The sequence below is a fragment of the Crassostrea angulata genome, chromosome 6, assembly GCF_025612915.1.
Source record: "Crassostrea angulata isolate pt1a10 chromosome 6, ASM2561291v2, whole genome shotgun sequence".
In the NCBI taxonomy this organism is placed as follows: Eukaryota; Metazoa; Mollusca; class Bivalvia; order Ostreida; family Ostreidae; genus Magallana; species Magallana angulata.
In genome coordinates, this window is record NC_069116.1 from 37,168,199 (window position 1) to 37,270,259 (window position 102,061).

The 102,061-nt window shown below is 34.6% G+C and overlaps 11 protein-coding genes across 13 annotated transcripts; 8 read left to right on the forward strand and 3 right to left on the reverse strand.

The window, feature by feature from the left end:
• The first annotated feature begins 1,774 nt into the window (after positions 1 to 1,774).
• Positions 1,775 to 35,565, forward strand: LOC128187121 (serine-protein kinase ATM-like). The gene is made up of 57 exons (XM_052857333.1): positions 1,775 to 1,860; positions 2,734 to 2,862; positions 3,377 to 3,521; positions 3,773 to 3,937; positions 4,869 to 5,034; positions 5,197 to 5,359; positions 5,455 to 5,559; positions 6,180 to 6,256; positions 6,368 to 6,428; positions 6,597 to 6,853; positions 7,292 to 7,411; positions 9,064 to 10,021; positions 10,271 to 10,457; positions 10,642 to 10,856; positions 11,311 to 11,393; positions 11,670 to 11,828; positions 12,694 to 12,766; positions 12,861 to 13,006; positions 13,928 to 14,024; positions 14,293 to 14,463; positions 14,893 to 15,053; positions 15,219 to 15,468; positions 15,778 to 15,884; positions 16,212 to 16,335; positions 16,592 to 16,806; positions 16,886 to 16,982; positions 17,175 to 17,252; positions 17,395 to 17,553; positions 17,665 to 17,797; positions 18,015 to 18,240; positions 18,361 to 18,490; positions 18,631 to 18,825; positions 18,914 to 19,058; positions 19,184 to 19,274; positions 19,434 to 19,568; positions 21,427 to 21,639; positions 21,730 to 21,832; positions 21,941 to 22,080; positions 22,179 to 22,283; positions 22,578 to 22,697; positions 22,859 to 23,066; positions 23,834 to 23,992; positions 24,178 to 24,300; positions 24,536 to 24,744; positions 24,879 to 25,089; positions 25,191 to 25,310; positions 25,629 to 25,784; positions 26,230 to 26,374; positions 26,729 to 26,811; positions 26,956 to 27,096; positions 30,777 to 30,893; positions 32,443 to 32,601; positions 32,751 to 32,916; positions 33,010 to 33,096; positions 33,209 to 33,323; positions 34,373 to 34,581; positions 34,755 to 35,565. Exons 1-57 carry the CDS (start codon positions 1,792 to 1,794, stop codon positions 34,934 to 34,936), a joined length of 9,063 nt encoding a protein of 3,020 aa, XP_052713293.1. The 5' UTR covers positions 1,775 to 1,791; the 3' UTR covers positions 34,937 to 35,565.
• Positions 35,213 to 42,876, reverse strand: LOC128187118 (splicing factor, suppressor of white-apricot homolog). Its single transcript, XM_052857328.1, has 16 exons — positions 42,663 to 42,876; positions 41,488 to 41,648; positions 41,262 to 41,366; positions 40,802 to 40,869; positions 40,416 to 40,641; positions 39,956 to 40,145; positions 39,488 to 39,742; positions 38,654 to 38,858; positions 38,377 to 38,530; positions 38,114 to 38,233; positions 37,809 to 37,988; positions 37,452 to 37,662; positions 37,042 to 37,200; positions 36,680 to 36,820; positions 36,249 to 36,348; positions 35,213 to 35,916 (listed from the first exon to the last, which is right to left on the reverse strand). The coding sequence occupies exons 1-16, from the start codon at positions 42,842 to 42,844 to the stop codon at positions 35,830 to 35,832; spliced, it is 2,544 nt and encodes an 847-aa protein (XP_052713288.1). The 5' UTR covers positions 42,845 to 42,876; the 3' UTR covers positions 35,213 to 35,829.
• An 87-nt stretch (positions 42,877 to 42,963) lies between these two features.
• LOC128187120 (transmembrane protein 199-like) lies at positions 42,964 to 47,909 on the forward strand. 2 transcript variants are annotated; one of them, XM_052857331.1, is made up of 6 exons: positions 42,964 to 43,187; positions 43,932 to 44,014; positions 45,361 to 45,453; positions 45,711 to 45,741; positions 46,935 to 47,056; positions 47,186 to 47,909. In XM_052857331.1, exons 1-6 carry the CDS (start codon positions 43,016 to 43,018, stop codon positions 47,261 to 47,263), a joined length of 579 nt encoding a protein of 192 aa, XP_052713291.1. In that variant the 5' UTR covers positions 42,964 to 43,015; the 3' UTR covers positions 47,264 to 47,909. The 2 variants fall into 2 exon arrangements, with proteins under 2 accessions (XP_052713291.1, XP_052713292.1); XM_052857332.1 differs by having other exon boundaries at positions 42,967 to 43,187; positions 43,938 to 44,014.
• A 44-nt stretch (positions 47,910 to 47,953) lies between these two features.
• LOC128187119 (F-box only protein 39-like) lies at positions 47,954 to 50,355 on the reverse strand. Its single transcript, XM_052857329.1, has 3 exons — positions 49,058 to 50,355; positions 48,348 to 48,506; positions 47,954 to 48,135 (listed from the first exon to the last, which is right to left on the reverse strand). Exons 1-3 carry the CDS (start codon positions 50,058 to 50,060, stop codon positions 47,954 to 47,956), a joined length of 1,344 nt encoding a protein of 447 aa, XP_052713289.1. The 5' UTR covers positions 50,061 to 50,355.
• Positions 50,356 to 50,744: 389 nt separating this feature from the next.
• On the forward strand, positions 50,745 to 65,236 carry LOC128187368 (F-box only protein 39-like). Its single transcript, XM_052857783.1, has 3 exons — positions 50,745 to 51,916; positions 52,739 to 52,900; positions 63,666 to 65,236. Exons 1-3 carry the CDS (start codon positions 50,884 to 50,886, stop codon positions 63,812 to 63,814), a joined length of 1,344 nt encoding a protein of 447 aa, XP_052713743.1. The 5' UTR covers positions 50,745 to 50,883; the 3' UTR covers positions 63,815 to 65,236.
• On the reverse strand, positions 65,226 to 68,844 carry LOC128187372 (spindle and kinetochore-associated protein 2-like). The gene is made up of 9 exons (XM_052857788.1): positions 68,726 to 68,844; positions 68,406 to 68,486; positions 67,604 to 67,699; positions 67,432 to 67,512; positions 67,114 to 67,300; positions 66,785 to 66,915; positions 66,427 to 66,470; positions 65,973 to 66,048; positions 65,226 to 65,667 (listed from the first exon to the last, which is right to left on the reverse strand). The coding sequence occupies exons 1-9, from the start codon at positions 68,756 to 68,758 to the stop codon at positions 65,608 to 65,610; spliced, it is 789 nt and encodes a 262-aa protein (XP_052713748.1). The 5' UTR covers positions 68,759 to 68,844; the 3' UTR covers positions 65,226 to 65,607.
• Positions 68,841 to 81,234, forward strand: LOC128187371 (proline-rich protein 11-like). Its single transcript, XM_052857787.1, is given in 11 exon segments — positions 68,841 to 68,888; positions 76,298 to 76,376; positions 76,811 to 76,967; positions 77,659 to 77,775; positions 78,132 to 78,287; positions 78,289 to 78,360; positions 78,491 to 78,583; positions 79,309 to 79,403; positions 79,976 to 80,032; positions 80,287 to 80,392; positions 80,790 to 81,234. Coding segments are annotated over 9 exon segments (1,002 nt in total). The 5' UTR covers positions 68,841 to 68,888; positions 76,298 to 76,376; position 76,811; the 3' UTR covers positions 80,940 to 81,234.
• LOC128187370 (uncharacterized) lies at positions 69,434 to 75,451 on the forward strand. Of its 2 annotated transcripts, XM_052857786.1 has the most exons (4): positions 69,434 to 70,500; positions 70,601 to 70,914; positions 71,043 to 71,122; positions 74,081 to 75,451. In XM_052857786.1, exons 1-4 carry the CDS (start codon positions 70,367 to 70,369, stop codon positions 74,207 to 74,209), a joined length of 657 nt encoding a protein of 218 aa, XP_052713746.1. In that variant the 5' UTR covers positions 69,434 to 70,366; the 3' UTR covers positions 74,210 to 75,451. The 2 variants fall into 2 exon arrangements, with proteins under 2 accessions (XP_052713746.1, XP_052713745.1); XM_052857785.1 differs by having other exon boundaries at positions 69,439 to 70,500; positions 71,043 to 75,451.
• A 1,471-nt stretch (positions 81,235 to 82,705) lies between the features above and the next one.
• Positions 82,706 to 89,779, forward strand: LOC128187369 (RING finger protein 215-like). The gene is made up of 10 exons (XM_052857784.1): positions 82,706 to 83,009; positions 84,075 to 84,215; positions 84,450 to 84,521; positions 84,624 to 84,709; positions 84,810 to 84,855; positions 85,561 to 85,671; positions 86,173 to 86,292; positions 86,469 to 86,591; positions 86,932 to 87,034; positions 88,384 to 89,779. Exons 1-10 carry the CDS (start codon positions 82,728 to 82,730, stop codon positions 88,410 to 88,412), a joined length of 1,113 nt encoding a protein of 370 aa, XP_052713744.1. The 5' UTR covers positions 82,706 to 82,727; the 3' UTR covers positions 88,413 to 89,779.
• Positions 89,780 to 91,728: 1,949 nt separating this feature from the next.
• Positions 91,729 to 95,025, forward strand: LOC128188595 (uncharacterized). The gene is made up of 13 exons (XM_052859743.1): positions 91,729 to 91,798; positions 91,920 to 91,999; positions 92,373 to 92,525; positions 92,795 to 92,920; positions 93,031 to 93,105; positions 93,194 to 93,337; positions 93,456 to 93,542; positions 93,654 to 93,800; positions 93,966 to 94,049; positions 94,233 to 94,328; positions 94,453 to 94,524; positions 94,699 to 94,750; positions 94,872 to 95,025. Exons 2-13 carry the CDS (start codon positions 91,921 to 91,923, stop codon positions 94,996 to 94,998), a joined length of 1,242 nt encoding a protein of 413 aa, XP_052715703.1. The 5' UTR covers positions 91,729 to 91,798; position 91,920; the 3' UTR covers positions 94,999 to 95,025.
• Positions 95,026 to 97,840: 2,815 nt separating this feature from the next.
• Positions 97,841 to 101,461, forward strand: LOC128189323 (uncharacterized). The gene is made up of 10 exons (XM_052860883.1): positions 97,841 to 98,050; positions 98,260 to 98,313; positions 98,770 to 98,904; positions 99,053 to 99,196; positions 99,377 to 99,460; positions 99,586 to 99,723; positions 100,028 to 100,261; positions 100,394 to 100,534; positions 100,669 to 100,792; positions 101,169 to 101,461. The coding sequence occupies exons 2-10, from the start codon at positions 98,262 to 98,264 to the stop codon at positions 101,305 to 101,307; spliced, it is 1,191 nt and encodes a 396-aa protein (XP_052716843.1). The 5' UTR covers positions 97,841 to 98,050; positions 98,260 to 98,261; the 3' UTR covers positions 101,308 to 101,461.
• The last annotated feature ends 600 nt before the right edge of the window (positions 101,462 to 102,061 follow it).

Consider the following 102,061-nt stretch of genomic DNA (forward strand, 5'->3'; position numbering starts at 1 on the left):
TTTCATTAAGCACAGGAACTGAATAATTAGTTTGGCTAAAAGAGAATATTAAAACAGATTTTTGGAAAGATGTTTTTATAGCGTTCAAGGAAATTCAAAATAAAAACCAAACAAGTAATTGGAAAGATTATATTAGCCAGCCTTTGTGGAATAGATAGGGAAAGAAACAGTTTTTTTTTTTAGAGATTATGGTATAAAAATAATAACATATATGTCAATGACCTACTGAATGAACAGGGAAATTTAATCAGTATCTTTAAATAGATACACTACAATTGAAGTTTAATATAAAAACAAACTACGTAACTTTTTTAGGAACCAAGCATGCTATAATATCCGATATGAGAAAGTGTAATATATGCAGAGATGTATGTTTAGATAAACCTTTTATTCCGATAAATATCCAGATTTTGGTCACAACAAGAAAAGGATCAAAAGCTATGTATAATGTATCAAATAGATCAGTAATCAAGCCAGGTGTTCAGGAAAAGTGGGGGGAAATCTTTGAAATTACCGACTTACAATGGAAAAAGATATATTCTATCCCATTTTACTACCAATAGTGCCAAGTTACAATGGCTATAATATCGCATCGATCATAATATTTTAACAACAAATAGTATTATGTTTAAAGTTGGGAAAGTTGATTCAAAATTGTGTAATCTATGTCATAATGAAGAGGAAACAATATGCCACCTAATGTGGAATTGCCCAACTGTACAGCAGCTTCTTAATAACTTCATAAACTTTTGTCAAATAAAAAATATAGATATTGAACTGAATCAAGATACTTTCATGTTTGGAGAATACAAAACCAAAGAAAATATTAGACAGACCAATGTTATAGTTATGATAGTTAAGCAATACATATACATGCAGGAGCAGATGCTTTAAGGTGGAATAACACACCTGGAAAAATTCACTCAAATTAACAGGAATTTTTTTGATAATGAAAGATAAATAAACTGTACAAATGTCAAATAAGCGAAAAATTTGCAGTTTGGGGATAAAAAAAATGAATATCTAAAATAATTATTCCCGTAAGTAACAACAAAAGCCCCTGCGGGATTCGAACTCGGGATGCACGGATAACAAGTCCGACACTTTTTGTTTATCTTTTACAAGCCCGACACTTTATCCACGCCGAGCTTTGGAGTAAGTTACATGTTTCAGTCCATAAAATCCTTTTAATGAAAAGAAATGTCGTTTCGATCAGCGGTCAGCCATTTTGTGATGATGTGTTATTCCACCTTAAAATTAATGAATTTAATAACAGATGGGAAATATGGCAACATTTATTTACATAATTCTCTTTCTCTCTCTCTTTCTCTCTCTCTCTCTCTGAGATAAGTTTTTTTCAATTTATGTCATTTATTTAAAACTTTCATGTTTTGTCATTATGAATATTGTTCTTGTATGAAATTAATAAAGTCAATATTAAAAAAATTATTATTATTACAAGAGAAATATAATAATTGTTAACGTCAGGTGCCTGTGATCCTTGATTGTCAAAATATATTTGTCGGGATCGGTGTACAATATAAACGCTTTGAAAAATGTGCCGTTTGGCGCGGCAGACGAAGAAGCAGAAGTTATGTACACACCTCATGTCATTTTGATAAAAGCGATGAATATCATGGTTATTAAGAAGAGGGAATGGGTGTTTTAGGTATGTCAGTTAAAGCATGAATAATTCGATCATAACTTAATTTTGTAAAAGTTAAGAAGTAATTGAAATTTGACATTTGTATGGATGGATATGTTTTGCAGGAGGTGAACATCAAATCAAACATGGACTATTTGTCAGACGTAATTGTGTATTGCCGTGAGCTCTCTAGCGAGAAAGCCACAGAAAGGAAGGTAAAAATCACATGACACTACTCAAACTAGAGGGATTGTATTTCTTTAGTACGTACACATAAACAGATAACCCTATTAAACAGTAAGCAGAACCCAACCAAAGCCCGGGTCTGATTTCTGTGTTGCTCAGCGTCTGCTTCAGGTCTGCTAGGGTGGACCCAGAGCCAACCCCAAGCAGTCCCCAGGTTGACCCAAAGCAGACACAGAGCAGACCCTGATTTCAGAAGCAGACCCTGAAAGGGTATGTGGGGTCTGGTCAAACTACCAAAACTGTCAATCATGACAATCGACAAATCGCTTAGACAAATCAAAGCCCCAACCAATCAGATCTCTTGTTGACAACTCTTTTGTAATCAAATCATCATGCAGATAAATGAATTATTCAATTTACATACTACACTTTGTCATTAAAGTACAATCACTACAAAAAAATGACCAAATATCTCTACATGTGGTTTTGGAGTATACAAGGGGCAGTGCTTACCGGTGATCAGAAAAAAGGTGGGTCTGCTTCTCACTTCAGTGCATAAAGCAGAGCCAAAAAGCTGACCCCAAGTAAACCCATAGCAGACCCCGAGCAGACACAAATTTTAAAAAGCAGACCCCTGGCGGAAACCAAGCTAACCTGGGGTCAGCTTTTGGGGTCTGCTCTGGTGTTAGGTTGTATCTGGTCAGTACTATACTAATACATGTATTGACGAAAGTACAGTATTGAAATTAACAAATTGTAAGAGAGTTGATATTTCAGGCAAGATAATTGTTTGACTTATTTGTCTGAACATTGTTAATTGTCAGTTGTTACAACTTACAACCTACCTGAATAGGAAGTCTGTTTGATTTTCTTTTTATTATTAGAAATTGTTTATTTTGTAGAAAAGTTTAGAGAAGCTGAAAAACTTGTTGCATAAAAAGTCTGTGATTAGCAGTTTGGACTACAACTCACAACATGGCCGTGAAAAGGTTAGAGAACGCAATGCTCTAACCTGGGATGACATCATAAGGGTATGTTAAAAGGTTGACATCAATTTTTATATGATGGGATTTGTCCATATACATTTGAAATATGGTATGTCATAATAAATTTCATAAGAAAATTTCAAATAATGGATTTTAGGAATAAACACTAAGAGAAATTGGAAAGCCTGTAAGATAAGAATGAAATGATCTGATAATTAAATTTGAATACAGTTGTTTTATCTTACTATTGAAAATTTTTGAAAAAGAAATCTGTTCATACTGACTAACTTCAGATGGTCGTCAGTCCAAATGACTGACAGCAGAAAAAAGATTTCAAGAACTCCAATAGTTCACTGTGTTTTAAGATTCTTATATTTTCATTTTATCTCTTTATGCATTGTGTCACAGCCTGTGTTTCCATTCTTTTGGACGTCAGAAAATGCAAAATTCAAAGACATGACATTTTCTGAATGTTGGTTGTTAAGAAATGCAAACAATAAAATTAAAAAGCAAGGAGTAGAGACATAGTCATGTACAGTAATGAATTCTCTTTTTTTAGGAAGTCCATTCTTATGTCTACCTGGAGACACAGTTACTTCAGAAAGGGAAGGAACCACAGTCGGCAACTGCCAGATCCAGCAGAGAGAAGAAAAAGCAAGAGATTGGGGGAGTGTTTAAGTTTGTTGTCAAACAAGCAGAAAATAGTAAGCAGGACACAACTTGTCTTTCCACTTATGTTAGAGCCTTTTAAATATTTCTATGAAATTGTCTGAAATGAATGTAGATTTAAAAAAAATGATTATTATCAGGGGCCTTCTATCTTTGTATTACTTTTTAAATAATACCTGTTCTGTGGTGAAATGTAAATGAAAGTTGTACATTTTTATAATAACTTCATGTCTCAGTTTTAAAAATCTTGGAACCGGTCTTGTCATTTATACGTATTTATTGACAGGGGGTCCAAGGCTGAGAGCCTCCCAACTGATCAGACAGATAACAGAGGTGCTGAGGGATGAGTTTATGCTGGTGGCCTATGGCTCAGACTACAGTAGTGTGCTGCTGAAAAATGTGCTCACTGTCAGAAAATACTGCTCCGAAATTGGGGAGAAGACGTGGCATGGTAAATTTTACTAAGGAAATAAGATCTTAGATATTTTGCTTACCTAGGCCAGAGGTTTTAGTGAGGTTTATTGACATGAGTTTGTATGGCCTCTATTAGCATAGTTGTTGATGGTAGCTTTTCACACTGTCATCATTTCCTCTAGAACCACTAGATCAATTTCAACATAATTTGGCACTTAATTAGCATTTTTGGTGAAAAGCTTTCAAACTAGGAGAAATGAAGGGCCATGTCCTCTTTAAATAGGAAATTATGAGTACCGGTATGAAGGATGGGGTGTGTATAAAAATCATCATTTGTGTTTTTAGACACTTGCTAAATTGAACTTCCATGTTTATTATAGATTCAATGATACTCACATTACTTTGTATGTCTAACATGGAAATACATTGAAAATTTCCTAATGAAAATAACTTTATGTTAGATTTCCTTATTTAAATGCTAATTGCATGCTTAATTAAGAAATTTATGAGTGCTACATGTATATCATGTCTTGCTCTATTGTAACACCTGTTTGTTCATGTTTCTTTGCTTTAAAGACGAACAGTTTGGCATAGCTTAAGGACTCAATGCCAGGTAAATGTAGCTATTGTACTGAAAAATAGTAAATTGCCAACAACAACAACAGAGATACCCCTAAAATTCCCTGGCATGTAAAATATAGAAATCATTAAAAAGGCCAGGAAAATGTCAGATAGTTCGGACTAGATGTCCACATGATCTGTTAAGAAGTTATTTTTTAAAGACTGTAGAAGCACTTATGACAGGATAACTCAAGCAAATGAATTTGCTAACTAAGTAGCTTTTAATTAAAAACCATTGATTTTGACTTAAAGTTTTGTCAACAGAAGTGCTTTTGACTAAAAGTTCCTTGTTAAGAAACTTGCATTTTGAAAATTACTCAATTGAATTTATATCTTATTTATTGTAGACTTAATCACTCTGTTCTGCAAGTTGTTTGGGGACCCTGATTGTGGATTGGATAAAATCTTGTTGTCCCGAATCATCCATTCCTTGATTTCTGCAGCAATGGTTAGATGTGATCTCAGGCCAAAGAAATTACTGGCTTTCTTCACAAATGTTTTCAAGGACATCAGGTAAAGGAATTATATTTTAATTTAACCTTTAAGACTATGTTCTTTGGTTGTGTTTTAATAATTATTTTATTATTATTATACATAACTATTGAATACTCCCAAGAAAAGCAATGTATGCGTTTGTAGATTTTAAAAAAATTATCTCCTGTACATGTATTTCAGAACTGAGAAGAGATTTGCTGTGATAGAACACCTTATTAGTGCTGTTAACACCTTTGTGCTTTCTATAGCCCAGAATTCCAGGGCACAAGTTTGCAAATTTGGTGAGAGTATTTGTATAAACATGCTCTATCTGTGGGAAAATAGACCTTCCAATACGTTGAAGGTATGAATTTTAGAAGTTTTAAGATTTTGGAATGTTTTCTTGCGAAAAATGAGTTTTATTTGATTTTAAAAAAATGATGGCTTTGTTTATCACAGGAGGAGATATTGGTGTTCCTCAGGACACAGATGGCAGCACACCACCCAGGTGGAGTCAGGAGGGATCAGATCGGATCTTTCGCCCATGATTGGGATGATTGGCAGGTCAGTCTGTTACTGTAGGAGTGAAGGTCATAAGCATGTACAGTAAAATATACTTATAACGAAGTTCCAGGACTGGGCGATGTTACTTCTTTATAAGTGAACTTAATATATCTGTCAATTTTACAAAATGTAATAAAACCACAGAGAATGAAAAGCACTTCGCTGTAAGCATCAATTCATTACAAGCGTGTTCAATTTAACCGTGTTTTACTGTATATGTATTCATGTCCCATAAATTCATGGTAGCAGGATGCATTGTCCCAGACATTTTGTTGGATATGTACATTACTTTTGTAAATCCTAGTTTAAACTTATGTGTATCTTTACCAGTATATAATTATTCAATTAAAAATAATTTTACTTTTGAATGTGTAAATTTATTATCTATTTGCATCCCCGGTAAAAAAAAAAAACCAAAATGAAAAAAAAGCTAAAACAAAGGTCTTTATATAACCAGAAACAAAAAACACATCAAGCTGTAAACTGCTGTAATTCATTGTTGATTTTACATTTTATGAAGTTGTGTACTGTGTATCCATCTATTGAACAATGAAGCCTTTTAAATATATTTGAGAAATGCAGAACAGATTAAAAAGCATTATTTGGTTGACTTATTTCAGAGCTTGTTAAGAAAACTGTATGAACTCTTCTACACAGACTTACAACAACAGAACAACAGGACCAGGTTTTCAGCCAGGTGATTCATTTTGGAACATCGCTATTTTGATTCTTACAAATGCTGTTCTAAATAATAGAAATATACTTGTATTTTGGGTAAATGAATTTTTTTTCTTTCTTTATTTTGTAGCTCAAAAGATACAAATTTACCAGAAAATTATCTAGAACTCATAGTTGATATCTGCAATCAGGTATAAAGCAAGTTAAATATTGATATTTAAATTGTTGTCTTGATTCATTCATGACATGAAATTCAGATATTTTTAAAAACTTTCTTGCAATACAAGTAGTTGTGTAAGAACAATTAAGAGAGGCTTATGCTGAGTATATGTATGATTAGAATAGTGTCTCTTTATCAGCTGTTTCTAGAGAATGTCAGCTCCATAGATGTGACCCAGATCTCCACACAGCAGGGGCCAGGGACCAAGAAGAGGCGGCTGGAATCGGGATGGTGCTATGTTCTGGAATTTCTATCTGATAGAGACCAACACCTGCAGATGATTCCTTGGATTCAACTCGTCACCCGATTCCTGGAGAAATACCCCAAGAATTTCCCACAAGAGCAAGTTGCTCCTTACCTGGCAACCATTGCAAATCAGCTTGGAGATTTTAAGCGGTATAATTGGCTAGAATATTATCACTCATAGAATTATGTTTTCGTCTTTCAAATTGAACAGAAGATGGTTTTTGACTCAATATTGCAAAAAATGCTAATGAATTTGTTTTCTGAAATGAAAAAGAAGCCTTCTTAATTTAGACCATAAATGATACCAATGTTGAGTCTTCTAACATAGTGAACTGAAATGGAAAGAGTCATCAAAGTTATTTGTTAAAGCCAAATGAAGAAACCTTTTATTAATCTGTAAATGCTTCTATGCAGATTTCTTTTTTTCTATTCATTTGATGTAAATATGTATTTTGCATCTATACAGTTATTTCTTCTATGAAGTAAGATTTGGTAATTTTGATATGTAGATAAATTCTATTATGATTAATATTATTGATTAGGCACAATTTGAGATTTAATTCAATGTTTTCTATTGTTATTTTTAAGAGTGGAAGTAATTCGCCATTTAATGGATTGTGCCAGGTCTTTTATCAATGCATTGAAAATGTTTCCTGAAGTGTCAGAACATGGAGAGATTCTGAAGAAAATCAGTTTATCAGCATTACGGTACTTGTAGTGTATTTACCATAGATGTTTATTTTGAAGGTGTTGGATCTATTTATGAAAGGCAGTTTTTTGGAACATTCTTAATTACTAAACCTAAACCTTTTCAACAGAGTAATTGCAAATTTGAAATACCGTATTTTTCGGGGCATAGGCCGGTATTTTTTTTCTCCAATGCGCGAGCATCGGCTTATCCCCCGGGATCGGCTAATCATAGGCTCAAAGCTCAAAGTTGAAAAAATTAAACAGTCAAATTTAAAATCCACTGTTTTTAGCAGTTTATCATCAGGGTTGTTTTTTTTTTCGTTCGTTTGAACTATTGTTCGATAGTTGCAGATACATAGATATAACAGAGCCCGTTAGTATATACGTCTCTGATAGTTGTCCCGTTGATAATTTTTGTAATGACATTGCGAGTAATAAAATGTACAGTACTGTACGAGGTATTTCTTTACAACCCCAATCAAAAGAATTTTTTCCCCCACGTTCACGTATGAACCCTGGAAACTATTAATGCGTAGTAAAAAAAAAAACCCGAAACCGGGTAGAATGAAATATGACGGAACTTTTGTGAATTTCTTCTTGTCTGCGTTCGTGGGAATCACTGGTCTTGGGTGCAGAATAAATCAATGCTTTGTGTTTTTACAGTTAATTTTCTGTTGGATGAAATAACGGTATTCTGGTGTCGTGTGTATATACAAAGGTGTGAAACCCGTGACTAAAACACAGCCTGGGGGCACGTAGTGTACACCCTTACACCTCACCGCATTAATTGTGTTTTTAACATTACAACTTCTTTGCATAACGGCAAGTCACTTTTTAATTTATTAATGGAAAAGAACACAAATTAAATATTTTATGTGTGGTATTTCGTTTTCTCATTCATGCGATTACGGGGGATAACTCTATTTGAATATGAAACCACATGTTGAGCTAATGGACGCCATACCCCGATCTACAAGTAGCTTTCAAAGTATTACTTGATTAAATGAAATTGAGCAGTAAGGTTTTAATAAAATATAAAAGGTTTGGTAAAATATCATACTTAGTTCTATCAGACAGTACCACGGGGGTTGGTGTTGCAATTAAATTTACATTATGTAAAATTACGATACCTAACGATATATACCGACAAATACAGAAGAGACCAAACAGCCACAAAACACAATTATATTTTTTTTAAATGTTTAAAATATATATGTTAAGCAAATTTAATAACTTTAATTACTCTTTTGACTTTCTACATCGATATTCTGAAAGTATATACTTAATACGACAACTAAAATTCCTTCATCATGCAGCGGTCATACTTTCACCATAGTAATCATCGATTGAAAATTGGCCTATCCCCCAATTCGGCTAGTCTATGGATTTTTCCTGAATTTTGTCTGAAAATGAGCAATTCGGCCTATGCCCCACATCGGCATCCCCGAAAAATACGGTATTAGAAATGGGCAAGTGTGTCAAGACAAGTTTTTTGATATGATGACTAACATAATTATTTCATTTCATGTTTATTTAATTTCCAATTTTTTTTCTCTTTATGCAATGGCCTTAGATGTTCTTTTTCTAGACAAGTAATTTCATTTATTCATAAACATTTACTTGTATATCTTTTTCATAAGTCCTAACTTTTTATCAACTTTGTTTCCAAGGTGTGTGAGCGTTCATCAAGCAGAAGACAGTGCATACCGTCTTCTCACCAGTATGGCACGACAACAGCTGGTGATTGAGCAGGAGTTGTGGAACCTCTTCCTCCCCAGTGTCACACGCCCCAGTAGTAGTGCAGTGCAGTTTCTAAACTCTTACCTGACACTGTACAAAATCCCAGAACACTACAGAAATCATCTGACATCACTTCTTGCCCAAAGCTTGAAGGGTGAGGAGAAGAATTACCCATTAAGAAAACAGTTACTGGACTGGGTGTTTCCGGAGAGAAGTCAGTGCTTGAACATTTCAGCAGGAATGACCAGTGAACAGAGAGCGGAGCCTTGGGAGATCAGTCATCTAGTGGTATTGCTGTTGCTGAAAAACCAAAGTGACGTGCCAAATCCTTGTTGTGATTTTGACAAGAATGCTGGTGGTAGTTACTACACAAATCTTGAACAGCTGTTTTTACAGTCTTCAAATGAATTTGAAATTGAAAAGGACATTTTAAAGGTGAAACCCATTAGCATGTGTTCAATTAATGTCAGTCTATTGAATGAACTTTATAAAAGTGTTTTATGTCTCTTTAAAGAAAAAACCACTATTCTTGATGAAGTGACAGACTGTGATTTGAACCATCTAGAATCTCTAAGTTGGTACATTTGTATGATTGGGAATTTTATTGTTTGGTCTGTGAGATACAAAGTCTTTCATGAAGGGGAATTAACAGAAGGAGAATGTGTGAAGTGTATGAAGGTGCTGCTCCGAAAGTTTGGAAGAAATGTGAAACTTGTTGCTGCCCAAGAAAACTGTTCCAGTTCTTTTAGAATCCTGACCAATCTCCAAAGAACATTTCTTCCTGATGAGGAATTAAATTCAGATGAAGAATACTCAGTTGCTCTGAAACTGCGCTCTTTGGTTCCAGCATGTGTTATAGAGGAGTTTATGAACATTGTCGTGGAAAAGGTGTGTATTCAATTTCTTAAGAAATAGCATACAGTACTGTAAAATCCTTTGTATTATAGACTGTGTGTTATGCATATACCAGTAATTATGGTCTTTCATTACAAAATGGTATTTTATTGTGTTAGACGACATATACAGTATATTATGCTCTAACCTTCACAACTAGCTAAACTAAATCAAAGATCTTCACATAATTGTTTGAAACTGTTATTAATGATTGTTTATCAAATGGTCTTGCTTTTCTTAAAGAATAAGAAAGCAAATGGCAACCAATCGTTCGCAGCTGACAAATCCCACATAATTCATGGGGCGGATGATTTTGATGATTTTGACATGGAAGATAGTACACAGAACACTGAGGACCAGGATGATGATTTCATGGATGACGGTTTTGCTGAATCCCAGGGATCTGAGGCCACAGAAACACATGGGCATGGTGTGTAGTACATTTTTTCTTTGTGGACAGTTTTGTCTCAGGCCTCAGGCCAAAAAAGAAAAGGTTTTGTTTGCAAAGTTTCATCATTTGATTAAAGATTCTGAAGATTTACACAAGTAAGAAACTATGGAAATTGTTGATGCAGAGTAAACACTTAACTTCTTTTCATACATGTACACTGCAGCTCTGAAATCAATTTTGGACGAAAGCCAGTTGACTGAAAAACAAAAGCTGCATTTGGAAATTGTGATGACTCTGTGTTTCTGGTGTGGTTTTGACAGCCCAGATGTAAAAAAGAAAGCTGGTATTGAAATGGATGTGGACCAGTCATTCATAAAATCAAAACTTGTCAAAACTCTGGAATCCATTGAATCTAACAGGTCTTTTGATTTATCAAAAGTAAGTTTGGATACAAAATTTTCTAGGTTAAAGTTTTTAAGCACCTCCAGTGTATATAAATTTAAAAATACTGATGTCATAGTCACTATTATAATAAACTCTCTTTCTGACACATTGATAACAAGATATTACATAAATATTCAGTTATCTTTATTTGTTATGCTAATTACACATGGAAGTTTTAGTTCTATCTGATGATGTATTAAATGTGAAATTTGCACTCTGATACATAAAGAATGGACGTTGGGATGTGAGCTTTCAAATGTATCAATTATTTAGAGTACTTATGACTCTGAAGCCAAGGCCAGAAACTAGATGAAGGCTGACTGCTGTAGTTGTTGTTGAGTGTCTGCAGGGTGACACACCCACACTTAGAGTAGAAGCTGAACTCTTGTGAGACTTGTTGTGTTTTATGATTTGCTGACTAATGCTTATATTTGTACATGTATTTCAGTTAAAATTGGTTATCAAGGTGTTAACTTCATCGTATCAGCATGTATCTGAAGAAAACCTCAGCTCCATGATAACAGCACTCAGGTAATTTGCATGTCCATAGTGTTATGTTGAATCATAAGAATACAACTTAGCGAAGGCCAAACTTTTGTAGTTTTTTCATTGAGAAAACAACTGCTAAAAATATTGGGGTGGTATTTTAAAATACACAAGGAATGCTCTTCTCACAATGTTACATGGTTAATAATTCCTCAAGGTTGATTTAAAATTTATAAATTAAACAGGAATTATGAATCCACTCAAAGATATACATGTAGTCTTAGTAACTCTCTGTGAGGAATGTGTTTGATTTGTTATTAGGGTTGTGGCCAAGGCCCAGAGACAGGACCAGGAGGTGTGTGCTCTCTGTCTAGAGTCGCTGTGTCACCTGGTGCACCTCCTTCAGTCCGGGGATGACATGGTCACTCGCTGTGTCTCCGAGAGTCGTAACGATGCCCTCATACTGCTCTCAGCATTTCTGTGAGTAGCAGCCAGAGTTTGATAGAAAAATAATTATTTTTCAAACACACTCAAATATACATGCACATGTATTACAGCGAATTACAGAATACCAGTAGAGTTTTCAATATCTTGTTGGATTGCTCAATAGGGTATTCAATTTGGTCAGCAAGGTATCACATCAGGTTTAAATCTAGGTCCTGTGTTTACCCAAGTGTAGATTGTTATTTTGCACTCAACCCATTCATTTGGCACAAAGAAAACCTCTAGAACACTCTCTCCTATTGTTAGCTATTCTATTCATAGACTTTTAAAAAGAATGTTCACCTGGACAGCAGTGGATTCTATAGAGCATCAATTCTGCTTGGAGTAATTTGAATTTTGTTTTTCAAAAAATGTAATTCAAAATACATTTCTGAAGAAACAAACAAAAGAGAAAAGCATAACCTTAAGAATTACGGAGATATTTTTTTCCTGCAAAAAATCATAAGACATTTTGGTTCCCCAACTCCTGGTGCAACATACAGCACTAAGAGTATTTTTGTGTTGTGACTGCTTAATTAGTTCAGACTTTTATAGCAGTAATGTAGGATAACAGGGAGAAACAAAAAAAGGCCAAAATGTGCAAATATTTACTAGATTAACTCACTTTATCGCTGTCATACCTGAGTAATCACATGACCTAGATTTAAACCTAATGTGATATCTTGCTGACCAAATTGAATACCCTATTGAGCAATCCAACAAGATATTGAAAACTCTACTGGTATTCTGTAATTCGCTGTAAAGTGTTTCCTCTTTAATGTCAAAGAGTGTTTTTACATGTATATTGCATGTATCTAAAGTTCTTATGATTCAAATCATGTGAAATATGTATCTATTTCAGAAATTTACCTTTTGACAAGTGTCCTGAGAAGATGAGGCTTGAAATGGCTAAATGCATGGTCCAGTTTCTTAAAGTAATGTTGTGGTCAATGTAATAGACTGTATGTACATGGAAGTACATGTACATGTATGTATGCACTGATTATGTCAATTTTTATCTTGTATCAGGCAGACCCAGAACAAAATTGGGCAAAAGTTTCCATGAAAGGAGATGATGGAACAACAGAAAAGGTTCCTGTGGCTAGTGAATTCATAAAGTACCTAGGGGACCTCAGTCATGCTGTCAGAATATATTGTGCAAAGGCTGTACAAGGGTAATCATTACACATTTTGATGTTTTCATATAGGTGATACTTATTGTAAACGATTTACTGACAGGCAGCACTAGTTTCTACTGGATCATTTCGAAAATATTGTTTACTTGATGAGTTTCATTTTCCTTTAATATTTACATTATGTAAAAAAAAATACAATTTTTGTATATGCATAGATTGTGAATAAGAAATGAAAACAAAGATACTGTAAATGTTATTATGCCCCCCTTCGGTCTGTCCACTATCAGTTTCCGTTCGTTTTCTTCACAGAGGATGAACGTATTGAAATGAAATTTTGTATACAGGTTTATTATGATAATATCTAGGTCAAGTTTGATACTACGTATGATCGAGCATTTTTGGACAGAGTTATGGCCCTTGGACGTAGAAAAATTCCAGTCATTTGCAGTTTCCGCTCATTTTCTTTGCAGAGGATGAACGTATTGAAATGAAATTTTGTATACAGGTTTATTATGATAATATCTAGGTCAAGTTTGATACTACGTATGATCGAGCATTTTTGGACAGAGTTATGGCCCTTGGACGTAGAAAAATTCCAGTCATTTGCAGTTTCTGCTCATTTTCTTTGCAGAGGATGAACATATTGAAATGAAATTTGGTATACAGGTTTATCATGATAATATCTAGGTCAAGTTCAATATTGGGTACGATAGAGCAATTTTCGACAGAGTTATGGCCCTTGAACGTAGAAAAATTCCAGTTATTTGCAGTTTACGTTCATTTTCTTTGTGGATGTTTCCAAGGGAGGCGGGCATAAGTGTTTCACAAACATCTCTTGTTTCAATGTAAAATCCAATACATGATTTTTTAAAATAAATCAGAAGTTGATGATTATAGAATGATAAAAAACTTTAAGAGGCACATGTTATTTTATGTTTGTTTCTATGTTTTGTTTTGTAGGCTGTTTATGTGTAACAATATTCCCTGTGACAGGCTCACCCAGGACCAGTGCTTTGATACCATCTACAGTGAGATCATGGATTTACTCAACTTGCAGGTTTGATGTGCTGAGTTTATGAAAATGATCTAAGGTTACGTGCAATTAAATCTTTTTGGTGATGTACAATTGTACATGCATGCATTGAGATAACTGGTTGAAACTAAGGAAAAAAACAGTTTGTGTTCTTTTTGACTTTCAGAAGTTATTAGGAACTAGAATCAAATGTTAAAAATGTTAAACACCTTTCTTACTAATGAAAAAAAAATCTTTTGAAAACTATTCCAATGATATATCTGATTGATTAACTAATGCATATTTTCTTCAGGACAACTTGTCAGCCGAGAGAGCTTTGGACGAGAGGAACAACCGAGTAGGCTCTGCCCTGACATGCCTGGCTTACATTGTGTGTGCCAGTCCAGTGTGTGAGAAAAAGGCCTTGTTTGCTTTCTGTCAGTTGACCAAAGCAAGGAATGTGGAAACTGAAAAAATCAAAATGGTAAACATTCTTGATTTGTTTTGAATCTCATGATATTTGATATGCTTTATTTAGATGGTTGATATTAATTTAAATTTAGAATATGAGTTAATTATCAGTTTTATATGTAGTCAACATGAAGTCCACCATCAGAAACCTCGGGTTACTCTTACCAGTTCTGGCCTTGAGCAAATACATAAATTTTCAATTTTTTCTAAAAAGTTCATGCTTACAAGAATTAAATGTTTTCGTTATATTATCCCTCTTTTCATCCGTTTACTTTAAAACTGAAAGGGTTATCCTTTCTCATTTGTAGATTGAAAATTATAAAGTATTTATAAAAAGATAAAAATAGGAGAGAGTTTTCCCGCTACATTAGATAGTAGGCAGGCAAATGGAAATGTTTTCCACCATGCATGAAGGCTCTATACAGTGTACTTGATGTTTCAGAATCTACATAAATTGGCCAAGGTTCAAGGCTTTGAGAATGAGAAGAGTTACATACAGACTTATCTCCCTTATCTGATCCACCAGTGGCTCTGTCTTCAATATAGTATGGAGGATTTCCCCTTCCAATTAGCTTTCTGTGATTCTAAACACAGTTTTTACAGGTTGTTATCATTTTACATTTGTAAACTTCACACTAAATATGTGGTTGTTAAATGAACTTTAGTTCCTATATGTCTGTATTTTTCAACTCATTTATTTATTCAATGATTACAGTGATAAGTAATATCATATCAGAAAAAATAAAAAACACTTTTAAATCCTTTCAGAGAGCACTATGAGATTTTGATAACAGAACTGGTCATGTTTAAACACATTGACACAGCTAGGAGTGTGGCGGCTAGCCTTGACAGAGACTGGTTGGAGGTGCTGAAGCTGTGTATTCCAAAGATCGTGGTGTTTATCCTGCCACAGTTTGCTGCTTCCAGGAGTGGTGAGACCTCTAACGATCAGGTCAAGAAAAGAACCGCTCATGCCACCGCCTGTTATGATCTGCTAGCTGAGCAAGCCACAAAGGAGGTGACTGCCTTATTCATTTTTTTTTTTAATGTTAGATACATGTATAAAGAGGGAATGAAGTTTATTGAATTGTTTTTACATCATATAACAAACAATCATCATGTAACAAACTATCAATTATAGCCCTATTCAGATTTTTGTCCTCTTTATACAAGTCATTAGACATTTAGTCATTTAGCAAGCTTGCATCTATAAATTTGTATTGTTTCAATGCAACATATCTAGTTGTTAAAATTTAGTGTATTAAATTATTTATTGCAATGTTTTTACCTTTGGATAAGAAAAGTGTTATCTGAAAGTAAATTTTAGGTGGTCGACAAGTGCATTGGGAGTAATTTAGATGTCATTGTTGTCAACATCTTGTTGTGTCTGTATGACCGAGAGGAGGATGAATTTATTAAAACACCGATCATCAGGTAATTGAAGTTAAAAAAATTTGCCGAAAGTCTTCAGATCTGTTGGTGATAATGAAAGCTAATAACCCCAGAACTGTAAAGCATTGTGCTGGTAAATCTAATGTGTAGTGTAGGAAGATTAGCAGACATTTGTATTTACCTATCTTTATTTTCCTATGAGTTTTCTATTGTATAACTTTTCCTGTAGCCATACATCAGATTGGAAATATAATGGCAATTTGGTATATATGATTATCTTTTATGAGATTCAAAGGGCATGTATTATCAATCAGAAAACTTAAAAATTTCTGTATGATAAAAGATTTTTTTAATACAATGTGATTGTAGAAACCTTGACCCAGAGCCCAACCCTCCCTGCTATAATTTGTACCAGACCCAGACCACCCTGGATTATCTGACCAGTAGTTTCTCAGGGAACAAGTCTCTGGTAGAGGTCCTGTCCAAAACACCGGTAATGTCCTTAAATAGATTGATTTGCAACTAATGAAACCATTTCAGATTTGTTGTTAATCTGCAGAATCCATTTTTATTTCTCTTAATTTTTTTTTATGCATGTTATTATATAATTTTTTTTCCAAACATGTTGATTACATATGCTTGTTGTCTCAACTTGTGTTTTATCATTGCCTTAAAAACATTTTTTAGTAGAGGTTTCTGAAATCTGTTTTAAGAATATCCACAAATGTGTTTTTTTTTTTGTTTTGCAGGATTCCCTACAGAAGATTCTAGAGCAGCTCTCCCTAAGGCTGTTCACGGACCACCGACTCCACGAAAAGCGGCGGGTGCTACTGATGTACCGCCTCATCTGTAGGAGGATGCTGAGGGACCTGGAGGGGGGACTGGGGGGAGGCTTTGTCTTCCTACTGAGGGAAATCATCCACCGCTTGGTCTATCTCCTACAGGAAATGAGGGAACAGGAAGGGTACTTATATACATGTATATTTATTCTGCTGTAAGATCTATGTGTCTGAAAAAATTGTATCCTTTGTTTGGCTTTTTAGAATAAGAAATGAAGAAAGGCATGCTAACAACATCAGCTGTATGGCATTAGAACTCTTGCACGATGTTCTGAAGACAGCCATTTTAATTAATTCCAAGGTAAATGTGGCCATACTTGTACTTGTCTTCATGCTTTCAGAAATCCATTTTTGTTACATAGACTGGTACTGGTCTATGGAAAAATTAATGATCAACTGGAGGTCCTTGATATACATGTAGGAACAAAATATATTTGCTACATGTAATTCACTGTGCATACATGTTTTACTGGTACATTTATTATTATTACAGGAGGTAGAAAAGTATTTGAAGTTTATCATCAGCAGTTTGGTACCCTTCACAAAATTATCTCCTTTGCTTTGTGAGCAGGTATGTAAGCTGTCCTTGAAATAAATGTCAATGAAACTCAAATCATATTATGCATTTACTGTACTTGATTGAACATGTGTATATAAGGGTTTGTGTTATTATTGTTTAACATGTCTGTTTATTAAACTTCTACACTCACAAGGTCAAGAATTTCCTCAGAATGCTGATCATTGACAATAAGAGGGGGTTGAAATCAGCCATAGCACTCCTAGATCCCTTTCCAGACAGAGAGGAGTTTCAGGAATTTACTGCAGTGTATCAAGAAGTCCGCCTCGCCAACGGTCCCACTACTTTGTGCCAGGTACTACATGCTTGATATGAGCTACATTGTCTATAATTTTTAATGTGTTACATGTTCATGTGGGTTTCACATAATATAAAACAGCAAATGGTTTCACGTCTTAATTCTTAGATCATATCCAATTATTTGAATGAGGATGAGAAAATACTCTCAATGGAGCATTCTAAAGAAGAACTACATTTCTTATCACAAGAGCTGGCCTCTAAAACAGATGAATTTTCTGATCTAATGGAATCTGAACAGGGTATTGTATTTTAGATTTCTTCTATTCATATTACAGCTCAAGACTGGATAAATCAAACATAAAAGTATTACAAGCAAATAATCGATTGTAAACAAAAAAACTACACCTATGTTGATGAATTATCATTTCTAGTCCCAATGAAGAAGAGCATGATTATGATACATGTATTTAGTTGAAGTGTGGGAGTGGCTTCTTAAGAAAATGGTATATGTTGTAGGCAAGCCAGGAGGATTATTGTCTGGTCTGGTGATGAAGCTGGTAAAGCACTGTCAGATGGTGAAGGACACGCAGGCTCTGAGGGCAATAGGTCGGTGTCTGGGGGTGGTCGGCCCTGTCGACCTGATGGTGCTGGCCCTGCCTAGCCACAATAGCCAGACCGGGGGAGCCAAGTACAGACAGCTGCAGGTCATTGAACGTTTGGATCAGTATCTCATCGACCAAGAGTGAGTGTCAGCTTGACCATTAAGCATGCTAGAAAAGACATTTTTATATATGTACGTGATTATTCGGCATTAAAAACTTCTGAGATTAGAATTGATATTGAATCGATTTTGTTTTTGAAGTATGAAGACAGTGCAAGCTACATCCCTAGTGTTGAAGACAATGTTCAGCTCATCGTTAGGAAATGACTTGAGAACTCCAGATAAAGCAGACATCTTTCAGGGCTTACAACCATTTTTTCCCAAGAGAAAGGTTAAGGTTTATTATCACACAATTTAATGTCAATAATATTGATTGTCAATACCATAAATGTATGTGTAATAAATTTTATATGAATCTGAAGAAATAAAAATCAAGTGTCTGTATAAAGCTAACCTTTGATCATTTATTAGGGTAATGCTGTTAATGGAGAGCTGCCTAAGACAAGCTATGAGGAGTTTGTGGGGGCCATTAACAGGGATGGCTTATGGTGGGACAGCACAGAATCACACAGTGCCTGGCTCGGTCAGCTGACCTCTGCCCTGTTGACCTCCGGAGCTGTTACCAACCCTTTGTTGTACTGTCTGAAACCTGTTTGTCTTTTGAAGGTGAGATCATTCACTGGTTTGTGCCTGTAGTCCACAGAGTACCAAAATGTGTTGCAATTACATGTATATACTTATCCATGTATTTCAGACCAAATTCTGTGAATTTCTTCTTCCTCAACTGATCCATGACATTCTGAGTTTGAACAATGCGGGTTATCAAGAAATCCTTTCAAGCCAGATTTCAAAGTTCTTTCTACAACACTGTCGTCTATCTCCTACAAAGTCACAACATGGTAAATAAGCATTCTATGCAATAAGTAACATATTTGTAAACATTGTATAAAGAATTATGATATGCAATGCATGAAGACTTTGACCAATTTCACTGTTGAAGATTCCAATATCGTCTTTTACTTAGGAGAATCGAGTATCTGCCTTAATAAAGAGTCCATCAAAACAATGCTTGGAGTGATAGAATACCTCAGACAGCAAACCAGAGCACAGCAAGGGTGGGTATCATCAGTATAGAAATTAACATGAACATGCCACTTGTCATTTATATTCTGTGAAGTTTACATGTACATGTATGTACAGTGATGTTGTATACAATGTATTATGCTTCTGTATTTATGAAACTAAAGATGTTTCCAAAACAAAATGTCTTTTAGAAGAAAGCCATTGACAGTGTGGGACAACAACTTCTGGTTGGATGTCAATTACCTCCACATAGCCAAAGCGGCCCTGTATTGTTCTGCCCACTTCTCTACAGTGCTGTACGCAGAGATCTGGTGCAACTGTCATAGGTGTGTATGGCTATCATTGGTTGGTATACTATAGTGATCATTGTTACTCTCAACTTATCCTGTCATCCTAAAAATAAGATGTATGTTTGTCAGTTTGCACCTTATCTTTCAAAACTAGAACATAAAGGACATTCATTAAAGGAAGCCATAATTTAGCAGTGGAAAAATAAATGTGTCAGGTTCAAGTATCAGATATTATGAAGAGGAACACTCAAACATAATATCTGATATTTGAACCTGACCCATTTATTTCTCCACTGCCAAGTTATGGCTTCCTTTAATAAATGTCCTTTATTTTCTAGTTTTGAAATGTATACTAAACTCATACACATACAGCCAAACTTCGTTATCTCTAACTAGATGGGGCTGTTGAAAAACTTCAAGATATCCTAGAATTCGAGATATCGAGGGTAAAATACTTTTAAAAAATAGGTGGTTGGGACTTAAAAATCACTTCGACATATCCATTGTATTCGAGATATCAGTGTTTGAGATATTGAAGTTCAACTGTACATGTATACCGTAATGTCGCATGTATAACACACACTTTTTTTCAGCCAAAATTTGGTCAAAAGTGGGGGGTGGGTGTTATACATAGGACAAAAATTGTACCCCATTTTTTCAAGCCGTGATTCTTGATACCATGGGAGTAGTGACTGCCGATATAGCGTGTAATGCAAATTGAATGAGTGTATACTAAATTTACTGCATCAGAAATCAAACACCTTATTCTTAGTTTTTTTTTCCCCATTGAAATATCTATCCTCTCTTAACACTATTCCTTGCATCAAACAAGTTTAGATATACATGTAGCCAGTGTATTCGCCATTACGTAAGCAGCCACCTGTTGACTCGGCGCGTGGTCAATGTTTGTTTAACAATTTCCGGTGTCAAAAGCATGCACCTCTCTCGTGTCGGACTTCACAGGGTGTTTTCAAGTGCATGAAGATTAGCGATTATTCTGATTTTATTAAACTTAATTGCTTTGTGTCATGTTATGCAGTTAAACGTTATTGCTTTACATAGACACTGCTAAAATTACATTGATCATTTGTACGACTTGATAATGACGATATATGACATACGTACTTTTCTTCACAATGTTTATTTAAACAACAATCAAAGGGTTTGACTATAATTAATCAATTAAATCATTTCTGGTTTATGTCTGCAAACATTATTACTTTTAAGCACTAAGCTCGGTTGCAGTTCTTCTCTATGTATGATGATCTTCTACTTCTCCGATGTTGTAAGAAACTCTTTACGAAGTGTCAAATGATATTTGATACCGCCCATGTAAATCATGCTGTCCTTTTTAATTAAAATTGTAAGAACTTTGACTCTAATATCGCTTAGGCCATGTTCTGATCAGGAAATTACAGTAATTACGCTTGGGTTAAAAAATTATCATTAAACATCGATAGTTATTTGGGAAAATGGCGCCCGTCGATTTTCATCGTCTGTGCTATGTTCCGATCTCAAAATTAAAGAAATTGCGCATGGATTATAAAATTAACATGAAATATCGATAGTTTGGGGGAAAATGGCGGCCGTTGATTTCGCCATTTTTGGGTGCGTGTTATACATAGGACCTGCTGTTTTTTCGCCATTTTTGGGTCAACTTGGGGGGTGCGTATTATACACGAGTGCGTATTATACACGAGACATTACGGTACATGTTGGATTCACACTCAACTAAAATCCTCAAATCCAACATGATCTGTGATGATAGAATTATTTATTTAATTAATTATTTGTCAGTTATCGATAAATGTTTGAAGTTGGGTATATAGACCTGTACTAAGAGATGCACATTTCAGATATTTTTAGCGACTAATTCTGGTTTCATATTGGCTAGACAACAAGAGGAGACCCCTAAGAGATCTTCTAAATTGTATGAGGCTGTGAGCCAGAGCTTCACGCAGGATTCTCAGGTCGACTCTTTGAGCTCAGACTGTGAGGGAGTGTCCCTCAATGTGCAGGACATCCTTCTGGAGGCCTACAGACAGATTGGCGATCCAGACGGTGTATATGGATGTGGAGCAGGAAGGCTGGCAGATCCAGTCTCCAGGTTTCTATATACCTCTTTCTCTTTCTTTCTCACTCATTAAACTACAGTCGATATTAGTTTACCGGTATATCTCAATGGGTTTTTTTTAAGAATAAGAATGTATGAGCATGAGGGTCAGTGGGAGAAGGCTGTCATTACATATGACATTGGACTCCAGCAGCATGCAGCAGAACAGGAGGTGGACCTGCTCAAGGTTCGTGTTTACTAGATCTACATGTTTTCACCATCAGAGGGCTGATGGAATGTGATTGGAGTGTGTTGTTTATCATTCTTAAGCTGGTCAGTTTTTTATTCTATACAGGCACTGGATAGTTTTGGATCGCATCATTTGCTGGACAACTACCTGGAAAATTATCCAAAGTCAAAGACAGGAGAAATTCGAAACCTTGTCTTCATGTCTGCTATAAAAGTAGGAAAATGGGATCTGGCCATTGAAGAGAGGTACATATTGGATAAAAAGATTTATCTTTTAAATTCAACTTTGAAATGTATGTGCACATAATTTCATCTTTTATGAACTTATTTCTATGTATTTGTAGCCCTTCTGGTAGTGAATGTAGATTCAGTGAAGCCATGTACAGATCCTTGAATTCATTAAAGGACTCCCAGTTTTCTCTGGTTTCATCCTCTCTAGACATTGCAAGGTAAGAAGTTCACTGCAATGAATTCAACATTATCTTCCAAAATTGTGTAAAGTTCTGAGAAATTATGAATAACAAACAAATGGGAATAAATAATGGGAATATAAAGTTAAATGTTTTTCTCTAATAAAATTTATCAGTGTGATAGCATTTATCAACATAATTCTAAAAAAATTATATCCAAAGTTGTAGCTAAGCTTTTTGATTGAGATTCCTTGTCTGCAAAGAATAAGAGGTACATGTAAAGATAAATCAGTGATCCAATGATTACTTAGATTGGACTTTATACAATAACAGAGAAGATGCCATCAGGAGATTACAAGAGGCCAGCATTGAGAGTTGCCGATGTCTGTACCCCATCCTATCAGATCTCAAGTGTGTCTCCCAGATAGAACAAGCACTCAGCACTCTCACCAGGTAAATACAGACATCAACATTATAACTGGGTTTTTTTTCATTTGATAAAAGGTTTGTTTTTCCTTTGTCAGGATTTTTTAAAAGTTATACATGCTCCTAGTAAAGCAAATCTGCAATAGCAAAACTACCAGTAACATTCAAATCTATCTTTCTACATGTAGCTCTGAGTTCAGATCTATAGAGGATATTTTGAAAGCGTGGACCCAGGAGAAGTTGTTTTCCAATGACTTTGAGTATATAGAGCCCATCTACAACATTAGAGTGTCGGTCCTACAAGTGTTACACAATCAGACTGACAGTGTACAGACATGTATGCAGAGGGAGCTTCTAGAACTGTCCAGACTCGCAGTGCAGAATAACAGATACCTGGTATGTTCCCAAGATAATAAGGGCCCTGCTCTTCAGGTGCTTTTTACTGGTCATTCTGTCTCCCTATCTGTCTCTCTGTCCTATTTCATTTGTCCTGAGCATAATTCCATTTCCTTTACTTAAGTTTGGCTTAAACTTCACCCATACAATGTCAATGTCATGAAAACTTTTCTCGATCAAAGTGCAAGGGAAAAAAACACCATTTTTTGTGTAAAATCCTTGTCTAGAGCACAATTTCTCACCTTTAACCTACTCAGGCTCACTTACAGAATGTCCATCAGTAAAAGATGGGCAGTGACTTGAACCTTATTAATTAAACTTTCTGGGGCGTATTTTCTTTCCCTTTCGACAAAGTTTTGACATTAAAATCACCCGGAGTGCCTGTGGTTTGAGGGTGTGCAGTTATCTTAAATCAGTTTATCTATTTAAAAAAGGTAAAAAAAAAAACCATGCAGTTCATTGATCCCTTTTCACAATGACAAATCTTTTATTAATACAAAATGGGGGGGGGGGGGGGGTTCTACAAAATTAGCCCTGTAGAACTCTAAGAAATTGATGTCATTTCTTGTGATAAAGGGGAGTGGGCTGTAGGTCATCACCATCTCAATGATGTCTAGTTACTATTTTTATTGTACATGTTAGTAGAAAAATAAAGTTGAAACTTGTATACAAATTCTGTTAATTGTTTATGCTATTTTTATTTTCATCGAAAAACAACATACATGGTAAAGTATCAGCATTGATTTAATTCACTGGTGACATTTCAGGTTGCAGAGAGAGTGGTGAGCAAGTTAAAATCTTTGGAAACCTCGGACTTTAATCTGCAAGTTGATAAACTCACTGAGGAAGCAAACCTTTTCTGGGCCAGAGGAGAACAAAATATTGCCAAACACATGATGAAAAAGCTGCTGAAAATGTTAGAGCAAGTGAGTTAATACTGAATTAGTTTGTTTCTGTACACATCCGAATCTCCCATTGTAGGTAGTGAACACTTATGCACACTATATACGTGTATATGTATGATAGTATATGTATGATAGAGTAGAATGCAGGCTGTTGTTTAATGCCTACATAAGATTTGTTGTCTTATTGATTTTTTTGTGTGAATTAGAAGCAGGAGAGTAACATTGAAGCAGCCAAGCTTTACCCCAGAGTACTCAGTATGTTTGGAAACTGGCTGGCAGAGACTCACTCAGAAAATCCCAACATCATTATGGAGGACTATCTAGAAAAGGTAACAGGAACCATCAATATTGGGGACTAACATAAGATTTCTAATATAAATTTAAGGACACAACATAAATGGAAATATTAAATTCCAATAAACATACATTTTTGAAATAAAAAAAACTAGTTGATATTTGTTGTGGATAGGAATATAAAAGCTGAGACAATAAATGATTATGCATCACTGTGTCTCGTGCCATGCTGTAAAATACCCAAGTGATGACGTTTGTGTTCACCTTCAGACAGTAACACTTTTGGAAAGCTTGGAGGAGGAAGGGGACATAATCCTGGATGCCCATCTCTCCCTGGCACGGTTTGCTGATGGGCAGTACCAGCATATTGTCAACTATATGAAGTCCAGTACATTTGAAGCCAAGCAAAACCTGATGTTGAAGGCCAAGAGAGAAATGATGCGAATGCAGCAGCTGGGAAAAGAGGAACTGGATAAAGAGTAATGTTTCATTTTCTGAATTTTATTTCATGCACAGTTCATAGGAATCCCAGAAGTATTGTTGAATTTCTTTGTTGTTAGGTGAAATCATTGAATTATTTTGTCGCTAATCCACAACCATTTGTGTCTTTCAGTCGTTATTTCAGAACCCTCAGTAAACAGAGTGAAATAGATCAGTCTGAACTGGATGCTATGGGGGAGGACAGAGAGAGGTATCTGAAGCAGGCTGTACAGAACTACATAAAATGCCTCAAGCATGGAGACAAACACGACATCCGTCTATTCCGCCTCGTCTCCCTATGGTTCAGCAATCCCACATCAGCTGACATCAGTGGATTAATCATGGTAAAAAAAAAGTCTTGCAAATTATCTTTCAGAGAATGTAGTAAAAGATACATTATCAAATATATGTTTGGGTATCTGTATCATTTTTTTTCCCATTTCAGATAAATATAGAGAATATTAAGTCATACAAATTCCTGAGCCTGATTTATCAGCTGTGTGCCAGAATGGACACCAATCCTCCTGCTGATCAAACCCCCTCCCTACAAAAAGCACTGATCAAGGTAAGGACTGGACTGGGGCGTACTGACTATGTTGTATTACATAAAAAACAATACGGTAACTTAGGACGATAAATATCAAAATTTATGCATTTAAGGAATATACCGGTAATTCACATTCAAGCAGATAAATAAAGCATAAGAATAAATATTGCATCTGTTCTGATTTGAAAGACACAGTAATATTTTCACTTATCATGTTTTGTAGACAGATGGTACATGTATATACTGTGATTTTTTAAAGTTTTTGCAAACTATAAAAAAAAATATTGCAAGTTTTTAAATTCATAAGTCGTAACACTCTAATTCTGGATAATTTAGATTATTCATCGGACAGCTGTAGATCATCCCCATCACGCTTTGTTCTGTATTTTTGCCTTGGCCAATGCTAAACGAGACTCAGAACTATTAAGGAAGAGCACAGCCAGTAAAAGTCGGCTCACTAAGGGTGGCCGGGGCAACCAGTCCGAAAACGAGGTCAGTGAACCGGTGTCACATACAGTGTGTCAACCGTTGGAGTCAGTGTAGATAGTGAATCTTATAACACTCTGAGTAGTGGTAAACTTGACAGGATGAAGCTGTACCAATCAGTCACCTACCCAGACCTGTCAGTTAACATTCAGTTGTATGAATGACTGAGTTTCACCCTGTGCTTCCAACAGATTTAATGTAATTGATACAAAAGAGTGGACCATTTTTGTGATTGGATTTTAACAAATGTACACATATCTCTCACCTTGTATACATGTATATGAGGAACATACTGGTAGATAGCATCAATATATTTCAGTAATATTGCATACATATACTTGTATATGAGGAACATACATGTAGATAACACCAGTATAAATTTTAGTAAAGAAAAATGTCAATCATAGTTGATCTGTTCTAGATTTTTTCCTTCTTTTACATTTTGTAACAGGGGAGGATAGAGGCGGCTAAGACCCTGATTAATCAGCTGAAGAAGGAGCGCGGCATTAGTGGCCTAGTCAACAACATGGAGACCCTGTGTGATGCCTACATACAGCTGGCCAACTACAATGTGTCTCAGTTCAGGAACGAGACAAGTGAGTCCATCATAAACAGTTCATGATCTCCATTCAGTACAGTACATGATGTGTGAAGCAAATATTCGCAGATAATATGTCAAAATTTAATGGCATTAGATAAAGTATACATCTGGAGAAAGAAATTTTGCAGTAGGAATTGCCCATAGCATTACATGTACCTCTTCAAAAACTGTCCTTTTACAAATTTTCTTTGTATCTTTATCCATGTATTCATTTCTAAATGTAGATCCCATCAAGTATGTTCATCATAATGGGGACTACATGTTTTCATTCATGCATGTATTCCAGATATTTTTATGCTGTATGGTTTGTTTAACTTTGATCATTTTGTACCATAATCCAATTTTACAGAGCCTATAAATTTGGATAAAAGACTTTGGATTATGCAGCTAAAGGAAATGGAAAACATTGCTGTCCCTACTGACAATTTCCCAGTATGTCACTACCCAGTAGTTTCACATGTACAACTTTCCATTACCATCACATTCTATCAACATATCAGATTACCTCAGTGTGTAGGTATAGATACATAATACTAAATGGCGCTCTGTAACATGTATGTGTATTTGACTTTGTAGATTGACCCGTCAGGAGACTATAAATCCATTGTGACACTAAAAGGATTTGAACCAACATTTAAACTGGCTGGAGGGATCAATTTGCCCAAAATTCTTACCTGTTTGGGATCAGATGGAAGGAAGCGTAGGCAGCTGGTGAAGGTACTGTCACACAATATACATGTACACTAACAATGGCATATTGTATAGAACATGCAGTTAGTACCTGCACATGACAATTGAAATTCTTTTATGGATACAGAGTTTGATGAAATGATTATACCCCCGCAAACGAAGTTTAGGGGGGTATATTGGTTTCACCCTGTCCGTCTGTCCGTCTGTCTGTCTGTCCGTCTGTCCGTCTGTCTGTAGACGCAACTTTGTCCCCCCTATGGAATTTTTTATTACTGCATGGAACAGTTTGAAAATTTGTACATATGTTGAACACCATCTGAAGATGTGCACCTGCAATTTTTTTTGAGATCAGACAAGATTTAATGATTTTATGACAGTTTTCATTTTCCTTATTCTATATATTGTACACTAATGTTGAAAAGTAAGGGAGGTAATCCTTACAGATTTTATTAATTAATTAATAGAAAACACTCTAAAATATATTTATATAAATACATCCAGATGGAGATTTTTTGTCTTTATGTCTTAATTAATAAAAAAAAATATTCTTTTATAAGTATTCTATCAACTGACAATGCAAAGTTGTTGTTTGTCATTGATAAATTCTTAGGAGCTAATAAGAACATCAAAGACAAGTGTGGCTGAATTCATTTGTCCCAAGGGAGCCATTATCTGAGCCATGGTTCAGATAGAGCATGTGTTTAGGGGAAATTGATAATCTGTAAAATGGGTGATGGTTTTGGGGCTATTATAAAACTGTTTCATGTAAACAAAAAGTTCTATCATTATAAGGAAATAAATAATTATATCATTTTTAATAAAGAAGTTAAACTTTTTTTAGAGGTTGTTTAAATTTATTTGTCAAGTAAATTGATGAAGTGACCCTATTGGGCATTAATTTAAATGAAATTCAAAATTACTGATATGATTGTAGTGTTTTTGGTAATTTTAAAATTGTTTGTAATATTTAATTTTTTTTTTACATATTTTTACATAGTATGGTAATTATGGTAATGTTTTGGGAGTTTATTGTCCCCCGCCGCAACGCGGAGCGGGGACATAGAAATGCCGGGCGTCCGTCCGTGTGTCCGTGGGTCCGTGTGTCCGTGAGTCCGTGTGCCCGTGGGTCCGTGGGTCCGTGCGTCCGTCCGTCACACTTTTTTGTAAGCGCTCTCATGCCTACAAATTTTGACAGATTTTCATTAAATTTATACCAAATGTTTATACACCTATTACCTTGGTCAAGTTCGAAAATCAGCGTTGGTCGATACTTTTTGCTGGAGTTATGGGACTCTGACCACAATAATGACTCTGTTTTATCCAAAAATTGACCTTGTAAGCGCTCTCATGCCTACGAATTTTGACGGATTTTCATTAAATTTATACCAAATGTTTATACACCTATTACCTTGGTCAAGTTCGAAAATCAGCATTTGTCGATACTTTTTGCTGGAGTTATGGGACTTTGACCACAATAATGACTCCGTTTTATCCAAAAATTGACCTTGTAAGCGCTCTCATGCCTACAAATTTTGATGGATTTACATGAAATTTATACCAAATGTTTATACCACTAATACCTTGGTTAAGTTCTTAAATCAGCCTTGGTCGATACTTTTTGTTGGAGTTATGGGACTTAATAATTACAATAATTACTTCATTATATCAAAAATTGACCTTGAAAGTGCTTTCATGCCTACAAATTTTAAGATATTCATAAAATTTATACCAAATGTTTTATGCTCACACAAAGATGAGCTGAAGGGGGCATATTGTTTTACTCCTTTCCGTCTGTAATTCAGTACAAACGTTCGTCTGTTTGTCCATCTGTATACTGTTATATCGCGCTTCGCCCCATCATCGAATATATTGCTAGTTCATTAACATCTGAAGATATCAGAGATATATGTAAGTATAATAATTTATGTGCATTTTTTTCATACATGTTACAAGGTGCTCAGACCTAACCTCCAAGAACCATACCAAAATGTATTCTTAGTTAGTGTAGAACTTTCAATTAAATTTTCTCAGCCATTCCATTACATTGCATTTGATCTAAATAAAATATATTTATGGGGGTTAAACATGTATGCTTTTGGGACTTTATTCAAACACTCTAATTAAATTTTGGTATGTGGTGAGCGCCGGGCAACATGTATGAATACACATAATCATCAAATAATCACTTCATAAAAATATTTTTGTCCCCCGTCGCAACGCGGTGCGGGGACATAGAAATGCCAGGCGTCCGTCCGTGGGTCCGTGGGTCCGTGTGTCCGTGGGTCTGTGTGTCCGTGGGTCCGTGTGTCCGTGCGCCCGTCCGTCACACTTTTTTGTAAGCGCTCTCATGCCTACAAATTTTGACGGATTTTCATTAAATTTATACCAAATGTTTATATCACTATTATCTTGGTCAAGTTTGAAAATCAGCATTGGTCGATACTTTTTGTGGGAGTTATGGGACTTTGACCACAATCATGACTCCGTTTTATCCAAAAATTGACCTTGTAAGCGCTCTCATGCCTACAAATTTTGACGGATTTTCATTAAATTTATACCAAATGTTTATACCACTAATACCTTGGTCAAGTTTTAAAATCAGCATTGGTCGATACTTTTTGTTGGAGTTATGGGACTTTGACCACAATAATGACTCCGTTTTATCCAAAAATTGACCTTGTAAGCGCTCTCATGCCTACAAACTTTGACGGATTTTCATCAAATTTATACCAAATGTTTATACCACTAATACCTTGGTCAAGTTCGAAAATCAGCATTGGTCGATACTTTTTGTTGGAGTTATGGGACTTTGACCACAATGATGACTCCGTTTTATCCAAAAATTGACCTTGTAAGTGCTCTCATGCCTACAAATTTTGACGGATTTTCATTAAATTTATACCAAATGTTTATACCACTAATACCTTGGTCAAGTTCGAAAATCAGCATTGGTCGATACTTTTTGTTGGAGTTATGGGACTTTGACCACAATGATGACTCCGTTTAATCCAAAAATTGACCTTGTAAGTGCTCTCATGCCTACAAATTTTGACGGATTTTCATTAAATTTATACCAAATGTTTATACCACTAATACCTTGGTCAAGTTCGAAAATCAGCCTTGGTCGATAGACTCGATACTAGTATACTGCTTGCTGGCGGGGGACCCAGGAATTCTATTCTTGTTAAATTTAACAAGCTCATCAAAGAAAATCATAGTCCTATGGGATCAATTTTCTGATATGGAGTTCCATTGTGCCATAGGAGAAAGTGAGGAAATTTTGAAGCAACTAATTGCATGTGTCAAGACTCTTATTAGAAAGATATTGAAAGTTTTATCAACAGATGAGCATTGCTTGGCTTCCGGTATTTCCATTTACTGCAAAGGGAGGGGTTATTGTCATTTTGTTGGTTTTTCTTTAAATCAATTAAATTTTTAAAAAAAAATATATCATCAGATACATACATTTGTAAATGTATTACTGTTATAGATATGTATTTACCATGAGATTCTGACAATTTTGATTTTAATTTTTCTTTGTTAACTAATTTTTTTTTTTACAATTCTAGAATTTTTTTTGGGTATGTGTTCCAAAATCTTTATTTTTGTCCCATTTGAAATTAGCCTTGCGGGGGTATTAGTCCCATTAGGACAGTTCTAGTTTCATTTTAGTTTACACTATGGTAATTATTATTGTGATATTATAGGGAAAAGATGATTTACGACAAGATGCTATCATGCAACAGGTGTTTGAAATGTTGAATACCTTGCTTCACAAAAATCCAGGCACCAAGAAAAGAAATTTGTCAGTGAGACAGTACAAGGTATGATTATATGGGCCATTATGTATCTGACTTGTAATATAATGCAAGTCCAGCTGTCTTTTGATTTATAGAGGATAAAAATGATAACATGTTAAAGGGGCATGGTCACGATTTTGGTCAAATTTTATTTTCTGTATTTTATTATTTGCAATGCTTAAGGAATGCATTTCTAATGATAAGTTGAAATTTAAGAGTCAGTCGCAGAGTTATAAGCAAGAAACAGAGCTCACAATTCTTTGTCATGTAAACAAGGCTCGTGCCCTGTTTTTGTTTACATACGTTCAATATACCAGTAAAAATCGTTTTCAAGCTGATTTGTCTATCATCTTATTCATTTTAAGCATAAATAAACAGTCCCCAACGTTTAACACATTTATTTTAGGTCTAAAATGGAAATGTTCACTTCAACATTTAAAATGTAAACAAAAGCTTTGTTTACAAAGCAAAGAAATGGAACCTCTGTAACTGAACATTAAAATCGGAAAAATAATTTTTGACCAAAATTGTGACTATGCCCCATTAAATGCATTGTATGGTGCTTATTACAAGTAACATGAATCTGTCAAACTATTTATTTTAGGATTAATTATTTTAATAGTAAATTCTGGAATACATAAATATCTAATTACCTGCCAAATTCTGAGCATCTTTTCACTGGACACTTGTTCATATATGGCATGTATTTGCATCTTGTTGGTTATAAGAGACTGTAATGACTTACCCTATCCTCTATAAGTGATCCCATTGTCCCAGTGTGGTGGGTTATATAGAGCTACATGTGACAGACTGTGTATGACTTGTCCCTTTAGGTGATCCCACTGTCCAAGTGTATCTGGTTATATAGAGCTACATGTGACAGACTGTGTATGACTTGTCCCTTTAGGTGATCCCACTGTCCCAGTATATCTGGTTATATAGAGCTACATGTGACAGACTGTGTATGACTTGTCCCTTTAGGTGATCCCACTGTCCCAGTGTATCTGGTTATATAGAGCTACATGTGACAGACTGTGTATGACTTGTCCCTTTAGGTGATCCCACTGTCCCAGTGTATCTGGTTATATAGAGCTACATGTGACAGACTGTGTATGACTTGTCCCTTTAGGTGATCCCATTGTCCCAGTGTATCTGGTTATATAGAGCTACATGTGACAGACTGTGTATGACTTGTCCCTTTAGGTGATCCCATTGTCCCAGTGTATCTGGTTATATAGAGCTACATGTGACAGACTGTGTATGACTTGTCCCTTTAGGTGATCCCATTGTCCCAGTGTATCTGGTTATATAGAGCTACATGTGACAGACTGTGTATGACTTGTCCCTTTAGGTGATCCCATTGTCCCAGTGTATCTGGTTATATAGAGCTACATGTGACAGACTGTGTATGACTTGTCCCTTTAGGTGATCCCACTGTCCCAGTGTATCTGGTTATATAGAGCTACATGTGACAGACTGTGTATGACTTGTCCCTTTAGGTGATCCCATTGTCCCAGTGTATCTGGTTATATAGAGCTACATGTGACAGACTGTGTATGACTTGTCCCTTTAGGTGATCCCATTGTCCCAGTGTAGTGGGGTCCTGGAGTGGTGCGAGGGAACACTGCCTATTGGGATGTACCTCATTGGAGAAAAAGATGAAGCATCGGGAGCCCACAAAAGATTCAGACCGCAGGACATCACAGCCCGTGCCTGTCGGGACAAGATGGTTGTAAGTACCTCTCTACAGAGACTTCTATCCAAGTGGGAATTTACCATTACCACAGTACATTGTATAATCTTTGAACTGGTGTCAGAATGACAACTAGTTTTATTTTGCTGTATTTTGAACTTGCACTCATATGTACATTGTATTTACAGGAAACAGCACGAAAACCATTAAAAGACAAACTAAAGAACTTTCTGGAAGTTTGTTCCAAGTTTCAGCCAGTTATGAGATACTTCTTTATGGAGAATTTTTCACAGCCGTCGGTGTGGTTTGAACGTCGACTGGCTTACACCAAGAGTGTATCCACCACTTCTATTGGTACAGTAAATCATGTTAATGAGATACATTACTATACCAGTGATTACTGCTCCATACAGTACATACATGTACTAGTTGTCTGTTTTATTACAGTGGGATACATTCTGGGCCTGGGAGACCGACATATACAGAACATTTTGATTGACACAAATACGGCTGAACTAGTTCATATAGATTTGGGTATGTTAGATGCTTTTATTCAACTGATGCTTAAGTCCTGTAGATTGAATTATGTTGTTTAAAAAGTGTTACATTTTAAAAAATGAAATTGTCCTCAATATTTGTTCAATAGGAATTGCTTTTGAGCAAGGAAGAATCTTACCCACCCCTGAGACTGTTCCATTCCGGCTGACAAGGGATGTGATTGATGGAATGGGGGTCAGCGGAGTAGAAGGGACATTTAGAAGGTAAAGTTTCTGACATTTATACCACATTTACTGTAGTTTATAACACAGTTGGATGCTCTGCCATGAGAAATAGAAAAGATTCAGTCATTTGGTTATGCATGCGTAGTTTTCAAAACTTTTAAAACTTGGTAAGACCAAAAAAATAAATGATTTGTTTCTAAGGCACTGCTGGTTCAGTAAAATAGTCCCCGTTTTAAACTTTTTATTTGGTTGTTTAAAAGTAAACAAAAAGCAAAACAGTATCAAAGTTAAAGCTGCCGATGAACCAAATAGTCACACAAAGAGATATCTCACTTTCGTCAAATCTTTAAAGATTATTGTTTTTAAATAAATTTAGCAAGGAAATTGATTTGTTTTCTTGTTCAATACATATTTTAATGATAAGTTCTGCATTTTTGGAATATATGAGAGAGAGAGAGAGAGAGAGAGAGAGAGAGAGAGAGAGAGAGAGAGAGAGAGAGAGAGAGAGAGAGAGAGAGACACTGCCAGTCATAATCCTGCTTAGTATGCACATTGAAAAAAGCCTAACTTTCACTACATCAATACTTTGATTATATATAAAGAAATGTGTGATATGATGTCAATTTTTGTGTTTGGTCTTTAAATTCATATGAAAATTTGTATGCTTTAGGAGTAACATTTCTTTTTTTCTACATATTGTTTTTACCTTACCTTAGCTGAAAGCTGAAGTGATCTTTTGGATCACTTTTTGCTCAGGATCCATCTGTAAACTTTCCACATGTTTTACTTCAGGGCAAATTTTAATCCCCAATGGAGTTTTTTCATAGGAATAAAAAGAGAAAACTCTTTGAAAATCTTCCTCTCAAAAATATTAACAAAAAATTGGGAAAGATTTTTTAATACAAAAGATTTTTTTATACAAATTCTTCTCTAGAAATCTATACAAGATATTTTAAGATATTTTGTATTGGATGCCATAGAGCTAGTTTGAGTTATGGCAATTTTTGCTCAGGTAAGCCATGTGGCCCCTTAGTGTCTTGTTATCCAAATCTCATTAAAATATTACATATGACCTTGCTGCTTCACAGGTGCTGTGAAAAAACAATGGAAGTGATGCATAACCACCAGGAGGCGTTGCTGACCATTCTGGAGGTGCTACTGTACGACCCCCTCAACAACTGGACCATCTCCCCACAGAAAGCGGCAGCTCTCCAGGGCAGAAGGGACCGCATGGACACCGAGACATCCGAACTAAATGTCACCATGGACATTGATAATGCCAATACAAGTGCTCATGGTGGGTCAACTTTATCAGATATAATTGTTACTACCGAGTAGAGTGAATTATAATAAAGAAAATTGGGATGGAGGGATTCCTAGTAAATGTTGAAAATGCTTCCCATTAATTACACAAAACTGGATATCCTGCAATAAAACTTGAATGCATGGTCGATTTTACTTTATCAACAGATTCACAGGAGAGTGTAAACAAACTTGCAGAGCGAGTGCTTCTCCGACTCCAGCAGAAGTTGCAGGGATACGAGGAGGGGGTTCAACTCAGCGTGACTGGTCAAGTCAACAACCTAATACAGGAGGCTCGTGACCCCAAAAATCTCTGTAAACTGTTCCCTGGCTGGCAGCCCTATATCTAGACAGGCCACCCTCAAGGAAGCCTCTCTCAACAAGCTTGGACATTTAACTGTACAACCCCATCCCCCGAGTGCCAAAATAAGTGGATAGATCAAAGGACCTGACCTAGCCATTAACTCTTATGTTGTGAATGTTTTGTTGCTGTTTTTTTTTTTCTTAATTACTTGCTTTATTTGACATGAACATCCATTATATAATCAGGAAACATTTTGTGGATTAAAGCTGTAAAATGATGATTGCCATGATTTGTATCAACAAGAAAATAAAGGTACGGTAGATTTTCTAGCAAAGTTTAAGCTTTTAATTGCAACAGAGAGGGAATAAAAACAAAAATTGCTGCATTTCTTTACCACAGTATAATACAGACCTGATTTGAAGAAATTGTCAGACTTGTGAGATCATATTAGTATACATGAATTATTTCCTCTCATGAGTAGCATTTTATTCCAGCTACATGTACATGTTCTGTGTAGAACTTTGTTTACAAGGAAAAAAGTCATTTTCAATGATATTATTTTTTATTATTTCTTTCTTGGATTTTGATAAAACATCCACATACACAAGAAAAAAATTGTCTTGCACCTGATATACATTATGTAGTGAGCATTTACTCAAAATACACTGCTGAAAAGGTCTCCAGAGTACTGGGAGGGGATTCAAGCACTTCAGATTATCTCAACATATTTTCTCAAGTCCATATTGTTTTTCTTACAATGCCCTCTTTTTCTTGATGGACAAGTGCACAGTCTCAAATATGCTCAGAAGACACTGTACAAGATTTTTGAGATTGTTTTCCTCAACATTGATCACACTGGTATTCAATGTCACGTGTCATTGTTCAGTGGTTACACAAGTACACAATGTCACATGTCAATAACTACAATGGTAGTCAATGTCACGTGTCGTCGTACAAGGGTCCTTCTTCCTCCATAATGGCTTTTCTACTCGCTTTAATGATGGCGCGCACTCTTTCTCTCATGTACTGTAAATAAACAGAAGCCACTTTTCTCAGTCAAATGAACACAATTTTTAGTTAAATGTAAAATTATTAACTTGAAAATTTTTTGTCTCAATAAACTGAAATGATTTTGTGTTCTTTACATGACAGTCACAATTTGAGCTTAAAATTTTCAGGGTTTTTTCCAATTTTTAAATTTTGAATGTTTACAACACTGAACTTAGGTATTTTCCATACATAAATTATATTTAATTGTAAAGATTAAATTTAAAGCAGATTTTTTTTCTATTTGCAAGTTATTTCGGCTCAATTTGTGAATATGCCCTTTTTACAGAAAAGCGGATCTATATACATACACTTGACACTGATCTGGAGTCGCTGGCATTACTGTTGCTATCATCAGCATCCAGGCTTGGTGTCAGCCTGTCTGATGATGGCTCTCTCTGATCATACATCCTGTAATTGATCAATTTGAAAAGTACTGTACTATCAAAGAAAATTGGAATTTAATGGGATCTTAACAATTTTAAGTACAAGAAAATTCGAATGTTTAGCTTCAGAATTAATATTAAGTTTCTCAGGCACTGACATATCATGTTGAATTTTATATTGTAATTTTATTACCATGTTGAGAGGGGAATAACTTGTTATATCAATTATTTGTTCAGTTGAGTCATTCTCCTTTGCAGATATTGCTATTAAAATTATAAATCTGCCTGTTGCTCATATTTTGATATTTTGGCCTGAGAAACTAAAGATTAATTTGTTTTTCCTTTAGAGTAGTAACCTTTGATTCTGCTCTAAGTTATACTGTGATAAACTGTAAGATGACTCGTCTCCATTCATTACACTGGGCTGCTCAGGGCTATCATCCACTGTCAGGTCTATACTGACTGGCTGCTCGGGGTTTGACTTGGGCTTTGGAGATCTACATAGCAAAATTAAATTACATACATTTATATCATCTCACTTACTACTACTGACACACACTTGTAAGTTCATGTACTTTTATTTCATTCCATGGAATGTGTAACTTCATTTTTTTTTTGCTCGAGGGAGATCATCATATTCCTTCATGCATCGAGACAAACAAGAATATAGAAACCAAAATGAAATACAATGTTTGATATCTTTTAAAACGCTACCTACCTTGATGATGTCCTAGATCTTCTTCTTTTCTTGGACTTTTTGGAACTGGAATGTCTGTCTCGTCCACTTCCTCTGTGAGCTGGTGACCTTGACCGACGGCGAGCTGGTGACCTTGACCTTCGGCGAGATGGTGATAGAGATCGCTTCGGTGAATGAGATCTTTTCAATTCAATAAAAAAAAGAGTGTTCTTTAATGAAATAAAATGTTACAGTTCATCAAAATTTATTCAGGTATATGTACATTGTACCTTAACAATATTTGAGATTTGGGGAATGATTTTCCACAGGAAGGAATAAAGTTTTTTCAAACTATCCGTTGGTTTCTTGCTTGACTCATCAAGGTAACAGTAAAACAATCAGCTGGCTCTGATGAAATGGTTAAAAGTTTAGATAACCTGCAGAGATTATACCTGTTTAATTTTCGGACTGGACTGGGAGATCTACTCTGCCTCCTCCTTCTCCGTGGTGACCTTGACCTTGATCTCTTTGACCTGTCCTTGTGCTTTGATTTCTTTGGCTTTTTGGCAATGACCTCTTCACATTTATCCTTTTCTAGTGGACCATAATATGGGCTACAACCAGGGGTAGGGACAGGAGTGGACTTCTCTGAATCTTTAGCATCTGTCAAGTACAATTTAAATAAATTGTACAAATAGAAATTTAAAAAATTCACAAACATAAACAGCATAAATCTTTAAAGATCTATGAAATGATTTCTTTTTCTATTAATCTCGGTGTTTCTAAGAATATTCAGAGACTGCTCTTACTGAGGAATTCTTCTTCCAGTTTTTCTTCGTCCCCAGCAGCTCCTGGGTTACACGATCTCAACATGTTGATGAACATGGCTGCCTTCCTCTTCCTCTCGGCCTGCATTTGTTTCTCACGAGAGGTCTGCGCCAGCTTCTCCCTGGCAGCATGAGCCATCTTGTCTCGGAGCCTGTCCTCCGCTGTAAAACAATGATTCTCATCTCTACATTTAATTGTCAACAACAACAATAAAGTAAAGTGTAACATACTTAGTGTAGCAGTTCTTGTTCATACATGTATATTAACTAATGTAATACATGCTTACCAATCTTCCTGTCTCTCTCTTCTTGAGGGACCTGCGGTTTCTCTGGTTTTTCTTCAGTGTAGTCACTCCCTACTGGAGTTGATGTCCCCGAAGCACTGGACTTTTCTCTGTCAGAGTCAGCTGAGTCCAATAAAAAGCACACTAAATAAACATGGATGTGTATGTATAATCATATCCTATGCAGTATTTCACATATGTATGCTGATGAGTAAGGTTCTACTAAAACATCACAGGATAATCTATCTGACTTAATATACACTTGCCATCATTTTCACTGCTTTCGTTATCAAACACTTTCTTTTTCTTTTTCTCTTTACGTTTGTTCTCCTCTTTAGCTTTAGGTTTGATGGAGAAGCTCAGTTTTGCTGTTGGCTTTTCGACATCCCTCATCTCTCTTCCTCTATCTTTTGCTGCCTCCTACAAAGAGGTGACAAATACCAGGTCAAAAGAAAACTCATTCTAAAAATTGATGCATTGTAAAATTTTCATAAAAATTTTGTGCATTTTAAAGATCATGTAAATACAAAAAAAACATCTTACCCTCATATGAATCTGCTTCTTGAAGTCATAGTAAGGAAAATGGACATGATGTGGCAAGAGAAACTGGAACCTTGGATCGTTCTTACTCTTGACCACAATCTCAAACTCGATGCCGTTTTTGGCAACATACATTGCCATTCTGTCGATGACTGGCTGTATGTCTGGTGGAGGAGGAACGATGTGATCAAATGGGCCCGGAGAAGCTCTGTAAATACATTACAACAAAGGTCAAACTGAGCTGCTTATGAACGTACTCTTGATCAGATGACTTACATCACGTTAATTTACATGTATATCATAGTTGTATGGTACCAGTAGACTATAAGACCAATCGCAACTTCTCGGGCCTTTCCGGCAGGCTCAGAAAAACACCTCGAATGTATTACCTGGGCGTCCATGACAACCCCCCCTTTTTATAAAAATTGATATAAATACAACACATTTAACGATCTGTTGAGATGTAAGCTAGACTTCATTAAAGTAAATGATATACCCGAAAATATAACATCAAGGCGACTTGTAAGGCTGTCTAGCCGATACCTATTTTAATGGGAGGCGACTCCATTTTGTATAAAATTTTAACATCCAGTAATGTTAATACATTCGAGGTGTTTTTCCGAGCCTGTCGGAAAGGCCCGAGAAGTTGCGATTGCTGTAAGACTAAACTCGGTATCTAATCATCAAGTATAAATAAAATGAATCTTCATATATTAATACATGTAATAATGAAGCAATTATTTTTTTTTAAAGTTTTACCACAAAAAGTATCAAAATATACAATACACACAAGCAAATTTCCTTTTACATGTATAATATTACAGCTAAGAAATATACCTGGACTGTGCCTGAGTTTGGTAATCATCCATAACATGCTGTGTTTGTCTGTGGGTCAGCATCTGTCCTTCCACATCAGTTCCAGGGGGCGGGGGCTCAGTTTGAAGCCGTGAAGGGAGGGTGACTGGTTCTATTCCTGGGGGTGGCGGATGGGCGTGGTGGTTACCACTGTAGCCTGCATCCTGATAGAAAGGGGGCAGTGGAGGGGGCTTCAATGGTTTTATCTCATCCTGATAATCAGAGACCTGGTTTACACTGAAATTAAAGAAGAAATCACATGATCAAAACATATTCTGACCTTATGTAGAACTATACCTTTATTATGGGATTTTAAAGAAAGAAATTAAGAAATGTATCTTGTAAGATAAATATTTCATATACAAACACATTTTCAGGGAAGTTTTATTATAATACAATGTAATTTAGTAACTCCCATCATTTATATTTTAAAAAGAAGACTTGACTCACTCTTCAGTTGCATCTGGCTGCTGCTTTTTGGCCAATGATTTGATGAGCTGACCATAAGGTGTGTCATGGACAGAGACTTTGGGCATCTCTAAGGGTTTGTAGGCAGGGACCTCGGGGGCCGGGGAGGCTTTCCTGGTGACCATCAGACTCGGGTGGAGGTATCCATGACCCTCATCTTCATCCTCATTGTCTAAAATAAAATATCCATTCAAAATTTCAGCATATAAAATTTGCATGCAAAATATATAAACTTAAATTCTGCTTTAGGACGGAAAATCTATAACCAGTAAAAAAAAATTAAATTATCTATCTCAAATTTCAAGTGAAAGTTTGATTTTCAATGTTTTTTAAATTCAAAATCGATTCTTAATCCCTCCTCCTGCCAAAGCTGTTTGTATTCAGCAATTTTTAAAAGATTGTACAGTAAACAATGAAGCGGTAGGGTGAGACTGCTGCGTACCTGGATCTTCCTCTTCCACTGCTTCCTCCTTGGGTTTGTACTTCCCAGACTTGATCATCTTCACCATGTGTTTATAGTACAGATTCAATGGATTTTCAAAGTGGAGAAATTCAAACTGTGGATTGTTCGCTTGCTTTGTTTTGATAAGGATTTCCATCTGTGCCCCCTGTTTCGCCACAAATTTTGCTGTCTTCTCTATGATGGCATTGCTTTTTTCTGTATCGGGCTGTGAACAAAAGTGCCATTTATTACTAGCTCAAAATGTTTGAGTGGTCAAATTAAGTCATACAAGCATTGATGATGTTTTGATGGTGATGTAACAGTAGAAATCATGTATATTTTAGAATTTAACTGCATTGTAAATGAACTAAGATATTTCAATTTACCGGTGTGATGTCATCTGGGAGGTTCAACTCTGGTGGTACCTCAAATGGTTTTTCTTCTTCTGCATTAGCTGTAGCATAAAAGTAACATAGCTGTAGCATAAAAGTAACATATTGTTAAAACTTCTGTTTTCTTTGTAACAATACTCCAGGAATACACATACAACAATTTGAAACCTGATAAGTGATAAGTTTACATGACCTCAATAAAGATGCTGTTTGACACAACTACCCAAAGTCCAAGCTCCTGTTAAAATGGTTCTAAGTTTACATGACCTCAATGAAGATTTACATATCTAACTAGTTTCTCATCAAACGGTTTTCATTTAAGCAATGATCATTTGAAACTACATGTAGTGACAAAATATGCTTCATACTGAGAAAATCACCAACTAGAAAAATTCATTGAATGCAATTTTTTTTTGTAGATTGATAATGAAAGTATATTTGTAATAATATCCACCTTGGTAGTATTCACTGTTATGTTGATGATTGTGATAGTCGTAGCTGAATCCTACGGCTCCATAGCCCTCTGAGAGAGACTGGTAATATCGCTTCCATTCTTCCTCTGAAAAAACACAAAAATAATACATTCTTTAAATTTTTTCCCTGCGTTTTTATGCAAAACCAGCTTGTCTGACCACACTGTTTATCTTGCATGCGTTATTTTAAACATCTGTAATACTAACCTTCGTACAACTTCTTTTCTGCCACATCTGTATGCAGCTCTAGATACCTCTCTTCATTGCACAGCTCTTCCAGTTTCTCCTCCTCTGCTGTTAGTTCACATGGCTGAGCATGACTCGAGTCATATGGCTTAAGGTCATACAAGTGACCTCGCCCATCGTACCTGCAGGAAAGGTTGTAGTATTAAAATCTGTTTCTTTAGTATACACATATCTATACCAAATCTCTGGTACACTACTGCATACTACTCTATCCTCGTTTCAGTTTTCACATAATACAAAATTGAAGGTAATTAAAACTAACTATATCCCCAGCGTATTTTGTGAATGTGCTTTTGCCTGATGCAAAGAATTTGGTTTTTGGCATTTTTTTTTTATTTTTTAGAATATTCTTATTAATAAGTATAATTTAGAATTTTTAAAAATTTCAATGGAATGAATTCTACCAATAATTAAAAACACTGGTGTTCATTTCAATATATACAATAGAATCAAAACATACATGTATATTAAATATTATGGATGAAAATCAATTGGCTTTTCTCCAATTCCATATTGCATCAGAGTCAATGAATTTTACTTTAATTTTAAAATGGAAAGCAGCCAAGGATTTTTATCAAAATGAAACCAAAAAGTTCTTTTTTGTGTTCCAATTTCATGAAAATATTTTTTTTTCAAATGGACTATTGTACACAACTAAATCTGCTAGAGAAATACAAAATTTGAACACAAAAATGAACATAATGATTTAAACTAGATTTGATACTTATACCTGATCACCAAAACATAAATTACTACAGCATAGAGCAACTGCCAAATCTGCGACTGAAACAACTCACATATACACAAATAACAATTTTCAAGATGGAAACTCAGAAAACAATTGACAAGTAGTAAAACGTCAACAGTAGTAAGACAGTCTTCTCCCCATCAGTTCGAGTGTAATCCCCTCTTGTAGCCTTTGTCCAATGAATGACCTTCTGCTCCCTTTCTAAGATATTTTGCTTTTCTATGTACCATCTCACTACAGTACATTTGATAGGTGATAGGGTATACATACATGACACCCTGTTCAAACACTTTTTATCATCTGAAAGGCAACTTTTCGATTACGTTATGTACGCGAAAATTCGATTGAAATCGAAACCTTGAAAATTTCCCCAGGTTTGAAGACAGACCTGTCTATCAGCAGTTTATCGTCGCCCATCCATGGTATCAGGTGGGATCCCTTGTCGATAGATAATGCCCGTTCATCGTCTCTGAAAAGTTTACATGCATATCCAAACACAAATAGCTCTTCTTTTTCGTCTGTTGCCTTCTCTTTTCCCTTTACTCTGGGATTCAACCAGTCAGCAGCCATTTTTCTTCAATTGAAATAGTCTCTTTTTACCAGACGCTTTGATGCCATTCGACAAACCTCGGCTAATTCCTTGCGTTATTTCAGGAACTGATCGAGGTGTGCCGAGTGTTGAGTAGAGCGTTTGGTTGAATGAGACTGGATTAAACAAATTCGGGAGAAAGGACTGCCAACATGGAACCTGATGTAATTTTGACACAAACTATTAAAGGCAAACTGACAAATTTTTTAGAGCACACAGATTCATCGAAACAATCCAAGGAAATTCGTGATTTAATAGAAAAAGATGCTGGAATCATTCCATTCAGATTGATCAAATATGTATTTGACAGGCATCAGAGTAAAGGTACTTTATACATACTCATTTCTCAAAGATATGTTTTGCTTAAAGTAGATGAACAAACTATAGAATGGAATGTAAATGATCTCATGGATCTCTATGAGGTGTCTAGCAGATACTGACAATAATTTTAAGAACTGAATTTCAAACGTATTTGAGTTTGTTGTACAGCTGTTGTATGCATTGCTATTGTATTATATCGTATACTTATAGAAAATATACCCTTTTCCGCCCTGTGCGATATAAACAGAAAATTCCCCTAGGGGTGTGATATAAACCCTAGGGGTGTGATATAAGATTTATATCACACCCCTCTCCGGCAATCTTCGGATGTTATATCACACCCCTTTCCGTTAATCATCGGCTATTATGACGTAGGGTTCGGTATGCGACGTTCAACTCCGATCTCCAAGTATGACGTCAAAAAGTTACGTTGACGTCAACCTAGTATACAAACAGCTGGCGCAAAAATTTCATGGAGTTTATCAGAGATGGAATATATAGACACGGAGCAATTTGTAAACAATAATCATTCATCACATGATGTTTTTTATTGTTTCTTTAATATATTCTATAAGTATACGATATAAAAATCATAACATGACAATTTTAATATCGCATCCTATATTAGCCCTCGGGCTAATATAGGATGCGATATAAAAATTGCCATGTAATAATCTATATATATTGACAATATTTTGCTAAGAAGTATTTACTGAACCTGTATTATATTGTTTTTCTATAATTGAGATGCAGGAAAGAAAAAAGAATACCTAAATGAATGGTTGGAAGGAAGCACACTGCATTTACCAGCTTATGAACCACCACCAAGGGTTTGCATTTTTATTGTATAACAACTGTTTAATTTTCATTTATAATCTGTCCCAAATTATTTCTTCCATCAAATTTTGATGATTTTTAATAGTAATACACATACCTGTGGAAAAAAAAATACAGTTGAAATTGATAAAAGCGTATATTGGAATTCTTGGAAGAATTCAAACAATTCATTTAAAGAACCTCAAACAAATTATAGGGCATAGTCAGTCTTTCAGACCATGGTCTTTGTCCTCAGCCATGGTTTATCTCTCCGCTAGAACAGATGAAAGAGGAGGATCATACATAAAACTAGGTCAAGGATTATGACAAAGGACCAAAGGGTCTATGTCTGGTTACACAAAAACAAACATTTCTGTAGATTATTTAATGGTGTTGTGTCAGTGTTTAATCATACAGCCTAATCCGGATATATTGAAATTCAAGGGACCATTCAAATTATTTTAATATATCCGTAATTCAATATAAGCGAAATCGACTGACATGTAGCCGCCATTTTATAAAAGTTCAATCCCGATCTTAAATAAAGAAGAACAAACCAAACAAATTATTTTGATCATTGGTCAGTCAGGCATAGTTACTGTCACAAATCGCCAGGGAGCACTTCAATATAACCGTTATAAAAACAACTCATCATCACCTCATGAGACCGATCAGTGGCTTCAATATAAGCGATATTTCAAAATATCTGATTTCATTATAACCATTATTTTAATGCAAAGAAAATAAGAAGCTACAACTGGGGATTTATATTTATTTCCAAATACCTGTAATTTCAAAATAAGCAACTTCAATATAAGTGGAGTAAGCTGTATGTACACAATTGTCTCTTGACCAACTGAGAATACAATCTTTATTACATGTTTCTATAAGTTCTTATTGTTCTTGGGACCTTATATTGTTGATACCTTAATGGTTCAGTTTTTACTCCACTGTCTATAATTTGCTAAGTTAAAAAAAAAGCTAACATTGACTTCTACTTTATTTATTTCTAGTAATACTTTTAAATCAGATAACTAACTCATAAATTATGGTACATCTCCAATAATATAGATACTCTTGTCTTTCTGATTTTTTACTTTAAAGTTCATGATGTAACAAAAAAAGGTCACTTTGTGAAGACCTTGCATAGAATATTGTTAGATCTTGTATAGCATATCATAGAAAAGCAATATTATATGTCTAATTTTAATTAGATTGGTGATAAAGGAACCAGTTTTGTCATAATTTGTATCATATAACTACAGTACCTTAATAAAGGATCAATTGAACTCCTCTAATAACATTTTTTTCTGGTTTTGTACAATTAGATATTTATGTAGTTATTGACTTTTTGTTTCAGAACCCAGAGCTGGAAGCTCGAATACAACGCTTAAAAGCTGAACAAGCAAACCGAGAGTACAAAGAGATGGTCAGGAGTGTAGATAAAGAACAGGTACATTCTGGTTTAAGTTTGGTTGGTTTTACTTTTTTCTGTGATAAGTATGCAAGATTTGACCAATATGATTAGAATTATCTATTTTTTTCTCAGTTTTGCTCAATTTACAGTTGTGCTTATAATATGATGAAGTTTAAAAGATATGAATGTCTTTATAGCTCTGTTCAATGTTTTTAACGTGTTGTTTTTAATAAAACAGTTCTGTCAGTTATAGAAATAAAAATATATTTCATGTAGAGCATTATTTCTTACAGAAATTAGATACAGACTCATTTGGAAAAGAAGGTATGGAATCAACATTTTTTTAAGCAATTACCTATACTCGTGCATGACAAAAGACTTGTTAAACATTTTCAGTGCATGATCTGTACACCGGGATCTGGGAGTCCTTTTACATAGAAATTATACAAAGGCATGCATCATATGCCAACATATCTCCCCCCTTCCCCCTTTCAAGCTCTAGATCTTCTGTACAGTGTATTGTGTAGCTGTTATCATAGTGTTATGACAACCATTTCATCAGCAACTGCCACAAGTTATCTCTCATAGATTATATAAATCATAGTATTAACACAAGTCAATTTACAGAAAGGGTGAATTTTTTAAGAGATACCTGGTAATTTTTTTTCCAAACAGGAAAGACCATCTCATGTATAAAAACATTGGACTGTATGTGGTATTAGCAGGAGATACGTGATGCATTCATTTTTTTTTTCAAACAGAAAAGACTCTCAATTATAAAACCATGCGACATTGTTTGAACTCAATGTCTTCCCAAGTTATACGAGTATAATCTGGGTTGGGGCAATTTACGATTTATAATTCGCAAAGTGGATTTTAAAAAAGCATAAATAGCTCCAATCCAGGTTATACGAGTATAACTTATGTAGATATTGAGTTTATTCCTTAATAATTTAATTCTGGTTGTTACGCAGCATTTGAATGGATAAAAAAATTAAGTTAAATTTGTATAACTGGTTTGCACGTCACAATGCACAAACGTCGAAAACGTACTAATCAGAACAGATTAATATCATTTTTAAAAGTAAAACTTACTCAATTCATACAGTAAACTACAGAAAATTAAATTATAAGGAATGAACTCAATGTCTACCCAAGTTATACTCGTATAACCTGGGTTGGAGCAATTTACGCTTTTTTATAATACGCTTCGAGGATTATAAAGCGTATACTGCCCCAACCCAGATTATACTCATATAACTTGGGTAGACATTGAGTTCATTTCTTAATTATTTAGTTTTCTTAATTTTACTGTAAAAATTGATTGCATTTTACAATTCAAGCTGATTAGCACATTTGTATGTTTTTGATGTTAGTGCATTGTGATGTTTCTTGTGATGTGCAAACCAGGTTATACAAATTTCACTAAATTTTTCTATCCATTCAAATGCTGTGTTACTACCAGAATTAAATTGTTAGCATATATTACTAAAATTTTTTGGATTTTTTTTTTTCAGTAAAAGCCATGAACTCTCACATTTTATCGTTCATCAACTTTGTGGTGACTGTGGGGGGAGCTTTTGCCTTTGGATACAAGGCGACAGAATACACATTCAGTGGAAACAATGCATTTTTGGCAGTAAGAGCATGCATTGATTTAAAATCTCTCAAAATCTATTTCAGTCATATTTTTGTACTTTATATCTACATAATTGTATGATCTTGATCTTTTTATGGACACTTTAGAAGAGGTTTTCTTTCATTGCAGCAAATGATGACAGGGCTACTATTTGCTTCAGTGGTGTTCTGTGCCGACCTTTACTTTCTGATCAGAGAAGCTTCTTGACAAATCGAAAATTTTGTGTTTATGTAACATTTGTATCTCATTTAATATATGTAAATAATATAAAATATGTACTGTAATCAATGTGGTATTATATAGTGGTAGTTAGTGATAGAATGACTGGTCATTGTGTTGAGAGAGAGAGAGAGAGAGAGAGAGAGAGAGAGCACAATTTTGTAACCTTTTATTAAAAATGCACAGTAAAATCTATTTCCAAAAAAAAATGAAATAGTGACTGTAGTGTATAGTAATTCATCTGTTGGGATTGTATCCTTCATGCATCTTGTTTTGCAACAAAATTAGCTTGCCATTAAATGTTGATCACAGTATCAATGGAAGTTTGAATCCCTTATTTTGAAGTTAACCATGATGAATTGAATATACACTGTCAAACCATACATTTCCACTCAAGAAAGGACCGCTAAATAATGTTGCCATTTACAGGCAAGTCATGAACACAATTTTAAGAGAATGATTTTTGAAGTGAACAAAAAAAAATAGAATTTTATCTAGTCAGGGGTTTAATTTCCAAACAGTTATTTTCAACCCTTAATGTACTTCATGATTGTGATATAATTATGGTATTTATGCAGACTTACATGTGTGTATCTTAAATAATACATATTAGAAAAATAAAAACATTAAATTTTTTTTTAAAATTTCTCTTCCTGTATTTTTGATTGTCACTTGTAGTTAAACCGCTGGTGAAGTGTGGTTATGATTGGATGAATTCCCAGCGCCCCCCGCGTGGCCGACGTCGAGCAGACGATCCTTACGTCTGCTAACCGCCTGAATTAATTCCCCGCGAATCCTCGTCAGCGTCGACCATTCGCTCTCAGTCAAACCGTGAATGGCTAGGGTTATTGCACGAAGATCTAAGAAAACAAACATTATTCAAATTATACGAAAAGTTAAGACAAGAGTTCGTAAAATTAGAAACGACAGGACCCCCCCCCCCCTTTTTTGGGGGGGGGGGTGTCAATTATCAATCCACATAAAACTGAATGCTTTAACGTTATAATAAAAAATATTAACATTTACCACAGCGTTGTAAGCGTTCGATTTGAATTGAGACTGAGTATATTACCTATCGCGCGCTGTTGCTGCATCTGACACATTATTTGGACGGTCTCCACCTGCAGCTTGCAGTACAGATTTAGTTCCTGTAGGCGTCTACAGCTTCTTAGCAAGAGCAGGAGGTCCGAGTCAATGGGCGGGTTACGATCCAAGTGCAACGTCAAACACTCTGGAATAAATGAATTCGGATGGAGTCGAAAGTCAAACTTTTCTGTTTATGATATTGTAAAAGTATCTCCGCCATACCTTACGTGACGTCTAAATTTCTTGTATTTAATTTACAAGTGATTAAAATCCGGTCTAGCCTGTGGAAAAAGACTTTGAGAAAAAAGTCATTTATCTTTTTATTAACTTTCACTATCTTACGCTTTCGTTGTCTAACATTAATTTTACAATGTCGCTCAGACCGTTTAAGAGACTGTAAGTCTGACTGATTTTATGGCGAAAATTTGAAAACTTTCTTAAATATGGTTACATTTATATTCACAATTAAACATTATAAGTTGAGATGGTAAAAGCGTTCTTGTAGAAAAAAATTGTTTTCCAAAATTAGTGGGGTGCCGGTACTCCTCCTCATTAAATCAGAGAAGGTATGACACCCCCCCCCCCCCCCCCGGGTCAAAAAGATAATTTACCCTTTTTCTTAATGGACACATAAAATATAAGATCGACCGTGTTAGGGGAAATAGACATTGATGGTATTTTTAACCAAACAAATACCTATACGATTGCTATACGTCAGCGCAACGTGACATAGAGTGGATGAAATGTTGGATTCTAACGCTCTCCGCGCGCTGTCAACGGACGGCCAGGAGACTATGTCAATTTCCTTCAGTGGAATACCAGGCACAAGAATGGACGGAACGTCTTGTTTAAATGCCGATGCATAAATGTACACTACAACCTCGGCGTTCGGACAATGTTCGGCGAAATTGCTCCAGTCCTCACTTCTTATGATATTGGAACTAACATCACAATCAATGGTCAAAGTTAATTTCTGAAATTGCTCCCCCATGCAGTTCGCTATGTTTTTCATAATTTGAGCATTAATTGTATCGTAATTGGTATAGATCCACGAAATACTCTTGAATTTGGACATAGCCTGAGTATACCGCTTGTGTTTGTTGGGGGAGATGTAAGCTTGGAACATGTCCTCAATGAACACTGTTTGAAGGGTCTTGGAGGCTTGGCCCCGCCCCAGCGATTCCAAAACCCGACACCCATCAGTGAGCGACATTTTGGCGGCAATCAAGTTTATCAACGTCAATTCATGAAGCCTTCTCAAAAACCTGCACAGTGACGATATTATCCGTTTCCTCGACAGAATGAAATGCCAGTACAACTCCATGTTCGCGTTCTGTAACGTAAATTCCTTGAGTCGTAGGTCGGGTATATTGGTAGCTTTGTTGAAATAAAATTCTACAGCCTTTGAAATTTGTTTGGCATTCCGAAAGTTTGGCATTGCAAAGCCAACTGTGAGGACCCTAATGTTTTTACCAAATGTTTTCAAAAACCCCAAGGAGTTTGTCGCTGTTGTATAAGGTTTTTCGGTGCTGAAAATCACTCGTCTGTTCCGCCAGAGCTGCGGACTTTGAAAGAGTCGGTACCAGTTCTTACAAACCAATGCCATGGACAGACGATCTTCATCTTCAAGTTGAAAAAATACGTTCAAAAGAACCAAGTCCGGTACAACGTTCCAATCCGAGGAGTTCACGGTGGCCATGTTGTAATTCTGCGACGTTACTATGGGATTACGTGTCTACGTAACGACGTACACGTTTTTTTTTTTGCATACTCAAAAAACTCGCGAGTTTCAAACATGCTAACCTTAACATTGTCAAATAAAAATGTGAATGAATTTTAGATCATGGGTTAATAACTGTAATATTTTCAGGATGTCCATTTACTGACGGAAACAGCGTCATCAAACCCACAAGTTACGTAAACCAGTTGACTTCCGTGTTGCTTTCTCAGTTTATACCATAGGTCAATGTCATTTTTTCTTGAATGTAAAATACAACCGCATATTATATTATTAAATAAACTAATGAAATAATATTTTATTTGTTTTGTTGTTTAAAAACATTAGTATTTCAAGAATAAAGGGGTGATGCAACTAAATAAGATGCAAGATTTCTAGCATTGATATGATATTTAATTAAACATAAAAAGGGATAAATTAATCTTTGTTCTCTATATAGTGAAATAAACTAAATTTTAATTGATTACAAAAATGCTAGACGCATATGAAAAGCTCTGGATACATTTTTTTCAATACAAATTTCATCAGGAAAAATCGTTATTGAAGTTTTTGTTTCGGTAATTATCATCATTATATTTAAAAGCAAAATAGAAGACTCATTTATTTTCATAACAATTTTTTTTTATGCAAGTTACATCATATTGTTAAAAAATACACGTCTTTTTCCATTTGTTCATTAAAAGAACAAAAAAGAGCCCACATCTACAACGTCACAACGGTTTGCAACGTCACTACCAAATAATGAAAGAACGTCACAGTTCGCCAAAATTCCACATGGAAACGGATGGAAATTGGTTGGTGGCTGCAACAAGCAAGTAAAATCTGGAAAGTCTTAATTGGTCTTAGAATGGAACAATATAAATGGGAACATCTTCCAGATGTCGTAATAATCGAGATATTGAAATATCTATCGGACGAAGAAAAGGTAAAAGCTGCACTAACATGCAAAAACTGGGGACGGCTTTACTATACCCCTTGCTTGTGGCGGAAAAGACATTTTGATGTTGGTGGTTACCGAGTGCATGCCAATGGACTGAGGGCTTGTCAATTTGCCAGTTTACACGGGAGGCACGTGCAAAACTTGTCCCTCACGTGCACCCATCCATCTTATCACACAGCCAAAATGTTTCAGAAAACAATGGAAGAATTACTGTTCAAAATGCGACACGCCAAACTGGTCGAGTTTGAGCTAGAGAGACTGGAGTTGGAACGATTTTGGAGATTCGAGGCATCAAGGGATCGTCTGATATCCAATTTTGTGCGGTTTTTTCGATATCAATATCGTCTGGAAACGTTTGATATGACATCAGCCCAACTTCCGTCAAACAGTGGAATTCGCATCTTGGAGACACTTGGTAGCAACTCAGGAGAAACCATAAAAGAATTATTCTTGGAAGACTTTTTCCACTCTCGATTAGCAATCATTCAAGTACCTCGATACCTTAACTGTTTAACATTGTTCAAAAATGTAGAATTCTTGGCGTTGAATTATAATTGCATTTCTGAAGATGTCATTGTCCTGTTTGCCAAAACTTTGCGCGGTAAACTGGACATGATCAATATAAAGGTATGCAAGCTCGACCCCAGACATCACAGAATAAGTGGGGGAGCCTGGGGTATGCTAAAACGAGCGTGTCCTAAGCTGGTAGTCTCATTCTGGTTCGAAAACATCGGACAAATGCATGAAATCGTACCGATCCTCTCCAAAGAAATCCCCGTGCGTGATTTCCATATTTGGACAGGGTACGACGATGAAGCGGACTGGGTGCTGAATGACACAATACGTCATCTACACGTGAACTATAAACATATCATAGGTATGTCATCAGCAAAATTAAATGAAGAATGATTAAAAAAGTACTTAACGTTAAAATTGAATTATATAAACACGAAGTAGTCAGTTGGAAGTTGAATACAGTAACCCCCAAAAATCTAGAAAGACCCCCCCCCCCTCCCCCCCACACACACACTTAAGAATCACATTCCATTCTTACTCATTTTATATAGTAGTAATATCATTTAGAACCGTTTTAACATGAGCTTGGACTTTATGTGGGATGTTACTATCTAGTTTGCTCATCAAAACAAGCTGTCAAATTTTTGACCTGTTTTCTTTTAATTCGAGATCTGCCCTGCTGTGTGAAATTGATGCTGTTTCAGCGAAATATACATCTCTGGGTGAAGTCGGGCGTGTGGTCATTGCGTTCAATATATTCATATCTATTAGCCAATAACTGGACAGTTAACCATGAGTAGACCCCCCCCCCTTTGTTAAATCGGAGTTTGTCACGTACTGCTCAAAGTCCAAGCTCTTGTTAAAACGGTTCTATATATGGTAAAGGTTACGGTTACACACCGAGTTTTGTCTTAATACATGTATAAAATTTTAACTAAGCGGTTTTAAAGTTGATCAACCAATATATATATGACTTTAATAGAATATTAGGATTTGCAGCAACTTCGCGAGTAATAAGTATAAATAAACGGAAAATATAAAACACTCCTTATTAAAAAAAAAATTCTAAGAAAATCTCTGCAATTATTAGTCTATTTCCCTCCTCTTTCTGTGTAACTCTATATCATCGAATCATTAACAACATAGGTTTACACGTATGTCTTTTTTTTTTCAAAAATCAAAGAATCTGTGTCTTTGGAGCTGGATAATAACCACGAAACCGTGGACGAGGAAATCCTCGCTCTGGTGACGTCATGTAAGCATCTGAAGGACTTCACCCTGAATGCCGTGATCCTCATCCCCACCATTCAACAGATCATGGAGTTACAAAGAGAACGCAAAATTGGTACAATGTTCATGATATCATCATTAACTTCATATTTTGTATCAACTTAAAATTTCTGTGTATTTATAAATAAGGTACATTAGTATGTTAGCTAAAAGACAAAACAGTCAAATCGTCTCCTGTGAGACTTTGATTCTGATATCATGATTATTTCGTGCAGTCTGTGATAATTCTTAGGTCGCTACAAGTCTGTACCAATCGATAAACAGGGCGTGTCAATTTCAGTCCTGTCAGTTTCTCGTTAGTTTCAGCCGCTGCAGATTTCTGTGTCTATAGAGCTATGGATTAACAATAAGTTTCCGTAAGAAATAGAGGGAATAGTACTTGGTAGATGTAAATATTTAACAGTGATATCGCATATATCTTTAAAAGAAGAATGTTAGTGTTTGTTTATTAAGGAAGCGTATTAGTGCCACTTTGTAATTTTTTTCTTCCAACTTTAATCTTGGAATTTCCAACTTTAATCTTGGAATTTCCAACTTAAATCTTGGAATTTCCAACTTAAAAGTAGGAGATTCCAACTTTAAAGTAGATTTTTCCAACTTTATTGTTGGAATTTCCAACTTCAATAATCTTGGAATTTCCAACAATAAAGTTGGAAAAATCAACTTTAAAGTTGGAAAGGACTGCGAACGTCTAGCCGCCTAACTAAAAGTCATTTTTTGAAATTTGTCGAATTAAAGTTAATTTTTTACAATAATGTAAACATTTATGTACATTTTCATTAAATATAAATGATTTGGTCAAACAAAGAGAGATAACTTTGTATTTTGGGTTAAAATAGCTCATTTCATAATAGAAAAGAAAGGAAAACGGAAATGTTTTTTAAAACATCTTTCCCCCCAGTGAAACAAATATGCTATTGTTAAGTTTTTATGCACATATTGGCCGCTAAATAAAATTTTCCTCACTCATATGGAAGGGAATTACCGCCAAAATTCTATGTATCTTGCTTTTATTCTTATTATTCTTACTTCTTTATTCTTCTTTACATTTACACTTGCATGTCACTTTATTGTTTTCATATTCATGCTTATCTAATTTCACTTTGATTCTCTTTGATCCTTCATTGTTTGCTTAATTCTATGTTTCAACATTCTCTTCTTATTCGTGTAAATTCTTTCTTCTATCTCTGTTACAAACGTGAATTCAAACACGCAAACCATAAAGCACTTTCAATAAAGACGAATACATGTTGCATGAATTGAATGCTGCATTATGACGCCAGGCGGCAGTGTGTGCGCTACAATTGCTGCTCCCTGAAAAAAACAAACAACAACGTAGCTTGCTAAATGTGGGATGTTTCGCACCATGACATTTCGCTCCAATGTTTATATGTTCAGATCAAGAAATGGAGGGGAGGTTTATGTACTAAGGGATAATTTATAATTTTGTTTGCCGGGGAGGGGGGGGGGGGGGGGGAGGTCGAGTTCTATTTTTCAGTAGGTTTACTATATGTGAATTTAAAAAAGTTTGAATTTTCAAGGGTGGTGGGGTGACTGGACCCCCCTCCTTAAGTAAAATAAAATTCTAAGTCTGCACATCAGTTATGTACATGAGACGATATAATCTTACAGTTCTCATAATTAGCACCCATATCATAATTATCATCATCGCAAGCTTGATATGGAAGTCGGTTAATTCAACTCTTCATTTAATCGAGACCAGTTGACAGGTAGACATGTATGAGGTTCATGTCTCTAAGTTACATGTATCATAGCTAATATAAACACCTTCAAATCTAAACATGGACATTCAGTTACATGTACATGATTTATATTAAAATAAACAAAGTTAACCTACAATAAGCATGGCTGTGAATGAATGATACATACACATCTTTATCACTTCGAAAGAAGATGGGGGAATAAGATGGCGCAAATGCCCATTCGGTTTAGTAGTGAAATACAATTTTAAATTTATTTTTCCCCAATTAAATCTATTCAAATATATCATAATACAACTTTGCAAAAGCAAAATTTCTAACTATAGTCAGTTTTTGATATATTTAACAATAAATAAGAAAAAAAAATATTGTCGAAAATTTTGGTGGTATCGAACCCGTAATATAAAAACCCTAGATATATAAGGTTAGCTTATGCCAGGTACTCTAACCACTGAGCCATTTCAGACACAACAAAGTTGTCTTTTTAAATATTATGTGTGACTAAGGTCACGAACTACCGAACTTGTATTATTTTTTCAAAACGTTCAGTTGTTGGGATACAAAATGATATTTTTAATGTATAGTGGGTCATCTCTCCACGTTTTTGTTGATTGAAATCGGTTTGTTTTCCAATAGACCTTAATTAGACTATGAGAAAAATATGGAGCTTAGACCCACTCTATAAAAGAAAATGCCTTGAAGTTCTAAAAAATGAAAGTATTTGCAAGTTTTGATACGTATACGCCTGTTTGAGTCAACATATTCCAAGTATTGAACATACCTATAGGTTAAAAATCAATGATTCGTTAAGTATATATTGTTTTAAATGATTTAAAAAAAACCCATCAGATTTATTGATACTTTAATTTTTCAGTAGCCTGTCCGATCGCGTATGGGCATTTTACACGCCTTTTCCACCCATCTTCTTTGTGTAAATAAGAAGCATACATTATTTATGTTTTGTATTTTGGAAAAAAAAAATTTCATCTAAAACTTTATATAAGAATTTTTATTAATATTTGATTTAGATTTTAAACCAAAACGTATAAACAGTTATATCACATACCGTATTTTAATCTCTTTGCCTGGTTTGTTTTCGTTTACTTATGTGTAATTTAGTCACTGATAATTTAGATTCGTTAATTTTACCGCGTATACGTATATTTACTTCTGCGATTCCACCGTTCTGTGCCGAATCGCAAGAATATAAAATCGCGTGCACCAAACTTTGTTTTCATATCACAAGTTCAAAACTTTTAGAAAAATAAGTGAGCCATGATTTTAAAACCTGCAGTTTTAAAAGTTTTTTTAACCCGGAATTTCAAACGGATATTAATTCATCGCATTTAATCAGGGGTACTCATGCAAGTGATAATTTTCACACGTACTAGAGTACAGGATAAGCTACTTCCAAGCATTTCGTACCCCAGTCCTTTTATTGTTTTTCAAAAACATCTTTAAATTTGGTTTAAATTTATTTCTTTTTCATCTACATGTTCCACGGGTACCTCTGGACAGAACCGTCCATCACCCCACCTCTTTTCACCTCAAATGAAAATAAAGTCCTGTCGACAAGTACTAATGACATGTTCCTCTTCTAAAAATTAACCGTTCCTGCAAATAATTTGCAAAAAATGTGTTACTGCATATATATACAATACATTGCATTGCGGATCCAGAATGAGATCAGATCCACCCCAATGGAAAATTCACACTTACTTAATCAACCAATGAAAAAATTAATACAAAATTATCTCTCAGACCCCCCCCCCCCCCCTTATGGTTTTTTTTAGCTGCAGATCTGTAGCTCTCTGGTTGAAAAAATTCGGATAGACAAACCAGAGAGCTACAGTTCCAAGCGTTGTAAAAACCTCCGATTTACGCCGCCGTTTTTGTGTCGCTCGCTTCGGGAATTATATCCGACTTTAAAAGCATTCAACCGCCTAAAAAATTGGATTTATTAATTAAACATATAGTTTACCCTAACTCTGATAACTTTGTTTTCCTTTCAATGGTTCACAACGGCCATCCTTCGTCTTGGAATGTCATCGTTTTAAAAAACTCGCCTTATGACAACCATGTTTACCTAGTAGCGAGATCTCGGGTGCGTCGATTTACCCAAATGGACCCAAATGAACCCAAATGGACCCAAATTGAAGCGGAAAACAATTATAATAAAATCCTCATAATTTAGGGAAATTTGGAAAAATAAAAGCCGAAGGTCCATAACAATAATTAAAATTATTTTAAAAAGTTGTTTTATTTCTATATAATATATATATTTATATTATATGAATATACATGTAATTACATACATTATAGCCTATACTTTTAGAAATCGAGATAAAATGCTCAGCTTTATTTTTCAAAAACAATTTTTAAAGATATACTGAAATAATTTTAATTATTGTTTTGGACCTTCGGCTTTTATTTTTCCAAATTTCCCTAAATTATGAGGATTTTATTATAATTGTTTTCCGCTTGAATCGCCATTTGGGTCTTTATTTTTCTTAATAACGGCTAACAACCCCATGAAATGACTAAAACAAGTGATAATATTAGTAATAAGGATTTTATTATAATTGTTTTCCACTTTAATCGCCATTTGGGTTCATTTGGGTCCATTTGGGTAAATCGACGCACCCGAGATCTCGCTACTAGGTAAACATGGTTGTCATAAGGCGAGTTTTTTTAAAACGATGGCATTCCAAGGCGAAGGATGGCCGTTGTGAACCATTGAAAGGAAAACAAAGTTATCAGAGTTAGGGTAAACTATATGTTTAATTAATAAATCCAATTTTTAGGCGGTTGAATGCTTTTAAAGTCGGATATAATTCCCGAAGCGAGCGACACAAAAACGGCGGCGTAAATCGGAGGTTTTTACAACGCTTGGAACTGTAGCTCTCTGGTTTGTCTATCCGAATTTTTTCAACCAGAGAGCTACAGATCTGCAGCTAGGTTTTTTTAGAACCGCGCGGAGACATTTTACATGTATACCCAAAAAAATCTGTATCTTTTTGAGTCTGCGTATATCGTGGCTTGTTAAAAGTTGACTTTATTAACATGTATTTCATATTCCTATACTAAGCCCTTAATTTGAGATGTTTTCACGAATTTATTAGATTTATGCCATTTGTAAGTTTCATTTTAATAAATCTTCGGGAGAAGCAATTGTAGCGCACACACTGCCGCCTGGCGACATAATGCAGCATTAAATTCATACAACTTGTATTCGTCTTTATTGAAAGTGTCTTATGGTTTGCGTGTTCGAATTCACGTTTGTAACAGAGATAGAAGAAAGAATTTACACGAATAAGAAGAGAAAATTGCAACATAGAAATAAGCAAGCAATAAAGAATTAAAGAAAATCAAAGTGAAATTAGATAAGCATGAATATGAAAACAATAAAATGACATGCAAGTCTGATTTGAACATATTTTTATTGTACAAAATACAATTGGGATTGGGCACAAGTTCTAAAACTTAGACCGCCCTCTCCCAATACAAAGATATGATACAAAATATGTGTACACAACATAAATAAAGGTCAGTGGATAGAATGGACGTATACATAAATGCAGTTGACATGTATATAGTAAACAACGGTGTACTAGTAGTTATAAGATCAGTTAAATCTTTCAGTATTTTTGATAAAATTATAAACTAATGCAAATAAATGCTTGTTTTCATTGTCACTTATTGAACTGTCACCCCAAAGTAAAACATGAGTATTGACAATGTTAAGATTTACAATTTGAAAAACGTCATTAAAGAACATTTCTAGCATCTTTATATTTATTACATGTGAAAAAATAATGGTAAGTATCTTCGAGCTTACCACACGAACAGAGTGGACTGTTGATAATATTACATCGAAATAAATCATTATTTAGTGCACAATTGTGACGAAGTTTAGTGTGAATGATATTCAAAATTCTATCCCCATATGTAAAAAAATTAGGTCTAGTTCTACATGTAAGTACATTTTCATTTTTGACAGAAACATGTATTTTTTCCTTAAATATGCGAACAGAGTCGCTTCCACGGACATCCGTTGAAAGCGCATTCCATTCATCAACAACAGTAGGAACAAACGAAGATTTATACAATTCCAAACGACATTTTGGTATAATGTAATTATGTGCATTTCTGGTAGAATAGTTAGATACATTAGCACGCTTATTTGGAAAAATATCCATTACATAACTGGGTAAAAGGTTTCGGTCAATTTTATACATCGTTTTAAGCCTGGATATTTTCCTTCTACTATAAAGCGTTTCCCACCCTGTTTCAAAGTAAAGAGATTCCCGAGATGCAAAAATAGGTAAACCTGTAACAATTCTTGCTGCAATCAATTGTATTTTTTCTAATTTGTCTGAATCATTAATAGAACAACCGCCCCATACATCAGATGCATATTCTAACTGAGGCCTTATAAATGAAGTATATAATAGTGACAGTGATTTTCTATTAAGTTTAAATTTAAGTTTTTTCATTAATCCCAATTTCTTTTGAGCATTTGCTATAATAGAATTTATATAAGATGACCAGGAAAGGTCCTCAGAAAATATAACACCTAAGTGTTTATGGGTGGGTACGAATTCCAAATCGCATCCTTGAAATTTTAGCGTAGGGGTTACTGTGTTAGGTTTATTACTAAAATAAACAGCCTTAGTTTTTGAAGGATTAAAATTTAAAAGCCATTTCTTAGACCAAGCCTCTAAAGTTAAAAGATCCCGATTAAGATAAGATTCCATATCGTGTACATTGATTGCAGCATGTTGAAGGCTATTATCATCTGCAAAAAGTCTGCAAAATGTTAACATGTTATCTGCTATATCGTTTACATAAATAAGAAATAACAATGGACCAAGGACAGAGCCTTGAGGCACTCCGGCATTAATAGACTTAATAGACGACAGCACTTCACGATACATAACCCTTTGCTTTCTATTTACAAGGTAACTATTAAACCATTTGAACAGATTTCCAGTAATACCATAGGTATGGAGTTTAAACAATAAACCTTTATGCCAAACGCGGTCAAATTATGTGCATTTCTGGTAGAATAGTTAGATACATTAGCACGCTTATTTGGAAAAATATCCATTACATAACTGGGTAAAAGGTTTCGGTCAATTTTATACATCGTTTTAAGCCTGGATATTTTCCTTCTACTATAAAGCGTTTCCCACCCTGTTTCAAAGTAAAGAGATTCCCGAGATGCAAAAATAGGTAAACCTGTAACAATTCTTGCTGCAATCAATTGTATTTTTTCTAATTTGTCTGAATCATTAATAGAACAACCGCCCCATACATCAGATGCATATTCTAACTGAGGCCTTATAAATGAAGTATATAATAGTGACAGTGATTTTCTATTAAGTTTAAATTTAAGTTTTTTCATTAATCCCAATTTCTTTTGAGCATTTGCTATAATAGAATTTATATAAGATGACCAGGAAAGGTCCTCAGAAAATATAACACCTAAGTGTTTATGGGTGGGTACGAATTCCAAATCGCATCCTTGAAATTTTAGCGTAGGGGTTACTGTGTTAGGTTTATTACTAAAATAAACAGCCTTAGTTTTTGAAGGATTAAAATTTAAAAGCCATTTCTTAGACCAAGCCTCTAAAGTTAAAAGATCCCGATTAAGATAAGATTCCATATCGTGTACATTGATTGCAGCATGTTGAAGGCTATTATCATCTGCAAAAAGTCTGCAAAATGTTAACATGTTATCTGCTATATCGTTTACATAAATAAGAAATAACAATGGACCAAGGACAGAGCCTTGAGGCACTCCGGCATTAATAGACTTAATAGACGACAGCACTTCACGATACATAACCCTTTGCTTTCTATTTACAAGGTAACTATTAAACCATTTGAACAGATTTCCAGTAATACCATAGGTATGGAGTTTAAACAATAAACCTTTATGCCAAACGCGGTCAAATGCTTTATACAAGTCGCAAAAAATCATACAAGATTGACCTTGATCAATTGCTCTTAAAATATGGTCGTACGTTTCTATTAGCTGATAAACAGTAGAGTGACCCGGTAAAAATCCAGCTTGATACTTATAAAAAAGATTATTATCATGAAAAAAGTTATATACATGTCTAAAAATAATTCGTTCCATTATCTTAGAAACACAACTTAATAAGGAAACAGGTCTATAATTCGACATTTGTGATGAGTCGCCTTTCTTATATAAAGGTAAAAATATTTTCCAGGAGCTTGGAAATGTACAGTTTTTTAAAGAACGATTAAATAATGAACATAGAGGCTTTGCTATTGTATACATAGTATTCTTAAGCATTTTATGACTTATGTTATCTGGCCCCACAGCTTTGTTTACTTGAATGATTGAAATAATATCTATCACATCTTGTTCAGAGATACATACATCACAAATAAAATTGTTGCATTCAGAGTTGAATTCAGGTAATCTAGCGTCATTGTCGTCTAAACATGAAATGGAGGAAAAATAATCATTAAGAACCTCAGCCTTCTCTGTATTGGTATAAGCTATTGATTGATTACCGTTTTTTAAGGCATATTGCAATGGGGGAATTTCGGTAGACATTTTTATATCAAAAACATTCTTCAATAATCTCCAGTATAATTTGGAATTATTTTTACTGGAATCTAAAAGATTAATTTCTAAATTGTTATAATAATTGTCAATTGCATACTTTTTCATATTGTTAACTTTATTGCGTGATTTTTTAAACTTTTGCATATCTAAAGCGTTTCTAGAATTTATTGCAATCTTCCTTAAACGGTTTCTTTGTCTAATCTCTTTCCGTAAGGCTGAGTCAAACCATGGTTTATCTTTGGGTCTGATAGTTACAGTTTTTTCGGGAACAGATTTCCTAATATGCGATAAAAATGTTTCTGAAAAATTGTTGGCAGCTTGATCTACATCATCGGCCCCCATTATTAATGTTTCCCAATCTGTGTGTGTAATAAGAAAATTAAGTTTATCAAAATCCGCATTTTTGTAAAGCCAAACTTTGCGCTTGTAAGCACTGTTTAGATTTAAATTACTTTTAACATAAATATATGTAGCTTTGTGGTCACTAATAGTATGATGCACATCTAAAACTCCAGAGTCGAAAAATGAAACGTCACGTGTTACTAGAATTGGGTCGATGAGTGTGCTCGTGTTTTGTGTGACTCTTGTCGGTTCGTGTGGGATATTTAAAAAATCAACATTTAGATCTCCAACTACAATAATCTTGTCAAATTCATCATAAGCTTTTTCAATGGACCAAGACAAATTTCTCCAAAAGAAGTTATCGCAATTTGGAGGCCGATATGTACAACAGAGCAAAATATTGCAGGTAGGGTCACTTATTTCAACCCAAATGCATTCAATATTTGTTGGTTCTAAATCAATGCGTCTTTTCACTCGTAGTGAGTTTGATATATATACAATAATACCCCCTCCAAAACTATTCCTGTCTTTGCGAAAAATTCTATTAAAACCATCAATAAATACATTTCGGTCTGGAATGGAGGAGTTTAAATGAGATTCCGTAAAACATAAGATATCAAAATCTGAGACTAAACTAAGTTAACTGTCTAATTTGTTTCTAATACTTCGAATATTAAGATGAAATATGTCTAAAGTATATTGTGTACCAGTGCAAGGCCCAGGGTTTGTCTCAATATCTCCTGATAGAAATAATAGCATGAAAATGACTTGAAAAAAATAATTAATAACTAAAGAGTGTTGCGCAAGACACATTGACAATGTTTTATACAAGTTTCCAAACCACAATAAGTATTGAAGTAAACATTTGAAAAGTGATCTTAATTGAAACAGATTAAGATAAAAACATTTTTTCACACACCGTACACAACAGTAAAATAGCCCAATCGCGGCTCGGTATTGTTCTATTGTGTCACCCGCCATTGAAAGACATGTTGATTAACGTTATTGAAACTATGAGACATGCAAGTCTAAATGAACTGAAGAGTAAAGAAGTAAGCATCATAAGAATAAAAGAAAGATACATAGAATTTTGGCGGTAATTCCCTTCCATACACTCATAGAGACTGATTTCAATGAAATTTTTTTTAGACCCCGCGTTAGCAAAACTTTTGCTTAAAAATAAATAATTTGATTACAAATTTTATTTTGATATAAATTGATTAGGATTTGATTATACTTTTTAGTAGAAAACTTAGTTTTTGAATATCTGACAGAAATTCCGAAATATTTGGATGTAAAATGTAGGCGGGAAACGGGCGTTAGCGTTCGCAGTTCATCCAAGATTAAAGTTGGAATTTAAAAGAAAAATCAAAGTACTGAAGTACTGATGGGAGTTGATTTTATCGATTATTATTTATCTTAAAATCAACGATATGTCATTTTGCTTGGCAAGTAGTTTATAATCTCTATTTGAACTACGCACATCTTTATAATATGGATTCTCGGACTTTTCCGACAAGAATTTCGAGAAACCTCTTATGAATCATGTTGTGTTATATAAAAAAATAGAATTGATTTCATCAAACTATGTATCGGTATTCGAAATATTTCAAAAAATGTATGGATCCAACCAATAATGAACTCTAGTCTCGTTCAACCAGATGCTCGGCTGTCTCCGTTAATCTCCGACAAGTACGAGATATATTGACTGACTCTCTGCTTGTCGGAGATGAACTGAGATTGAACTCTGGCGTAGGAATACATACGACTGCAAAAAACTTCTAAATTGTTCGTACTATTTAAAATCTTACTATATTTTAGGTATTTATAAATAATGTTCGTTTAAAAACAATGCTTCAGCGTACATTACATCGAATTTATCGATTATTTTCAAGAACTAATTCTTGTCAGCGGTGATTATTTGTGCTTAGGACCGAACACTGTTTCGGTTTGCCAGAGTAACTGCATAGGAGAGTTGATTAAAATCAACTCCCAAAAATTACAAAGTGGCACTAATACGCTTCAGTACAAAACAAATTGATGTGTCATTACACAAAACTCCCCTATATTAATGGCCAACATTCACTGCTACCAGACAAAAAGAAGACTTGTATTGTCCACATCTTTAAAATTTTGATGCTCTTATTTCAAAGATTTGAGAACGTTCCGGTTGACCGCCTGTGGCCTGTCTGAGAATGAGTGGACAGAGCTGTCCGAGATCCGCGACTCCTATACCACCATGATAGAGCAGAGAGCGCTCGACTTTCGATTCACCACAGATCTAATTGTGGATTTTTCTTGAGAAAAATAATAAATACACAAATAAAGCAAACTATGCACTGAGTTCACAATTTTTTTCTTGATTCATTTAATTAGTACCAGTAATCACATAAGAACTTTAAAAACGTTGTAGAGATTTTTTTCTCGCATTATCACCGGTGTGAGATTGGTTTGTCCGGTGTGAGACAGCAGTGTGAGATTTTTCTGTCTTACACTGTGTATAACTACGCTGTTTTAAAACGTAAACAAACGTTGTCTGCTGTAGGGAAATGCAAAATAGTGCATTGAGATTATCCATTAAGTAATTGTGTTGCATAATTAATTACAATTTTTCATATTTTAATTGAAAAAACTGTCGTATGCTTTCATTTAACTTGCACTATTTGAAGCACGCGGAGGCACGCGGAGGGATAAACCGAAAGTAATCTTTTGAACGTCATAACAGAAAGTTGTCAAACATCATTTTTTAAGCTAATATAATGCGAGAAAAATAATCATTCATTATATACTCGTGTGGGATAGTGAAATTCCACCTCGGGGCCAAGATTCACGGTCTAGGACTCGGCAAAGCCTCGTCCTAGACAGTGAATATTGTCCCCTCGGTGGAATTTCACTATCCCACACTCGTAATAATGAATGATTCTATTAATCTATGTCTTTGTAATAACTGATACATCTGTATTGAATAATTGTTATTTGTTACAATAAATCAATATTTTTTCATTTATAGCAGATTTTTCAGATTCATTCCAATTTACCTTCCAAATTGTTAATAAAGCGTCTGGTTAAATGCATTACCAATGATAGAATAGCTTACATCATGATTTACCAAATTGTTTTCGATGATACAAGGAGAAGAATCTGGGTTAAGAAGTATAATAAATGAGATCCCTTGTATTTTCTTTACCTATTTCTCCTTTACAAATACAGTATGCTGAGGAAAAAATCATTCTAAAATGTTAGAAATTGATTAAAAAATGAAACACGTGTATATAGTATGAACACATTTGGTGAAAAACTATTTTGTATTAAGTGGGGAAAACATTTCCCAAACATATGCTGTAAATGTTTTCCCAAACATATGCTGTAATAGTAAGAGTCTGATGTCTAATCAATAATAACATATAACAGTACATGACATGTATCTCATGTAAACAACAATTCATGTACCCGGTAAATCAAATCCATCTTGGCACAACTTGCAATACAAAATTTGATGTAAATCCTTGCTGTTGATCGATTTTTAAACAGTTTTAAAAAGAGCTACAATATACATACACAATGCAAATTGAACAGCAATATACATATACATGTATATCTGGTATTATAAACAGTAATACACTTTTGTGATCTGAAATCTTTCATAAAATTTTTCATTACAATGACGTCTAAGTTGAACACATGACCCAAAACATATTTTTACCAAGCTTTATAAAAAAGAAAAGGGAAAAATTATTGCCTGGTTGACACATATATATCTACATGGATAATCCTTATGCTGGATATATTCTGAATCACAACTCCTCTAGGTTCAATAATTGCAAATCAGAAATGAGTTTTCCATGTTGAATGGAATGAAAGTCGCACAAAACTAAATTTTGTACTGGAGACAAATGCCACCTAATCGGCCATTTTTGAGCTATCAGTCACATTTAGCTCTAAACAAAGCAAAAAATGTGTGTCCCTTATCAATGACATCTGTATGAACATGCATCAGCAAGTACTGTTTAGTACTTTCCCTTCTACTCAGTGCTTGGAGTAATAGTACTTTCAGTAATTTCTTTTACTTAATGATCTTTCCTTTAACTGCATCCATCAAACCAACTTGACTTCCATTTTGTTGCTGATTGTACATAGTTTCAGTGATTTAAGAACCTACATAATAACGAAACAAGTACACGTACATTAAACATAAGACAATGTGGTAATTGACAAAAATGAATGAAAAATAATGCTTCAACATGAAAAAACTCTTTCACTTATCTTTAGCTTAAAATATTTTTTAAATAGATTAAAAGAAATAAACATTTGACTAAAGTATAAATTTGGTTGAATCAAACAACTCTCTGCTTTATATTATTTTAAATCTAAAGGACAACTATATCAGAAGGTCATTCAAAATTCTAATAAAGTCTCACCTATAAATACAAGTACATGACAGAATAAATCTGATGTCATACCTTTAGCTTGGCTTCTCCTGTGGCCCCTGATACTTTTAAGCCCATCTTGTACATCTCAGAGGGTCCCAAAGGATTGCTGTCAAAATAAAATGTTGCAGTCTGACATGTAACTATCACACCCGTAAAGGACAAGGTCACTAGAAAGGGACGTATCCCCTCACAAACATCTCTAAATATATTCACACCTATACAGTGTTATGTTCAATAAGGGAGCCATATTCTTATTTATCACTTTTCCACAAAACACTCACAAACACCAACATAGCTGATTACTATAATAGTTTTGAGGGAGATAATAGTATGGCTTAGGGTTTTGATGAATTGCTTAAACTGCATGAACCAGTCAATAAAACTTGGATTGTGTTTTCAAAGTTTTGTCACAAAATAAAGTCATTTACTTGCAACGAAGACAACAATTTTGACAGACAGAAGAACAGACATGTACAACAATTACCTGTTGTCTTCCTCTTTGAAGTGTCTCCATAACACTCTGTAAGCCTAAAGTTGAAACATATATATGCAATTAATGGGGGGAAAACTATTTATATACATGAAATATATGAATATAATAGGCTGCGAAAAAATAATTCCTTGATTGTTAGGGCCCATCTGGATCTGATTTAACAATGCACAAAGGCCATTTTTATTTAAATGAATAAAATAAGAGTTCCATTTAAGAACTTTTAAGTTCTGGAAAAAAATTGCCCAAGCAATGAATTTTCTATGGTCTTACAGATATGTATTTAAATATGCATCCTAATTAAAAGATACATGTAAGCTACTAAATATAAAGGGTTAAAAAGAATTGATACCATGTTGACATCAGCGAGTTTGACTCTTCCTCTAGTAGTAGCTGGGACAGATTCAAACTCTTCTGCTGACAATTCTATAAACTCATTGGACTGTGACCGCAGGTCTAAGGGAGATAACACTTCTTTCACATCTATCAATAAAAAATAAAACAATTTAGTTAATTGCACTTATTGATCACTAGATATTGAAAATGTTCAATGTAAATGGGGAAAAAGAAATTAAAAGCATTTGTAAGATCTTCATTGACTTTCAACTTTTTCAAAATACAATCCATCATTTAGGCTAAATGTATCAATTTAACACAGGTTTTAATGATAAGCAATTATACCAACTTCCTCTTTAACATTTGATTTTTGGGCATTGAGGGTAAAGGTCAAGTCAGTGTTGGCTGGATCTGATTGGTTGTTCTCTTGTTGTACATTTACATCAGAGGCTGCTTCATCGGGTTGATGATGTGGAAAGCTCACACCCAGCAATTCTTCTAGCTTGACCAGCTCTTCTGGTTTTTCCTCTGACTGATGAAAAAATTCAAATCTTGGTTAGATAGAAAAATTTTTTTGGCACAAATGAACACATGGTATGAATTATTTTGCTATAACTTATATGTAAATTCTTTATACATGCATTGTGTTTATAATCTGCTTACTTCTAAGCTTCCCTGCTCCTGTATTTTCTGCAACAATTGACACGCAGCCATCAGCTGTGACTGAAACTGGGCTACTGCTTCCTGGAAAATAGACGAGAAATTTCTGAAATGCTTAAAATTCAAGAATATTGTGACTCTTAACTGATTTTAGGAGTTGAAGAAATCTACCTACCTTTTGTGCTTCCTGAATTGCTGCAGCTTCTTGCACAATGGATGAGAATTCCTTCTTCACATCAGCAATTTTTTGTAACATTTGTGATGGATTAGTCTGAAGTGAGAAAATATTCAAGTTCTATTTTCAAATTTCAAACCCAATAAAGCCGCAAGGGCTTAATGATTATTGATCGATTTTATTACATCGACCGTATTTGATCACCTCTTTATATTAAAAAAAATGCTTCCTTATTACTTATACATATATACGATTTTCAGTGATTATCTTCTAAAGAGACGTTAGCCAACATTTTTCAGTCTCAACGAATCTCGCTGAGATTAATTAATTCTGTTTTCTAACACAATCTGTGGAATGATTAGAACCAAATAATCCAAATAAAACACAAAACTACATATTTTATCATTATGTTACAATAAATCACAAAACTACATATTCATGGTTAAGTTTGTGAAAAAGTTAACAATAATGTTGATCATTTTTGTAGTGTGTACAGTTTGGTTGATCTGACCCTCAGGCCTAGATAAATCTTATTAATACTAGCAAATGCTGTTTTTTTTTTCTTCATAATTCAAGCATAAATTCAATAGTTATTTGACCAGGTTAACAGATGAGTGACTGTCAGTCAGTATAATTATTATAACTGGTCTCAACAGCTGTGAGCGCTGGCACAGAACACTTGAGGCCCTGGGTTCACTTTGAACTTGACTTTTCTCCATCTGATACAGTCACTGTTATTATACTTAAAAGAAAGGTTAGTGTTTGCTATTTTCATTTTCAGTACTTTGCCAAAATCCTATACCTTATTCTCTTCATTGTTTTGGTCAAATTCAAAATCCAGTTTTCTTGACAGAAAATTGAGATCTGATTCTGCTTTCTGAAACTAGAAAAAGACAAAAATGTTCTAGAAAATAACATTTCTACATGAAATCAAAAGTCTTGGTATCCGTATATAGACGTGATGAATAACTGACAGTATCAAAAGTTAGCAGATCTGAAAATTATGTGCGACGTCTTAAGAACTGTGTGATTTTCACACTTTGGTCATGATGATATACTCATGGGAGCATAACATTTTACACAGAAATCCTCTAAGAAACAATTATTTGATAAATTACGTACCATAGCCTCCAAAACTTCAACTTTGGACTCCATCTTGAATTTTGACTTCCGCTTTTGTAACAAGAAAGTTGGTTGGTTGAATTTATGTAAGGTGGATTCTAATTGGTTATATTAAAGCGGGAGGTACAAATGGCAGGAACATCATGATGGCAACTGTTAGAAGGTTAGTGGACTATTTCAAAACTTAGAAATTGTTATAGCCTGTGATCAGGATCATAATATTCACTAGACCTTTAAATTTCTGTAAAATAAGAAGTTGATGGTAGACTCAAGTAAAATATTACGTGCATGACATCTAAATATATCGAGTAATTAACAGGTTGGGACCAATCTCCCAAATGGGATATAAATTTAATGTGCAAAAAATAAAAAAAAATTATTTAAATTTTTTGAAATAAATCCACATTAATGTGAATCAAATGCAACAACTTTTGGTTTAGAAGTTTTTCTATTTGTCTAACGTTATTGTTTGTAAGATTGATCCCCAGTAAGTTTTGGATATATTGAGGGATCAATCTCTGTAAAATTACAGCTACAGTATATAAATAGTGCCTGTTTGGGAGGGTAACAGTTGAAATTGACACCCCGAGGAAACCATTGTCAACCGACGCAAAGCGGAGGTTGACATTAATGGTTTTCGAGGGGTTTCAATTTCAACTGTTATCCACCCCAAACAGGCACTATTTATTTTATTACACTGAATGTCTTAATTTTAGAGATTTTCTTACTGCTTCTATATAGAAATGACGTGAATTCCACGGCGAACCGTACGCGCATAATTTATGCGCATGTAACAATTCTTTGTGTTACCCGTTGCTAAGTGTGTTGCTAATGCTGAGGGTAATAAAACGGATTATCTTAAGTGAGATCTCGCGAGAAGTGACGAGATCAGTAGAACTTGTCACATTCGTGGTTTGGCTGCAGAAGTGAGTGGTCGTTACCGCGGATTTTCTGTTTTTGTCCAAGGTTAGGAGCATTTGGCCCAGGTAGAAGGTGAGTTTTAATTTATTCATGATGGCAATGGAATAGGTAAAGCCTATAGGATTGCACATTTTATGTACGTTTTACGGCAGTGGTCATGATAAGTAAAAAGTTAAATTTGTGGCAATGGAATAGATTCGGTCTATAGGATTGCACGCTTTCAGAATTTAACGGTAGTGGCCGAGGGAAAATCTAAGTGATGGGAATTGTGGCAATGGAATAGGTTTAGCCTATAGGATTGCATGAGTTGTTTTAATGTAAGTAACCTCGGGAAAATGGAGTTGTGCATGAGGCATGCATGGGTAACGCTATTATTATTGATAGCTATAGTGAATATTGGTTAAGTGTTGGGGAGTATTTAGTGATTTTGTATATAATGTTAAAAAGTATTTATATGCGGGATGAGTGGAGTACTTGGTCTGTTAAATTTTGTAATTTTGCCAGAGGCTTGAGTTCGAGCTGTCCGAGCGGGTTGCTCGTGCGTTGCGAGAGCTCAGAGCTGGGTTTAGATTGTCGGGGTCTTGGCATAGGGTGGCTTACATATTAGGTACACGATATATTTAAGTGTTAAATAGCTGATATTAATACACTTTGTTGTAATATTATGTTCTCTGTTGATAATTAAGAATTCTGATTTATATATATCTTTTTGATTATAGGATGAGTGTGCTAAAACCAAAACATTCATTAGTGGGAAAGTCTTTGGTGCCTGTAATATTAAAATTTAAAGCACAAGTAGAGAGGATAGAGGAATGTGACCTTAACAGACTAAAAAAAGGACATGCATTAACCAGGTATTGATGTAGTTATGACATATATTTTGATATTTTAATACATATATTTAAATTTTGGTATTCTTTTCCCTGTAAGGTAATTAAGGTATATTTTCTATAGATATAATCTGGATGAGTTAAGGGCAGAGTTTGAAGGACTCACGGGAGAAAGCTCGAGGGATATTTTGCTTTTAACTGGGAGAGAAGAGGATTTTGATAGTCTGGTTATATTGATGCATTTCGCCATAGAGCAGGCAAACATGGTGGGGGCACCAAAAGGTCAAGTTCTAGTGCAAACTTCCAGTGCTGAAGTAAACCAGGGGGCGGCTTCATCTGTTCAAAACAGTGGAGCTGTGGCTTCATCCTGTTCAGCTGCCACTGCTTCTACTACATGTAGCTCATCTGTGTCAACAGCTAGTGTCTCTCAGGCTTCAGGTACTATTTTAGTATAATTTATTTGGATTTATATAAGGAGAGATGTGTATATTTTGCATTGGGGTATTAAAAAAAAAAAAAAAAAAAAAAAAAAATAGCAATAATAAATAATTGTTTGTTATATTTAGGTGACAAGAATATGGAAACAAGATTAAGAGACATTGAGAGGAAGATGGAATCTATGAAAGAGAAATCGGGGGAGGATCAGGTAGAGGAGTGTTTAAGACAAGTTAGGATATTGGCTGGTCGTCCTAACCTTACACAGGCGCATGTCCTCCTGGCTGCTTTAGAAACACTTGTTGATGTCGCATTTAGAAATTCTCACAAAGATGCTGATTTCTATTCAAAATCTTTCACACATTGTAAAAAATATGAAAATTCTAAAGATTTATGTGGGCTTACTATGAAACTATTTGGTTCAGCTGAGGATAGAAAAATTGCAAATGTGGTAGCTGATTGGCTTAAGGGGAAAAAGTATGAAGGGTCTGGGGTAGTTGAGGATAAAGAGAACGTGGGTCAAAATAGTAACAAAAGTTTGGGAGATTTGACGGGAATGCAAGCTAATCCTTATCCTTATGTACCATTGTTGGGACAACCACATTTCCCTTTTTCCCCTTATCCTGTGCCATATTCTGGATACCCTGCACAGAGTTTTGGGTTCCCTCGTCCTTCAGTTAGAGGTATGGGTATTCGCCCTCGTAGGGGAAGATGTTTGTTTTGTAAAGACTTGGGACATTTTGTAGCTGATTGTCCAAAAATGAAAAAATAAGAATAATGTTTGGGTACATGGCCTTCAACTCGGGGGTTTCTAATGCCCTTTGTGATTTTTCACATGAGTTGAGGGTTGAGTATCCTCCTCTGTATTAACTTATTTTGCATCCTTTCTAGTTCTTTTATTCATTTTGATTTCAGAATGAGGTGTTGGTTAAGAAGAGAAAATTTTGTCCTGTTATACCTGATTGGGAATTTAACTCTGGTTTTGATCCAGAATGTATTGTTCAGAGAGTAAAGGATGAAAAATGGGTTAATTACAGGGGTGAGAATGCTCAGCCCTCACCTTGTGTGACTGCTGAAGATGTTGCTAAGAAAAATGTTAAATTTGATTTGGAAAATCTAAGATTCAGGGATCCTAATAATTTTATACCTGGGAATTTGCATTCATGTTTACATGAGTGGGAAAAAATAGATGCCCCAGATAATGTTCTTGAATGGCTAAAGGAGGGGGTTGATGTTAAAAAGTTTTTTAAACCTTTTAAAGGAAACTTTAAGGGTAAGAGTTACAGTTCGGATGTCCCACCCTCAGTTTATTTTCCAAATTCTACCTCTTGTGCACAATTTAAAGATTATATTGTTAAGACATTGTATGAAAGGTTGGAAAATGGTTCTCTTACACTGATTGGGAAGGTAGGTTTTTGCGAGCCACCTCACTTGGTTTTGCCTCTTACAGTGGAACCTACAAAAACCACGTTTGTGCCATGATGAAAGGTTTTTGAATCTTTGGGTGAAGGATTGCCCTTTTTCTTTAGATACTTTAAAAGATGTTCCACGCTTAGTTCAGAGAGGCATGTTTATGTCTAGTATGGATGACAAGTCGGGATATGATCATATTTATTTGAGTGAGCAGTCTAAAAAATATTTTGGATTGCAGTTTGGAGGATGGTTTATGATATTTAATACACTTCCTTTTGGATTTAAAGCAAGTGCGTTTATTTATCAAAGTGTAGGTATGGTGGCTACTAGTTGGTGTAGGTCTTTAGGTGTACCATGTTTGCAATACATTGATGATAGATGGATTGGGGGATTTTTGCAGTCTCTTTTCCATGACCTTGAAGTTTCTCCAAATGACAGTCACCTGGATGACAGTCAGGTAGCAGAAAAGGCATTATATATTGTCTGTCAAGTGATGATAAGAGTTGGATAATTTCTCAATATTAAAAAGTCAGTCTTAGTTCCAGTGAAATGTATAAAGTTTTTAGGGATGTTAGTTGACTCTGAGAGATTAGCATTTATTATTCCAGATGAGAAAATTCAGAAGTTTATCGGCTTAAGAGAAAGTATCTTAGGTTGTGATAAGACAAGTGTTCTTACTTTACAAAAGTTTGCTGGCAAATGTGTATCTTTTATGTTAGCGTTTCCTGGGGCTAAGTTGTATACAAAGGAAGTAAACAGAGCAATAGGTTTAGCAGCTAAAAGAAGTGGTTTTGTGGATATGACAGATGATTTGAGACAAGAAATTTTGTATTGGAGATTTATAGATCATTGGAGTGGTTGTTTTTCTTGGAGGAATGAAAAGCATTTACAAATTACAGTAGCCTCAGATGCATCCAAGTTTAAGTGGGGGGCCCTAGTAGATGTTAAGGGTCAACAGATAGTGTGTGCAGATTACTGGAGGAATGAGGATGATAGGCCAATTCATGTTAAAGAGGCTCAAGCTTTGTTCAATGCTCTATGTTCAGTCAAAGATGTGGTAAAAAACCACAGGGTAGACGCTTATGTAGACAATTTGGCTTGTGTCTATGGTTGGGAGAGCATGAGTGGGAAAGACCCTGCTTTGAACAGAATTATGAAGAGTTTGTGGAATTTCAGTGTGGATAATAATATGGATTTGCATTTGTTGTATGTGAAATCTGAAGATAACCCAGCAGATTGTCATTCTAGAAGATTGTCAGCATTGGATTGTATGTTAACTAGGGAGAAGTTTGAGACTATTGAAAAGAGGTTTGGTCCACATTCAGTTGATCTAATGTCCCTTGATTCAAATTGTATGATTAGCCAAGTAAATGGGAAACCTTTAAGGCATTTCACACCATACCCGACCCCATTGTCTGCTGGTGTGAATGTATTTTCTCAGGATATAACATTGGAGAAGAATCCATATGTATTTCCTCCATTTAGGCTTATTCTTCCGCTTATTGTCTATCTTAAAAACCAGGGTGTTGAGGCTTGTACAATGGTTATTCCAAAATTATTGCCAATCCCAGTTTGGTGGCCTTTGGTCAGTCAGTATGCAATGGATAGGTTTGTACTTGGTAAGAAAGGGGAAAGGGGTGTGCTTTTATTCCCTTCAAAATCCGGGTTTTCTGAAGCAAAACATGGGTTATTGTATGATTTAATTGTTGTCAGGTTAGTTCTTTCAAAGTAAATAAAAATTTCATTGTATTTTCAGGTAGTTCTGGTCAGTGAAGTTGATTCTCAATCCTTGTGTAGTGGTGTTGTGAAGAAGAAATGTTTGATGCAATATTCTGCAGAAAGGCGCATTGCTTACCTGAACAATTTACTAGATTCTAAGGCATAATGTAAGAAAAAATTAGCGTTAAAGTTGGATTTTGAAAATGTTATAGGAAAAAAAAATTTTCAAAGCCACTCCAGAAGATTTAAGATTATTTCTTCTGGGAAAGGACAGAGTGGGTAAGACTCAAGTTCATGATTTATCTTGTCCTTTTCTTGGTGTTGCAAGTGCTAGTTCATGTTCTTGTCCAGTGCGTCTAGCAGCTGGAACAGTCTCTTCTTACATTGCGCAATTTAAAGCAATGTTTATTGAGATAGGTAGAGTTGAACCTTGGGATAATGCAAGACATTTGGAAAGATGTAATCCAGCAGATAGTATTCTCTTAAGGAGGTATGTTGATGCAGTAAAATTAGAACAAGCAATGTCGCATGTGTCTTCGAAACAAGCCAAACCGATTTTTCTGAACAAATTGGAAAAGTTGAGTTTGTATTTTAATGATCAATTGTCAAAAAAGGATCTTACTGTTGGAAATAGATATGTTTATTTGCGAGATCAAGCTTTCTTTAAAGTTTTATTTTATTCTGGTGATCGTGCTAATGATTTGGCATTGTGTTTATCTCAGGAGGTGAAGAAGTTGTCAGATGAGAAGGGTTATTTGTTGAGCCATACTGTTGGGAAAACCCTAGGTAATGGGCATGTAAATGAATTTGTACTACCTAAGGTTCAAAATCAAGTTATTTGTCCAGTTGAAGGTTTGAAGAAATATGTAGAAGGCGCGAGGGACCTGGGTGTTGATTTGAGGGTAGGTTATTTGTTTCGGTCTTTGGACTCATCAAGGACTTTAGTGTTAGACAATCATGTTACAACTTCAGCAATGTCGGATAGGTTAAAAAAATATCTTATTACTTTGAATATTTATGAAGGGGAAACAGCACACAGTTTTAGGGCAGGTTGTGGTATTACCCTGATGGCAAATAATACAACTTCTTCAGAAGAAATCATGGAGCATGTGGGTTGGCGAAGTCGGCAATCATTCAACAGATATTCTAGGATCAATAGGATAGTTGGTACATCTGGGGTGGGTGATTTGTTAGCAAAGGTGTCAGTTTTGAAAGATAGGGACGCTAATGTTATTTTTGACAAATTTGGGGATTATTCTAGACTTCCACAAGCATTTGAGTCTAATTAGAGGGTTGGGGGAGTCATTTGAACTAGTTATGGTTATTGGGATCCCTGTGTCTTATATTGTATTATGCATTGTTTGTATGGATTAATATTTGTTATTTCAATAAATGATGTATTAATGTTTTATTGTTGTTTATTTAGTAATGGGTTAAGTATTGGGAGAGATTTAGTGGTTGATGCCATGCATGCAACTGTTTGGAGTTACAAACGTAAATGAGAGGTTGGGTACTTGAAGTAAGAGTTTTCCTATTTACCCAATACTTATTACCCGAGTCACTTTGAGAGTGTCTTACTTAGGATACACTAGTATCTTAAGTGAGATCTCGCGAGAAGTGACGAGATCAGTAGAACTTGTCACATTCGTGGTTTGGCTGGTAAAGGGAAGTGAAGTATATTGCGGAATGCACATAGCTCGTGCAGATATTGAATATGATTGAATACAGAGGGAGCAAAAATTTAAAAAAAAAAAAAAAAAAAAAAAAAAAAAATCATCATATGATAATATTGACAGGTGATGCTCTTGAAGTGCTCGAGTTTTCCTATTTACCCAATACTTATTACCCGAGTCACTTTGAGAGTGTCTTACTTAGGATACACTAGTATCACCGGGGTCTTAACCAATCAGATTTCAGTATTTAACATGAATTTATAATAAAAAAAAGTTGTTTAATACCAAAAGTTGTTGTATTTCATCTATTCTAATGCAGATTTATATAAAAAATTTCAAAATCAAATTTTTTTATTTTTTGCACTTTGGGCTATTATATCCCAAACGGGCTATTATATCCCATTTGGGAGATTAGTCCCAACCTGATTAATCAAATTAAATGTGAATCGAAGAACAGAGTATAAACATGATAAAAGTGATAAAATATAATTTATAAGACAACCCTTTTTTTTATAGAATTCAAAAGTAAATTGCTTTAATACTTATAATGGTATTTATCTTTACTCTAATTATTATTGTAGACTTCCACTGTGCATGCTGTGTTTTCAAGATATGTGAAAGATTTTGCGTCGAATATTGAGACTATATATTGTCAACAAGGTAATTAATAAGTCTAATTTTGAATACTGCTGAATTAGTATTTATAAGTATATAATCATTAGTATATATGCTGTACAGAATTTTACCACGAATAAATGTAAAAAGATTAATTTATCAAAACCCTAGATTTATCATTACACTTAAAATACTATTATCAACGATAAAGCATATACATGTATATCATAAAAATTCAGAAAATGAATAGATTGAATATTTGTCAAAAGTCTTGTCAAAAACCTGTGGTCGGTCTTAGTTCTTGTACCTGACCCCCCCCCCCCCCCCCCCCCCCCCCCCCCCGACCCCCTTCCCAGGAGGAAAGAGAAGCAAGAAGGACTGTGGTTTTAACCATTTTTCTACAATATAATATGATGTTCCAGCAAGTGTCTGCAATGCAATCCTACTTTGATGCTACCATATAAATATATTTTTTCCAGAATGGAACCCACAACAGCAAGTCCGAAACAAACTTTCATAAGGACAGTTGCACCAGATTTACTGCCATGGTACAACATGTATAAAGTGGGCGAATTTGTCTCCAGAATGAGTGGTTTTTCATCAATCTATTCATGGTGTCAACAGAGAATGACAAAGGTTTTATGATTAGTTTGTAGCCTGTAGTTTAGTATTTGTCAATGGCATTAATTAAGCAAGTTTCTAAATTTGAAATTGAAGTGATGGGAGATTTATACTATGGCCAGATCCAGAAGGCATATGTCTATAATGAATACTTTAATAATGTGACTAAATCTAATTTAAATATTAATTTATAATGAAAGGATATTTTATTTACAATTACTGATAGATATTTTCAGAGAATGGAAGTCATGTTTTTTTTTTAAAGATTTTGGAGGAATGAATTAGAAGTGCAGACATGAATATTGAAATTAGTATGGAAATGCATAGGCATGTAGCTATGCATGATTGCATGTAGCATACAAAAGAAAATATCATAGTAGTGGCTCATTAGACAGTAGCTGAAATTATTACAGAAATTTAAAATTTGGTATAAACAGAATACTCTTACAGAGTGAGAGAAAAATTTAACACTCTTTATGACAGCTGGAAAAGAAAATTATATTTCAAACACTACATGTTAAGTACAGTACATATTAAAGAAGTTCAAGATGATTTACTCTGTACTTGATTTAATCTGTTAAGTTGTTGTCTTCTTTTTTAGATTGTTGTTTTGAACAAAGACATATATGTATATACTAACTGTTAATGACTCTGTTTTAAAGGTACATGTACTTATGAAAACTCTTCTATTTTTCATCTTTTGCAGAAATCGAAGGAATCAGATGTATCAAGAGAAGCAAATTTTCAGGAAGAAATTCAGACAGCACTAAACAAAATTGAACTGTTAGAGAGAGAATTAAACATTTTGAAGAAAGACAAACAGGTACTAATTGCATCTAGTATGTAGAACTAATCTAGATATAGATTTGGCTCAACGTGAAATTTGGACTGATGCTTTCAATGAATCTCATGACAGTCCGCCATAATTTATGTCTTGAAATTCAGCCCCAACATAGGTTGTTTATTGATACATTTAAAAGTGTAATATTTACGTGTCTCCGAGTAATAGAGTTCTGTCTAGACATGATTAAAGTGACAGTCATGATCAGTCTAAGAACAGTATATATATAGACCTACCACAACAATTAAAAAGAAACTGTTGTGATTGTCATTAATGCACATACATATGTATGACTAAATTTATTTATTTCTGTTTACATTTACTTGTGTTTTAAAAAGGATGGTCCATATAATTTGGTCCAACCGACATTGTGCTCCCCCTGCCAATGTTTGTGTGCCAGGTGTGGCCAACCTCTGGACAAGAAGCAATCAAATGTCTCGGAATTTACGACTACCGGTACATCAGTCCCACCCCCTCCCCCTCCTCCACCGCCACCCCCCACCCCCTCCTCCAGCAACACCGAGCTCCAGTGTGATGACCACCAGAATAAAGCCTAAAAGGAAAATAGTAAGTAAAATGATTGATGCTTAAATGATTTTGATATTTCACTAGATTCACTTACCGCCAATATACCAGTAACTCTTTCATCATTTTTGCTGAAATAATGTATTTTTACTTGAACTTAATTTCTGTACAGATCCAGGAAAATGAGAACAGAGTTTTTCTGGTGACAGAAGAAGCTTTGAAATCAGTCAAACTGAGGCAAAGGCAGAAGACTGTGGACTCTGAGGTGGGTTTTCAGTGATTGACAGTGTTATGACATCAAGTCATTATGTAGTTTTCAACTGTTTATTCCTCATATTAAGTAACCTCTTGCTGTAACTGAAGGAAATAAGCATCTAATAAACACACTAGTCTTATACTAAATTGCCATAAACCAACTACTGTATACAGGGAAATATTTGCCCCGTTTTATTTTCGCCCCTTTTGCCCTTGTTGTTAGTGGGCGAATTTAAGACTGGGGGAATTCCAATGTCTCAAACTATCCTTCTTTAAACACAACTGTGTCTGGGCGAATTCAAGACGGGGCGAAACTGTTTGCAAGTGTAGAAGGGCGAAAATTAAACAAAAATAACCCTGTCTACAGAATTTAATTTGTTACAAATGTGATTGCAAGACCTGTTCAATTATTAGTACCAGTGCCAGATAGCTCAGTTGACAGAGCACGAAACTAGGGATTCAGGGATTATATATCTCTGTTAGCACACATTTCTTACAAGCATGCTCCCTGTAAACCATGTTTTACTGTAGACAAAATGCTATATTAATTGCATGCTGAATGATTTAAAGCTCAATGTCAAACTTGGGTAGACGAGTATTACACATGTACATGTATTTTGTAATTTACATAATTGTAAACTATCCTATTGGAATGATCAGCAAACTTCTGCCGAGTTTATGAGTAACAGTATCATATCAATCATCATGTTTATTTGTTGTTGTTTTTTTTAACAGCCAGGAAAGCAGACACTGGGTGAAGCTCAGATAAACAGTATAAAGTTAAGAAACTGCAGACCTGAGGGGGTCATCCAAGAGGATGTAACAGCCATGTAAGTTTTGATTATTTTCCATTGTTTTCATAAACAAAGTGAGCTCACAAAGTCTTACATTCATGCAAGTATATCTTTTATGCTTCACCATAATAAGGTCAGGTATGTTTTGTCACTCTTTTCTTTTTGTTAATTTTCCACCATGACAGCAATTTTCACAGATAGTGCTTACAGACATTGAGTTTATTATTAAAGATAAAATATAAATTAGTATACAGTTACATGTATTTTTAGCAGAGTTATGACCCTTGGACTTAATTTTTTTTTTTACCTCAACATAAATTCACTTATCATAAATAACTTAAATATAACTACTGGTACATGTATGTTTGAATAATGATTATTTAGTATAGTTAGCATTTGCTTTTAGTTTTCTCTGCTTATACATATAATGAAATCCCTTAATGACTGTTTCGGAATATATTGGGAATTAACTTGCCTCCTGTTAGGGCCTTCATGTCACTGACAATCTAATTGACTCATTTTGATTCTCATATAAACAAATAAATAATTACAAATTCAATTACTTGGCATATTACTCAACTATAGATGTTTAACATTCATTTTACAAGGATTGCTAAAGAAGCTGTCAAATTCAAGAGAACTTTAAAGAAAACAGACATGAAAAGGTACAGTAACCTCATCTGAGTTTTCAATTCATGAATAACAAGTAGTGTTTATTTATTTACTGTATGTATGCTGTAAACAATGTGTATGGTTCTCATCATGTTTGATTTCCATCATCACTCAAAACTTAGAAGCAATGTGCAAATATCAATTCCATATGTCATATCTACTGGTATCTTCATAAATGTGTGTAAAGACAAGCCAAAATTTATTAGAAAGTTTTGATTTTGTTGATTATGATCCTGTACGTTTCTAGGAGCCCCGGGGGTACTCCACTGGTCAACAAATCGAGGAAGAGGGTGGCCAGTAGTCCCAGTAATCTAACCTCTGTGATGTACTCTGCACTTCAGGAAAAATTTGCAGTAAGTCTGATTTAAAGTGAGATGGTCACCATACATGTATGGCCTCCACCCCAAAAATTTGCCAATTTATTTACTGATCCATGTTTATATATGTCACGTACTGATAGTGGGTGAATGTTTTACTGCTAGGATGCATAGTTTGGTCATCTTCGCTAGCCTTGGATGAAAATCCATGATGTTTTTCTATTAGAGAACACCGTGAATTGTCACCCTTGTCTAGCGAAGATGAGTTTTTGTAACTTGAATAATTAACATGCTCATGCATTCAAGAGTAAAAGCCTCATATTAAAGGTGTCACAAACAGAAAAAAAATCATAAGGACAAAAATCATTATCAATAAAAGAGAGGGCAGAAGACTTCTATTATGTATTTTACCTATGATTTTTCCTTTCTGCAGACTGCAAATACTTCCATTGATGATATAGATGACACAGAAAATGATTTTCCCAAAAGATCAAAGAAATCACCAGTGCACAAACAAGGTCAAAGGAAATCTCCACGCTTGAGTGAAGGCAGCCCCAAAAACAGCTTCCACCATTTGAGATAAAAAAAATTTGTTTTGTTATAGATGGCTTTATAAATGAGTTTTCATTTAAAATTACTGTATTTCATAATATGTATACATTTTTGAAATTTTAGCTTTAATATTTCTTACTCATGAAAATACTGTTATTTTTATTATATGAATTGGGTTTTTACTGTTATGATACATGTACTGATATGCAGTGTTGCTAGCAGTACATGTACATGTGACTGTCAGTGTTAAACAATGTTGGAAAATCTACAAGCTTTATACTACTACTTCTGAATTAATATGTTCTTAAGTTAAACATTATACCCACTTACATGTAAATACTGTAAACCAATTTATAATCGTGACAACTTTATTTTGCACTTTACCAAAGATAAACTGGTTCATAGAAAGTAATATTTGATATTAAAATATAGATTATCCGGAAAATAGAACCATTTTAACAAGACCATGGACTTTCGATAGGACATAACTATTTCTTGCATTGAAATAAGTGAAAATTGATGCTGGTTATATGCAAATGATGCTGGAAATATGCACAGATTAGTCCTAGCTCAAAAGCCAGACAAATCTTGTTAATTTCAAATACCCATGGCTGAGTTGCCAGCAATGAAATAGGCCTATGTCACATTGCTTTTTGACACAACTACCCAAAGTCCAAGCTCCTGTTAAAATGGTTCTAATATATCTGACAGAGACAGAGGACTGGTGTGCAATAGGAAATATTCATGATGTTGAGGTTTTCTTGCATGTAAACACAGGTGGTTTACAGTAAACATTTAGTAATATATTGATTGCTTAACTGTTATGTTAAAGAAACCAAAAAAATGGGCATTTGACAAACATGTACATATATACATGTATATTTAATGACTGGTACGTCTACTTAATGTTAACAGTCATTTATCAGATTGACATATATGAGTTATCACTATTTGTTGGGTTTAATTGTTTTTATGTGAGTGTTTGTTTTATTATGCAACGCAATAATAGATTTTATGATATTCACTGTTAATTTCATTTATTCAAGTTTATCCATGTGAAATAATATTTGTGTTAACACACTTGTATATTTGTGATGTGAGGGAGAATTTATGAAGCATCGTCAGCTGATATGTGTAGTTTTCACCTCAGATTTAAATCAGAGTGATATTTGGGACTTGCACTTTCTTTGCTACTTACATGTATTTCCAAGAAAATAGCTTACTGCTAAAGTCTTTCTATTTCTAGTCACATTCCTTCCTCAGATTTTTGTCTGAGTGATATTACATTTTTTTGCAATTATAATAAACTTTTGTTTGTATTGGAATGAAAGTGTTATCATTCTTGTAGGATGTTCATATACATCTGTGCAATCCGATGGTTAACAGCACTCTGCTATTTTCAACAGCAGAAATGCAGATTGTATAAAAACCTTGGCAAGATATTGATAAAAGCATTCATTTTGCAACAATTTTTACACTTAACTTCTGCAATAATATCACAGGACTTTCTAGCAGAAACGTGGTCTTCATCATAGACGGAGCGGTGTGTACCATCATGACCATAGTTGCAAATTAAGTTTTGAAGACAGTCTACAAGAGAAAATGCTTATAGTTGAATAATTGAATATTTAAACTGATCAATTTTCAAATAATAAAACCATGTCATTCGCTCCAAACAGATGTCACACAGACAGGTACTTCTAATCGTTATTTCGTTTACTTCCAAGCCTGCGTTTGAATAGTTGTGACGTTTCCGCGGGAAATTTGAAGAACTCTTCAAGCGAAGGAGGTACTAAAGTGGGTTTGTTTATTATGCAAAATGACAGATGTTTGGATTTTAATTCATTTAGCGTTTATTCAAATACTTTTTAATCGAAAGAGATGTACAATGTCATTGTGGTGTTTTCTGCTGCCTTTCCTAGTACCAACACTTGCGGCACCTAATAGAACTGCAGTTATCAATGTTTACAAAGCGGAAAAGCCAACCAGTCGGCCACAATTGTCATCAACAATAAAGACTGATCATGCTATTGCAGAAAATGTGCGGGGAAAATACTCTGAGCTAGGAAATGTCAAAGAAACAAATGGAAGGCTGCATATGGTAACTGCTTGGAATTAATACTGTTTGTGGCGACGCCCCCTACAAAAGTTCAGCATTATTACCATATATGTACACGCTAATATTATAAGACCCAGTATACGAAAGGCAAAAACAGGATTTAATTTGTTTATGTATGACAAATCCATAAGAATACATAAATGATTGTAATAGGTATACAGGTCTTTGGTAAACAGGTCCAGTCACCCCACAGTATATCCATTTTACAAAATTATATATACATGTAGCTTTACCATGTTTACAGAGCTTAATTACCAAAGAGGGACAATTTAGAATATTTTTTGCAGTTATTTAAATATATGGAAAACATAGCTTTAGCTAAAATGAACAAATACTTACCATAATGTTCTTTGGAAACATGACATATATGTAAACATTTTACATTTAAAAAATGTATCCCCTTGATAGATTTAGCAGGTGTAAGGTTTTTGTGGCTATGTTCAGCAATTAAATTTTACATTAACCAGTTACAAGGGACCCCTACATAATGAATTGGAATGGGATCAATGTGGGACTTTTCTTCTAAGGTTGAATCATGAATGTACCTCTGATGTTCTGTCAAAGTACAAAGGAACAAGCAATTTGAAACTGCTATATCAAACTATATAAGCTAAATTGAGAGATAGTGCTTAATTAAGCTGCCAAGTTTGTATACACAATCAAACATGGTTCTATCAAATAGATTTAATATAATGAATTTAGCTTACAGTCAAGTCTGTTTTATTCTTTTGGTCAAAAAAGAGTTGTATTTACCAAAATTGAATTTATCTATTTTATTCTGGAATGATCACTACCTTCAAAGTTTGTATGAATCATCAAGAAGAGCATCTTATTGTTTATATTTACATCTTTCTTGTACGATAAATTATTAAATTAATCATAATAGTAGATAAAAGTATGCAAATTATTGTACATCAGTACGTTAGATAACACAGGTTATGCTTTTTTTTCTGTAATGTCTTTACCTTCATATCCTACACAAATCGGCAAAGAAAGCATTTTGTTGTTTAGATAAAATTCTTTGATTTAAATAAAATATAATTTCAGATGTCATCTGACTGTGATTCTGATGATGAGAGACACTTTGCAAGGCTCCCAGAAAACTGGATTGCCGTGTTCCATCTGCGAGAACGAAGTGGAAGTTCCGTCAACGACTTGCACAAAGAATGCACATCCATGATTGATAGGGTAATTTAACATATACAGTAGTATTTATATACACGTATCATATCTAAATACAAGGAGTTTGAAACTTAGTAGGTTCATCATTATCAGTATGGCTTTATCAGTCAACACATTGCAACAATAATTTTACTTTTGCAGTGTATGGAAACTCAGTGGACCAGTCAATATTCCATACCTCAGGGATGATATGCAAATTGTATGATGGCATCTTTTGAATTTTTTTTTTTTTTTTTTTAGATGCAAAGAGCTTTAGTATTTGGAGCATCAGCCATTATTATTTTGACTTTAAATCCAAGAATATTGAAAGAGGTAAGTTGTTCTTAAATGAAATGTTTTCCAAGGGAGTGAAGTTTTCATCATTTGATTTGTTCTGATTACTTAATATGATAATCTATTTTGTTATGCTTTTAGTTTGAGGGTAAACAGATGTTTTCATGTCCTGTGATCATTGTGGAGGCTTTAGAGAATGTGACAAATTTTGTCAGCATTCTGAAGAGGTATGTCATATGATATATTTGAATTTAATATTGTTCCTCTATATATTTTTTTCCTTTTTATATGTACATGATTTATGATATCATTTACATCATCTTTCAGCAAAATGAAAATGAAGGCAAAGATATATCAAGCTCCAAAGACATCTGTAAGTGATATTGTCATGAATGATTATCTGTTACCGAAGATGGATTATCAAAAAGTACGGGACTAATAGCACCAAAATCCTACTCAGTTAATGGCAATGCAATTTATTTTGTTAGGTCACCTGAGTCACACAGATGAACCTTTATTCATCAGTTTTCATTCCTTAATTAGTGTCTGTTGTTAACTTTTAGGCATTTTCATTTACTTCTTTTAAATTATGTAGCCAATCTTCATTGTGTGTAGCATCACTGGAAGAAGGGGAAGCATCAATTATGAAATTCATGATCCCCATCCCTCATGGGCCACGAAGTATAAGTAAAAAAAAAAAAGGAAAATTCTTGGAATCTTGGCTATAGAGGTCACAGACTGGTATTTTCAACTGTCAACACAAATCAATTTCTGCATACAATACAAAACCGGGTGTTGCTTGCATTTCTTGGGAATCATACAAAATTCTCAAAGGAATTTATATATTTGTCTAACAGCATGCACTTGTCCACGAAATACTTTTTGAATAATTAAAAAACTTGTTCATTCTTCATCATTAAAAAACAACTCTCTCTCTCTCTCTCTCATATGAAAATATCAAAATTTTAATACATGTGATATTAACTACTAAAGCATACTGAGTAATGCCAAATATCTGGGCTGCACAAAACATGTAGGTGGTGGTATACCCATGTATACATTAAGTTTCTTGTTTCAGTTCCCAACCCTGACCCTGTGGGCTATGTGTGGTAGACCCACCAATGGTCACAGCTACCACGAGTGGGATGGAGTGGTCTGTATGGGGACAGAGGAGGAGTCAAGTGGAAAAGTAAGGCAATCATATAACTGAAAAGTGACACCATCTAGGCATGTAACATTGTTTTTGTAAAAGGGGGGGGGGGGGGCAGACTTACGCGGTGGTGGTGGAGGTGCATACGATCTTAAACTTCTATTTTAATGCCATTTTGTTAATTTACCATATATATTTTTACATTTACCATAGAGTTTTTAACATGCTCCAAAAAATGCTGAGGGGGGATAACTCCTTTTAAATTGTCTGTTTTGAGAAAAAAATTCTGCTGTGTAAATGCCATAATATAACCGATTCATTTGATCTGGATCCTTCAGATACTAGTACAAACTAGTACAATTATATCTCATAAGAGAGATAAAATCAAATCCCAACAATTGCATCATGTAGAGATCGAGGTTTTACATGATAAAATTTCACACAAAATATGAAATAAAATTAAAAATTTGTTAAAAAAGTAAATCATTTTCTTAATAAAATTCTAATATATTAATATACAAATTTATTTTGTTACTACAGGCAGATCCTGTAAGTTTCTGGAATTTTTTCTACTCTGGAACATTTCTGATTCTGATGTTGCTTGCTATTAAATCTAGAAGACGTTTGAACAATGAATGGGGAGAGGAATCTGAAATTGAGGTATAGATACAGGTTCATATGGTTTCTCTTCTTTCACAATATGTAATATTTAACAGATTTCTAAGAATTAAATCAATTTGTTTTAGCTTTATTTTTTTAACACAGAGGAAAATGGCCGAATTGATTATGATTATGATACCTATGATTATGATACCTATACCATTCTTTTTTTTCAGTCTGCTTTAAGAGACTTGACTTTCAAAGCTCTGTCCTCCATGAAGACAATAAAATTGAAGGAAAATCATCTGAATCCAAATGCTTTGTGTGCTATTTGTTTGGAGTTGTTCAACAGAAAACAGGTTTGTTTCAATTGTTCATACTTTACAATTTACACTTATGTGCACAAGGCCTAGTATATTTAAAAGCATTTTATTTTTACACCTTGGAAAGATGCTTTGTGCTTACAACTTTTGATGTTTGTACATGTCTGATTTCTATTACTCACAGAAGGTTAAAATTATTATTTTTGCATGGCAATCTGAAAACAAAACTGCATGATATTTTATTTTGCAATCTTGACTTCCAATTGATGAAAATGTTTTGTATACGTGGTACATATTTTGTGCATTTGCTACATCAAAAAACCAACATACCATAGTTTCAAAATTTGTTGACCTATGATTTTTCTTTCTTATTCAGAAACTAAGAGTGCTTCCATGTTCCCATGAGTTTCACACTAAATGCGTCGACCCATGGCTGTTAAATAATAGGACCTGCCCACTTTGTAAACTCAACATTGTTGGTAAGTTCTAGATTCAAGCAGAATGACAAACAAGAATCATGTCAAATCTGTCATTGTATATTTTCTCTATTATGAAATTTGATCTTGGTCTTGACTTGGTCAGCAGTGGACTTGTGTGATAATCAGTCTTTCATTATACTGTGCCTATAAACCTATGGTTGCACTGTATTTATCAGCTCATAGTTTTATTTGAGGTACTATATATTATCAGCCTTTGATTGTACAATTAGTGACCATCAGTATATCCGAATATGCTTTGACCATCAGTCTATGGTTTTTTACTGTGACTATTAGTCTTTCGTTATTTTGTGACCATAAGTCTATGGTTTAAATGTGACTTTTAGTCTATGGTTTTACTGTGACCATAAGTCTATGGTTTTACTGTGACCATAAGTCTATGGTTTTACTGTGACCATAAGTCTATGGTTTTACTGTGACCATAAGTCTATGGTTTTACAGTGACTATTAGTCTATGGTTTTACTGTGACCATAAGTCTATGGTTTAACATTGACTATTAGTCTATGGTTTTACAGTATCAGTTAGTCATGCTTTGACCATTAGTCTATGGTAATACTGTGACTATTAGTCTATGGTTATACTGTGACTACCAGTCTATGGTTATATTGTGACTATTAGTCTATGGTTATACTGTGACCATCAGTCTATGGTTTTACAGTATCAGTTGGTCTGTGGTCATGCTTTGACCATTAGTCTATGGTTATACTGTGACTATTAGTCTATGGTAATACTGTGACTATTAGTCTATGGTTATACTGTTACTACCAGTCTATTGTTATACTGTGACCATCAGTCTATGGTTATTCTGTGACCATTAGTATATAGTCATGCTGTGACCATCAGTCTTTGCTTTTACTGTAAACATTAGTCTTTGGTTACACAGCCTAAAGTTGTATATTAGCTATGAACCTTTAGTTATGCTATGACCATCAGTCTGTGGTTCTACTGTGACCATCAGTCTGTGGTTCTACTGTGACCATCAGTCTGTGGTTGTAATGTGACTATCAGTTCGGGTTATACACTGACCAGCCTACCATAACGATACTGTCACTATCATCCTTTTGTTGAACCATCATTGTAGCAGATACTTATACTGTCACCATCAGTCTATATATAGTCAGTCTATGTTTTGATCATTTTAATTAGTCAGCTCTTAACATATATATTCCAATGAAGTACTTATTTGACTTTGAAGGATAACCTGGTTTGAGTTTATCATCCTTGTGAAAATGTTATGTAGTGTATATATTACATAAGTAAAATTTTAAATGCTAAAATATTTTAGCAAAACTGTAATAATGCTTCTTTTTCTTTTTTTTTTTTTTTTTAGATGAAATGGCCAAAGGAGGCAGTATATGAAGACTAGACTATAAGCAAAGATTTTATAAAAGAGCTTTATCACCAATGCAGAAATGTTGTTCATGCATTGCATTTTTTGGTGGCTTGGAATGTGGTATGGACAAAAAAAAACCAGCAATGCTTTAAAATCTAATAAAGTTAAACCCCGTCATTTTGTGGTTGCATCAGCCAAGATAAGACATTTGACTTTTGTAAACAATAATTGTGGTCTTTCAGATTGTTATGTATAAGCTGATAAAATACTGTGTGTATACATGCTTTAATAACTGTGATTTGTACAAATGTATACTATGGAATCATTAGAATTCGTGATGGCTTACTTTTTGTGGTATACATGCGTAGCCCTCCCTTCAAATTTAAATCCTTGATGAAAACAAATTTTGAAAGGGTAAGGTGTCTTACTGAAACTGAAAAGAAACAACCACAAAATTACATCACCACGAATAAGCTAAAAACCCACAATCTACGAAATTGCCCTCACCCTCCCCCCCACAAATTAAAATGATTATACAATATTTTACTGCAAAACATTTAATGATTATTTATTGAAGTTCTATTCCATCCTTTTATATTCTTCCAAAAAAAAGTAGCACAGAAAGTTTTACAACACTTAGCAACACTTAGCAACACTGAAAAAATACTTTTAGTTTTAAAATTTGTCCGTTTTCCTACAGGGCTCTTCATTTTAAGAAGATAAATAGAGTCTAAAAATGGCCAGAACTATCCAGCCCTCTTAAGCTTTAGATTCTTTACTAAATGATCGTTAAAATTCATATACAAATATTCAAGGTAAATCTAATCAATATTATGTTGATTACCTAGCCTTAAAATACATGTATAAGAATAATTGTTTTCTTATGAATTCACAACTTGATACCAAAAAAAAATGTTCTCCAGAATGAATGTTGCATACATTTTAAGTTTGTAGCCTAGTATATAGTTGTTATGAATAAATATGTTGAAATGTTAAATTGACATATATTTAAATTACATCAAGCATTGTTCTGAGAAAAAAAATCACACATTTATCAGAAAATTTATACATTTATATGTTCAATTTATGATTGTGTTCCCCTTAGAAGATGCGTTTTACATTGCAACAGAATATGATGATCTAAACTGTTTGGGAGTTTAGTTTTTTTTGTTTGTTAATTGATGTGAGGATTTTATTATAATTATATCAATTTTTATAATACATTGTATTTTGGGTATGTTTTGAGAGATGACTGCATTCACCAGTATGTATAACCTTATTTATCAAGTATTGTATAATAATACAATGTTCACAGATGTGCTATCAATAATATTCTGTATATTTATTTGTTATTCAAAGGTGACTTGTTAAAAATAAATGCATTGAATGAGAACACTGCGTCTGCCTCATCGTTCAATGACTTTGGTGACCCTATGTCGATTTTAATGCTGCAGAAATGTGCACTGAAAGTCATAATGTTTTACATTCCTACATCAGGCAAAATCAACGATAATTTAAAAACATTGGCTGTTATATTTAACCATCCCATTTTTAGCTTTAGTAGTGGATCTATTTCACTCATGCCATTACCTTTATCTCCGAAGATGGAATGACATTATGTATGTATGGAAAGTAAATGGTTGCTTCCAACCAATCGGTATGGGATGGGGAAAAAAGTAATTTCCTAGATCTATTTCCAGTTCTAATTAAGTAAACATTGCGTGGATTTGCAATATACCTCTATCTCTATAATCAAAATTATTTGGTACATTTGATTTCTCAGTTAATAACCGACGCGGTCAGTTACGGAAATGGGGGGGGGGGGGGGGTCACAAGTATGCTTGTAGGATATTTCAGGACATCTTAACTTAGAGCATGCATGATTTTCAGATTTTCCCGCTTTGCTACATATGAACACTATCTGATGATCTTTATTATTACAGAGAATTATTAAAGACAGAATCGGCGCAGCCAGGGACCACAAAGGCATTATGAGTATAAATGCACAGGTCTCTCATCTTCGCTAGCCAAGTGTCCGATTCGTTTTTCTCAGAAAGCGAAGATGCAGTTTTCAGTGTAAGAGTTGAAAGTATAAGATCTGAGTGTAAGAATGATAAAATAAATTAACTTCCTCCCAATAATGGGAATTTTTATTACTCTTTATACAACAACACCAAAAAAATCTGCTAATTAATGAAACTATTCCGATAAGTTTTCAAATAAAAGGAAGGAAAATTAAACGTTTGTGTTTTATTTATGGTAAGAGTAAAATAAATACGTTTTATAAATGGGATCTTTTTTACCCTACAACACGCATAAGTTTGCTACAGAAATCATGCCCAGAGGATCTATTTATGATCTAACCGAAAAACAGCCGCATAACACTGACAGCAGAAGATTGATCTGAAAGCGGAAGTAAATACGAGGGCTTGTCATTGCGTGTCCAAGACTCGCTAATTTCTAACTACGCTCTGGAATGAAAATCTTTTGTTCCCAGTATTATCTCGTCTTTTTTTCTCTAGGAATTTGAAATTAGATTGTCAAAGGACCATACGTTACCCATGTTATTATCAGTGTATTGAAGAATCAATGCGGAAAATCCTATTTGTTTGTCATTCTTCGTAATATCACATTTTTTTTATTGCAAAAACACATTTTTTATTAGCTCGATTGGAAACGATTCTAGAGCCATCTAAGATAAAATCGTAAACATTAGAATATGGCTCAGTGGTATTCATCGTCAAAATGTGAATTACTTATAGTAATAACAATAATCCTTAAATGATATACGACGTTTTTATGAAATATTCAGAACCTTTTATCAAACATTAGCGAAGTCTCTACTCTTTGAACAACCCACCCCTACTCCCGACCAAGAATACTGTTTTCATTTCAAATAATTTGATATCTTGTTCTGCATTTATGAAATGAAGACATCAGAAAAGTTATGTTTTAAAACAAAGGAGCAGAAGTACCTAGATCATCCGTAATGACGCGTTATGGGTAGTACCAATATATACTGACCAATCTCATTTATCATTTGATAAACAGCGACATGTATCTCGAAACCTGATGATACAATCGTAGGACGTAATTCAGTATAATTGGATACCCAGATTAGTCAGTTCGTGTACGAAAGGCTTGCGATTACACCTAAAATGATCGGATTTCCCAAATAACCAACCAGTGCGCGTTTTCTTCTTCTCGCCCTGAGGCCCTAGAGGTTCGGATGTAAGCGATGGACCCAAACAATGTTCGACACGTATTTGCACAAACCATACCCTCTACCGCTCACCCTTTGGTTCGGGTTCATTTGGCTTTGTCATAGTTTTCTTATCACGTGACTCTTTAAAGGGTATATGTACTGGGCCCACTTGCTTTAGTAAGACCTGAACTCTTATCCCAACTAGAAGTACGTTATCTTCATTTTTACATCTGTAGAAAATCTATTTCATAGGACTGAACATTACTGTTGCAGATATTTTTTTGGCCTTGGAACTTTATCATCTGTGTTTCCAATATTGTTCTTTCAGAATGCTTAGATTAGTAGTACTTGGGGCTTTGGCCTCCATGGCCTTTGGCATGAACCTTGGAGGTCTGAACTTAGGAGCCAGTAAGTTGACTGTAACAAAATTTTGTTAAATTTGATAATCAGTGATAGTGACAAATCAAACAAGGATAAAGTACAGAGTGTATATTGTTTGATATCTCTATTGAAAAGAAAAGGCATAGAGATTATCCCTGTTAACCACCAAATTCGTACATCTAATTTTCCTCGTTGTCACAAAGCAAATATATAAACAAGAAAAAATTTGTGTTTAAGCCAAAATTAATGGTAATAACAAACATAGGTTATTATTTTTTGGTTAAGTTAATCTTAAAGAAAACTCATTATTTTTCACTTGTGATAAAATTGAAAGAATTTCCGTAAAATTGCAACAACAACAAAATTGAAAATTGTTATACGCATCGTTTATTCGAATCAGTGGGCGGACTCATGGGAAACCTCGGTAATATGCAAAGCATGCTGAAAAACATGCCACCAGGAGCCATTGAGAACGCCATGAAAAGCCTGACCCCCGAGAAAATCAACGAAGCTCTGGAGAACCCCCAAATGCAGAAAATGATGGAAAGCATGGGTTAGTGCTCTAAATGCGCTCACAGTTCGGGTCATGCCCATTTAATTCCTTTACACAAAAAGTTCGAAAACGCTGAATTACACAAAAAGTTCGAAGACGTAGTTTAACTTTTCATTTATTTTCTCATTGTTAATTATTTTTGTTTAATATGAACTGTCTCAAAACACTTACCATTCTGGTTTCTATGAATAATCTGATCGATAAATTATCACACAGAAAGCTTCATTTTAGATTTTTTTGTAAGCGGCAAAATGTGTGAATTTATGCAGGAATCACAAAAGAACAGGCTGAGCAGGCCGTCAAGATGATGCCCAAGGACCCTAAAGTCCTCGCCTCCATGATGACCGACAAACTCGCCGGCAGCAAGGATACCTTTGAACAGATGGGCCTCCCAGGTTAGCTTAAATTCACACGGATCAATGATGTACTTACTCATTGAACGATGAATACCCAAGCTCAGTCTTCGAATGTGTCAGTTTTAGCTAAAACTTTCCACTCTTTACAGTTGATGAGCTCCCCGCAATTGTTGGCGAGCTGAAAAATAAATTTAAGGATGATTTTGGAATTGATTTTGATAACGGTAAGTTGTCTTTTGAAACGGAAAGAAATGATGAATAAATGTCGAATCCATTTAAGAAATACTATTTCTATGAATGTCTGTATCACAGATGACGAAGAATCCGTGATCGGTAAACTGAAGCAGGTCGCCATTGATCGTCTGAAGGAAGAGGGAGTGGAGATCGACTCCGAAGATCCCGAGAAAACCAAGAAGTCCATCATCCAGAGAGCCAAGGCTTACTTTGGCGTTTCCCGTAAGTCGTTAACGACTTTAGCCGTTTTTCTTAATACATTTTTCTTTGGTCTTATCGATACAAAATAGACTAAATGTTGTGTTAGTTGTTGAAGTTTTTGGGGGTTTTTTTTCTGCAGCCGACATGGACGATGGGGAGTTCAGACAGATGGTTCTGAAGGATCTCCTGATCAACCTCCAACAAAAAGGATTCGACATCGATCCTGGTATTGAATCTTATCAAATTTTACCTTATAATATTCAACGGAGATAATTTTTTAAAGAATACATTTTCACAGAATATATATAGCAGCCATATTTAATTGTTCCTTGAACAGAGGAGCCAAAGGAATCTATCATGAAGCTGAAATCCATGGCTTTCGAGATGGCCAAGAACTACGGATTCGAGATCGACGAGCAGATGGAATGGCCCGAAATCAAAAAGAAGGTCATGGAAACCATGAGAGAGAATGGCGTTCCAGTTGGTAAATAGTCTTACATGGAAATCTCATCAACATTGTGTCTCGGGACTCAAATTTTAGCCTTAAGCGGTGGTGCAATACATTAAGTGAGGAGCTGAGTCTACCCTCAACTCTAATATTTTGAATAGAGAATGTTTCTGAAGATATTGATTGTATCTATTTTTTCAGATGACCAGGAGAAACTCATCCCCTACCTGATGGAGAAATTCCAGGAATACCAGCCACTCATCCTCGAGTTCCTTAGCAACATGCGTAAGAACAATTAATCCTATATCCAACTCACGTTCTGAAACATACATTGTTCCACCTTCCACCAACTAGCAATTTCATAATTATTTTTTTTTGCCAATGCTTAAGACTTGGTAAAGATAAGAAATTCATCAATAAAATAGCTAAACAAAAACTGGTCAATAAAAAACCACGCTCCCCTTACAGAACCCGAGGTTGTTCCCCAGATGGTTCCCCAGATGATGCCCCAAATGAGACCAATGCCAGTGATGCACCCAATGGCCATGCAGCGTCCACCATTCGGTAAGTTCCGACCGTGTCTTCGGATTGCATTATGTGCTGACAAATGTATCCTTATTCATCCACTTACATGAATGCGTAATTATTTCAACTGCATCTTGGTATATTCAATTTGTTTTAATTTTAGCCATGCCCTTGACCCTCAACCTCGAAATCAACATTGACGACAACGAAGAGTCAGAATTCGGTGGAAGATATCGTAAGTTTTGTCAAACTATTGCACGTTCCAATTGTAAAATAATCCGAATAAATAAGCTATCAAACAGTGCTAAGAGCTGTGCAACGTTGATTGGGTTATAACTCCATTAATCTTCATAATATCCTTTAGAGTGAAGAAAAAATGTGAATGCTAGTTGTTTAATTTCATTTGCAGAGTATGACGAAGAGGCTGAGATGATGGAAATGCTTCAGGATCTTCTCCACTAGTGAGTAGTTTGAAACAATTTGACTTGAAAAAAATAATTATTCAAATGTTAGTAAAAAGTACCGATTTCGTTGAAGTCTAAGGTAACGAATGGTAGACATTGCGTTTCCTAATTTTTACAGCCGCCACATGGCCAAGAAACTGATCGCCGAGAACCAAATGCTCCACCACCGCCTGATGGCCTTGGACAGACCAGTCATGTCAAGGTCACCCATGCTCACCGCCATCATGGCCAGATCTGAGGAATAAATAAAGGAGTTTGGAGAAGAAAAAAAACCCCGCGAGATAAGAACAGCGATGGAGACCTGCAACTCGAACCAGAACAACATAACAGATGTATAAGGCATCAAATTACAACGTTTTAGAATTGATTTAACAGCAACAATAACAAATCATGTATACTACTTCATTAAAATCTATTTAAAAGAAACATGACTTTTGCTAATCATGTTTATTTTTTGTGTTTTTTTATTTGTGATTTGCGTTTATTAACCAATGAAACTAACGTAGTATTGTTCTGATAAAGAGAAAACAAACGTTCAAGTGGAAATATTTTACAGCTACAGTATGTATACATAAGTAATGGAAAATTGAACGCGTGATATAAACACCCCACTATCTCTTGTCATTTTGATCTTTACACACTTATAATTGAGGGGGATTGAAAAGAGATACGTTTGTTCTCTTCTTAAATAAGATTGCATTACAATTTGCTAAAGCTGGGATACATGTAAATCTTTTCAAGTCCACTCCTTGATTTTATAATTTGCAAAGATGAATTTAAAAAATGATATCAATGGCATTTAGAAATTATATAAGTTGTCTCAACACAATTTCAGTTTAATTCAAATTAAATTGAAAAATTACATTACGAATAATTTTAGTTATCAAAAATGAGAGATTGGGTTCTAAATGAATTAAGTGAATCAAATTTTGGAAAAAAATATTTAGTCTCCAAAAAATTGCAGAAATTTCACGTTCAATCGAAAATCTTACCTTATTCTACATTCAAGTAGAAATCTTGTTATCATTTCTTTTTGCATTATCTTTTTTAATCTTAATAATTTGAAAAATCTATCATAGATACTTAGTTTATGTGACAGAGGGGAAAAACATTTTTAAATATAATCTTTTGGAGAAGTTTAATCTTATCAAATATACAACATAAATCATTAGTTTACATCCGTTTACAAGTGCTGGGATCTCTGTAGAATATGTTTACTTATCTGATAAGCAGTCCCTTTACTTCCGGGTTGATTTGTTTCCATTGTTCAAAATTAAGATTGAAGCAAAGATATCAACATTAGTTTAGTGTAAATAATAATGTAGGAATAATAATGTTTGTTTAACTCCAGTAATAAAACAAGAAATTTAGATGATGAAGAATTCTTCATCATATGTTTGATCGATTGTTCTATTTATTATAAGATGTAATATACATGTGTATAACGATTGCAAAACGGTTGTAGCCTACTGTAGTATACATAATTGTCTTTTGGTATATCAATATAGGTCAGTAATAAAGATATAAATGTATAATATAAATCTGCTAAATGTTTTCTATTTCTCTAATTCTTCAGAAATTTCTTTGTGTTCATAGTGCTATTCACAAAACCAATTCTGTGTATAAACCAGTATACATGTAAAAAAAAAAAACCAAAAGTTTCAAAAACGTTAAAAACTGTCTTCAAATGTACCCGGTATTTTTAAGCAGTGTTCATATAGTGAATAACAGCGTTTTACCCGTTATCCTTAGTACATTTTTGTTGGAAAATGTTTACATTGCATAATGATGTCTATATTTTATGCCTTTGAGGCATATTTTTCGTAGAAACTTTTAACTTTATTGAAAATGCACGGATTGACGTCAAAATTCGTAAGGATCGAAAACAACGACTTTACGAACTTTCACTCCATTTGTATAGATAATAAACTATAGATCGGAGAGAGTTAAGAAGACATCATTTCTGAAATATTGAAGTAGTCATTTGCAGATTTTATTGAAGAAGTAAAGTATGTCAGAATTAAGAACAGAGAGATGAAATTATGTGAATAGTAAACTCCTTTCTTTTGGGGTTCATACCACAGGCACTTGTTTCTGAGAAAAATTTACCCTATAATATAATAATAACTATTAATAATAATAATTATTATTATATATAATAATAATTATTATTATTATACTATAGGGTAAATTTTTTTCTCAGAAACAAGTGCCTGTGGTTCATACGGACTATGAAGGTAGCAAAAGCGAATCTCTGCAAGTGTCCTTCCATATATAAATCATTTTTTAAATAAAATATGCGTGACAATCAAATTGTATATTTTCCTAAAGCATTTAAAATCAACGAATTTGTTTGACAAAAAGCGTAACTCTGGAGTTAAAAAGGAAAACATGCGTTTAATGATAATATTTCCTGAAAATTTTTCAGACATACTATAAAATATACATTTATTTTTTGAAATACACCGGATATGAAATGATACATCAAGCAATATGCTTTTAAAAAAATGCTACTTGTTGCAATAAATATAAGCGGTTCTGTTTAATATTGTAGGACCCTTTAAATTATAATTGATCATAATTATTTCTAGTTTTTAATTAAAATCCAATAAATGAGAAAAATTACTTGTAAGTAAATTTCAATATCATAATTCATGTATAATGTCATCATAAAGTAATAGCTAAATACAACAACATCGGTTTAATTAAACTTATTGGTGGTTACAAAAATAAGGCAACATTTAATTATCCATTTTACAAAGTTGCCTCGAATATCAAGCATCTTAATATCTTAACAAAGATTTGTTTGTTGATGGATCCGCTTTGTCGAATATAAAAGCAATTAATTTGTATTATGATAAACTTTCTTTGGCATCCGGCTTGTTCTTACCTTTTTGAAGAAATCCCCATAAAAAATATTTACGATAAGTAAAGGTATAAACTAAAAGAGGGAAGTTGTATCTCGTTTATTATAAAACAAATATTTACCGTGTACCCTGATGTTTTAAGACAACCTCGGGCCATTAGAATATTACTTTCATTTAACCTGTGAATTACGGATTAATACGTAACTGCAGACGACCCAAACCTTGCCGTCTGCTGTTCGATCTGAGAGCAATTTACACGGTGCCACGTGTGTTTCATGTTTCTTCCTGATGCCCCTCAATTGTATTGCATCTTCCGTAATCGACATGTTACCCGAATGTGATGTTACCCGAACCGTCATATTACATCAGAGGTAATATATATAGCCGGGAAATCCAGATTTTAGTCAGTTACACAGTGAACTCGCAAGCAGTAAGTAGATGTGGTTGAATTATATGTGCAACAATTTTTTTTTTTAAAGAAAATTCCTTAGCTACCTTTATTTTTCTAAGAGATTGTTGATTGATGTCTGAAATCATGCAAATAATAATTGCTGACATCAGGTGAATCTTGTATCATTGTCACCCCCATTCAATACAAACCATTACCAAGTGCTTTATTCTTTTATATTTCTATTGTAGAAATGATCCGAATTGTAATTATTGGAATGCTGGCAACAGTTGCCATGGGCCAAAGTAAGTTTGCGGTCAAGTTGTTGAAACCTTGGGCAAGTTGAGCTTTGATACTAAAGAATGCATCTTCTTGGTATCAAATTTGGAATCATATAAAATGATGCAAAGCTTAAAAGGGCTTGATGGTTGTGGTCATTTTTACACTATATCAATCTCCAAAAAAGAAGAACTGTATATTAAAAGAAAGCAAATATTCAATTTCTAAATTTGAATATTTTAATTTTTTTCTTTACTAAATGATAAGTAAATAAATCAATATAAAAATTTACAGAAAAATCTGATGGTTAATTTTGACCATCCAGTTTCCATATTGAATTTTAAAGAAAATCAAACAAAGCAAGAACTAGAAAACGGTTAAAAATTGATTCTCAAACAACACTACTGTATCCGAAAACAAACCGTCCATCTAACATTACTGTTATATTTGATTTGCATCATTGTTCAACGTTTGCTTTTCAGTGTTTGGCGGTATGGACATCTCAAGCATGATGTCAAGCATCAACCCAGAGATGTTGAAAGACCTTACCCCAGAGAAAATCGAGGATGCCCTCAAGAACCTCCCCCCTCAAATGAAGGACATGATGCACAGCATGGGTATGTCACAACCTGATAACCGCTGCATCTTTAATAACTGTTAATATATACGATTACCACACATTTTCAATTAGGGGAAGATACATCGATCATTGCCCCCCCCCCATTAAAAATAAATGAAACTAACCGTAGTTGTTGACTGTTCCAGGAGTGGACGAGTCCCAGCTTGAGGATATGGTTAAGAACCTGCCCAAGGACATGGACCTGAGCGCCCTGGCTGACCAGGTCAAGGACAACGCCGCCTTCAGCACTGACCAGATCAAGGACATGATGAAAGGGATGGGAATTGAAGGTGACCTTCATATGTGTAATTATTACTGGGATATCTTGTATATGCGACCTGCATTAGGAAACGCGATCATCAACATTGCATTTTTTAAAAATAAAGGCGCACTACATGTATATGCAAATGTGCATTTTGGCATTGGTATATAAAAGGCATTCTATAATTCATTTCTTATATGACTTTCAGGTGATCTCAACGATATCATCCCCAAGATGAAGAAAGATCTCCTGAAACAGGTCGAGAAAGACCTTGACATGAAAATCGAGGATGGTGAGTTCTGTTTCTATATTTTGTGTTAAGGTGTTTTTTTTATACAATTTAACGTTTTCCTACATCTCTTTCTCTATTGTTTGATATATCAAGTTAACAGCGCGTGTTTTTTAACTTTTGTGTAGTCGACACCAGCGACATTGTCGGAAAGTTGAAGGAGAAGATCATGGGAGACCTGAAGGAGGAAGGCTTGGACCTGAGCAACCCCGAAGAGCTGAAGAGACAGATTCTGGAGGAGATGAAAGTATCTTATGGCGTAGAACGTAAGTATCAAATACAGCTACACAAAACTGTATCGAGGTCTGGACTTTTTTAAGAGTTCAATTTGATGTAAAACTATATTCTTTATATATTCGCTTTCTTTAAACATCATACTCGTGGTTTTTTTTCTCTCTTGAAAAGAAGTGGGTTGTTTAATGCGATTGTTCAAAATAAAAGCTTGCTTCTTCATCTACAGTATTCTAAATAAATATTAAGGGAAAAAAAGTGTGTCGAAATTTTAATGAGGTTCTATATTTTAAAAATTTTTGTATTTGTTTGATTCAAAAATATCTCTCATCATTACAGCCGATATGGACAACGATGAGTTCAAGCAGATGATCGTCAAAAACATCATCAGTGATCTGCAGGAGGCAGGGTTTGAAGTCGACCCAGAGAAACCAGAGGAGTCCCTCATGAAAGTCAGAGAAATCGCCAACGAGAAGGCCAAGGAATTCGGATTCGATTTCTCCGAAGGTTTCAGCTTCGACTCTATTACAAACACAATCATGGAGAAACTGAGAGCTTTCGGCGTCCCAGTCGGTATGTTTTATTAAAAGTATTATTGCCCTCATTATTCTTAAAATCTCCAGATGCTCACAGAAGGAATAGATTCAACATGAATAAATACATGTAATCACATCAAGATTTAACAAACCCTTGTTCCTACCACAGATGAGCCCAACAAGCTGTTGCCGTACATCATGGAGAAAGCCCAGGAATACTGGCCAATGATCGAGGAAATGATGATGGCCCAGACCATGCCCCCAATGCAGCCCGCCCCAATGCCCATGGGCCCAGCTCCTCAATATGGAGGTAAGATTCAGACCATACACACAGTTATTTTGTCTCTTTTGTAATTCGACTGAAGTTAAAGTATATTTTAATTTTTCGGGAAAAAAACCCTACGATTTGACACCGATTTAATACAAGGATAATTCTATTTATAGCTCCCCTGACCTTGAACCTTGAGATCAATGTGGATGGTGGTGACAGGCCCACCAATGTCGGTATGCCCGGCAGCCATTTCTCCGAGGAGGAAGTCAGCGAGATTCTCCAGGATCTCCTCCACTAGTAAGTCGCATTGTTTATGATTGTAAGGAATACCCTGATCTATGTTTAAAACGAGGACACATAGTGAAAACAATATTGCATTGTCATTGTGAGCAATGTCGTTAAAGTGCATGAAGCAATTTAAGAAGAGATAAAATTCAAAAGTCAACAATTTAAGAGATCCCATAAATTTTCGTTTTTTTTAAATCACCAGTTTAGTGTTTGAAATTTGCATAGAAATTGCAGCACTTAATTTGCTATTTCCATGGTATTATTTTTCTTCTCGAGGTTTCCAATTAGCAGCGACACTCAATCAATTATCGTCTGAAATGAGATATGTTATATGTTAAGGTATCTTCACCAGCTATAATGAATGTTTTTTTTTTTTGTTTTACAGCCGTACTTTGGCAAAGAGCCTCATCGCCAAAAACGAGATGCTGCACCACCGTATCGAGGCCCTCGAGAGCAGGAGGCCACCAATGTCCAAGTCCCCCATGCTTAACGCTCTGATGCACAAATACCATGAGGAAAACTAAATCATCGTTTATTCGGAACACATAGGGTTCTTGTATTTGCAACGCCAGGGGTTTAACAGTTAGGGTGTTGGCTCTACGCCTAATCAAGACATTTTGCATAGTGGAATCAGCAATCTAATATTTCAATTTCAAGCTTGTCGGTGTAACATTAATTGTAACAAACGATTGAGCAAAATCAAGTGTTACAGGGTGGGTAAATATGAATATTAAATATAGAAAAATATAACTTTTTGAAAAGTGTTTCATTTGCTGTAGGAATGCTATGATTACCGGTATGTACAGTAGCCAATGTTATATGTAGGTTTAACGGTGATAATTTTAAATTATAATGCCTTATAAATGGCGTGAATGACAACTGTCGATTGAAGAGCTGTTATGATATTAAGGGTCCTCCAATTCATAGGGAAAAGTTTTGCATTTAAGCTTATATTTTTCTTCTTATAGATAAAAAATTACAGTTTACACGTAAAATGAGAGGAAGTTAATGATACTTTTTTCTCCAAGGGGGGTGGGGGGGGGGGGGTCATAAATTAAAAAAAAAAGTTATTGCTATTTAAAAAGTCCCTGCTTCATCATTCAAATTTCGGGTCATTAGATCTAAGCTATACCCATTGCACTACAAAGATAAGCAACCTTAATTGGAGATAAACCCGTTTTATATTGGGTTGAAATTGCCAAGTTATGACGTTCTTTCATAGAAAGTATAAGTCACGGGATGTCGGGGACTTTTAAGTTGAAATATTTTAGGACTATA

Bases quoted from the DNA above. Each gene is read 5' to 3' on its own strand.
- LOC128187121 (XM_052857333.1), top strand. From the start codon at position 1,792: ATGGACTATTTGTCAGACGTAATTGTGTATTGCCGTGAGCTCTCTAGC. The intron at 27,097-30,776 runs GTACTGTCACAC...GTGATATTATAG, and splicing joins AGCGTAGGCAGCTGGTGAAG to GGAAAAGATGATTTACGACA. The intron at 34,582-34,754 runs GTGGGTCAACTT...CTTTATCAACAG, and splicing joins TGCCAATACAAGTGCTCATG to ATTCACAGGAGAGTGTAAAC.
- LOC128187118 (XM_052857328.1), bottom strand. From the start codon at position 42,844: ATGGCTGCTGACTGGTTGAATCCCAGAGTAAAGGGAAAAGAGAAGGCA. The intron at 37,989-38,113 runs GTAAGCATGTAT...ATTGTTTTACAG, and splicing joins AGAGAGAGACAGGAAGATTG to CGGAGGACAGGCTCCGAGAC. The intron at 36,821-37,041 runs GTAGGTAGCGTT...TTTGCTATGTAG, and splicing joins AGATCTAGGACATCATCAAG to ATCTCCAAAGCCCAAGTCAA.
- LOC128187120 (XM_052857331.1), top strand. From the start codon at position 43,016: ATGGAACCTGATGTAATTTTGACACAAACTATTAAAGGCAAACTGACA. The intron at 43,188-43,931 runs GTACTTTATACA...TCTATAATTGAG, and splicing joins TGACAGGCATCAGAGTAAAG to ATGCAGGAAAGAAAAAAGAA. The intron at 47,057-47,185 runs GTAAGAGCATGC...CTTTCATTGCAG, and splicing joins GAAACAATGCATTTTTGGCA to CAAATGATGACAGGGCTACT.
- LOC128187119 (XM_052857329.1), bottom strand. From the start codon at position 50,060: ATGGCCACCGTGAACTCCTCGGATTGGAACGTTGTACCGGACTTGGTT. The intron at 48,507-49,057 runs GTATTTGTTTGG...CATTTATTCCAG, and splicing joins GACGTATAGCAATCGTATAG to AGTGTTTGACGTTGCACTTG. The intron at 48,136-48,347 runs GTAATATACTCA...TTGTTTTCTTAG, and splicing joins GCAGCAACAGCGCGCGATAG to ATCTTCGTGCAATAACCCTA.
- LOC128187368 (XM_052857783.1), top strand. From the start codon at position 50,884: ATGGAAATTGGTTGGTGGCTGCAACAAGCAAGTAAAATCTGGAAAGTC. The intron at 51,917-52,738 runs GTATGTCATCAG...CAAAAATCAAAG, and splicing joins GAACTATAAACATATCATAG to AATCTGTGTCTTTGGAGCTG. The intron at 52,901-63,665 runs GTACAATGTTCA...CTTATTTCAAAG, and splicing joins ACAAAGAGAACGCAAAATTG to ATTTGAGAACGTTCCGGTTG.
- LOC128187372 (XM_052857788.1), bottom strand. From the start codon at position 68,758: ATGGAGTCCAAAGTTGAAGTTTTGGAGGCTATG. The intron at 68,487-68,725 runs GTACGTAATTTA...GTCTTTTTCTAG, and splicing joins TTGAAGTTTTGGAGGCTATG to TTTCAGAAAGCAGAATCAGA. The intron at 67,513-67,603 runs GTAGGTAGATTT...TCTATTTTCCAG, and splicing joins CAATTCAGGAAGCACAAAAG to GAAGCAGTAGCCCAGTTTCA.
- LOC128187370 (XM_052857785.1), top strand. From the start codon at position 70,367: ATGAGTGTGCTAAAACCAAAACATTCATTAGTGGGAAAGTCTTTGGTG. The intron at 70,501-70,600 runs GTATTGATGTAG...TATTTTCTATAG, and splicing joins AAAGGACATGCATTAACCAG to ATATAATCTGGATGAGTTAA. The intron at 70,915-71,042 runs GTACTATTTTAG...TGTTATATTTAG, and splicing joins TAGTGTCTCTCAGGCTTCAG to GTGACAAGAATATGGAAACA.
- LOC128187369 (XM_052857784.1), top strand. From the start codon at position 82,728: ATGACAGATGTTTGGATTTTAATTCATTTAGCGTTTATTCAAATACTT. The intron at 84,216-84,449 runs GTAATTTAACAT...TTTTTTTTTTAG, and splicing joins GCACATCCATGATTGATAGG to ATGCAAAGAGCTTTAGTATT. The intron at 84,710-84,809 runs GTATGTCATATG...ATCATCTTTCAG, and splicing joins TTTGTCAGCATTCTGAAGAG to CAAAATGAAAATGAAGGCAA.
- LOC128188595 (XM_052859743.1), top strand. From the start codon at position 91,921: ATGCTTAGATTAGTAGTACTTGGGGCTTTGGCCTCCATGGCCTTTGGC. The intron at 92,526-92,794 runs GTTAGTGCTCTA...GAATTTATGCAG, and splicing joins GAAAATGATGGAAAGCATGG to GAATCACAAAAGAACAGGCT. The intron at 94,525-94,698 runs GTAAGTTTTGTC...TTTCATTTGCAG, and splicing joins AGAATTCGGTGGAAGATATC to AGTATGACGAAGAGGCTGAG.
- LOC128189323 (XM_052860883.1), top strand. From the start codon at position 98,262: ATGATCCGAATTGTAATTATTGGAATGCTGGCAACAGTTGCCATGGGC. The intron at 98,905-99,052 runs GTATGTCACAAC...TGACTGTTCCAG, and splicing joins GGACATGATGCACAGCATGG to GAGTGGACGAGTCCCAGCTT. The intron at 100,793-101,168 runs GTAAGTCGCATT...TTTGTTTTACAG, and splicing joins CTCCAGGATCTCCTCCACTA to CCGTACTTTGGCAAAGAGCC.